General features: G+C 36.5%; 10 protein-coding genes and 1 long non-coding RNA gene across 18 annotated transcripts; 5 read left to right on the forward strand and 6 right to left on the reverse strand.

Moving 5' to 3' along the window:
• Window positions 1-7,957: 7,957 nt before the first annotated feature.
• On the reverse strand, window positions 7,958-8,512 carry LOC113306314 (N-terminal acetyltransferase A complex catalytic subunit NAA10-like). Its single transcript, XM_026555266.1, has 2 exons — window positions 8,260-8,512; window positions 7,958-8,124 (listed from the first exon to the last, which is right to left on the reverse strand). The coding sequence occupies exons 1-2, from the start codon at window positions 8,510-8,512 to the stop codon at window positions 7,958-7,960; spliced, it is 420 nt and encodes a 139-aa protein (XP_026411051.1).
• A 1,332-nt stretch (window positions 8,513-9,844) lies between these two features.
• On the forward strand, window positions 9,845-12,147 carry LOC113303725. The gene is made up of 2 exons (XM_026552784.1): window positions 9,845-10,130; window positions 11,145-12,147. Exons 1-2 carry the CDS (start codon window positions 9,872-9,874, stop codon window positions 11,918-11,920), a joined length of 1,035 nt encoding a protein of 344 aa, XP_026408569.1. The 5' UTR covers window positions 9,845-9,871; the 3' UTR covers window positions 11,921-12,147.
• A 21,638-nt stretch (window positions 12,148-33,785) lies between these two features.
• LOC113303726 (histone H2B.7-like) lies at window positions 33,786-34,515 on the forward strand. Its single transcript, XM_026552785.1, has one exon. The coding sequence runs from the start codon at window positions 33,869-33,871 to the stop codon at window positions 34,301-34,303; it is 435 nt and encodes a 144-aa protein (XP_026408570.1). The 5' UTR covers window positions 33,786-33,868; the 3' UTR covers window positions 34,304-34,515.
• A 2,833-nt stretch (window positions 34,516-37,348) lies between these two features.
• Window positions 37,349-41,732, forward strand: LOC113301364. The gene is made up of 5 exons (XR_003336249.1): window positions 37,349-37,416; window positions 37,518-37,611; window positions 37,708-37,841; window positions 40,688-40,790; window positions 40,895-41,732. It is a non-coding gene; the product is annotated as an uncharacterized LOC113301364 (long non-coding RNA).
• A 2,682-nt stretch (window positions 41,733-44,414) lies between these two features.
• LOC113303727 (probable pectinesterase 68) lies at window positions 44,415-46,630 on the forward strand. Its single transcript, XM_026552786.1, has 5 exons — window positions 44,415-44,886; window positions 44,988-45,177; window positions 45,621-45,827; window positions 45,969-46,207; window positions 46,319-46,630. Exons 1-5 carry the CDS (start codon window positions 44,528-44,530, stop codon window positions 46,473-46,475), a joined length of 1,152 nt encoding a protein of 383 aa, XP_026408571.1. The 5' UTR covers window positions 44,415-44,527; the 3' UTR covers window positions 46,476-46,630.
• A 38,885-nt stretch (window positions 46,631-85,515) lies between these two features.
• On the reverse strand, window positions 85,516-89,015 carry LOC113303728 (FRIGIDA-like protein 4a). Of its 2 annotated transcripts, none has more exons than XR_003337726.1 (3): window positions 88,007-89,015; window positions 86,556-86,731; window positions 85,516-86,413 (listed from the first exon to the last, which is right to left on the reverse strand). XR_003337726.1 is itself a non-coding variant. In XM_026552787.1 (3 exons), exons 1-3 carry the CDS (start codon window positions 88,050-88,052, stop codon window positions 85,904-85,906), a joined length of 732 nt encoding a protein of 243 aa, XP_026408572.1. In that variant the 5' UTR covers window positions 88,053-89,003; the 3' UTR covers window positions 85,516-85,903. The 2 variants fall into 2 exon arrangements, 1 of the variants encoding a protein (XP_026408572.1); XM_026552787.1 differs by having other exon boundaries at window positions 88,007-89,003.
• A 213-nt stretch (window positions 89,016-89,228) lies between these two features.
• Window positions 89,229-92,664, reverse strand: LOC113303730. 3 transcript variants are annotated; one of them, XM_026552789.1, is made up of 6 exons: window positions 92,461-92,664; window positions 91,099-92,234; window positions 90,269-90,433; window positions 90,114-90,155; window positions 89,713-90,006; window positions 89,229-89,546 (listed from the first exon to the last, which is right to left on the reverse strand). In XM_026552789.1, exons 2-6 carry the CDS (start codon window positions 91,159-91,161, stop codon window positions 89,526-89,528), a joined length of 585 nt encoding a protein of 194 aa, XP_026408574.1. In that variant the 5' UTR covers window positions 91,162-92,234; window positions 92,461-92,664; the 3' UTR covers window positions 89,229-89,525. The 3 variants fall into 3 exon arrangements, with proteins under 3 accessions (XP_026408574.1, XP_026408575.1, XP_026408573.1); XM_026552790.1 differs by having other exon boundaries at window positions 89,229-90,000; XM_026552788.1 differs by having other exon boundaries at window positions 89,229-90,006.
• On the reverse strand, window positions 91,382-92,143 carry LOC113306315 (putative F-box/FBD/LRR-repeat protein At1g78760). The gene has a single exon (XM_026555267.1). It carries the CDS (start codon window positions 92,141-92,143, stop codon window positions 91,382-91,384), a length of 762 nt encoding a protein of 253 aa, XP_026411052.1.
• Window positions 92,665-127,147: 34,483 nt separating the features above from the next.
• Window positions 127,148-130,909, reverse strand: LOC113303731 (F-box/LRR-repeat protein At4g14103-like). 2 transcript variants are annotated; one of them, XM_026552791.1, is made up of 5 exons: window positions 129,458-130,909; window positions 128,556-128,720; window positions 128,395-128,436; window positions 127,965-128,284; window positions 127,148-127,792 (listed from the first exon to the last, which is right to left on the reverse strand). In XM_026552791.1, exons 1-4 carry the CDS (start codon window positions 130,451-130,453, stop codon window positions 127,970-127,972), a joined length of 1,518 nt encoding a protein of 505 aa, XP_026408576.1. In that variant the 5' UTR covers window positions 130,454-130,909; the 3' UTR covers window positions 127,148-127,792; window positions 127,965-127,969. The 2 variants fall into 2 exon arrangements, with proteins under 2 accessions (XP_026408576.1, XP_026408578.1); XM_026552793.1 differs by lacking the exon at window positions 127,148-127,792 and having other exon boundaries at window positions 128,091-128,241.
• Window positions 130,910-132,989: 2,080 nt separating this feature from the next.
• On the forward strand, window positions 132,990-133,758 carry LOC113306903 (purine permease 3-like). The gene is made up of 2 exons (XM_026555820.1): window positions 132,990-133,261; window positions 133,333-133,758. The coding sequence occupies exons 1-2, from the start codon at window positions 133,004-133,006 to the stop codon at window positions 133,675-133,677; spliced, it is 603 nt and encodes a 200-aa protein (XP_026411605.1). The 5' UTR covers window positions 132,990-133,003; the 3' UTR covers window positions 133,678-133,758.
• A 5,640-nt stretch (window positions 133,759-139,398) lies between these two features.
• Window positions 139,399-143,904, reverse strand: LOC113303732 (serine/threonine-protein kinase AFC3-like). Of its 4 annotated transcripts, XM_026552794.1 has the most exons (12): window positions 143,633-143,904; window positions 143,339-143,459; window positions 142,587-142,613; window positions 142,349-142,502; window positions 142,157-142,205; window positions 141,350-141,464; window positions 141,092-141,183; window positions 140,852-140,999; window positions 140,450-140,514; window positions 140,262-140,359; window positions 139,908-140,022; window positions 139,399-139,771 (listed from the first exon to the last, which is right to left on the reverse strand). In XM_026552794.1, the coding sequence occupies exons 1-12, from the start codon at window positions 143,696-143,698 to the stop codon at window positions 139,622-139,624; spliced, it is 1,200 nt and encodes a 399-aa protein (XP_026408579.1). In that variant the 5' UTR covers window positions 143,699-143,904; the 3' UTR covers window positions 139,399-139,621. The 4 variants fall into 4 exon arrangements, with proteins under 4 accessions (XP_026408579.1, XP_026408580.1, XP_026408581.1 ...); XM_026552795.1 differs by lacking the exon at window positions 142,587-142,613; XM_026552796.1 differs by lacking the exon at window positions 142,587-142,613 and having other exon boundaries at window positions 142,349-142,521; window positions 143,339-143,904.
• Window positions 143,905-144,179: the final 275 nt, after the last annotated feature.

The following is a 144,179-nucleotide window of genomic DNA, read 5'->3' on the forward strand; positions in this document are numbered from 1 at the left end:
TTAGCCTCCACCACAGATTGAGAGATATTACCAAACCTCTTTATTCTTAATACAATCAACTTATGTTTCACCTTCTTGAGCTTAAAAAAAAGAACGAACATGGGATTACCATTCACCTTCTCACCCCAGACTTCTCTCACAATATCTAGAAAACCAGGTTCATCGGTCAAATAGTTGAAAAAAGGAAAGGTGGAGGACCATGAAGACGCTTCTCATACACAAAAATAACCATAGAAGAATGATCGAAAATTCTAGGAGCTAAAAAATCATCTTTTGATTTAGTAAAAACATAAACCCACTCAACATTCACCAGAACTCTGTCAATTTTCGAGACTATTCTACCAGGGCTAACTTGTTTATTTGACCAAGTATAGAAATCACCCGAAAAAAGAAGATCAAACAATTAAGACTCCTCAGTACAAAAAACAAAGTCATTCATAGAAGAGACGTGACTATTGCTTTGACCACCAACTCTCTCATTGAAGTTCAAAATTTCATTAAAATCCCCTAACACTACCCAAGGCTTATCACAAGTACCAGCAAAAACAATTAACTCATTTCATAAATCACACCTTTGAGTACTATCATTTTCCACATAGACGAAAGTCGCAACAAATTTAAAATTCCTACAATTCGTAATTTTCAGAAAGAATGCCTGAAAAGCAGAGTGCGACAAAGTAACTGACATTTCTAGAGGGTTCCACCCCACCCAAATTCTTCCGGAGTTATCATTATCTTAGTTGTCTAGAAAACACCAATTCTTATTAATAGAGAACCTAACTGCATCCTTATTTTGAGCCTAAACATGAGTTTCTACTATACCTACCAAGGATAAATTATTTAAACTAATAAATTTACCTACTTCATGCTGTTTTAGAGGGTCATTCAAACCTCTAATGTTCCAGCATCCAACTTTAAACATTATTTAAGATATCAAGAGGCCTCTTAGCACGCCTGGATTTCTTAAGATCAACTCCCTTATGAGATAGACTAGATAAAACTGAAGAAGTACTCCCTTTAGATAAAAACTTACCTTTAATAACTCCAATAGATAAAGCTTTCGGATGCTCATAAGCAACACCTTTTGAACTATTAACTCTGGAAGCAATGGATGAATCCAATATCTTACCCTAGTTTTTCACCACTTGAGTATGCAACTCCTTATCTATCTCAAGAAACACATCAAACTTATTTGTAGTCGGTAGAATAACACTATGTTCCTCCTCCATAAACACATTTTTCTTATTACCCTCTGGAGAAATAACAGCTTCCTCCACAAAATCATGTTCTAAAGTTGCACTAGCTTCCTTTGAAGTATCAATAATAAGTTTAGGATTTGTCCTCCTAGAGCCCTTCACCACCCAAGCTTGCTGAGTTCCAACAACATTAGTCTGTTTAGGAACCTCCACAACAACTTCCTTTGGTTTGACCCATGGACATTTAATAGCAACATGACCAAAAAAATTACAAGAAGTACACTTAGGAGCCTTCCATGGGTACTCCACATCAACATCCACCACATGTTTCCCTTCATAAAAAACTGGAACTGATGAAAGGTACTCGCAGAAAACATCAATTTCAATCAAAAACCTAGCATAACTCATCCTAGCTCTAATAGTTGTAAGTTTATCCATTATTATTGGTTTACCAATTACACTAGCAATCTTAGATAAAACTTTATAATTCCACATATGCAAAGGAACCTTCCTAAGATTGACCCAAACCGGAACTGATTTCATCTCTGCAATTTCTTGCTCAATGAGAGGATGCCAAGGTCGCACAAAAAATAATTGTTGAGAAATATAGACATGGCCATACTCAAGAGCTGCAATATATATGATCAGATTCATCATCAAACTCAAATACATACAGAGACTCACCACGGATGGTCATATGTATTAAAGCCTTAGTTCGCCAAGCCCTCTGCAAAGTATACTTCATTAGCATATAAGGTAATTTCCGACCAACAATAATTCCAATAACTAAGTCTTTACAATGATCAAGGTATTCTTCAACATCATTAAAAACAATATCAGCTAATTTCATACATCCAGCCGATCCAGGATCCTCAAAATCCAAAGAAGAATCTGAGATTAATTCCTTCTTCTTAGTAAAAAACTCTGACCAAACAATCTTCGAATTAAAAACTATAGAAATTCCAGAACGAAAACCTCCCAAAGCATCTCCCTCTACCTGTTGGGAGGAAATAGGTAGAGACGGACCCCCTTTGGCATTAACAGACCCTCCATCATCATCCATGATGAAAGATCAATCAAAAATCAATCAGAAACAAGAAGAAATCGAAACCCAAATCGCCTTGACTTTCGGTCAAAAACACCAGGCCAAAGTCAATATTTCTCTCTTTCTGTATTCTGAGTATCTCTTACTTTCCTACTTGCGCCCCTGATTAAATTTGTGGCATCAAAAAAGTAATAGTCTGTAGAGTAAGGAGGCAGCAAAACCACATCATATTTATTATTATCGCCATCTACAAGACTAATTTCTACTTGTTTGTCTTCGACGTTACTCACTTCTTTGACACCCTCCACACGCAGATGGTACAGAATGTTGCATTCAACCTAATCATAACTCAGATAAATCTTTTTGTCTCTTAATTTATTGTGAGTGTTCCTTCGTTCGTTAACATTTGGACGATATATTGATGCACGCAAGAATCAGAAATTACATGGGCATGGAAAAATAGTTTTGAAACTTTTATTTTTTTTTCCAAGCACCACTATTTTGTTGCTTTTATTGTTCTTCACATTTTGTGGATTTGAGCTTGAGAAACTTGATTGGGAACACTTTCTGCAAGTGTATGTGTACGACTACAAGAACTCTGCACTCTCTAAAAAGATATTTTCAAGAAAATAGGGAATACAATGTGTTTTTTTGTTTATAATTAGTGTTTTGATTTTTTTTCGTGCAACCACGTGAACTCTACTTGCACCTGTAATGACTACAAGAGATGATTAACAAAAACAAGCGAGCTACGGTAAGACATAATTTTAGTGAAATTATTTTTTAAAAAAATAAAAATCTAGCACCTACATATAAATCATAAAATGTCTAGTATTAGAACCCTTATTGAAAAAAGAGATCCAGCTGTTACAAGACAATATAACCCTTTTGTCCGTTTATTATATTTTAAGTGTCTCTGCCTTGATGTCTATCATCCGAGATGAAAGCCGAAGGACTGTCCATCGAGGTGCGGTCCTATATGAATGGTATCTCCTGCTTTCAGACTTGCGAGCCTGATTAAATCGGTGGCATAAAAAAAAAAGAGTTTATAGGGTAAGGACGCAGCAAAACCACCTCGTATTGTTTATCGCCATCGACGAGAGTAAGTGGCACTTGTTTGTATTCGTCACCCATACCCATATGGGACAGAATGATACTTTCGACCTTTACGTAGGTCGAATTTATCTTTTTACATGATCACTGTAAAATTATATTCTTAAAGTAAGGATCAAAATGATAATGATAAATTATCGACTAAATTTATACTACATAAACCACTGGCAGATGCCTTCTAAGATTAAAAAAAAAAAAACATCTTAATATGGCGATGACCAGGCCGAAATTTTGGACCGTTTGAGCCTAACTCAACCTTGGTTAAGGCTTGACCTGTTTTAGCTGTAAAATCTCAAGGATTAGTAGATGAACGGAACATCCAAAGAACCAATTAAAATTGCAAACAACAACATAGACATCATCATGATCATGTGGGTAATTTGGAAATTAAGCATTTCATGATGAATTCAATCATCCTTTGAACTCTGTAACTAATTAGCACAACACACTTGCAGTGGAGCAAACCTCCAACATTATGGATCAAATTCATGATTTGTGGTGTTCACAATTTTAAGTCTATGATGGTAGCAATCGATGTCGTCCGTAGTGGTCGGAGTGCTGTTTGGGGAGATTTGTTGATGATGTTTGTGGAGTTGTGGTGGAATTGTGAACGGAGGTGAGTGTGGTGGTGTAACTAACGGTGAAGGTTATTGCATTTCAGATATCAAAACAAGAAGATACAAAGTTTGTTAGATTTTGATATGTAGATCAAAATTAACATGGATATCATTGATTTAACAGATAATATAAAAATTAATCAATGATAAAATAACAAAATAAATCAATCTACATACCAAAATGGAACAGGAGACAAACGATATTATGTGGTTTGGTAATCTCGACCTACGTCCACGGAGAAACACATAAGGGTGAATTATATTGATCATCAGAAGTATCTGAGATGTCTGTGTCCAACTTGAACAATCTCTTGAAATACATCTTGAACTTGAATCTTGTTGCTGAAACTTTTGATTATTGACTGCTGCATTTGATATTTGGGCCACCATATTTAACTTGATGGCTGATTTTCATAAGTAACTAAAACATTTTTTTTTATTTTTTTTATTTTACAATGTAACAGAAAAATAAAGTTAAAAATACATAAATAATTTTAATTGGGATTGAAGGTATCTTCCTAGATATTGGTAAATATTTAGAAAATAATGAGTTTTGGAAAGAAAATCATATGACACAAAATAAGATGTTTTGAATTGATTTTATCATATATATGGAAGATTTTGCATAACATATATAGATTTTGTATTGAGAATTAGCTTGAATGGCCAATGATCATGGTTTGTTTAATTGCAAACCATATCAACCTTCATTTTGAGTTTGAGTCTATATTGGCAAAACACCAATGGATTGCTTAAAAAACTTACCGAAAATAGGATCGGAAATGGTCTTGTGTTCTATGAATGAAAAGATTTTCGGAAAAAGAAACTGACCTAATTTTGATAGAAATGTTATCGAAAATAAAAGATCAAATTTTGAGATACAGAAAATTTATAGCCAAAAAGTGGCAAAATTATGATCACAAAAATATTAAAGATATTTCCACAAATAACCAGTGGTAATTTGGTATTACAAAAATTACTTAACTGGTTAATAATAATAATATCAAATCCAAAGGAGAGAATATATTTTCGAAAAATGACATGTGATTACCAGAGACGGTGGGATTTTGTGAGTGAATAGCATCATGAAAAAAGTTGTTTCATTGATTATTACCAAGTTTCCCATTGAGGAATTGAGGTTACCAATAATGATAAAATTACTGGTAAAAGATAAACATCATCTGGAATTTAATTTGAGAATAAAATATTTTCAAAAATAAGAGAGGATAAAATATTTCCGATTTTTTTTAAATGACCCGCTGACGTTCTCAACATATCTTAGACTTAACAACAATCTAATAGTTTTGAATGATTTATCATGTCAACCAAATCAATGTTGACTTCGAACGAAAGTGAACATATCATTAACTTTGTTCACTGATGAAATTTCAAAATGAGAAGAGATAAATCTACGTGAATCTGGTAAACTTGACCCGTAACATGCCAAAGCAAAGGCATGATCTGAGATTCTACCGATTTATTAGTTCACGAAAATAAGAGCTAAGATGGAGTAAAAAAAATGATGTTGGATAAACATCTCAAATAAGATACTTGAACAAAATATTTAAAAAAAGAGAAGAAAATGATTTTAATTTTGTTGGAAGGACAAAAACATAAACCATGCCAACAAAAATGAATTTAAATTGATGATGACTTTCAAGGATAAAATCAATAGAATCACAAAAATTGAAATTAACTTATAAAAAAAATCGAGTCAATGAAAATAAGAAGCGGAAGCGATTGGATCAAGATCAAGATATTTTAACTAGGAAATTAACTAGATATTTTTACTACCTAGATAACTACCTAAATTACACAAGATATTTTTCTTGGAAACTTGATTTGATCTCCGTTGATATTCTCCACTCCTTGATCTCCGTCGATCTTCTTATAACCAGGTTGATTCTTGACCATTTCATCTTGAACTTGACCACCTCGATATTCATATTGGTCAGTATATTCTAACATCCCTCCGCAAGTTGGACGGAGAGAATCAAAGTGTTCAACTTGAACATCGGTTAAATGAATATAACTTTATCTTCGAACCATATGATGAAAAGAATGACGAATTCTATGGTTATACGAAAGCATCAAAATCAATATGTTGAGTAAAAAAAAAAAGATTGACACAATATACGTGATGAATACCTATGTCAAAAAAAAAAAAGATTTAAAAGAAAAAAAATCTAGCATAAAGCTAATAATAATCTTTTAAGTGGTAATAAACGATCACTGTCTGAGTTGAATATTACATCTTCAATGAACTACGATAAAGATGTTGAACAAAATCGATGAAAATGATGTGCGAAAGCAGTTTGAGCGGATCTCCCGCTCTAATACCATGTTAAATTTTGATATGTAGATCAAAACTAACATGGATATCATTGATTTAACAAATAATATAAAAATTAATCAATGATAAAATAACAAAATAAATCAATCTGCATACCAAAATGGAATATGAGACAAATGATATTACGTTTTTCGGTCATCTCGACCGAATAGGAGACAAACGATATTACGTGGTTCGGTCATCTCGACCTACGTCCACGGAGAAACCCATAAAAGCATCTCCAATAGTAGGTTAAAAAATCCTACGTGGAAGTCTAATTAAGACTTTTATATAAGAGATTTTACACATATAGTAAATATAGGACCCCTGGTTAAAAAACAGTTTTGATACACACACAACGGTTTTACACCGTGAAATGCACAACGAGCGCAATGGACGGTCCCGATGCGCGTGCTTGGTATCGGGATAGGTGCGGGCAGAAGTGGTCCCCACCAGCCCCTCTCACATGCGATGCTTCGGTGCGCCCCGTGGTGTAAAATCACGGTGTGTTAATCATTTCTGGTTAAAAAACTATCTCCAATAATGAAGGGTTTAATCCTTGGAATATTTTATATGATAAAATCTTAACGGTTTATCTTAACTTTAACTAATTTCTAAAAAAATAAAATAATTGAAAATATGACGTGGAAGTGCAAGTGAAGGTGTAAATAAGACTTTCTTTAACACCTTCATATTTATTTTCCCATGCTTCCTAGTTTGTAGGATCCAACCATTAGAGATGGATTTATGTTAATTGGGGGTCTAAAATCCTATGTCTTATGAAAAATAAAAATATTCACCCTCTATTGGAGATGCTCTAAGGGTGAATTATATTGATCATCAGAAGTATCTGAGATGAGAATTACAATTACACTTGCACTCTGTTTAGAGAGTTGAGAAGATGAAAAATATATTACTAATTAATATCAGAATATGCTTAATTAGGAAACTTAAAGATTATATATATCTTCTAGATATTTGATTTATTCTTCACGTGTGCACACGATCATTGCACGATCACCTCGGTCACTCCAATATACGTGCCATATATTCCAATAAAGCTAGTACGAAGTGGCGACTGGCGAGAAATAAAAATTACAAAAAACTCATGCAGCAAGAAAAAAGAAAATCACAGTTGAGCTGAAGTCTAAAGGGTTATACTTTGGATAAATTAGCTTGCTGCTTTGCAAAAAACTTCAAGATCGCCTGAAACTGATTGTATGCATACAACTTAGTAGAAAACAGAATTGCCACAAAACAAGTGTAAGATTATGGCCTTATATTATAGCCTGTGTACATAACTTGGACTTCAAAATATCGTATGGTACGGGACCTATGGGTACTAATATTGATTGATCTTTACACCATTTCCATCAATGGTTAAGTCATATTATTTCTTATTGATATTGGGTTAGAAGACAAAAGACAAATCTCTATTGATCGTCAATGGAAAACCCAAAGATACGTAACCATTACTTATTCTATTTATGGATCCTCAAATGCTTGTATTTGTTCACATAAACTTTGCATTATTGTTTTGCATGCATGAATTACATGTAACCGACAAATAATACAAACAGTAACTAACCGTCCTCGCATAGTTGCTGGTTTATCTACCCCACGGTCCGCATCCAAATTTTGTCATTATATGTCTCTAACACCCTTGTGTTCTCTTAGGAATTAGTCGAGAAGCATATCCACCACCATGACTAAACCCATCACCAATATGATCTGGTTGTTTTTCTTGAAGTTGTTTCCTCAAGACATAAGCATCTTCCCCATCATCACACAACTTAACTGCAGTACCATAATTTTCATACCCTAATATTTTTGTATAAAGATCAACCGCAGCGTGATTACTTATACGAACATGAAGAGAAACATATACAGAATTGTATTCTTATACCATAACATTCTGTACAACACTCATGAGTTTCTTTCCAACCCCTAATTTACGGTGACTAGGAAGAACACATAAAGATAAAATATAACCATAACGTTTAACACCTTCTCCCTTCATCCTACCAACAACATATCCAACAATACGACCAGTACCGTGGCCTTCTGTGACATAAACAAGTTGAGGCGACGAAATTATATAAAATTCATAGAAAACATAATCCCATGGCTTTTCCTCTGGGGAAAAAAGAAAGGCACGCGCTTGAATCCCTGGTATATCATACATTGTTGCTTGTCTGATGTCAACCATTATTGGTGCCAAAGGATTTTAGATAGTGATGAGAAGCGAAGAAAAGAGGAGCAACTATGTGGGAAAGAGTTTGTGGTATGGTATTCTAAAATCTAAAAACACCATTCAACAGCTGTCTATAATGCATATTCAAAGTAGAAACAAATGTTCTTTCTGGAATGATATATGGATAAGAGAAAATTCGCTGGCTAGCCTATATCATTCTCTTTATATAGGTTATCTAGAAATAAACATGCTACTGTAAGAGACATGGTAAATGATACTGACAATGGATCTTCCTGGGATTTCAATTTTCACTAGGAATCTCAAAGAAGATGAGGTGGAAATGGTTGCTACTTTGCTGGGTCAAATCAATGCTCCAATTCTGGCTGAATCTGGATATGATTACCTGTCTTGGAATCCTGGTAACAGTTTCTCTATAAAATCATGTTATGATGCTTTTGAGGTTGCAGGGTAAATCAGATTTCCTCACAAGAGCTTATGGAATCCAAGAATTCCACAAAAGGTTCTATTTTTCACTTGGAACTTATGCTATAATGTATCACCTACACTTGACACTCTGCATAACTCGATTGTTATTAATGGGTGTATTATGTGTAAGAATGCATCTGAATCTAACTCCCATTTATTGTTACATTGTGATGAAACAAGAAAGCTCTGGGATTTTTTATTTACAAGTTTCAATCTTGTATGGGTCTTCAGGGAAGATGTTAAGGATACTATTTGGGAACGGAACAAAAAGAAAGGGAATTCTTGGAGAAATAAGCTTTGGAGCATGATTCCTTTTGCCATTTGGTGGGTAATTTGGAATGAAAGAAATGGGAGACTATATCAAGGAAGATATAAGCATTTCAATCAGCTTTTGAATGAAGTAAAATGCCTACTTTAAAACTTGTCTTTAGGCACCAAGATTTTTGAGAACATCTCTATTAACAGTTTATTGTTCAACTGGAATGGAGTGTTGGGTATTACTTAGCCTTTAATTTTTGGCAAGTCTGAATTTTGTCTCTGTTTTTTTGTCTCTGACTTAAAGGCCAGTTTTTGCTTTACTTTAGTGTTCAAGGTTACTTTGTAACCTCCTTTGTAACACAACTTCATGTTTCCACTTGTTTGTGGTAGCTATGTCTTTTCTTTTTAATAACTGCACCTAACACGAACAAGTTGGGCTATATTTATATGGGTTACTTGATTACCAAGACCTGCTAACCCTCGAACCCGAGCCCGGATTAGCTCAGTGGTAACTACGTGAATAATCAAATATAAAAGGGTAAAATAGTAAACCAAAATGTATAAAGTACACCGATAAAATAGAAAATCTGATTATCAGAAATCTGCAAATTTTTCTGATTGAAGAAGAAGATGGCGACGAGTACAAGAGAAGGTCGAAGGAGAAGGATTGTTGATAGAGGAGAAGATCGTCTTGCTCTTATCACAGGTCGAATCAAAACCCTAGATTCATCACCATTAACACCTTTATCACCGTCACCATCAGAACCGCAACCAAATCCAGTACTAGAATTAAAACCACAACTACAATCAGAGCATACTCGGACATTCTCATCTCCACCAGTTTTATCTCGTCGAGATAATATTCAATCCCGCTCTGGTCCGATTATAGGTACTTTCTTTTTTATCCCTCTTGCTCGAATTCTTGTATTGAATTATTGTTAGATTTAATTTAAGTTCTAGGTTTTTTTAATTTTTCTATTGGAATCATGTGATTGTTCTGTGCTGAATTCGTTGAAATCCCTCAATTTTGACTTAGGGTTCATTTTAACATGAGAAATTGCAAATTCCCAAAGTATGGTTGAGACCCTAGATTGTGATACCTTTATGTGTAAGATTGTTTTATGTGGTATTGAAGATTGGTTTTCGTTTTAGTTGAAGGGTTGTTGAGATGAAACGATCCAATTGAAAACTGATCTTCCCTACCAGAAAGTAGAGTTTGTATTAGTTGATTTGATATCTTAACATGAAAAGTAAAATAATACTAGGTACAGTTACAAAGAGTTGAAATGATTTCTGTTGGAGTATGGATTATGATGTGGTAATGTGGATGACCTAGTTAACAAAAATCAATGAGATTATATGGTTTGGTTCGAAATCTTCTTGGGAACTTCATTTTGAACTGATTGTTAAGATTTCTGTTTTGATGATTGGTTAATCAAAAGAGTGTTTGTGAATTGTTTGAAGGATGGTAATATTGATTTAGAGACTCGTTGAATCATATATTTAGACATCATAACACTGATATATGCTATTCTGAACTAGTAAACGAAATTCAATGCAGTTATATGGTTTGCTTCTAGGGAACTTCATTTTGAACTGATTGTTAAGATTTTTCTGTTATATTATTTGGTTAAGTACAATAGTTTTTGTGGATTGTTTTTAAAAGGATGGTAATATTGATTTAGGAACTTGTTGGACCATATGTTTAGACATCATAACATGATCATATGCTATTCTAACTTCTCCTTCTTATGCAAACTTGAGCCTTTTCGACGAAAACCTGAGGTCACTACTTACAAGGATAAAAATAGAACCTTGTTAATTTTCTTTCTTTCTTGTGGAAAAATAGCTACACAAATTGCTTCAACACTCTATTGATTAATTTGTCATTCGGTTGTCGCAGTTGATTCCAGTGATGTTGTTAATGACAATGGGATCCGCAGTATTCCTAAGCCAAAACCATCAATTGTCAATGAAACTTCAAGCAACGCTTCCACTCATTATGGAGATCAAGTGGAACATCAGTTACGTACTAGTGAGGGTAATGTTGAAGAAATAAGATCACCTGCTTTGGGAATTGGCAATGAAAAGCAACCAAAACTGGAACATCAGTTACATACTAGTGAGGGTAATGTTGAAGAAATAAGATCACCTGCATTGGGAATTAGCAATGAAAAGAAACCAAAAGTGGTAGCATCAACAGTTGTAGAAGATTCATCTCAGAGTACACCTTCTGATACAACACCACTTTCACATGCAGCACCACGGTCACATCATCCTACACTGTTCACTCCTAAGCAAATTAGTTCTGCCATTGCTGCTTCGGAGAACTTCCGTGTTATTTTCTCTGTCACCATAGCACTTCTGGTGATTCTATCCCATCTAAATTTACCTATACTAAGCGGCAGTGAAGTTGTAAAAAACTTTATCATGTCAAGGCCTCTTTATCTGGTCCTGTTGGCGGATTTCACTATTGTGGTCGCACTATTACTGTTAACGAAACGAGGAAGTCCTATGAAAACTGTGGAAGAGGCAAATAGTAGGGCAATGAATGTGGGGGAAGCACTGGAGACTGGAATAGTGATGTACAAGGCTTTTAGGGCAGTTTTCATGGACTGCAGTGTCTATGCAGTAGTTCTTATATCCGGACTCTCTCTGTTGCAAACATTTCGGTCTTAGTTGTTTGTTGTACATCATCGCTCACAGTGAGCTTTTTCCAATATTAGTCAGTTACCCTTGCACCCAGAGTTTACACGTTTTCTTCTTCTTTTTGTGCTTACTGCAGTTTACACGTTTTCTTCTTATCCAAGAGTCTCAACACAGAGCCGTCTTATAGACCAGGCCTGCTAGGTTATTACATTGTTAGGGCCCAAGATTTTAACATTTTAATTTTTCTTTCAGCTTGATTCTTTTAGCACTCTTACATAGTGGTTCATGGTCATACTATCTAGTTATTGAATGCTGTTTGGTTTGATTTGTAAGTACCACCTGCTGCTTTCCAATTGCGTTTAGCTATCTACTTTTGTACACTTCTTCCATTTTCTTCAAACTAGTTTAGATCTCTTCCTTCCCAATAAATTCATATAAAATTTGATGAATGTCTATGCCATTAGAAAAGGATAAAATTTGGATCAAATCCCCCTTTTTCTTTCTTTTTTTTCCCCTATGAGACATTATATTGATTGATTTAAACTAAAAAGAGATCACGCGTGAGTCTTCAATTACATATAAAGCAAAAGTATTTCCAAAAGTTAGTTTCAAACAATCATTTCTACCGCCTGATTTGCTAGTTCATCTGCCGTCTGGTTTGGGTCTCTATAAATGTGGTGGATTATATAATACAGAATGAGTCGCAATAGGTTTCTGATTTTGTTGATCATATCTCACAAGCACGAAGGTGTCTCAATCCTAATCGTGAGATGAAATGAATGAAGTTTTGTGAGTTAAGTTTTAAGCAAATGTTTTGTCCATTGTCTTTTTGTTGATGTTTTGACCATCATAAGCATGACCTATGTTTCCGCCACTGACATTGTGGTTATTCCTAGAGGTTATGACATTGCTTTGTTCGTGGTTTTGGGAATTTTGCAGAAAATGTCACTATAAGTTTGATGTTACAATTAATGGAAAAGTATAATACAAAAATCATTATCAAACTGGAAAAGATCGAAACATCAAGTATCAACTCTTTGAAATCAAGATCTCGTTAGAGCAACGCTCGGTTGAAGCCATAAGTATTGGTATGTAAAGTTTGTCGTAAATGTTAGATGACCAAAATTATTTCTTGATTTATAGTCTATTAAAGTCAGTCTCAGAGAATTAAATCATGGTGGTTAGCATCAGAAATCACCGGATACCCTCGAAGATTGAAAACTAATGAACATCATAGACATCTGCGATAACTTCATTAACAAAGGTATGTGAAGACTAACTATCCTATTTGAAAAGGAGATGGTACCAAGTACACCGCCTACTTTTTTCTTCGGCAACCTATATGGAAAAAACCTAATACAATCACAAGTAGGTCAGATTGCATATAAAGTTTTTCTCTTTCTCTTCAATAATCAATGTGTATAGATTAAAGGTCTGTGTACTTGATTCTGTAGAAGAGTTATTCGACGATCTCAAAAATCAATATCTAAGATCAATCTAGTTGTATCTGAATTATCAAGATCTGAATTCTAACAAGTACGAAGCTTGTATTTTATCTTCAAGATAAGAATTCAACAAGAACTAGTCTTGGTTTAATTTTAAACAATAAGGACTTAAACTATCTAGATCGATTACGTACTACTTGTGATATTCCTATTATAAATATAAATAATATAATGCGGAAAGGGAAATAACACAAGACACCATAATTTTATAAATGAAGAATACTGCATTGGCAAAAAAACCCGGGACCTCGTCCAACTTTCAACACCAAATTGTATTAAACCGTTATAGACACTAACCTACTATCAGACTTCAGACTGGAATGTAGTTGAGACCGACTTAACCCTCCAAACAATTTAGTTGTGGTCGTGCTCCTTACGTCTCTTAAGTCTCGCAAGATTCTACACACTTGATTTCCTTAGATAACGTCCTTTACAGCCTAAAACTTGTTTCAGCCTCAGTGAAGACTTTTAATACATATTTGCCTCTAATAGACATGCATGTTTGATTTCCCTTTTTGTTTTTCAATCTAGGTTTGGAAAATTGTTAACAATAGAAAAAGTTCATCAAACCTCATGGATCTGGAACACTTACACTCAGTTAGTTGAGAAGCATGGATTACTAACCACCCCTCAAGAATAATCTAAACGAATCAAAGAAGGGTTTAGATATACATCTTGAGGAATCACAAAGCAGTCTGAGATGAAGATAACTTACTGATTTATATCTATCTCATTTCTGATTTGAGATTGCTAAAACCTCAAGGATCAATAAGAATAAGATTTGGATACACGAACTATCAGGTAAAAGTCGTAACCTAAGTGAAATCTTCAAAGTCGTAACCTAGAATACAGTTTTATAAAGAACCTAAGTTACAAAGGACGACTGTGGATTAGCAATTAGGACATAAGAGTGCCATGGATTAAGAAATCATGTTGCAAGAGTCTCTCTATTTATCGATTTTCAAGGCTCTAGGTAGATTTGAATTCAATATAGGGTTGCTTGGAATTCAAGAAAACACTTTCTCAGTTTTGATGAAATGCTTAATAGGAATAAATGTAAGCATGTGAGAAATCCACCTTGAAATTACACAAAAGAATATACTTTATGGTCCAGGATTCTGGAACCGTGCACAATGATGGTTCATAGCATCAGTGGCCTTTGAGCTTACAAGCACATAGTGGTATTCAATAACACTCAAGACTTAATCAATGATCTATAAACATAGAGTAATTTAGTGGATAAAGTTTTTCTTAGAAGTGTCTACGAGAATTATAGAAAATCTAAACATAAATATATAAAATTGTTCGTGTACTTCTATTATACTGGAACTAGGCGGGTTTGCAAACCTTGGAAGTTCACTAAAGTCGGATGGTGGGGTTGCGAACCTACTTAATTCCCGAACCTGGATGTACATGGTTTGAAAACCGGGTTTGTGAACCTATGCCGAATTCAGTCTGAATTTGGTAAAACACACAAATATGTTTACCTATCGCCTAGAAGTTCTTTTTCTCACATAAATGATTTGAAACATTCCTAATATCCATATGCAATATGCAGTTTTGCTTAGGCAAAACAAAAATATTTCTTGAACAATAAATTATTTTTAACTAAGATTGTCAAGAATCTAGAACATTCATTGCTTGAATATTTCGAGAGTTTAGCCAAGACAAGCCTGAACTCGAAATTTATTCTTTGCGATATTAAATCTACTAAAATCATATGGCATAGTCTCATAAGATTGAATGGTAAACGCCGTGAGTAAATAGGATATGCCAGTCTTCACATACCTCTTTACTAATAAAATTCTCACAAATGTCTTCATTTGTTCTCCAGCCTTTAATGATGACTAATATTCAACTACCATACTCTAATCCTAAACCGAGACTTGACTTTAGTAAACTAGAAATCAAGATATAGTTTTGTACATCTATCATTGACAACAAGCTTGAGATAGCAAAACTTTCGAGTTCAACCGAGCGATGCTCTAACATTCTACTAGAGCAATGCTCGTTTGAACCCACTAGTATTGGTATGTCAAGTTAGTTGTCAAATTCAGATGAAACAAAGCATTCTTGATTTAGTTTACTAAAATCAGTTTCGTATTAGTTTAGGTTTAAAAAGTATAGTATTTAATCAAAGATATCCTTTAAGAATTGAGATTTAAGACTACACGAAGACATCTATGGATAATTTCATTCAAGGTTAGTACTAAATACTTGGTTCTCTTGTTTATTGTACCTCTCAATCTATCAAAACAAGTACTCTCACTCTGTGGAACAATTCCTATGACGGTAAATATATATTTATATATACTCTCGAGGATATTTTATCCCATCACTTTTGTGAGAATGACCTTTATCATTATAAAAGTCGTCAGGTTATATTGAATGAGAATATGAATTGAAAGAGTAAAGAATCACTCAATTCCGAGTTATAACGAAGAAGTTATGAGTGATTAATTAAAGAAACACTTATTATGTGTTGCTAAGGAAATTTGTGAACAAGAAATTTTTGCAATAGTTTGCAAACCTAAACCGTGAATACGTGACTAAAAGCCTATTTAGGTTTTGGGTGTTTCCTAACCTAAACAAGGTAGCTTTGTTTTCAAGCAACCTAGCATTGATCATTCACGATAAATAGAGGTTTCATGTAACTACACAATCTATCCCTTGGAAAATTGTGTCTGGTTGCATAAGGTTGTTATCTGTATCTTTGTTCTTCACAAACAAGAATGAGGTTTCAAAAGACTTTACTTGGAATTTGTAAAGCACGAGGAAGGTCTCTTCTTTGATAGTTATGAAACTTGTTCCTAGGTGTTTTTCACAAACCCTAGATTTAACAGAGCAAGATAAGCCTATTTTTTTCTAGGTGATCTTGTAAGGAAGATTTAGTTAGGGTTACGGTTCCGTAACTTAATTGTTGAGAACTATCTTTTGAAGAGAATTGGTGTTCTGCCAGAAGATTTTCAAGAGTATCTTCTAAAGAGAATTGATGTTCTGCTAGAATATTTAAGAAAAAAATTCTTAAATAAAATTGGTGTTGCGCTAGGAGTTCTAGAGGTGCGTGAATAAGTTTTCCAGTTGACAGACTATATTGCCCGTAAGCAACTTTTTTGTGTGCATGACCTTTAATTGACAAATATGTGTGCGCACATTCTTTTTTGTATTACAAGGAATACTTCTCACATGCTTACATGGTTTACATATTTGGGATTATTTTATATTGAGAAGTTAAAGTTTTCTTGGGATCAAAATAATTCGTAAACATACAACTAGTTCACGAATTTGATAAAAAAAAAATTGAAGGGCAAAGGGGCTCAAAGAGCCCAGAATTATTAAATTACCTCAGTAGAATTGAGGTTTGAAAGGATACAAAGAGTTGGAGAATGAGCATTCCACCAGCTATTTAAATTGTAATGCATTGCACATTGGCATAACAAGTGAGCCAAATTGTTTGCATTCTTAGGAACAGACTGAAACTTAACATCAGAAAAAGAGTTAACTAAATATCTTATTTCAAGAGTTACAGACTGTATAGACCAAGGAATGTTGTGAATATCTCCAAGGACTGCATCAGTCACATTTGTTGCATCACCTTCTATGATAATCTTGTCAAAATTAAATCGATTTCCCAACACCATTGCAAGTCTGCAGGAAATTGTTTCTGCCAGTAAAGATGAAGTTGCATCAAAAGAGATAGTTCCACAGCCAAGAAAATTACCATTGTGATCACGGGCTACGGCGCATCCGCTTCATTGTTTGGAATGAACGCGGCATCCACATTAATTTTAACATAAGGAAATTCCGAAGGACTCCAAAGGTGAAAGTTCCCCACTTGGATAGGAGAAGCATCAAATACAACATCTGTATCTACACACAGTTCGAAGTCCAAATGTGTGTTTCTAATAACCATTATTTCTGAAAAGTTAACCCGAGAGAAGATCATCTCATTTCGCAGTTTCCATAGATTCCAGATCAAAAAAAGTTTAAAGATAAAACTGTGATTCAAATTTTCATCCATCCAACTTATTATAATTTGATTAACATCAGTCACTGAGAAAGAAAAGCCTAGATCAACTCTAATGCTAGAAAAGGCTTTCCTTGATTTATGACAATCAAATAATAAGTGACCCACTGTTTCCAAATCTTGATGGCAAAAGGTACAATCAGATTCCATATTGGGTACAAATCTGTTAATGTTTCCTTTGACAGATATCCCATTATGAAGAACCTTCCATATGAAGAATTATATCTTTGGCAAGAGTTCGAAAGACCAAAATATCTTCCATGGAAAGACACTAAGAACTGAGTTTGAAGGAGTGGTATTTAGTAAGATTTTATAACAAGATTTGGTAGTAAATTTACCTGAAGATGTACCAGCCCAAACCAAAAAATCTTCAGAGTTCACCTCCGAACTTAAATAGATAGATGAAATGCACTGAACCGTTTCAGGCGAGAATAATTGTTGTAGTAGAGGTACATTCCAGGATTTTGGGTCTTGCAATATTAGATCACTTACTGTAACAATGTTTTTTGGCAAAGGAAAAGGACGACTGACAAGATGATCCAATGGTTGATAAAGCCAAGGATCGTTCCATATATTAACACTGTTACCATTTGTAATCTTCCAGAAAACCCTGTTAACAAGAATATGCCATACTTGCAGAATACTACTACATATAGAAGCAAATTTCTCAAGTACCTCAGCATTCCAGAAAGATATATCATGAATGTATTTTGTAGTGAGAAGTTTAACCCACATAACATCCTTCGATTCCAAAAATCTCCAGGCAAGTTTGCGTACAAGAGCAATATTCATCAATTCCATATTCTTTATATCCAGATGCTGTATTTTCAAATGTTGTTGTAGATACTGGTGAAAACTGGGTTCTTTTCGAACTTGTGAAGGGAATAATTTTTTTTTAGATTTAAATAATTTAGAAATGTAGAAAATTCAATTAACAAGTGATATAAATTTTATGGAGAAAATAGGGGTGATGATTCCACCATTCAACAATATTTATGTAGTTTTATTTATTTTTTATTATGCAAATTTAATAATTGTTTTGATTCTAACTATTGCCAAAAGCAGATTCTCAAAATATCAAAGATTAATCGCAAGCATAATACATCAAGATTATAAAACTAAGCATGTATTATCAAGAGAAAATATATTTGATTAATAAAAATCATTTAAATCATTTATTTTCAATGCAATTAATCATATATAAATATTACAAAAATTAATCAAATAAAAATTACCACATAAATATTGCGAGAAAGGCTTCCTCCGTCACCCCTGGGATTGGGTTTAGCTACTCATGATGAAAAACCTCTCAAATTGATTCATTGATACTCAAAAGTTGTTTACAATCAAGAGAAAATGGAGAAAAACGGTTTACAACAGTGTTTGAGACGCATATAAAGCGTTCAAAAAGAACGATACAACGGAAGTGTTGTTGTTCCGAAGTCGGGGAAAGGAATTGAGTATTGTCGCAATTAAGCGACCCTAATCAACGACTGTCCCTGAGGGTATTATGTTCTTCGTGTTCTTCCTTGCACCAGCAGCAAGCTTTTCTCCTGCGTGACTTTCTTTCGATTCTTCTCGGCTCCTAAACTCTCCCAAAGACTCTCCAAACTTGCTAAACTCTTTAGCCTTGTATTTATAGTGTTTTAGAACAAAAATATCCGACCATAACACCGTATAATCTCCCATTAATCCCGTCATTGCTCGCTGCCCATATTTAACAATAATTTCCATTTTTAAGCCCATGCACGCGTTAGATTTGATCCTGCACGCTCTAGTTAGCCTTCTCCACGTCTCAACACTCTTTCAACGCTAGTAGAACTCCTCCATGCACACAAGAACTTCAATTTTGCTCGTGTTACAGTACACGTGCTCTGTTTTGGGTGTGTGAATCATCACGCGTTTTCCAGCCAATTCCGATCGAACCCACTGCCCAAAATGTGTTCCTTAACCTATATCACATCTCTCTATCAAATTTCAGCCATTGAATCGACTCGTAACCCCTTCATTTTTGTGATCAAACTTCTGCCAGTTGAGAATTTCATTTCCCGCCAAAAAACAGTTTTCAGACGAAGAAGAAAGGGTGTCCCCCTATCCTGAACTGGGGTGCGAATAGCAGGTATCCACTGAGGTGCCCCTTAACCGATAGTGAGAGTCCGAATAACAATTGTCCTTCAAGGGTGCCCCGGGCAACTTTTCGAGCCGAATTTTCCAAAAATGTTTATTTCCTAAAAATACATAAAAACACAATATTAGTACAAAAATAGAGTTCCAACAATACGGACATTGAGGACAAATTAGACACAAAAATGCGTCTATCAAATACCCCCAAACTTATTATTTGCTAGTCCTCGAGCAAATTTATTCTAGAAAGGAAAATCATTTGGGGCGGAGTGTTGTCTCCGGAGGGTTTACCAGAGGTGTACCCACAAAACCTTTACTCCAGACCCTAACTATCTACGCAAAATCTTGGAAATCACTAAAGAGCCTCCTTGGTTGGCATACTTATTAATTATAGGAGGAAGTACCCTGATGCGAAATTCCAATTACTGTACACGAGTTTTCACTCAAGAATACTAAAATTCATATAAGTGATAGAGCTCTACTAAGATAGTTTCACGATGGACATCATACTCGGAGTCAGACTAATCACATGAAAAGATTAAGAAGATGGAAAAAGAAAAATGTATATGGTTGAAAAGTGAACGGTGTTTCCCATATCTGTCTGAAGGCCTCTGCCAAGGTGAACCTAACCTAAATGACTGAGATACCGGTCTGACTAATATTAACACACTGGCATATACAAGGGAACCAGTGGTCAATAATCCTAACTCTAGGTAAACACAACTGGCATATACAAGGGTACCAGTGGTCGACTTTATTAAACACACATTTATTTAAGAACTAACAACATGATTGGACCTTGTGGACCCAAGCACATGTTTCTTGTCAGCAGATTACATGGTAATTCCCGTGGATCCTGCATTCCACGCTTGTTTAGGCGACGGAGACAGGGAGAACACACACATATTGCTATCCAAGTGTTAGTATTTATTCCGATTGGTCAACTGGTCTGGTCTAATTTTTTTTTTTTTTTTTAAAAGGTAACTCAGTCACTCTATTTCACCCTAGCAAAGGTAACAACTTGAATCGTGTGCCCCACCAAATCACTTGAAATAAAAGAAAACTGAAAATAGAAAGTGAAAAGGACTCGACGAGATATGACGAAACTATCATGTTGTTTATAACACCTGAGTTCTGTGCTTTTATGAATAGACTCTATAGATGTTTCCATCTAGTCAGATTGGTTCCTCAACTCCTAAAACAAAAATGTTTCCATCCACTTAGATTGGTTAGTGCTATCCTTAATAGGCGTAAATTTCTAGGCTCTGGAGTTTATTTATTGCAACTTAAAACTAACAAAAAGTTTCTTCCCCACCCCCAAACTTAAATCTAACATTGTCCTCAATGTTTCTAATGAAAGAGCAGTACCAAAAGTAACATAACACGAGGAGAAGTTGGAAAGATAGTACCTGGGTGAAGAAAATCAAAAACTAATATACAACATACAATCCGCCTCGATGGTCAATCAAGGGTAAACAGGGTCCTCCAGAGGGACCTCCTCAACATCACCTGTAGGCAAGGGCTCTAAAAAGGGTTTCAATTTCTGATCGTTAACCTTCGAAGAACTACTACCATCCGGTGACTTAATTTCAACATCTCCATGAGGAAAAACAGTGCGAACAATAAAAGGACCCGTCCACCGAGAACTCAACTTCCCAGGGAAAAGATGTAAGCGGGTATCATACAGAAGAACTTTTTGACCTTGAGAAAATGTCTTTCTTAGAATATTCCTATCATTCACAAGTTTCATTTTGTTCTTATACTCCTTTGCACTATCATACGCATCTCTACGAATCTCTTCCAACTCATTGAGCTGGAGTTTCCTATGGGCTCCTGCCTTGTCGAGTGAAAAAATTAGCTGCTTAACAGCCCAATAAGCTCTATGTTCTAACTCAACAGGTAAATGACATGCCTTTCCATAAACAAGCCGATAAGGCGACATTCCAATAGGAGTCTTAAACGCAGTACGATAAGCCCATAAGGCATCAATAAGCCTAGACGACCAGTCTTCCGATTAGGATTAACTGTTTTCTCTAATATACGTTTTATCTCCCTATTGGAAACCTCAACTTGACCACTAGTCTTTGGATGATACGGGGTAGCTACCTTATGAGTAATACCATATTTCTTCATTAAAAGCCTAAAAGGTCCATTAAAAAAGTGCGACCCTCCATCACTAATTATAGCTCGCGGTGTACCAAAACGTGTAAGTATATTATTTTTCAAGAACTCAATCACAACCCTATGGTCATTGGTTTTACACGCAACCGCCTCAATCCACTTAGAGACATAATCTACGGCGACAAGGATGTATAGGTTACCAAAAGAATTAGGGAACGGACCCATAAAGTCAATACCCCACACATCAAAGACCTCAACAATCAGAATCGGGTTCAAGGGCATCATGTTCCTACGGGAAATGGTTCCTAATTTCTGGCAACGTTCACAAGTAACACAGTAACTATGGGAGTCTTTAAACAACGAAGGCCAATAGAATCCACACTGCAATATCTTAGCAGCAGTCTTCTTAGCACTAAAGTGACCCCCACAAGCATGATCATGACAAAAGGAAATAATACTGGACTGGTCACTCTCAGGTATACATCTCCTAATAATCTGGTCTGGACAATACTTAAACAAATAAGGATCATCCCAAAAGAAGTGCTTAACCTCGCTAAAAATCTAGAACGATCTTGTTTACCCCAATGTTGGGGCATTCGACCAGTAACAAGATAGTTCACTATATTCGCATACCAAGGTAATTGGGTAACAAAGAACAATTGTTCATCAGGAAAGCTATCCCTTATAGGAAGGGAATCATCTGGGGAACTAACAACTAGCCTAGACAAGTGATCTGCTACAACATTTTCGGCACCCTTTTTGTCTCTAATGTCTGGAGAAAATCTTGCAACAACAGAATCCACCTAATCAATCTAGGTTTAGTATCCTTCTTAGACAAAAGATATTTTAAAGCAGCATGATCAGTATATATGATGATCTTAGAACCTAAGAGATAGGGTCTAAACTTGTCTAAGGCAAACACAATGGCTAATAGTTCCTTCTCGGTAGTGGTATAGTTCAACTGGGCATCATTCAGAGTTTTGCTAGCATAGTAAATCACATGAAGTAACTTATTTTCTCGCTGACCTAGCACAACACCAATAGCATAATCTGAAGCATCACACATGATCTCAAAGGGTAGGTTCCAGTTGGGTGCCTGGACTATGGGGGCGGTAGTGAGTAATGACTTAAGCTTCTCAAAAGCCTCTAAACAAGCATCATCAAAGACAAACTTAACATCTTTTGCAAGCAAATTGCAAAGAGGTCTAGACATCAAGCTAAAATCCTTAATGAAACGACGATAAAAACCAGCATGCCCTAAGAATGACCTAATATCTCTTACGGTTTTTGGGACCGGTAAAGTTTTAATAAGGTCAACTTTGGCTCTATCTACCTCTATACCCTTTGAAGATACAATATGCCCTAGAACAATTCCTGAACGAACCATAAAGTGACATTTCTCCCAATTAAGCACTAAATTCTTTTCCTTACACCTAGTCAAAACTAATGACAAATGATGCAAGCACTCATCGAAAGACGAACCAAACACTGAAAAATCATCCATAAAGACCTCTAAGAACCGTTCTACCATGTCAGAAAATATGCTCATCATGCAACGCTGAAAAGTCGCAGGGGCATTACATAGCCCGAAAGGCATGCGTCTATACGCAAAGGTACCAAAGGGACAGGTAAAAGTGGTTTTCTCCTGGTCTTCTGGGGAATAACGATCTGATTATATCCAGAGTAGCCATCTAAAAAGCAGTAGTGACTATGTCCAGCTAATCTCTCTAGCATCTGGTCGATGAAGGGAAGGGGAAAGTGGTCCTTCCTAGTGACCTTGTTCAATTTCCTATAGTCAATACAAACACGCCAACCCGTGGTCACTCGGGTCGGGATTAACTCATTGTTATCATTCTGGACTACAGTAATACCAGATTTCTTGGGAACAACCTGAACGGGGCTGACCCACTTACTGTCTGAAATAGGGTAGATAATGCCTGCATCTAATAGCTTAAGAACCTCAGTTCGAACTACTTCTTTCATATTGGGGTTTAGTCGACGTTGCATCTCCCTAGAAGGTTTGGTGTCTTCCTCTAAATAGATCTGATGCATACAAACAGTAGGACTTATACCCTTAATGTCTGCTATGGTCCACCCTAAAGCTTCCTTGTTGTTTTGAAGGACGGTTACTAGCCTACTTTCCTGATCTCTATCCAAGTCGGAAGAAACAATCACAGGTAAAGTCTCAGACGGGCCTAAAAACACATACTTCAGGGTATCTGGCAATGGTTTTAGGTCCAACTTAGGAGGCTCTTCTAAAGAAGGAACTAGGGTAGACTTAGAAACTGGTAGTGGTTCGAACTTAGGTTTCCATCCATTACTAGTATCTAACAAAGGGGTTGAATCTAACAAAGCATTCACCTCATTAATCACCTTATCATCATCAAAATCAATCCCAAAGTGAGCTAGGCATTTCTCTAATGGATCTTCTAACAAAGTGTTTGGTAATGACTCCTCGACTAATGTTCCTATCATGTTCACCTCTTCTATATTCGAGTCATCTAGTTCAGAGGGTAGCTTACTAATATTAAAAATGTTCAGCTCAATAGTCATATTACCAAAAGACAAATTCATAATACCATTTCGACAGTTAATGATCGCATTGGATGTAGCTAAAAACGGGCGACCTAAAATCACTGGTATTTGGTTCTCTGGGTCAGGGATAGGTTGGGTATCTAGGATAACAAAATCCACCGGATATATAAACTTGTCGACCTCTATGAGAACATCCTCGATCACACCACGAGGAATTTTAACGGACCTATCAGCTAACTGAAGTGTCATCTGTGTAGGTTTCATCTCACCAAGTCCTAGCTTAAGGTACACATGGTATGGCAGTAAGTTCACACTGGCTCCTAAGTCAAGCAACGCTTTCTCAACACGGTACTTACCTATTGTACAAGCAATGGTAGGGGACCCTGGGTCTTTATACTTAGGAGTAGTGGTATTCTGAATAATAGAACTCACATGACTAGCTATGAAGGCTTTCTTCTGGACACTGAGCTTACGCTTTCGCGTACACAAGTCCTTAAGGAACTTGGCATAAGAGGGAATCTGCCTAATTGCATCTAATAATGGAAGGTTGATATTAACCTGCTTAAAAACCTCCATATATCATTAAAGTTGGACTCCCTCTTAGTCGGAACTAGCAGCTGGGGGAACGGGGCTCTGGGAACAAAGCCGGGCTCATCAGGACCCTCATTGGTCTCTTTGGAGACTCTATCAGTCTCTCATTTTCTGGCTCATAAGGGTGAACTACAGCATGTTCACTATCAGGCATGGCAACCTTATTGTCAACTTTCTTTCCACTCCTAAGGGTTGTAATAGAGTTCACATGATTGTACGATTTCTCTGCTTTAGGATTGGGTTGAGTTTGACTAGGAAACTTACCTTTTTCCCTCAAAGACTCATTTATATGACTAACCTGGGTTTTCAACTCGGAAATAGCCTGAGAGTTAGCCTGACCTATTCTCTTATTTTCTTCTATACCTTGAGCAACAGATTGCTGAAACTCCATAGTGTTACAGTTAACAAAGCAAGAGACTCTTCTAAACTCATAATCTTCTTATCCGAAGGGTTCTGAAACTGTGCCGGGGCTGAAGGATTCTTAGGATAGCCAAAACCTGGGGGAGCTTGAGAGTTACTAGACTGACCTTGATTCTGGCCCTTAGACCAAGAAAGGTTGGGATGGTTTCTCCAGCCAGGGTTATAGGTTTCTGAATAAGGGTCAAACTTCTGACGGTTATCGAATCTAGTGTTGTTATAAAGAGCATTGGCTTGCTCTTCAACAGTATGGTCTTCCCAAAAAGGCTCTATTCTACCACTAGTACCACTAGAATGACCTAATTCCAACGCTTCTAACCTTTTGGCTATGGCTGCTATTTTAGCATCTGACTCATAGGATCCTTCTACCCTATTGACATTTCCTCTACTTAGAAGAATTTTTTCTGGGGTTCCCTATTATTTTCCCATTGTTGGGTCTTATTGGCGATTTCATTCAAAAATGTCATCGCCTCATCAACAGTTTTATTCTCAAACCCACCTGTGCATAAGGACTCAACCATGGTCGTTGTTGAATAGTCTAAACCCTCGTAGAGGATCTGAACTAACCTAACCTTCTCTAAACCATGATGAGGACATTGAGAAATTAAGTCATTGAACCTTTCTAAATACCTATATAAAGATTCTCCCTCTTGTTGAGCAAAAGTACAAATTTGTGTCCTAATAGACGATGTTTTGTGCCTTGGGAAAAACTTATGTATAAAGGCAGATGTAAGTTGTTCATAGGTTTCAATTGACTCAGAATCCAAACTATACAGCCAAGATTTGGCTTTATCTTTTAAGGAAAAGGGGAATAACCTAAGTTTCAGTGCATCATCACTAAGGTTTTTAATTTTCAGAGTACTACATACTTCCTCAAATTCCCTAACATGAAAATAGGGGTTCTCATTCTCTTTTCCTAAAAAGGTTGGGAGCATCTGTAAAGTCCCAGGTTTGAGTTCATAATTTGCCTCGGTTTCAGCTAACTTGATACAAGACGGACGAGAGGTCCTAGTTGGGTTCAATAAAGCTTTTAAAGTTGCCATTTCTGGCACTACCAAAGGACTAGGAGAAATTTCTTCACAAAGACGCAGATTCTCAAAACTGAAGTTTCCAAAAACGGGGCTCTCTAAAGAAGAGTCTTCGAGCTCCCGCCTCCACAAGAAGAACTACTAGGTTTATCACTAATCAGACGACCTAGAGTATCTCTTTTCCAAGCCCTATTAACAAAATCGGGCATACACTAAAAAAATCAAAAAGAAATAAAAATCCTAACAGGAAGGTTCTAGCAATCACACACAGGCTGACTCGACTTTACCACAGCAAACCTAGAGATTTCTAGCAAACAACAAGCATGATGGCTCACTTAGATTGTTTCTAGACTAGCTTCTATATCTCGAAAGGGAATTCGTTACAATTTAAGCAAACCCCTCTGGAATCAATCCGAGTCAAAGTAAGTTGAATCGAGGCGAGGGAAGCTTAGTGGAGCTTTGATACCCAAGGCCTCACCGCAGTACAAGGCGGCGCAGTCACGCATTCAACTCACAGAAACCGTCATGAACTTCGAAGTATGCTAAAAGAATAACCAATATCCTTCGAAAATTTTCCTAACAAGCTCGATACCCTATAGGTCTCTTTCTAATCAGATTTTAAAGCTTGGGTTCGCGTTAGGTTTTGTTCTCCTAAAGCGGGCAAGAAGGGAGCGGTGATGAAATCCGAACCCTTATCTTGTTTAGGCCAGGCCTTGCCCTTTACTAGGAAAATAAAGACAGTCCAAATTCGTCCTCAATCAATGATCACCTTAAGGAATACAGTAACTCGCTTACAGGAGATTCGCGAGTGTTTCGATTGGACTTACCTCCCGTACCAGACGGGGGATGAACCGTTGTCGTCGACTCGGGCCACGACTCCTATGCCGTGTGCGAACCCGAGGGGCCGAGGTGATATTGTAATCACCGTCCTTCCCTGCACACAGTTTGTATTTAACTACCCTTCCGTAGGGTTTTTAAAAAAAAAAATAATAAAGTCCAAGAGTCCAGTCCAAAGTCCAAATAAAGTAAAGTGCAAAAAAAAAGAAAAAAAAATAACCTAAAAAAAAAAAAAATCTCTCTCTCTCTTTTCTATATATAAAACAAAAAAATATTCCTCTTTCGCTCCTTTCGCTTTAAGCTTTTCCTTCCAAGGTCCTTAATACTCCACTTCGAACCTGCAAATCAAAGACAAAAAGAAACGTAAAAAGGAAAAAAAAAACCTAAAAAAAAAAAAAATTCTACCTAAGCACAGGTCCCCGTCGGCGGCGCCAAAAATTTGCTGTATTTTCAAATGTTGTTGTAGATAGTGGTGAAAACTGGGTTCTTTTCGAACTTGTGAAGGGAATAATTTTTTTTAGATTTAAATAATTTAGAATTGTAGAAAATTCAATTAACAAGTGATATAAATTTTATGGAGAAAATAGGGGTGATGATTCCACCATTCAACAATATTTATGTAGTTTTATTTATTTTTTATTATGCAAATTTAATAATTGTTTTGATTCTAACTATTGCCAAAAGCAGATTCTCAAAATATCAAAGATTAATCGCAAGCATAATACATCAAGATTATAAAACTAAGCATGTATTATCAAGAGAAAATATATTTGATTAATAAAAATCATTTATTTTCAATGCAATTAATCATATATAAATATTGTAAAAATTAATCAAATAAAAATTACCACATAAATATTGCGAGAAAGGCTTCCTCCGTCACCCCTGGGATTGGGTTTAGCTACTCATGATGAAAAACCTCTAAATTGATTCATTGATACTCAAAAGTTGTTTACAATCAAGAGAAAATGGAGAAAAACGGTTTACAACAGTGTTTGCGACGCATATAAAGCGTTCAAAAAGAACGATACAACGGAAGTGCTGTTGTTCCGAAGTCGGGGAAAGGAATTGAGTATTGTCGCAATTAAGCGACCCTAATCAACGACTGTCTCTGAGGGTATTATGTTCTTCGTGTTCTTCCTTGCACCAGCAACAAGCTTTTCTCCTGCGTGACTTTCTTTCGATTCTTCTCGGCTCCTAAACTCTCCCAAAGACTCTCCAAACTTGCTAAACTCTTTAGCCTTGTATTTATAGTGTTTTAGAACAAAAATATCCGACCATAACACTGTATAATCTCCCATTAATCCCGTCATTGCTCGCCGCCCATATTTAACAATAATTTCCATTTTTAAGCCCATGCACGCGTTAGATTTTATCCTGCACGCTCTAGTTAGCCTTCTCCACGTCTCAGCACTCTTTCAACGCTAGTAGAACTCCTCCATGCACACAAGAAATTCAATTTTGCTCGTGTTACAGTACACGTGCTCTGTTTTGGGTGTGTGAATCATCACGCGTTTTCCAGCCAATTCCGATCGAACACACTGTCCAAAATGTGTTCCTTAACCTATATCACATCTCTCTATCAAATTTCAGCCATTGAATCGACCCGTAACCCCTTCATTTTTGTGATCAAACTTCTGCCAGTTGAGAATTTCATTTCCCGCCAAAAAACAGTTTTCAAACGAAGAAGAAAGGGTGTCCCCCTATCCTGAACTGGGGTGCGAATAGCAGGTATCCACTGAGGTGCCCCTTAACCGATAGTGAGAGTCCGAATAACAATTGTCCTTCAAGGGTGCCCCGGGCAACTTTTCGAGCCGAATTTTCCAAAAATTTTTATTTCCTAAAAATACATAAAAACACAATATTAGTACAAAAATAGAGGTCCAACAATACGGACATTGAGGACAAATTAGACATAAAAATGCGTCTATCACCAGACCTCCACCATCTTTGTGTGGCTCCACTTTCTTCTAGTTAATGAAATAAAGTTTTCTTTCCTCCGAGCTATGACCCCACCAGAAAGATCGAATAATCTTTTCAATTTCCTGCAAGAATCCTTTAGGCAATAATAACCCATGAAGTAAATTGGGATCAATTGAAGATAACTTTCACTAGGACAGTTCTGCCTGCTGTATTGAGAAAATGCAGTCTCCATCCTGGCAATCTACTAATAAATTTATTTGACAAGAAATCAAAGTTAGAAATCCTAAAATCAGATTTGAGAGGGTAAAATGCCAAGATACTTATCTTCAATATTCATCTCTTTAACACCTAAATCTTGCATAATAACTTCGTTTCTGAACCCTGCAATACCTTTGCTAAAGTGAATCATAATTGATTTGCTGCCCTGACATATCCGCATATTCCTGTAACAACTTCACCATATTCCTCACATTGGTTCTTGTATTTTCACCAAAAAAGAAAAATCATCAGCGAACATCAGATGGGAAATTTTTGGCGCCCATCTATTAATTTCAAAGACCTGATAAAGTCCAAGTCGTTCATATTTTTCCATAAGAAGTGATAGACCCTGAGAACAAATGATGAAAAAAGTTGGGGAAAGTGGGAAGCCTTGGTGAATGCCACGTTCACTTCTAAAAAATCCATGTGAAGAGCCATTTATATTGATGGAAAAAGAAGCAGTAGTTACACATTCCACAATAAGAGTATGAGAAGTACCTGAAATCCCCATTATACTTAACACATCTCCTAAGAAATTCCAATTCACATTATCATATGCTTTTGCCATATCCACTTTTAGAGCAAAATGTCCATTTGTAGCTCTTGAAATATTCATATAATGTAATAGCTCCTTTGCAATTATAATGTTATCAAGAATCTGACAGCCTGGGACAAAGTCGTTGTGTGACCAACAAATGAATTCCTCCAAATATGGCTTGATTCTATTTGATAGAATTTTTGTAACAATCTTGTATAAGACATTACAAAGATATATAGGACGGAAATCCGTTGGTGTAACAGGATTCTTAACCTTTGGAATCAAAGAGATGTTAGTATGATTGAGTAAATCTGGTAAAACATCATACTCGAATATGTTTTTTATTGATTTAAAAACATCGTTACAAATAGTCGACCAATATTTCTTATAGAAAATCGGAGAATAGCCATCCAGACCGGGAGAAGTAAAAGATCTCATTTTAACTGCAACAACCCAAATCTCCTCCATTGTAGGAACCCTGCATAGAGCATCGTTATCCAAAGTGAATACAACTTGACCTTGCAAAGGCAGGTGAGAAGGAACTGGTTGTAATGGTTGTTGAAACAAATTATGAAAATGATGGACCATTGCATTAACAATCTCACTTTGATCTGACGTCCATATTTGATCACCAGTCATTATATGGCTGATAGTAGAGCTGGCAAACAAGCCAAAACCCGCGAGTTAATCCGTGCCCGTCCCGTGAAAACCCGAACCCGGCTCGGCTTGTTTTGAAACAAGCCGGGTTCGGGTTGGAGAAATGTCGGCTTGTGAGTAAACGGGTTAACCCGTCCCGGTCCGTGAACCCGCAGGTCAACCCGTAAACCCGTGACTGAGCTATCTTCACCTATAAAAGACACGGATGAATGAATCATATCACTTGAAAACTTACTTATATGTATTGTACAAAGTGAATGTTGGTTGATTTAAATATATTTCATTTTTGTAGATGGTATGTCTTGGCATTAGGTACTACTGCCAAGTTCTTGCATTTTCCTGATTCTTGCCATGGAAGAAGAATTTCGCATAAACCACATGTTCTTGTTTCTTTTCCTGTAAAAATGTTAGTACTAGTACTACTTCATCAACTTCTATTTTTAATCTCTGGGTTCTTCTTCTTTCATGAATTCATAGATGGGTTTTGTGGATTTGATACAGGGAATTCAATTCCATGTTCTTGCATTGTTCTAGAAAATTTGTTCTTGTTTCTTCACCTGCAACAATGTGAGTTCCTTATCTTCAGTTCTGAAACGGGCGGGCTAACTCGTGAACCCGCGGGTTCAACCCGTTACGGGCACGGGTTGAAGAAATGACAACCCGTGAAAAATTTCAACCCGCGGGTTTCAACCCGTATTAATCCGAACCCGTAACGGGCAAGCCCCTCCCCCGCCCCTCCCCCCCCCCCCCCCCCCCCCCCCCCGTTTGCCAGCTCTAGCTGATAGTATTTCCCCCCTCCTTTGATTGACAGATAAATGAAAGTGTCTTGTGTTGCAACTAAGATTCTTAATCCTCGCACACTATGCATCTTGTTGCTGCAAAAGTCGTCCTCTATAGACCTAGGTCTTCTCGAGAAATATAATTAGGTGACAACTTTGAAAACTTCACTTGGGATTTGTGAATCCAGGTCAGGCTATCTTTTACTTGATAAATCTTTGTTATCTTGAATCTATCTTGATCATCGTAGTTGTCTTCTACTCTAAAGGTCCATCTCTTATGCTATCTGGCCATTCAAGACTACCGATGGAAGAATAAGATTGATAAACACTACAAGGAGTTCTTCGTCTCTGACCTTGTAGTTCCGCAACATTAGGATCTAAACTTGATTTAGACAGACTTTATGAGGTAGAATCAATTAGGCATCTTTATAACCTTTTGAAAAGATAAGCCCTGATTGTTTGAGGTTTGCTTGATTTTTTTTTACATGGAGATCCCTCAAAGCAAATAGATTTCCATTACTTTAATTGGAACAAATTTGAAGGAAATCAAATAACTCTTATGTTGGAAGCAAGATAACACTAGTCTTCATGAAGAACTATGGAGCATCTCCTAGGTTTATAAAGGACGTCATCTAGGGAAATAAAGTGATATATAACAGATATAAGGAGCACGACTGTAGCTAAATAGCTTGAAGAATGTATTCGGTCTCAACCATATTCCAACATGATAGTAAGATAGTGTCTGTAGCAGCTTAATACAGTGTGGTATTCAAACTAGACGAGGTTATGGTGTTTTACTACTAGATTACAGGTTTCCTCAGTAAAAAAATCCGGTTTCTTGTGTTATTTATTTTTTGCATTATATTGTTTTATATTTATGATTAAAATATCACAAGTCGTACGTTAATCAACCTATATAGTTTTTAGCCTGATACTTAAGGATCTTATAAGACTTGTTTTTGTTAAATTCAGATCTTACAATATAGATCATACAAAGACTTTGTCTTGATTAAATTCAGATCCTCAAAGTTTAGGTACATTCTAGGTTGACCTTGTAAATTTGTATTTGTATTTTTTTTTTTTTTGTATCTAAACATATAGATCATACAAGGTTTAAGGTTTGTCCATACAGTTTCATGAACGAAAAAGTTGGTGGTTGACTAGGTACCCTCTCTTTTTCAAACTCTTTAGAGTAAATTATAGAGTAAAACCTCGCGATCTTAGATGTCCACGGTTGGGAAGATCTTGGGGAAAGACATTGCAATTTTGGATTTAAGGTTCAGGGAACTTCTGGAATGCTTTTTGACGCGTTTTTTGCTTCTAAATCAAGGAAACATGTTTTCAACATGACTCTACGACCTATAATTGTGAAATATATACTATCAGTGTATAATCTGTTATATTCTAGTGTCAAATTCATATGCTTATTTGATATTCTTCTATAATAAATTTCTTGATATTAATTTAGTTTCCCGTTCATGTATTTATGTTAGAAAAATAAGTGAAAATGACTATAAAAGTGATGAATAAATGAAATATTACTAGTGAAGACATATCAATTACTAGGTGCAGCTCGTGCAAATTACTAGGTGCAGCTCGTGCAAATTCTTTAAGTAATCACCTCTAACTTGTATATAACGAGAAGATAGTTCCCAACGAGCCAGAGTCTCTCAATTTTTAGAAACTAAACGAAGAAGTAATGAACAAAAATATGAAACAACTTGGATTTGGTATCTATAGGGTTTGCACAGGGGTGATATCCCACCTTTGGAAATCTCTGAGATGATATTGAGGCTATGTCCTATGGCGTGCTAATCTACCAACTAGATTAGCAGTCCGTTTCATCTAGGATAACCTTCTAAGTCATATGACATTGCTAATCTAGCAGGTAGATTAGCAGTCCACGTCAGCGCAACCAATTTTAGCTGTCAGATCAAAAAATAAATCTAGCAACGTTGAACCATTCAGCGAAAAAATATTTTTTGTGGTGCTAAACCATACAGCGCAACTATCTCGTTACTAGTTCAAGTGCGAGCAAATGCTAGAAGAGAGAACTAGTGTTAACAAATAGACAACACTTTTATTTTTTGAATAACAAGTTAACAACACATTTTGGTTAATCTAGCCGGTCAACCTAGCCCATAAGACTTCAGAATTCTTTAAAACATCCCACCTCAAAACTGCAAAGTCTCCCCCCTCCCTATTTTAAAATATCCGCCTCAAAACTGCAAAATCTTCCCCCTCCTTATCTTTAGTCGACCGTCCACATCATTGATCCGTATGAAACAATACGAACCAATCATAGTCCACCAACACCGTGATGCTTACACCAGTCGGCTGTCCACATCATTGATCCGTATTGAAACAAAAGGAACCAATCATACTCCATCAACACCGTGATACAAATAACCCAGCTCCTCTCATATGATCCGTCCATTAATTCTAATTTTAATCAACGGTTTTTATATCGATCCGTATGAAACATAACAAACCAATCAGGTTCCGTAAGCATCTCTATATAAACACTCCCTCTCTCTCTGAATCAAATCACAACATTTTTTACTCTTTAATCTCCCTAGAAAATTCCCTCTCTCTCACCCACTAAAGTTTTTCAGTTTTCCTTCAAGCATTTTCTGTAATGGCACCCAAAGCAGAGAAGAAACCAGCTGAGAAGAAGCCAACCGAAGAGAAGAAAGCAGAGAAAGCACTAGCAGAGAAGAAACCCAGAGCTGAGAAGAAGTTACCAAGCAAAGATGCTTCAACAGCGGATAAGAAGAAGAAGAAATCAAAGAAATCAGTCGAAACTTACAAAATCTACATCTTCAAAGTTCTGAAACAAGTTCATCCTGATATTGGTATCTCAAGCAAAGCTATGGGCATCATGAACAGTTTCATTAATGATATCTTCGAGAAACTTGCTGCTGAATCCTCCAGATTAGCAAGGTACAACAAGAAACCAACTATCACTTCTCGAGAGATTCAGACTGCTGTTCGTCTTGTTCTTCCTGGTGAATTGGCCAAGCATGCTGTTTCTGAGGGTACTAAAGCTGTTACCAAATTTACTAGTTCTTAATCACTGTTTCTGTGTTTTTTGGTTTTAGGAATTGTGGGTTTGTTTAGTTTCGATGGTTTCAATCTGGGGGTTGAATTAGGGTTTCATATAATGTAAGTAGTAACTCAAATGTTATGAAAGGTGTTCCTTTTCAATTTCTAATCCAATTATCTTGTCACTGAAATCAATTGTCTAATTTTTGGAAATGAATCAATTGAAAACCGTTTATGAAATGTGATGATTTAACTGAATTACATCTTGGAAATATTCTGATTTTTGTAATATTTTCCTTATTTTATTCATTTAAATAGACACAATTAAAGAAAAACCAAGTGAATTTTGGCTTGATTGATTTGATTTTCTGCGAAGGACTAGTGAATTGCTAGTAGTTTTGAGTTTATTTGGTATTCTAAACGTAAACTGGACTGGAAGGTGTCAATTAACCTTAGCTTATTCTTATGCCACCCTCCAACTTTAGATGATCTGCAGCATTGAGGTTCAGCTATTAGTATCAGAAATGGGAACACAATCATAAGCCTTGGAGAAGTTTTGTAGGTCGTTTCTTTTGCAACTTCTTTTTAAAGGTTGCTGCTAGTCAAACCCATTCCCACTCCTTGGATTTTGTCTCTTCAGGATGCTGTCAAGTGGATTCTACAAGATTGAGGATTTTTTTATGAATGAGGATCCAGCTGCAATTGCAGGTTGAAAAGCGCAAAAATCTAATCAAAGGCTTAAAGGTTCAGTGTTTCCTTCGCAGAAATGATTGGAAACCATTCATATAAAAGCCGTAATATTGGACGGGAAAAATACAAAAGCCTCTGTTATTGGTCAGTTTTCTGTTGCTAGTGTGGGGGGCATGCTATTCTTCTGGCTGACTGGCTTGCTAGCAATTGATAAAAGAAACTTCGAGACTTGCTTAGGACCATGCAAGGTAAGGTATTTTTTGATATTCCTTGACTTGTTGAGAGTGCTTTGGCCAAAATTGGTTAACTTGGGCAAACATTTTGATTGCTGTGGATCGAAGAAGTTGCACGTCACAGTCTTGCATTCTCTGGTTCCTCAATGCTTAGCAATCACATGCCAACTAGTTTAGTAATTGTTGCTTTGCAGGTTCACTAGACAACCATCTATGAATTGGGTTTTGGGTGTCGTAAAGGAAAGTAGTCAAGAGTCTGTCTAGTTGAAAATTGTATCCTTTAAGCTCCAAAAATAGATAGTTGTAGAATGAAATGTGCTTTGGGTTCTTTCATACAGTAAAAATAGGCATAGCCGCTTCGGGATCTTATTCCAATTGTTCCAGAAGAAAGAGCATTGTAATGAAAACCTTGTTGGGCTAAGCAATTATTTCTGTAAGGAAGTACTTGAGTAATGTAATGAAAACCCTGAGGCTTAGGGATCTTTCTTGCATGTTTAGCTATGGCCTATGAAAAAAGCAATAGAACCAAGTTTGAGAACCAATTTGTTCATCTGTTTCGAGCAATGCACAGCAGTTCACATAAGCTACTAGACCTAACTCCTACGCTACAAGCATCAAGACAAGTATTGAGCCACAATCCCTGCTGTAAATTAACAAAAGAAGTTTAAGGTAGCTAACGGGTCTAGCTAGTAACCAAAATTGCAACCAAGTAGGACATCTATTGTTAGTCTAAATCCTGACATAAACAACAAAGTGAAGAAAGAAGAATCATACTACCTTGTATCTGTTATCTTCAAGCATACTTATTACATTTGCATCTTTCATGTGAAACCGTCCCATATAGCTAACACAGTGTCCGTGTGTTTGTGATTCAGTGTCTTGTTATTAATAACTTTATTTAAATGGTGCAGGGTGCTATTACTGTACATGGTTTCATATGCATTATCAAGTGGAGCTAATTAATTGGAAATTTTGCTATGGAAAGATCTATTTTACGGGCACCCTGGCCGAGGTCATTGAAGCAAGTATTTGTATCATGGTATAATCATCATACACACAGACAATCAATAAACTTGCATTATGAATAAGAGGCTTAGTTTCTTAAAGCCTTAAAACCCTTTACAAAATCAAGCATTTCAGTGTGTTTCAATTACATTACATTACATCCGATGCACAAAGCAAAAGTGGAAGGAAGAAAAGAAAATCAGAATCCAATCAGGAGATTGGGCTTGTGGACCTGTAGATATTTACTTTTCCGGACGGCTAGATGTTTACTTCTCCACTCTATTCGCGCCCTGACAGTGTCTCCATGGTTCTTTTTAGCACATTTGCTCACCTGCAGCTTGGGTTTAGCAGTAATCTTGTTCCCTGCCTTTTCTTGTTTTTCCTCACAATGTAATTTCCTTTTAGCAGCTTCAACTTTGGGCTCCTGAACTACATCATCTAGTCTTTTCTCACAATGTAATTTCCTTTCCGCTTTATTAGCATCTTCAACTTTGGGCTCCTGAACTACATCATCTTGATTTTTATAAGAAAGGTTCTTATACATATTGGTCCCTGGAATCTTTCTCACTCTAAGCCTGAGAATACATCTTTCTTGCGGTTTTGTTTGAACAACTGGTTGAACAATAGGAGGACTTGGAAGTGGTTGTTCATCTTCAAAATCACTACTACCAAATAAACGATGGTACCAATACTGTTTTTGATCAAGTAAGTCACCACCCTCTGCCATTCTTTTCCTTCCTTAACTAACTGACTTTTTTCTGAAGAAGAATAAAAAGCAAAAGAAGAGGTATTACCAGAGAGATACCTGATTAATTTTGCTACCGGGCTATTTGTTAACTCCCTGAATATTTTTGTTTGTTATGTTTCTGGTTGAGACCTTGCAGGCTGCTATTTGTAGTGTTACTGAGCACAATATTTAGAAACCAACTTCACCTTCTAAATCTTAGCTGCGATGGTATAGTTTCCTAAGTTAAGACGGCAAGTGCCAGAGGTTCAGTTCAGTAATGTGATGGAACTTAACCGTGTGAACTCACGCGGTTCGAGTTAGGATTGAATCGTCAAATCGGGGTCCACCGAATACAGTACAGATAGCGTACATATTGATTTGTAGGTCCGTCCCGCTTTCTTTTCTCAATTTTTTCTCTCTCCTTCTGCTTCTTCATTCTCTCTAGGTATATGGCTAACCCTGAGATTTCACTGCTGGTTTTCTCAGGTCTTGAATCTCTCTCACACATATAATCTTTTTGATTCTTTTAATTTTTTGTCATGTCATTTTCTGGTGAGAATTTGATCAGTTTTATGAAATTGTATCAGGTGGAACTGAAATTAATGGCGTCGTTGAAGATATGAAAAAGTTGACAACTAGGTGTTTCTGATGAAGGACTGCAGAAATTGTTCAGTGTACTTGGTAATTTTAACAAATTAGATTTCTTCAGCTAATATTATGATGTTTGATTGCCCTTGATTGTATTGTTTTAAGATGATAGAAAGTGATTTTGTGTAGGTGTTGGAGGCATTAGATGAATTTCGATCGAGACGTTTGAGACTGCATGTCAGATGAAATCACTGAAGCTCTTGCTATATGAAGATTGCTTGGACACCGTTACATCTTGATTGAGAACACGCGAAATCAGAATGGTACTGTGATCTAATCTGCCTTTCCCTATTCAAAACTAGGCTGGTTAATTTTGTTTGAAATTTGAATAATGTATGATGATTTTCGTTCATTTCAGTTCACTAAAGACTTTAACCTCCATTTGATGTCTAGTCAATTTGAAGCTTAATGGTGCACATTTTTGGCCATAGTTTTGGAGAGCCTGCCTAACCCTCTTAAGCCACTTTCACCTTTTCCACTTTAATGTGGCAAGATTTGAAATAAATGTCATTTTGAGCCAGGTTTCTATGTTGACTGTTACCGCTATTGGGAGGAGTTACCATTTAGAAATATCTTTTGCTTGACTGATCGAAAAATACCAAAATCACGATTTGCTTCTTGATTAGCTTTTTAAAACATGTGATAAATCTTTTCTTTACACAAAATTACTCACACTCTGAGAATATCTTGTTGTTTCCTGTTTTTTCCTAGCACGGTTTATCTTCTTCGGTCGATTTTATGTAGTGGGGTTATCAAGTCAAATCATGCCTTCAGATTCTTAATTTTAGATTTTTGTTATTGTTTTGCTAGGTTCCGTGGTCGTGGGACTGTTGAATTAGTGTGCTGAGTTTGTTTTTTTTAATAGAATAAAAGATTTTATTAACTAAAGGAGTTTTTGTCTCCTGTTAGGAGACTACAAATTGATGGATCATAGTTCTCATAACTCTCACAATTTTGACCAGACACTCTTGTTGTTCTTGCAATAGCATTTGCAGCTTGATTATCATCTCTACTAATGAAATTAAAAGAACAAGTACTAAAACTAGAGATTAAATGTTTTATCTCTTTTGTTAAATTCCTATTTTCCCATTGAATGAGTAAGGATTGGCTGTTGATGGATTGTAATACCAGCTTTGCATCTCCCTCAATCTGAATTTTCGAAAGTTGAAGTCTCTTAGCCCAGTATAGCGCTTCACGAACAGCCATACACTCCCCTGCCTCTGCTCCTAATGCTCCATTTCCATAGGTTCCTTTGATTCCCTGACAGCTATCTGTAAAGTCACGCATAACATACCAGTTCCAAATTCATCAGCGTCATGATCAAAAGATGCATCTATATTGAACTTAATAACTCCTTCTAAAGGTGGTTTCCATCTAGAAATACTGGTATTACTTATGACAGAATTTAAAGAGTTATTATCTATATGCTGCAGATGAGAGGCAAGGTGATATTGTATTCTATGCACAGAGTTAACAGGGTTTAGAGATACTCCCTGAAAGACTAAGTCGCATCTATCTTTCCAAATAACCCATGCACCTATCATTAATGGAAACAGCCATTTTTCTTCTTCAGCATGATGTGTAGTTGAAACCAGCTTATCATCCATTCAGAGACTGTGTTGTTATTATTTCTGACTGTATCAATATTGATATTGATACCACTCCAAACTGCTCTGGCATGTTTACATTCAAACAATAAGTGTTCCATAGTTTCTTCAGCTCTTCCACAGATCTCACATCCAGTATCTTGAGAAGTATTATACAAAGCTCTTTTAAAATTAGTGCAATGTATATCTCTTATGCATTTCCAGACAAACAGTTTTATACGTTTGGCAGCTTTGCATCCCCATAAAAAGTTGCACGGCACAGTCTTGCATTCTCTGGTTCCTCTTGCGCTAGCAATGCTTAGCAATCACATGCCAACTAGTTTATTAATTGTTGCTTTGCAGGTTCACTAGACAACCATCTATGAATTGGGTTTTGGGTGTCGTAAGGAAAGTAGTCAAGAATCTGTTTAGTTGAAAATTGAATCCTTTAAGCTCCAAAAATAGATAGTTGTAGAATGAAATGTTCTTTGGTTTGTTCGTTCATACAGTAAAAATAGGCTTAGCCGCTTCGGGATCTTATTCCAATTGTTCCAGAAGAAAGAGCATTCTAATGAAAACCTTGTTGAGCTACGCAATTATCTCTGTAAAAAAGTACTAGAGCAATGTAATGAAAACCTTGAGGCCTAGGGAACTTTCTTGCATGTTTATGGCCTATGAGAAAAGCACCACCAAACACAACCAAGTTTGAGAACCAATTTGTTCATCTGTTTCGAGCAACGCAAAGCAGTTCACATAAGCTACAAGACCTAAATCCAGCCCTACAAGCATCAAGACAAGTATTGAGCTGCAATCCCTGCTGTAAATTAACAAAAGAAGTTTAAAAAAGCTTATGGGTCTAGCTAGTAACCAAAATTGCAGCCAAGTAGGACATCTATTTTTATTCTAAATCCTGACATAAACAACAAAGTGAAGGAAAAAGAATTCTGTTATCTTCAAACATACTTATTACATTTGCATCTTTCATGTGAAACTGTCCCATATAGCTAACACAGTGTCTGTGGGTTTGTGATACAGTGTCTTGTTAGAATAACTTTATTTGAATGGTGCAATGTGCTATTACTGTACATGGTTTAATTTGCATTATCAAGTGGAGCTAATTAATTGGAAATTTTGCTATGAAAAGATCTATATTACGGGCGCTCTGGTCGAGGTCATTGAAGCAAGTTTCTGTTTCATGGTTTCATCTTATATGTGGCTCGCGGAGGTTGTGCGTGATCTTATGTTTTTAAGTTTGTAGGTGAATGACATTTTCTTACAGAAACAAGTGTTACTGTCTTAGATTGAATTTCTTTACCTCAAGCAAGAAATCTTTTTTCTGACTGAAATTTTGAAAGTTTTTCTCTGTTTCCTTTCTATTGTTAACATCTTTTAAGTTCTCATTACTCATCTCATTTAGTCTGTCTTGATGATTCATTCATTTTTCTATTAGCTTCAGGCTAAGTGGTTCTGGTATATATATATATTATAATCGACATTTTTTTTTGCTGTTTTTTGCTGAGCAGAAAGTAGAATTTAGCAGCCAGCACCTTTTTTCTAAGGGGTAACTCTGCCCAAAAACTGTTGATGAAGGCACAGAAGAGTGGATCGCACGCTGTGTTATAACTTGTAAGTCATCCCAAGAAATTCAAGTATAAAGAAAGACAAATATGATGCATGGAATCCTTTGATTTCTTAATTTCAAAATTTAGTTCAAAACTTTCTTGTTGCAGGCAACATATTCCATCATCTGCTGGTAGAACTGCGCTGTCAAAGTCAGTTTTATCTTCTATTGCAACACTCTTAATGGTCGAGTGTATTCTTCTAAAAGGTGTTCTTCAACATATTATGAAGATACAAAGGTCTTTCTGGTGCGGATATGACACATCACACGTAAAGCTTTACTTCATATCATGGAATTATGGAAAAAGATTTGCAAGTAAAAGATGGATGGTGGTATTGGGCGTTAGAGACACGGAATTTATAAATAAGTCTCTGGTGGTTAAACTAGCCTGGAGATTCCTTACAAACCCAAATGTAATGTAGGTTGAAATTCCAAAGGCTAGCCTGGAGATTCCTTACAAACCCAAATGTAATGTAGGTTGTTCATCAACATGTAGTGGCATAATTTCAGTTAGACCAATACTAGCAGATAACTGCTGCTGGCTAGTTGGAAATGGCTCTTCTATCAGAATATGGGAAGACCCATGGACTCCAGGTTTCAAACCTTCTATAGTATGTTTGTGAATTGTTGTCTCTGCAACAACTAACACAGGTTTGGAATGTTCTTCACTCACTATTCTCTCCAACTGAAGTTACTGCTACCAGTTCCATCCACATTATGGGAGACAATGAACTGAAAGATCGGCTTGATTAAAAACACCCACAGGTAACTTTACAGCGAATTCTTGTTACAAGTTATTGGCTGGTAATATACCTTCATGCTCTAGTTTGCCTAGAAATTATTTTGGAGAAATAAGCAAAAGTCTCCTAGAAGTCAGACCTTTGTGTGACAATTTTTACATAACGGCATTGGTGTGAGGTATAACATACATTGTTTCATAAATAAATGTAAGCCTGAATTTGTTCTACGTAAGTCGGCTCTAGAATGATTCAGTGGGTCCTTTATTCTTTGAATCTGCTTACTTTAGACAAGTGTTTGAAGACTCCACCCGTAATCTGGTTATTTGACTGAGCAATAAGCAAGATACGGATACCCTTTATTCAGAATTGTTACATCATGATGATAATTTCAAAACTTTCAATATTGGTGCTTGCATTCCATGGAACATTTGGGAATTGAAGAACAAAATGTTATTTGAGCAGCAAGAATTCTCTGGTAATGCAATTCTGTCACAAGCTTCTGAAGATTGGTCTTGATTTCAAACTGCACAGCGAAGAGTCAATGCACTATGCTTGGCTATCTACCTTCTCGTTTGCACACTTGAAGTCTTCAACATCTGAATTTTCTACAAATAAGACAATAGACTCCTCCTACTTCACACATAAAGATTAATGTGGATGCTGCCTTCACAAACACATATGGGTTTGCTGCTGCAAATTGCTAGAGATTCTAATGGAAAACATCTAGGAAGTCTGACCAAATTCTTTTAGGCTTCTTCTGCTCTTATGGTAGCTTTGACTTACTTGCTGGGCTTGGAAGACATAAATATACCTAACTGCTGGCCTGGCAAGCCAAGAGAGTGATCAGGATTACAAGCTGGCTCTTGTGTCCAACAGTTGAGTTGGTCTGACAGGTAGTTGTAATTGTAGTTGTACCAGCGGAAACAAAACTTTTAAGCAAGTAAAGGGAACTTAAAACTGCAAGAATTTTATTTTGACAGCATTTACTTGGTTTTGAGGACCAATTTCACTCTACTCGCAAACCCCGTAACTAGCAGACCTACCTGCATTCATTTTTCAATCCAGTCCAATGTAGTTAATATCGGATATCGGTTCATCTCGATCGGGACCGATACACTGGTACGATTTTATATCGGGGATATTATCGTTGAAATATCGGTATAATATCGGTTCTAGATTTAGAGACTAAAATTTTATATTAAACATTTTCTCCACACATTTTCGGATAAGATATAATAGATAACATCAATTTTATCAAAAAAACAAAAGAGTAACTTTAATAGACTTGCTTCGAGAGCTACATGCACCTCTACTACCACCTGGAAGACTTTCTTCGCCAAAATTACCCTTAAACTTTATAGAAAACGACCAATACCGTCTCATATCGGGAAATGTAGAAAAATTTCGTATCGACCGATACGGTCGATATTTGACCGAAACGGCCGATACGGCCGATATTATCGGGCGAATATCGTATCCCCTGATATCCTTCTTATCGTATCTTTCTGAGCCGATATCCGAAATATCCCCGATATATCGGCCGATACGGCCGATATTGACTACATTGATCCAGTCTTCCAAAATAATTTCTCAGATAAATTTACTACAGAATGCTTAATAATTTTTTTATTTATTTTTACTCTACCACCTCTTATTTATCTATAATAATTGATAAATATACGGCAGTGCTATTCAACTCCCTCTTTTCCACCTCCCTATTCACCTCCCTCCAATCTAAACCCCACTTGGACCTGAAAGTTAATCTAAATCCAGATGTGTGGCTTAGATTGAAGAGAGGTAAATAGGGAGATGGAAAAGAGGAAGTTGAATAGCATTTTCAATAAATTTACTATAAAAGCATTTTTTTAAAACTCTAAATGATTTGTTTTCGGCTTTGCTACACTCACCGTGATTTTTTCATCGAGAAATCACCGAGTGAGAGAAACCCCTGAGACCCACCATCCAGGAATTTATAGGGGCCCGGTTTTTTGGTGTCACTCGGTGAATTGACGGTGGGTTTTGCACGGTGAGTATATCATTTTCCTTTGGTTTCGTCTTGTCAATGGGTGTGGTCCATGTTGGGTTGAGATTCCAACGTTCAAAAAGCGATTTTTCTTATAAGTGGATTGTGGGCCATTAATCCTGTATGATTCCCATACCCGTGATTGAGCAGGGTTTCTGACTTCCTCCAATATCTCTCTTTCACTCATAAATCTGACTGACCCTTGGCTGATAGGATCAATACAAAACTCTATTTGGCCATGACCACCTCTTATTTATGTTATCCTCCTTCTGTTTCTGGTAGAGTTTGGAACATAGATAGTGATCCAAGGTGACCGTTAGAATCTAATAAGGTAAAAATGCAACTATTTCTTCAATATTAATCTCAGTGGCAACGTAATGATGAACTAGCATTTGTCACCTAGTAGATTTCCAACTCAAGTGGCTTGAGTTGGGAGCTGAATCAGCCCATCAATAACCATGGTAACTTTTCTGGTGTATAAGTGTAACCACATTCTCTTTTTACTGCGACACTGTCTTGATGTAAATTATGACAAAATTCTTATTGATTCAATCATTTCTAAAATTTATTATTTGTCTTCACTATAAATGTTCATAATAATTGTTGTCAAGAACAATTTAATTCATAAGCCACATAATACATCAACGGTTATCAAACTGTCCCATTCAGTTTGCTGTGACCATAATAAGCCAACAAAATTCAAGCAGCATCTTTTTAAGAAGATAACAAAAGCAGATAATTGAACCTAGCTAGCTAGAGTGCTGAGCCACGAGCATTGTGACAGAAAAACAGACCGTTGGAAGAGACTACTAGTACAGTATATATAAACCCATTTTCCTATTCATCAGAAAAAACAGACAGAGAGAATTAAGGTGTCATAGTTCAAACCCATCAACTAATTCTCCGTCTTCTTCTTCTTCTTCTTCAATTATATATTTATCTTCAACTAGTTTTCTGCTCTGCACTATTGATCAATTTAATGGTGTCCCTTACTAACAAGGCAGCTGCAGTCTCCTTCTCCTTCTCTTATTTCATTTTGTATTTATTCTTGTTTTTCGTCTCAACAACAACATTATTAGCTACACCTACGAACTATAATGATAAATACTCATCATCTTCAACGCAACAAGTTACATCGTCATCAATCTCAAATACGACGAATGATAAGCAGAAGCCGCAACATGGGCACCACAAATGGGTTGGACCGTCCGGTCACCTGTTTATCACGGTTGACGCTAGTGGTCTGGGTGATTTCCTGTCTGTCCAAGCTGCTGTTGAATCTGTTCCGAACAACAACACAAAAAATGTTCTTATAAAGATTAATGCCGGAGTTTACATGTATGTTATATACATATATATGCATATTATTGTTCTTGCGTTCATAAATGCTTTGAATTAGTATGAAGTGTTTTTAATTCATCATACAATCTCTCTTGCAGTGAAAAGGTTGTATTAGAGGCGACAAAGCCTTACATAACTTTCCAAGGGGAAGGAAAGGAAAAGACTATCATACAGTGGCATGATCGAGCGAGTGATCGTGGTCCCAATGGCCAACAACTAAGGACATACAGAACAGCTTCTGTTACCGTTCTTGCTAATTTTTTCTCTGCTAGAAACATTAGTTTCAAGGTATACTCTTTTATATGTTCTTCTCAAGAAGTACAATTGAGAACCAGTTCAAACACAAGCTACTGCAAGAAAGGGGCCGGATTAACTCCACTTATTAGCTAAGTACATTTCCCCAATGTATTACTACGTATTTTCTCATTTATTGATCCCGCAATGTTTAGTATATAGAACTTGCATTTATGCTTTAGTAGCACTTGTGAGATCCACAAGGAGGTGAACGAGTAGGTCAATATGATCAATGGAAATCACGTCGCAGACAATTAGCTCATTGTAATGTCGTGATCACCTAGTAAATGAAAATTTTGTATACACCGAGGAAAATATTGTTGAAATGTTGAGTTTTATTAATTTCCTGTAGATGGGTTAATGAATTTTGAAAGTTACATGACCAAACTGTTTCAACTTGTGATAATTTAATAACTTGTGGTCACATGTATTTGAAGAATACATCGCCAGCACCTATGCCAGGAATGGAAGGATGGCAAGCAGCAGCATTTCGGATATCAGGGGACAAGGCTTACTTCGTTGGTTGTGGATTTTATGGTGCACAAGACACATTATGTGATGACGCTGGTCGACATTATTTCAAGGAGTGTTATATTCAGGGTTCAATTGACTTCATCTTTGGAAATGGACGCTCCATGTACAAAGTACGTTGATTCATACTCATTGCATGCTTTATAATTCTTACATAGTAGTATATTACGGTGACTGCCCCTTCATGAAAGTTTAGAAACCACTCTGCACGTGAAATATTATCTTTTAATTGTTGTATTGGTTGTCTGATATAGGGTTGTGAACTGCACTCAATAGCGAGGAGGTTTGGTTCAATAGCTGCACATGCAAGAACTTCTCCGGACGAAAAAACAGGTTTCGCGTTTGTGAATTGCCGTGTAACTGGAACTGGTCCGCTCTATGTGGGTCGCGCCATGGGTCAATACTCGAGGATAGTGTACTCCTTCACATACTTTGACGATATCGTGGCACGAGGTGGTTGGGATGATTGGGACCATTTGAGCAACAAAAACAAGTACGTATAAATAAGAATTGCTAACTGCTGTGAGTTTTCAGGAGGACACTATGAATGCTCAATATGGATATATGTTCTCTTTTTGATAACTGGTGTAACAATGGCCTGCAGGACAGCGTTTTTCGGGGTGTACAAGAGCTGGGGACCAGGAGCTAATGCAGTGAGAGGAGTATCTTGGGCAAGAGAACTGGATTACGAAACAGCCCATCCCTTCATTGCCAAGAGCTTCGTCAATGGAAGGCACTGGATAGCTCCCTCTGATGCTTGAACCTCTCTTTCATGTACATTTGTTTCTTCGGTGTTATTAGAAATTCACAAAATTGTATCTAGAGAAATTCTCATATAGATAGTTGGCTCATACATCTCCACATTCATATATTTGTGCATTTTGTTCTGTCTACCATAATTGATTTTTTCGTTCTAATGCAGTGTACTTATAAATTTTCGGTTCATTTGAAATTTATAAATATGATGGACTTAATCTTTTTATACCTCGCGTTTTTAGGGGTCACTCAAAAGGAATTAGGGGCCAACAATAAAATAAAATAGGGTAACGAAAATCTAAATTGAAGTTAGCCCTTATCTATAATTTTTTTAATGGCAAAAATGCCCTCAAATAATCGGTAGATAACTACACATTCGGTAGTTTAAGTTTAAGAAAAAATTTCGGATTGCCCTCGATTATAATTTTGGATTTAAGTTTGAGAAACAATGTTAGAACTACCGATTATGGTAGTTTAAGTTTAAGAAACAAACTTGAAAATTGAAAACTTAAGAATTCGAGAATTCTCAAACTTGAAAATGAAAATTGAAAACTTGAGAATTCTCGGATTTGCAATAGCAGGAACATAATCGGTAGACTATTTTACCTACCGATTATGGATGATGTTCTTAAGAAATGATGAACATCAACCAAAATCGGTAGATAAAACGATTGTTATCTACCGATTGTTCTTGATTCAAAAAATTCAATTTTTCTAAAAATTAAACACAATCGGTAGATAATGAACACAATTACTACCGATTATAGTGGGATCAAAATTCGAAAATTGAAGAATTTTTTTCAAAAACTCATTTTGGGGCCAGTATATAATCGGAAGTTTAATTAACTTAAAATACTACCGAATATGGGTAATTCTCATTTCGAAATGCCATTATATAATCGGAAGTTAAGTTCATTTACCTTACTTCCGATTGTTATAATTCCAAAATTCGAAAAATCAAGAGTTTTTTTTCAAAAACTCATTTTGGGACCAGTATATAATCGGAAGTTTAATTAACTTAAAATACTACCGAATATGGTAACTCTCATATCAAAATGCCATTATAATCGGAAGTTAAGTTCACTTACCTTACTTCCGATTGTTATAATTCCAAAATTCGAAAAATTAAGGTTTTTTTCAAAAACTCATTTCGGGGCCAGTATACATTCGAAAGTTAAATTTACTACCGATTATGGTAGTACCAAAATTCGAAAATTAAATATATTCGGAGATTAAAGTAACATAATTTACTACCGATTGTGGTAGTACCAAAGTTAGAAAATTAAAGGATTTTGGAAAAATTTCATTTTGGGGCTAATATTCATTCGGAAATTAAACTTACTACCGATTATGGTAGTACCAAAATTCGAAAATTGAAAATTTTTGGAAAAATCTCATTTTTTGGACACTATATATTCGGAAGTTAAATCAACACAATTTACTACCGATTATGGTAGAACCAAAATTCGGAGAGAGAGAGAAAAAAATAAAATAAATAATTCTGCTAACAATAACTAAACTATCGAATTTATGTTTAGTTTCCGATCATTGAAGGTCAATTTTGCCATTACGAAAAAAAGGATAATAGGTGAACTCAATTTAGGTTTGGATAACCCTATTTTATTTTATTATTGGCCCCTAATTTCTTTTGAGTGGCAACTAAAAATGCTAGGATAAAATTACAATTGTGTGAACAAAGATAAGACTGGCAAGTTCTACATGTTTATCTGTGTTAAAAAATGAGTACATTTGGCCGTTTTGTATGGATCATGCTTAGTTATGTACAGGATGGAGCTAATCCGCATATAAAACTACAGTGAAGTGTTGATAAGTCAATGGGTCGTGTAATCATCTTAAATACAAATTTGCATATTGGGATGACGGAGGAGATTGAAAAAACACAAAATTGGTTAATGTGAACGCAATTATGTCGAGACTATCCAAGTGTTCACAAACAATATTCGCATACGTCCTAATTCTAGAATTGTACATCGTATGCGTAACGAGATGATTATATCGATTCATCGACTCAAAGCCTTCAGGCTTGTCATTGTGTAGTCGAATATTATCATGAATAATGTTCGTGTAAGGAAATAAATCAAGAAACAAATATAAATATAAAGCATATGAAGTTTAACGTGGAATGTAAGATGCAGAAATGTAAATGAGACAAATTTACGTGGTTCGGCACTAAGGCCTACGTCCACGGGGTTTGGTGTTTCACTATGTACTGAATGGTTACAAAGATAGTCGAATGACTTTAGAATATACATGGGTCTGCGGAAGTAGGTGGATTACTTACTCTTCCTATTTGTCTCTCCTATATTCTCCTCTAATTGCTCTCCAAAATGATCTGCCCCTTCTCTCTTATTGGAGAGGGGTATTTATAGGGAGAGAACGTGGGTCCCATCTCTGAAGTGCCGTTGTAATCTTATCTTCTTGTGATTTGTGCCTATTACGCAGAGGTCTTCGGTATATGCCGCGGCCTGAGCTTGAACACGAAGGGTCATCCTCGCTTCTTCCACGAGCTGATCGACACGTGTATAACTCTTTGGTATTTAATGCGGGCAGATGGATGTCTGCTCGTGTCAGACAAGTGTCTCTTTTTCTGGTCACATCTGTGTCAGCCAAACTTCCTCTCGGCCGTTGATCTGGGATATTCCTCGGGATTGGATCGTTAATACCCAAGGGGTATTATCTGGTGCTCCTCTGAGCCATCATACCTCTGTGGTCCTCTGTCCCTGACCGTCATATCTGCTGATCGATGACATCTTCTGATGAAATGATTGCTATCATGTTTTGATGTCTCGCTTCACATGCCTTCCACGCGTCTCTTTCTATACACGTGGAGGATGATGAGAGGTGTACATACAATTTGCCCCTCTTCTTCTAACTTGGGAGTATTTTGCAATTTTGAAGAAGAATGGTAGTCCTACACGTTTCCTACTTTGCATTAAATTCTCCCGTAACTGCTCTTTGGTACGAGGAGCGGTTTTTGTCTTCTCTAGCTTCATAAATAGGAAAGAGAATGTGAAAAAAAAACTTTTATCCTCTTCTTGTCAGTGTTCATTATCTTCTTGTTCTCTTGTTCTTGTTCTTTAGTCATTTACTATCACCGTCCTTGTGAGGAATATAGCATTCAATTTTCTGTTTCTTTCTTCCGCTTCTTTCGTTCTTGATTGTTGCTGCCCCTGTATCTGTCGATATCTTCGATCCTCCTTTCTTCTACTGCAGTTAGTGCTTGTCGTCCTCTTTTATACAGGTATGGGATTTTCTTATCAGTTGTTCACCATTGTTTTATCTGTATATTTATCCGTTTGTCTCCTGCTGCTGTGTTCTTGGTTTTGTGATGAAAATCATACATGTCGAAGCATATATGCTTGCCCCTGTTCTTTGTTACAGCGTCTGCGAGTCTGTGTATGAGTATTATCCCTGGAGTCAGATGGAGTATTTTTTAGTTTCTTAGGGTTTTTCATGTTTATCCGGATGAACCTTCAATTATGGGTTTTTTGATCTTTAGTGATCTCCTCGTATTCTTCTCTAAACTGTTTTTGTGTTTCCTTGTAGATATGTCTGATCGTCCGCGGGCTCCTTACCAAACTCCGCCGTCTAGTCCGACAAGATCCCCTCCGCGTATAGATCCTGATAGATCTCCACTTGGGGAAGGTCCTCACAAGTCTTCGCAATCTGATCCTCGGGGTCATAGGGTTTTGTCTTCCTCCGGTGTGAAGATTATGCCTTCTAAAAAAGGGGATATGCCGAAGGGCCCTTCGGGTCTAGGTATGCTGTTAACCGCGCCCTTCTCGTCCTCGTGAAGATTCTAGGAGTACGCAGGCCTCCTCGTGATGACTCTAGGAGTACGCGGGCTCCTCTCCTCGTAATGAAGTGGTGCTCCGCCCCTTCGTTCAATGGCTCCTCCTTCATGCCTCCGCAAATATCTGCCGCCTCCTCCCGCGGTTTCTTTCAAAGGGAAGTACTCCAAGGGTACTATATCGAGAGCTGATCCGTCTACAAATCTTCCTTCTAAAAGGAAAGCTTCGGAATTGGGTCCTACTTCTGATTCCGCAGACGAAGAAGAAACTGTCCCCGTGATACGCAGCATTTCAGTTGGTAAGAAGAAGGTCACTTTCAAGCATATTGATCTTGAGATGTTCAAGGAAAAACATGAACTCCAAGCTTTTGAGGTTCGCTTCTATGCTCCTGACGATGATATCACCTACGAGCTCCTTGCTAATTATCAGTTTGACGAGTTTCATCTGTTGACTACGGTTGGAGCCTTCGAGGCGGGTCTTATGTTGCCCTTATATAAGTCGGGTGACTCCTTTTATTATGACGTGTTGGCTAGTCGCGAAGGCTCTTCTACGAACACTCATAATCGTTCCGTGTCACAACTATCTGGGAATTATCTTCGTTCACTGAAGGAATGTTATCTGCGGAGCAAGGGAGAGACTATGATGACCTGCTATGTTCCAAATCCTGCTGAGAGAGAGTGGTACACTCCTCAGAACTTTAACAGTTCTTTTGGGGATTATGTCAACAGCAGAAACCGTAAGCCGTGGAGTGTTAGTCTTCGTAATATTGCTGCTCCCCGTGGTGAAATTCGTCTCTTGAGTGAGGTGAGTGATGCCAAGCTGAAGTATGTTCCTGGTACTGAGGGATCTGCTAAACGGAAACTCTTTCCTGCTCGTGAAAGGATTAAGCGTGACCATGATTATGAATGGCATGCTACTGTTATTGAGTAGTTGGTCCTTGGGCTTACGGATGGATTCCGGGTCCACGTGGTTGGCGTCCTTCTGAAAATAGCAAGCCTCGTGAAACTCCTCCTGCTCGTTATGGAGATTTCTGTCCTTGGCGTCCTAATTTCGCGGGCATGAATTTTCCTTATGCTCTTGATGTCGTTGATGGAGATGAGGGAGGGTTCTGGTGCTATCCATCCATCAAAGAGTTGCTGCTGCCAAGGTATAGTTTCTTCTATTCTCTATCTTTTTGCCCCTTTTTCCTTGCTTGAAATAATTTTCATTTTTGAAGTGAGGAAAAAATGAGCTTTGTGGGATGTATACTGGTTTGTAGGTGTCGAAGAAGAAGAAACTTGGACCCAAGCAATCTTCTACTGCGGTTATCAGTGAGGCTGAGGGTTATGAGGAGGTTACGAGTCCCGTAAACCAAGGGTATGGTGAGGATGAAGAAATGTCCAACGGAGAAGAGCGTACCGACACTTCTTATCCTGACGACGAAGGTGGTAATGGAGAAGAGGTTATCGCGGGTGGTGATGGTGAGGCTGAAGTTGCCGCGGGTGGTGATCTTGAAGAAGAAGTTGCTGCGGGTGGTGATGGTGACGAAGAAGTTTCCGCTGGTGGTAATGGTGAGGCTGAGGGTGATGTTACCGTCGGTGGTATTGGTGGGAGTGGATATGTCCCTGTTGGTGATGACATTGTTGGTGTGGGTACTTTGCCCGTAATTTCCCCAGAATTCTCTTTCGGTAGGATATATTCCGCGGGGGAATCCTTCGATGTGACTGCTACCATGGGTCTTGCCGAGGACTTCTCATTGCTTTCCCCACATGATGATTGGGATGTGCTTGGGGACCTTGGAAAAGAATGTACCACTGATCGGAAAGCTGAGAACGCAGGTGGTCATGCTGAGGGTGGTAATGTCGAGACTTGCGCGGGTGAGGAGATAACCGCCAAGGGGAAGTCTGCGGTTGAGTCTCCTTCCGAGGATTTTCCTTTCTCGCTAATGCCTGAAGGTGAAGATGCCATTTTGGCTTGGCTAAAGAAGAAGAACCTGATGTTCGTCCCTAACCCTGCCCCCGTGGTCACTGGTGAGAAGAATTCCGACGCTTATACTCGTCGAATGATGCAACTGTCTTCTGAAGCCCGCGTTGCTGAGATGTGGGAGAAGGATCTTAGAGCTTCGGAAGCTAATTTAGTGGTTGACCCTCCCTCATCTGTTGCTGATATGATGGCCATAGCTGATGGGTACCAGTACGGTTTTCCCCAGCAGCGTGTTTTAGAGGTAAATCCTTGTACTCTTTTATGATATCCGCGCATTGTGTTCTTCGTGATATCTGATTCCTTTGGTATAATAATGTTTGTTGTTTGTGACGTAGATGATGAGGAGCGAACATTGTAACCATGTTCTATACCAGTTCTTTAAAGCAAAGTCTTTAAAGTTGGAGGCCAAGCTTCGTCATAGGGAAGAGGAACTGTCTGCGGCTGAGGCGGAAATAAATGAACTGAGGGGCCGTCTGAAAGAAAAAGAACAGCTGGGCAATGCTGAGGAGAGTCTTCGTTCAGAGCTTGCTATAGTCCGCAATGAATTGGAGCAGACTCGTAGAAGTGTCTCGTCCTTCACAGGTTTGTATTTTACGGATTTTTCACTCCTTGTGATTCCCTATCTGTATTTTGGTGTTCTGTCTGAGTCTCCCCACCCTATCTTCAGTGGGTGGAGTCCCCGAGTTGATATGGCTTCGGAAAGAAAGGGAACGACAGAAATCCCGTATTGCAGAGTTGGTGGGTAAGTTGAAGAGTGAAGCCGCAAAGTGGAATGCTCGTGCTGATGAGCACAACGCCTTAACAGCTGAGTGGCGTGAAAAGCGAACACTGATGGTTGATATGCAAAATAAGTACAATCATGACCGTTGTTTGTTTAATGGTACGCTGCTATGGACGCGTGACAACCTGCGTGATGCTCGAGAACATGCTTCAGACTTAGAGGCTAGAGTGCGCTTTTTAGAAGGAGAGTTACAACAGGCTCGTTCTTTCTTAGGCCCTGGGGTTAGGGATAGTATGCTGCGTCTTTCCGAGGAAAGAGATAATGCTAGGGCCGAGGTTGGTGCACTTAGTAAAGCCCTAGCAGCGTCTCGAGCGGATGTTGCTCGCCAAGTGGAGTCTGAAAGAGATCTTGAGATGAATGTGTATCGACTTCATAAAAGGATGGGGGAGGTGAATGATGAAGTCAACCATCTTCGTCACTTGGATTCGATGAAGCAGGTAGATTTAGACGCCAGTCAATTTGCTCTTACGAACCTTCAAACGGATTATAAGAAACTATCCACCGAATATGACTTTCTTGATGAGGCTCGGGACGCAGTTGTCAATGAGTATGAGGAGGCTTCGGCTAATGTCGAAGGTATAACCTCGTTTTATCGAGTGTGATTCTGTTATTTCTTCGTTTTAACCCCTTGGTTTTTTGTTTTCAGCACTCGAGGGACAGCTTCACGCAGCAAATGATGAGCTTAAAAAGACTCAATCTGCCTTAGTGCAGCAGGAAGGAAAACCAATTATTTCAAAGGGTTGGCCGCGTCTCGTGAGGAAGCAGCGGAGATTGCCTCCAAAGAGGCGGAACGCCTATCTGTATTGCTGTCTCAAGTCAAGAGCGGACCTTATCACTTATAAGGCTCGATGTCAGTTGGCTGAAGAGACAACAAAGTCCTGGATAAGATTGAACTTGGCCTTAAAGTCGAACATGGTCTTGTCAAGAACTATCCGCGCCGTCCCCTTCCCGCGCCTTTGCCTGGTTCTTCTGGGCCCTCTTCAGGTGGTAGTGTACCCTCATCTCGCAGAGACAACCCCGTTGATGGAGCTGTATCGTCCAAGTAGATTTCTTTTATTAGTCATAGAAGTTGATCCTCGTTATTTTTTTTTTTGATGTGTTTCCTTTATCTTATTTGCCGAGTCTTGTAATCAACTCTTTATGAAATGGATCATCCTTTTGGCGTACCTGCGTTATCAATTCATCTTTTTATTTTAAAGTATGTGAAGTGTTAAACTAGAAATAACTGGTTTTGTAAAAAGTTGAGAGTGTTTGAGTGCGACACCGAAGGTAAATACCTTCGTGATCGTCTTGAGACCTGTCACCCCGCTGGCGAATCCTGGGCCAGAGGATTCCCAAACGGTGGGGGCCGAGGCAGCGTTCTAGGATATGGAATGCTTAATTGAAAATATTTACGTGCACCCATTCCGTCGACCCACTGCCTTAAAATTGGTTGGGTATCTCTTTCTGCTGGGTGCCTTCCCCCTGGTCTTACACTCATAGACACTGATAGGGGAGCCCTGAGAGATTGTAGATTAACTACTTTCCCCAATATTGTTAATAAATTTTGTTTACTTGAAGATTTCCCAAAAAGCTTGTTTGATTGATAGGTTGAGGCCTGCTACTCCTCGTCCAGAGATAGAAACATGTAAAGCGGTTACGCTGCCTTCTTCTTCTGGTATTCCCACGCAGATGCAAAGCTGCGCTGCTCCTATGGGTAGTACGGTTTGAGCCATTTAGCATTCCAAGGGTGCCGGAGGACCTCGCCTTTCAGATTGCGAAGATAGTAGGAACCGTTTCCCGCAATGTCGTGTATTATAAAAGGTCCTCCCCACGTAGGTGCTAACTTTCCCCATTTCTTCTCTCGTTGATACTGCGGGATTGTTCTTAGCACATACTGTCCCTCTACAAAATTTCGAAGCTTTACCTTTTTGTTGTACTCCCTCGCTAGTCTCCGTTGATAATTTTCCATCTTCTGCAATGCTGCTTCCCTCCTTCCTTCCAGGTCGTCCAGTCTCTCTAACATCATGTCTGTTGTGAGATTTTTCTCCCATGCTTCGGTCTTTGTGGTTGGCATGAGGATCTCTGTTGGGATGACTGCTTCAGCTCCATAAGTGAGGAGAAACGGGGATTCCCCAGTGGCAGATCTTCGTGTTGTCCTGTATGCCCATAATACATTGTGTAGTTGTTCACACCATCACCCCTTGTGTTCGTCTAATTGCTTTTTGAGTATAAGGGCGAGGGTCTTGTTGGTAGCTTCCGCTTGTCCGTTGCTTTGAGGGTATATGGGGGTGGACTTGTTTTTCCTTATTTTGAAAGTGTCGAAGAGCATGTCTATGTTTTTCACCTGTAATTGTTTACCATTATCAGACACGATTTCCGCTGGTATGCCGAACTTGCAAATAATATTTTGGAATATGAAAGTAAACACGTCCACGTCTCTGATCCTGGCTAAGGCTTTGGCTTCCACCCATTTACTGAAGTAGTCCGTGGCTACTATCAAAAATCGTCTTTTTCCTGATCCTTCGATGAAAGGCCCCACGATATCTATGCCCCATTTTGTGAATGGCCACGGACTATCCACAGAATTCAACGTTGTTGCTGGTGCATGTATCTTTTTGGAAAAACGCTGACATTCTTCACATCATCGGGACATTCTTGCGGCATCTTGTACCATTGTGGGCCAGTAATATCCTTACATTTTTTCTTTGTCGGCTAGTGATCTCATGCCTCTATGATTTCCTGCGTCACCATAATGGATGTCGTTTAGAATTCGATGCCCCTCTTTCCTGGATAAGTAACGTAGTAACGTTCCGATGAAAGATTTCTTGTACAGGATTCCATCCCGAAGGTCATATCTTCCTACTTTGGAGAGTATTTTCCTATTTAGTTTGTGATCCGCGGGTAAGGTTCCATCCTTGAGAAATGCATGGATCATCATTCTCCAATCATCTTCGTTGCTGAAATCTTCGTCTTGATTTGCTCTTGAAAGGATATCTTCTTCGTCAAAATCGTCACGGATGTCTTCTCCCACCTGATCTTCGATATTTTCTTCCACTGTATCTTGATTTGTAGCAAAGGAAAATTGTGTTGCAATCGAGGGTTCGTATACCCTTGTGATTTTGATAGCTTCAATACTCTTGTCCTTCAGCATGGATGATATATATGCTAGGGCATCCGCGTGCCTGAGATCCCTTCTGCATAAATGCCGGAATTTGATGTTCGGAATTTGTGATGCCAATGTTTGGACCAAGGCCATGTAAGATAAGAGGGTGTCGTCGTACACATTGTATTCGAGCCCTATTTGCCGTATGACAAGTTGCGAATCACTTGTCAGTCTTACATCGGTTACCCCCATCTCTATTATTAAGCGGAGGGCATGTACGACTGCCTCGTATTCGACGATGTTGTTAGTATGCTCTTTGAATTCTAACCTGAGTGCCTGTACGATCCTTTCTCCAGTTGGGGTGGTGATGACAATGCCTATTCCTGCCCCTTCCTTATTTTTGGAACCATCGACGAAGACTTCCCACTGTCTTTGACTCGCGGGTTCGAGGACATCAATTGGATCCTTGCTTTCTTCGTCGGATTCTGGTATTCCCTTAATCTCTTCGTCGTTGTCCAGGGGGAGGTCTGCTAAGAAATCCGCCAAAACTTGGGATTTTTGGGAATGTTGAATTTCATGAATGATGTTGAATTGGTCCAGGTGGGTGTTCCACTTGGCTATTCTTCCTACTTTTCCCGCGCTTTTGAGGACTGCTTCCAGTGGTGCTCTGCATGGGACGCGGATGAAGTGAGTTAGGAAATAGGTTCTCAGATTTTGAGTAGCCCACACCAATGCCAGGATGAGTTGTTCGATCTTCGTGTAATTCCTTTCCGCAGAATTGAGGGTCTTGCTGACATAATAGATAGGTTGTTCTATCTTCGTATTGGTTTTGACCAACACTGCGCTAACTGCGTCTTCTGTCGCTGCTATGTACAATGCCAAAACCTCATCAGGATCAGGCTTCTGCAGGATTGGAATTGAAGCTAGGTGTTCCTTGATTCTTTGGAAGGCTTCTTCGCATTCTGCGGTCCATACTCCCTTTTTTGAGAATATTGAAAAAATGTTTGCATTTGTCCGAGGATCGGGCAATAAATCTGCCCAAGGCTGCTATGGACCCATTGAGCTTCTGCACTTCTTTTAAATTCTTCGGAGATGGCATTTCTATTATGGCCTGAATCTTCGCGGGGTCTACCTCAATGACCCTTTTTGTTACCAGATATTCGATGAATTTCCCTGAGGTGACACCGAAAGTGCATTTTTCTGGATTTACTTTCATGTGATGTTTCCTCATTTCTTCGAAGATATCTCTCAGATCCTGGTGGTGATCTTTGCGCAACTTACTTTTGACGAGCATGTCATCAATGTAGACTTCTAAGGTACTACCAATCCATGGCCTGAAGATAGCATCGACCATTCTTTGGTACGTTGCCCCTGCGTTTCGAAGTCCAAATGGCATTCTAGTGTAGCAATAAAGGCCATGTGGGGTGTAAAATGCTGTGTGTAGTTGATCTTCTTCTGCCAGGGCTACTTGGTTGTAACCAGAATATTCATCCATGAATGACAACTCTTCGTATCCTTCCACTGCTTCAACCAGCTGATCTATGCGTGGCAGGGGATAGCTGTCCTTTGGACATGCCTTGTTGAGGTTAGTAAAGTCGATGCATATCCTAACCCCTCCATTTTTCTTAGGAACGACGACCATGTTGGAGATCCATGTAGGGTATTTGACTTCCTTGATGAACCCTGCTTCTAGTAGTTTCCGAAGTTCTTTTTCCACTGCCTTATGATACACCGGTGCAACTTTTCTTATTTTCTTCCTGAAAGGTGGCGTGCCTGGTTTGATGCGCAGCTCGTGTTGGATTATTTTCGGATCAATCCCCGACATATCTCCTAGCTTCCAGGCGAATACATCTGCGTATTCTTTAAGTAATTTGGTTAAGGAATCTTCTCTTCTTTCGTCCATTATGGTCCCTACTTTGATCATCTTCGGGTTTTCTTCCGTTCCTATGTTGATTTCTTTTACAGGCTCTACTGGTGTGAACACCAGCTTTGGGTCCCCGAGGACTGGGACGTTCTTTGATTACTATTTGGTATGTTTCTGTCCTTCGTTGGCTGCTGAAGTACCTGTCTCTGTGTTTATGACATTATCATATTTTGTCAAACCCCTCCCTGTGGTTTCCTTGAGGAACAGGTCTATGGCCTTTTCTTTCGCATCTTCTTTATTTTCAATCCTTCGGGTTTTTCGCTGCTCTTCTTGTTCGCTGTTGATACGATCCTGAGTGGTCTGGCACTCTTTTGCAGAGACCCGATCTCCCTTGATTTCCATCACTCCCTCAGGTGTAGGGAATCTGAGATATTGGTAGTAAGTTGCATCCACTCCTTTGAGTTTATGTAACCACTTTCGTCCAATAATGGCGTTATAGGGGGATGGGGCGTCAACCACGCTTAATCGTGTTTCTACTTTCATGGGTCCGGCGTTAACCTGCAACACGATGTCTCCCAATGGCTTTGTGGGTGCTCCATTGAATCCGTAGATGGTGTAATAAGAGGTCATTAGCTGTTCATCATGGAGCTTCATCCGTTTGAATGCGTCGTAGAATAGAACGTTCACTGAGCTTCCCCCGTCTATAAGGATATTTTTGAGGTTACATCCAGCCACTGGTAGTGTGAGAACCAAGGGATCGTTATGATCTTCCATATCTTCTTCGATATCTTCATCATCGAAGATAATAGGTGCGTCCATCCACTCTTCGTGTTCGTCCACCTCTACGCCATCAATCTTATATAATTCGCAGTGGTCTTCTAACTGCTTCTGTAGCCTCTTTCCTATCTGCGCTGTAAGGAAGGGCCCCGCGGCTTCGGAACACGAGATGGTGTTGATTGTGCGATTTCCCTCTGGAATTTGGACCTGCTTGGTCCGTTTGGATCTATCCTCGGCGACCTCCTTTCGTATGTAATGTTTGAGTTCGCCAGCATCAATCAATTTTTGGATCATTATTTTGAGGTTTTTGCATTTCTCGGTCTGGTGTCCATTGACGCAGTGATACTCACAGTAATCTTTATACTTCTCGGTTCTTGGGGACTGTTTTCCCTTAGACCACGGCCACTCCAAATTTTCCCTTCCTTAGATCTCTCGCAAGATCCGAGCATAGCTAGCATTGAGCTTCGTGTAAACTTGATCTTCGAATTTTCGATCGTCTTTTCGTCGTTCATCTCTTCGTTCCTTCCTATCTTCGTGAGGCCGTTCCACTGAGATATTTCTTTTGGCCCCGTTGGTTTGTTCTGCGGAATTGGTACGGTGAGACCTCTGCGTGTGTGCCCTCGGGTTCTCACGCTGGATTTCTTCAAGACGAGCGTAATTTTCGATAATTATTTGAAGATCTCCTTCTGTCTTAGGCACGCTTCCATGAATCTCAACAAATAGTGGACTCATTCGGTCTAATCCCCACTTTTAGCAGTTGATACTTACTACTGGGTCCACATTCCCTATGGCTTGGCAGATCTTGTGCCATCTGTTAGTGTATTCCCTCGTGTTTTCCTTGTAGCCAATTGCCAGAGAAAAAAGCTTGTCCATTCCAGTGTTGACAGCTTTGTTGTACATGTATGTCCTCAGAAATTTCTCTGCGAGTTGATCGTAGGAGTTGATGGAATCAGGTGGTAGGTTGTCAAACCAAGACAAAGCCGATCCCTTCAGACTTGATGGGAAATATCTACAGAGGACGGCGTCGTTATGACTCCATCGGGCTAAGATACGGTTATAATACCGGATATGTGCCGCGGGATCACTGGATCCGTCGTAGCATTCAAAAGTTGGGACAGGGCACTTTAACGGAATGGGGGTATTTGCCAGGCGATGAGTTAGGGGCGTGGAGTTAGCTTCTTTCATCACCTCTTCAAGCCTTCCTCCGCCTTGTATGGCTTTTAACTGTTTGATCTCAGCCATCATGTCATCATGCAGCTCCTCCATTGCGCGGTAATATCCCACGTTCTCATGCTCAGTTGAGCGTTTCTTTCTTCGATCTTCACTGTCATAATAGTATAACTCTTCAGTGGCATATTCCGGATCGGATGTGCTGCTTCCCCTGGCGTCATTTGCTAGGATGACTCTTCGGTCTCGATTGGGATCTGGCGCTTTAGAATTTGCTTCATCCAGTTGTTGGCTAGTCTTCGTGCTTTGGGAAATCTTATCTTTCAAGTCTTGGTTCTCCCTGGACAGAAGAGCTACGACATCTGCGTAGACCTGCTGGCTCTTTTTCAATTCTTCGAGCTCTACCATCATTCGGTGGGATTGGTTTGATCACTGATTGGGAGTTCCGGCTGGTACCCCTACGGCCACAGTTCCCCCTTCGTCTACAGTGTGTATTAAGGATGGCCGAGGATCAGCTTCAATCGTTGATATCTCCAAGTTTGGTCCCCTCGGTTGAGCTTCCGCCCGTGGTCCTAAAAGCACTGGTATGGTTTGATTCTGACCGTTGGTTGACGGCATTCCGAAGATTGGTGGATGTGCGGGCTGATGCGTCATAGATTCTGCTACCCCTTCTTTTTGTTGATGGATTTGGCTTGGGACCCAAGTCTTGTTAGCTTCTGTAGCCTGGAGGGCCGCAACAGTCTTTGTGGCTGCTGCTTTGAGAGCCGCGGCTGCTATGGAGTTAGTGTTCATAGGTGAAGTGATTTCCGTAGCATCCTGCCTCGGAGCAGTTGTTTTAGCTTTGTCTCCTTTCTGCTTGCTTCGGGTCATGACCGAGGTAACCCTCGGTGTCTCCTTTGATGAGGCTTTGGTTTTTCCTGCCTCTAGTATCTTCTCCATGTTTAATCCTTTCCTGCATAGGGAAATAAATAAGGAGAACCAAAGATATCCACGAGGATCGGGTTAGCGCCATTCGTACCCGCAAGACTATTGGAATAAAAGGAAATGAGTTGCCCAAGGGCCCTAATAAAAGAGAAATGTAAAGACTTCACGGGTCTAGTTTTTGGAAATACAAATCCTTTAATAAACGATCATGAATCTTGTTTTCAGACTACTTTTGAAAAAGAACTCTTGAAAAGGCAGATCCGTCACGAGGACTCACGAATCTGGATCATTAAGTCTTAGTTGAAGAAAACACCTCACGTGAAAATCGGTGATAGATAGCCGCGGGTTTGTATGCTTTGAAATGGTGTTTGTGAAAATGAAGAACATGAACCAAAAATAAAAAAGGTTTTGAAAGCACGCTGAACCCAGAAAAGGGCACAACCATAATGCGCGTTTTAAGGTGAAATCACAGGATAAGATAAATCTTTTACCGGGACAGAGTCCCTGTTTCTAGCGCCAAATTGTGAACACAATTATGTCGAGGCCATCCAAGTGTTCACAAAAAATATTCGCATACGTCCTAATTCTAGAATTGTACATCGTATGCGTAACGGGATGATTATATCGATTCATCGGCTCAAAGCCTTCGGGCTTGTCATTGTCTAGTCGAATATTATCATGAATAATGTTCGTGTAAGGAAATAAATCAAGAAACAAGTATAAATATAAAACATATGAAGTTTAACGCGGAATGTAAGATGCAGAAATGTAAATGAGACAGATTTACGTGGTTCGGCACTAAGGCCTACGTCCACGGGGTTTGGTGTTTCACTATGTACTGAATGGTTACAAAGATAGTCGAATGACTTTAGAATATACATGGGTCTGCGGAAGTAGGTGGATTACTTACTCTTCCTATTTATCTCTCCTATATTCTCCTCTAATTGCTCTCCAAAATGGTATGCCACTTCTCTCTTATTGGAGAGGGGTATTTATAGGGAGAGAACGTGGGTCCCATCTCTGAAGTGCCGTTGTAATCTTATCTTCTTGTGCTTTGTGCCTATTACGCAGAGGTCTTCGGTATATGCCGCGGCCTGAGCTTGAATACGAAGGGTTATCCTCGCTTCTTCCACGAGCTGATCGACACGTGTATAACTCTTTGGTATTTAATGCGGGCAGATGGATGTCTGCTCGTGTCAGACAAGTGTCTCTTTGTCTGGTCACATCTGTGGCATCCAAACTTCCTCTCGGCCGTTGATCTGGGATATTCCTCGGATTGGATGCGTTAATACCCAAGAGGTATTATCTGGTGCTCCTCTGAGCCATCATACCTCTGTGGTCCTCTGTCCCTGACCGATGACATCTTCTGATGAAATGCTTGCTATCATGTTTTGATGTCTCGCTTCACATGCCTTCCATGTGTCTCTTTCTATACACGTGGAGGATGATGAGAGGTGTACATACAGTTAAAAAGATCAAAACCAATAATTCCTGGGTGAAAATGATATTTATATTTTGATATTGTTTAAATGGACAAAAATGTAAAAATAGCCAGGATGTAAACAATTTCATCCTACCCATTTTTAAATACTTTTTCTTATTTTTAATTTACATCAGGATGCATCCAGTTTCATCCTTGCTATTCTTTAAGTTTAAGTCAGGATGAATCCAGTTTCATCCTTGCTATTTTTTTGGTGTTCATTTCACCCATAATAATTTTTACTCGTTCATTTAAACCATGTTTTAAAAATATTTGGACAAATGACTCCTTTTGATTGAAAAATTGGGTAAATGAATTGGGATTCAGATGATAGGATAAGGTGCAGGACTGTTTATATTTGCTGATCTGTTTTAATTGTCTATGTTTATCTTTCAACCGTGAACTTTCACTTAATTTTGCCAGAATGCCTATAAGTAGGCTTAAGTTGTCATCACTTGGGGAGGAAATATAAAAATTGTTATATGGATTTGGGTGGAAAATATTCATTTACTTTCCGGATTCACATAAGCCATTTTACAGAATCTAAATAGTCTAACTTCTGATATATGCTTTATAGATGAATGGATTCTATGACCCATCTTATGGTATCCATATGGATTTAATTGTTAATTCAAATACATTAATATTATTATCACTAGACGTATATGCTTCGAAAAGAAATAAAAAAAATAATCACTAATAGGCTGTTCGGATTTTGGATACTACTTCAGTAATCGTTTTTGACATCTAAAAACAGAAAAATCAAAAATTAATTTGAATGCACAATTTCAATATGACTTCTAAAAATCAAAATATTGATTTTTTGTGAAACAAAATCATTTTGCTTCTGACTACTATTTCTGGTATTCAAACATGTTATAATAATATCTACTTTGGCTTTGGTCAATGAAATTGAAAAATCTAATCTCCAGATTGGTTAGGGGTGTCAACGGATAAAAATCTGTCGGATTTTGACCAAACCGATAAGATTAAGGTTAAATTTTATCGGGAATCCGATAACATCCTACGGAATCCAAAAATATAAATCCGATTCCGTTAGGCTAAGTTATCGGATTTCGGATTTTTTCCTGATAAAATCTGGTTTCAGGCAAACCTTAAATGGAATTTACAACCCTTCAAGAATTCATTACAGATTCTATTCATTAAAGATTATAAGATGAAAAAAAAAAATCAAGATGAAAAAAAATACAACATACAACACAAAATTCTTTTCCGAAATTGTTAATAATTCAACATACAACAAAAAATCAAGATAAAAAAATTAATAAAAAACACAAACTTAGTTGAACCAGAAATCACAACTGTTCAACGATCATTAGAGTTGAAATTAGTCAAAAGTTCAACACTCCAACAATCTTCAGTTGAGTGAAAATCCAAACTCTCTAGTCCTCAAATCATCACTAGAGTCAAAATCAATTACATATTTGACTTTTAAGCAGAAGACAAAGATAGATCTTAGTAACCTATCTGGATAAAAACGAATCATAATCTCATGATGGAAATTAATTTGGTTTGATAACAAAAGTTCAATGCCAACCAAATCGAAGAGAGGGTGGGTTGAAGTTTAAAGAAAAATTAGTTGAGAGATAGAGACCGAAGGTGGTTGAGTTCTTCTGTGAGAAATGGGAAGTGGGGATGAGGTAGAGAAAGGAGGCGGAGATTTTGAGGTAGGGTTAGGGTTTTCTTTTTCCCTTAAGGATTCATTAACAGTAGTGCAAACATGTTGCTTAATCTCGATTAGATCCAAGGTCTCACAACAATATCCGGGGCTTATCGGATGTCGGATATAAGCCAACCGGAATCAGCCTCATCCGATTCCGATAGGGTTAAGATGTTAATTCCAATAACTTATCCGGTTCCGAAATCCGATAAATCGGCTTAAATATTATAGGAAGTCGGACATTCGGAAATGAATCTCGGACTTTAAAAGTATATTGACGAACCTAAGATTCGCAGACATTGGTCCATAATAATGGCCAGCACTAATATTCAGCACTAATATTCGAGAGATAGAGTAGCATGGACAACAATATATGGATAGTTTATATTAGTCACCATTGTAATTTCGTGAGCAACATAAAAATGTAAAAATCTACCAAATTTAGCATATTTTTCCATCCTTTATGCCCCTCCTAGAAAATGTCCGTGTCGGGTATAAATTTATAGCCTCTGTTTGGATAGCATATGAGAAGTTGCATGTTTATTTATTTATAAATGAATTCATTTGACAGTTTTGTATGGATCATGCTTAGTAATATAAAAGATGGAGTTGATCTGCATATAAAACTACAGTGAAGTGTTAATAAATCAATGAGTCGTATAATCATCTTAAATAAAAAAAATCATATTGGGATGATGAAGGAAATTGAAAATTAGCCAAATGAACAGGTGTTCTGACGATGGAAGAAGGTACATGATAACTTATTGTTTTCTTTTTCGGCTGATCTATTCTACTTGTTTATGTTTAAGTTACAGTCATGACCTGCCACTTTCTTTTTCCGGAATGCTTATATAAGTAAACTTAAGTTGCCATCAGCGGGAGAGAGGAAATATCAAAATTGATATGTCGATTCAGGTAGAATACTGGAATCCATTCATCTGCTTTCCTAAAAACATGTACATTCTTTTCATTTTTGTAAGGGAATCATCCTTGATTTTGGGTATCTCTATTAGAGCATTTCCAATAGAAGGTGTGAAAAATCCTACGTGGATTTTTTATTTAGTCCTTTTATTTATGGGGTCTACACATAGAGTAAATATAAGACCTCATATCTAAAAAACCATCTCCAACAGTGAGAATTTTAACTCTTAGAATTAAAAGAAAATTGGTTAAAAACATGACGTGGAGGTGCAACCGGAGGTGTAGATAACACTTTCTTGAACACCTTCATATTTAGTAATTGGTCCCTCCTAACTTGTACGTCCCTACTATTGGAGATGGATTTATGCCAAACGGGTGTCTAAAATCCTACGTGTCACTAAAACTAAATATATCCACCCTCTCTTGGAGATGCTCTTATTTCATCTCTAACAAATACTCCGTATATCTTAACTAATTGTTTGATATCAGTGGAATCTCTTTTTTTTCTTCTTTTTGAGATTTTTTCATCTCCCGTTCTCCCTTTTGAAGATGAATGAAATTAGAACGCAAAAAGATTTACGGGTAAGGTTATAAAATCTGGTCCTTCAAGTTTTAAAGGTAAAATTAGAATGATGGTTAAGAAATACCTTATAACATAAACTCTATACATTAATGCTATTATGACCATGAAAATTTATTAATTTAGTGAGATATTAATTAACCGCTAAATTATTAATATCTTATTAACTTATAGATAAATTTATTATGTAGATACTGTAAAATATTAAATTCTTAAAAACACTCTTCAATCTCCATTTTGCGTCATTGTAAACTTCGATCAATATACAATACAAGTTTAGACAATTTGGATGAACTACTAGATGGTGAAATCACTCAAGACGGGCAATATTTGATTGAATAGTTGGGCTATCGCAATTCAATGAATGTTAAGATTTCCTGAATATTCTGAAGAACAAAAAGTTATGCAATTGTTGACTGATGAAGAAATAATTGAGAGCGCTATGAGAACTGATAAAGATGGGAAAGAAGATGATGAAAGTTCAGGGAACGAGGTTGTTAGACCGGCAATCACATTAAAATTTCTCGTTGAGCTATGAGAAAACAACACCTAAATTCTTACGAAGATAAGAAAAATTAGAGATAAAATTCAACATGATATTGATTTTAACAAAAAAAGAAAGACACTTGAATCATTTTTCGAAGAATCTTCATAAATCATTCATTTTGTTAGAGCATAGCTCGGTTGAACTCACCAAACGTTGGTATGTCAAATTTGGTTGTCATTTTTTAGTATCAAAACTCATATAGAGCCGCTTGATTAAATACTAGAGTCAACTTCGTTTAAGTAACTACGGGCTGCAGGACATCGTTTTTCGGGGTATAAAAGAGCTGGGGACCAGGAGCTAATGCAGTGAGGGGAGTATCCTGGGCAAGAGAACTGGACTATGAAACAACCCATCCCTTCACTGCCAAAAGCTCCGTCAATGGAAGGCACTGGATAGCTCCCTATGATGCTTGAACCAATCTTTCGTATACATTTGTTTCTTCCGTGTTATTAGAAATTCAGAAAATTGTACCTAGAAAAATTCTCATATAGACAGTTGGCTCATACATCTCCACATTCATATATTTGTGCATTTTGTTGTGTCTAACAAAATTTATTTTTTCGCATCCCCTGCTCAAAAATCCGAAGTGATACGTCGATACTATAGCCGAAGCCCGGCTACTAAGTCCAAGCTCATTAAATAATTTATTTGGGCTTATTTAATTTATGTTCATGTTACCATTTATGTCGCAGCGGAATACTTAGAAAGTTATTTAGGAAAAATTTAACCGTTGATTTCACATGATTTGATAACCACATGGATCAAGACACACTTCGGTTTTCAAATAAAATATTAACACCATTCAAGTGTTAGGATTTAATTAAATAAGTAACGATCTCAACACCAAATTTCAAAACTTAAAACAGGTCAGGATAGGCTCCTAGAATTTTACAGGCTTCATACGACTTCCACAACTTATGGTAATTATACGTATAAAATATATACTGTTAATATTTATTAGGTGTGAATTATTCGGGATTTTTAAATGAGTTGACTATCCTATGAGCGCGGTCAAACACGTAGTTAACCAGCACTATAGAAAATCAAAACTGTGACATTCTGTTTTATAAAAATTATATAAAATCACGCACAACTAAAAATTGGACGAGGCTTGTCATTTTAAAAAGATAAAAGATAGATATTGATTTTCTCAGAAGACATTAAGGTCTAAAAATCAGTGGATCATAATTTTATAATAGGATATTTACGAGGCATTTACAACTGTCAAATATGTTCTGGATTTGACACCGGTCAAAGAATTATTTTAAAAATATGTATATAACTCGGAAAATTCTACAAAGTTTACCGAATGTTCCTTGAGATGTTTTACATTTATTACAAAAAAAATCAAACCAAAACTTGTTAGGAATTTAAAATGATAAACAGTCAACTCAACATCATACAATATTATTACAGCTTCAAATCTAAGACCAATTACATCTTTGAACTAGAATTTTACGCATAAAAACAATTTTAAGGATCTAAAATTATTCTCTAGGCTCCACGTTGATCAATTCTTTGACATGCATCAAATATGGAATTTTTGTTAATACGACGTGAGTTTTGACACTCATTAGGCAAAGAAGCAACAAAACATTTTCAACTCTTATAATTAAAACATTCTTGATTTTAACCACAACATGCATATCTCGCATCATGTCATCCATATTGCAACAACAATATAATCAAAAATCAAATTTTCACCGCTCGTCCCAGGGAGCCAATATCAATACAAATAATCAAATCAATTAACCGCTCGTCTCAAGGAGCTCCATGTGGGTTTAGGGAATCAAATCCGTTCCCAAGAATATCGCGTATCCCGTAAAAATATGTTAAAGATAGTCATGCTCACAATAGAAATCACACTAAAATCATGAACCAATAATTTTAGAAGCATTTAATCAAAACAGTTTTAAAAGTTGGTGTTGCGTCTACCTCAAACGCTAGCAATATGAATACGAATCCGAAATCTCCAAATCAATCGATGCTAAAGAATTTCCTAACTATCCTTAATGATTTATGTGATATGATAAAAATAATCTTAAAGTAGCCAAATTTCATTTGTTTTTTTTTCGTTTTTTTTTCGCATACAGTAACCTAGGCATTGAACGGAGGCTTGAATTTTTCTTTTCTAAATCTTTCACCGACTAAAACTCCTCCTCTTGTTTGATATATATAGTCAAATTTCATTAAAACCCTAGTAATTTTTACTCATGGGACCTAGTATCATAGGCAATCGAACGGCCGCCCTCCTAATTACTAGACCGACCTGCTGTAATAATTCCATAAACACCTAGTGAAGATATTGAAAACAAATAAAGTAGCCCCATAACAAAAATGCCCCAAAATATTACAATAACACTACATTATGGTGTCTTATCAAAATAAGAATTCAAAGTTGTTTGTTTCTTGTTCACATTTGTACAACATTGGACTTTGTCTCTAATTTTTTGTAGTCCCTTAAGAAATTTTAGAGTGACTTTGTTATGTTGTTCTTCTTATTGTATGAATTTTTAACATATAACACAATCTATAACTAGAAAATAAAGTTTATTGATATTTGTTATTATGCGAAAATGATATCCACATTTATTTTTGAAATTGAAATTAAAATTTAGTATGTTTCGATATATTAAAAAGTTATTAATTTATGGATAAATTAATACTTCGCTAAATTGGTAGAATTCAGCGGTCCCAAAATATTACTTTATCGAAGTTTTGCTATAGTGCAACCCTTTCAAGAGATAGTATTATCGTATAATAAAACAACAATTTTTATTGTGTTCATAATCAACTATATAACTGGAGTAAATTTCTTTTTTACCACTGGTAGGCCTACTTTATAGAATTTAATATTTTTTAATTAAAAAAAAGCAATACATGATATCAGGCCCCTGTTCAGAAAACTGCTATTCCTTGTAATTTTTGAAGATAGAAAAAAGAAGATAGTATATCTCAGTTATCCTTTAAGTGGTTATTATTAGTATAAGAAATATAGATATGTAACTTGATATTCATTAGATAACTGTTTTAAAATGCTTTCTAACGATACAAAATTTACAAATATACGTGAAATAATTTGAGAGATATGTCATTTCTAAATTTTATTTATTATCCTAAGGATGTAACTGAAAAAAATACATTAACATATCCTCACTCCTCCTTATCTTAAGAATTGTGCAAACCTGACATAACTCAACTTTTAAGAACGGAGAATACAAGATATCATTTGTAATGAAAACTAGTCTGATTGTTTAACCAACTAACAGAAGCACCATCTTTACATGCATGTTTAACTAAAAAATTTGCACACTTATTTGCTATCTTTAATTTGCATCATATCTTATTCACGTTCTTTTTAATTTATTATATTCACATTCTTTTTATTTATCACATATGTATTTTTCCAGAATAAATTGTATGCATACACAAACTAACTGGTGTAGTGCTTTTAATGTTTGTTTCCCTAGAAATTGATTCATTTGGATGTTTTCCATAGCTTAGATCTGTCGGAGTCTTTGGTTCATGAATTAGTGGATCTATGTTCAACAAAACTAGGACGTCATTTTAGAAGCAACATTTCAAAGTATGAGATGTAGGAGGAAACTGAAAATATATCAAGTTAAAAGCATTTAGGTACTGTTGAAAAATAATTGGTATTTTTCATAATGGAAACAATTTTTTTTATTAGACCGTGGAAAGTGAACCATGTAAAAACTACGCTCTCACAAACAAGTGAACAACCCAAAATTAGAACCTCTGTTTTTCTATGGAGGTGGGACCAACCGGTTTTGTGTGTTCCCGATTTTTACGTCATCCATTTTCACGGTTTACATAGAATCCCTCTAACATAAATATGTTGGAAATATACTTGAAAAATTTCATGGTGGTTCTTTTTCTTCCTTAGGCATTCTAAGAGCAACCACAGTCACGGCCAAATTTGGGGACTAAACTCAAATTTGGTCTCAAAATATGCCGCAACGGAAGGGACCAAACCCAAATTTAATCGCCAAAATTAGGGTTTGAGACCAAATGTGGTCGTTAACCCAGACTAAACGAAATATAGTGGGACGGAAGTATTAATAGCGTATGAAAGCAGACGAGATTTTAGTGACCGTATGAAATCAGACGGAAGTATAATTAACGTATGAATCAGGCGCATCTATAAACTCCGCCTAACCAAACGCATGTAATACATACGCCCCAACACAGACGTAGTTATATTGTACGCCCCAATGGGACGTTGGTATATTTTACGTCCCAATGGGACGTTGCTTTAATGTACGCCCCAATGGGACGTTGGTATATTCACTCGTTTAGTGGGCTAATACGTTATTAGAAGAAGATTAGTGGGCTAATACGTTATTAGAAGAAGATTAGTGGGCTAATACGTTATTAGAAGAAGATTAGTGGCTAATATTTATGTAAATTCACTAATCAGGCGGTCATTGAAAGTGCGCCTGAATCAGGCGGTCATTGAAAGTGCGCCTGAAATCAGGCGATCATTAAAAGTGCGCCTGAATTAGACGGACATTAAAAGTGCGCCTGAATCAGGCGCACATTAAAAATGCGCCTGATATCAGACGGTCATTAAAAGTGCGCCTGAATGAGGCGGACATTAAAAATGCGCCTGAATGAGACGGTCATTAAAAGCGCGCCTGAACTGGGACGGTCATTAAAAGTGCGCCTGAACTGGGGCGTTTGTTATACTTCCGCCTGACTAAAAATAGTCTTCCATGACTGTGGTTGCTCAGTGTAAAATGCCAATTTTTTTTAGCTTTTGGTCTGCTATTTGGCATTTGATCGATTCCATGACTGTGGATGCTCTAATAGTTCAGAGTTATTAATTAAAAGATCATACTTTAAGGAACAATGTTTTGATTATTATCTTTTGCACTTAAAATAATAATAACATGATTTGGAAAGAAAAGACATATGTTAATCAGGAGACAATGCATATACTATATTTTCTTTATCTCTTGGACCAAAATTCATTAATAGAAAATCTGAATGAAGAAAAATTATAACGGAAAGCTGATTCTCATACCTAACGTCCAAGGTTCCCAACCCCCACTGGAAAATAAATTTCCCTCATTTGTAGGTGACCTCCCATTGATCTAATGCATTGAGTTATATCCCTCCATGCGTGTAAAGCATACCCAACCTTAACGACAAACTTGATCGTTACCGACGCTTTCTAAACGTTATAATGCCCGTAAAAATCCTGATATCGCATGAGACCTACAAACCCATATTGTCTTTATGCGCATATACGAAAAGGCAAAAAACACAAAAACCAAACTATGAAGCGTCCATCCAAGCAATGTTTACATGATTCTTATTATTGTTTCTCATTCATAGTCTTTGTTTGCGAACGACATGATCGGATGCCCAATATGAATATCATGTTAGGTTTAAGAAGCTAACATGCATTGCAATTGCATGTTTGATATATACATATGAATCGTTCATTTGATCGATTGTATGGCTTAGTAGTATATTTTTAGTTAACCAATCAATTTCATACGTTTATCCTTTACTAACAAATTTTAAAGATTGAGTTGTTGGAGGAAATTATTGAAGATACAAACCATAATACGACACTTAAGTAGATTGTGGAAATGCAAGGAACACACCATTATATTCCCTTTTAAGCTAGATAATTCCATGGAATTATTTCCATTTTGGTACAACAATCAAATTAAGGAAACGTGCGAGTGGAAAAAGGCCAAATTTTAGGATTTTCAGTTTCATTGCCTTTTAGTTTTCTACTTGGAATGCAAAATACTAAGGAAGAATTCCTCTTCACCGGAGCCCACTCGGCAACTCTTGTAATCATAGAGTACTTATATTATTTAAAATTTCTAAATCTTTTAAAAACTTACAAATATTTTTTTAGAGAATTAGCCCTTTAAAGTTTAAAATCTAAGTCACTGAATATTGTATATTATCAGTCAGTTGATACTTCAAAGTCGTAAACTCCATTGGAAGGAAAAACGATCTTGAGAGGAGCCCAACAAAGAATTACAACAAGCATTCAGAATGTAATCACCTTTTTTTGTGCAAGTTCACGTCTGCATCAACTAATTCGAGTGGATTCTTTAAAGGTGTGATTGATGATCTGATGATGTAGTTTGGTACTTCCATGTACAATGAGATGTGTACATTAAATTCGCTTGTGGTTTTCTATATTTTTGTATTGCATATATGATGAAAACTTTTATGACTTGTTATAAAAAGCATAGGACAAGTTAAGGTGCAAAGAAAAAAAAAAAAATCTCGATAGTGCCCCACCAACAAAAAATTCTAACTCCTCCACTTCCTCTACTACCAAGTCTCATTCCCGCTCTTGAAAGAATTAGGGGCCACCGTGTAAGAATTTTGATAAATTCTAATGACTTATATAATGAGATTACATATGGGATGCACATGTTAGTATCGTACTCTTTTAACAACACAAAATTTGAAATAATAAAATTTTTTTGATTTTAAAATACAAAATATAATGTTCTTGTTTGTACTTATTATCTAGATAATTCAAAGAGATTTCCAAATATATAAATTGTATAAAAACCTAATTCATATTTTAAAAGATATAAAATTTTGAAGTTTTTATGATTTATTTTTAAAACAATGATACTTAAATAAATTTACAAATATATACTCTCTCAGTTTCTAAAAAATAGGCAGGTTTCCTTTTTTGGATATGTCAAAAAAATAGGATTGTTTTCATATGTGGAAAGTCAAATGTTATGATTTTACTACTATACCCATAGAGGGACCACTTCTCTCTCTCTATTTTTTTCTCATAATATAAAAAGGGGACCACTTCTCTCCCCTCTTTCTCTAATAAGAGATGAGTGGGGACCAAAGGATAGATTAGGAAAAAACATGGAAAAGTGGCTCCAATGATTAGTTTTCTTAATTTTTGTGAAAACCAAACAAGCCTATTTTTAGAAACGGAAGGAATACTTAATATACAATTTTATCCTTGAGTATATATGGTCATATTAATGATGTTCGAGGTTGTTTCTGTAGTATCATGGTGTATATGTACAAATGCAATGCCAATATTCAATTAAGAGACAGACCCACCTTATCTACTTAATGCATGTGTGGAATCTTTGTTTTGGTAACAAGAGCTCTGCGAATCGGGCGACTGCCGAGTTAACTCATTCTTCACTGTTTCAAATGTCTGAGATAAATTCTCTAGAAATTTAAAAGCAGAATAAACTCGATCTGTTATTTCAGTTGATCAATTTTAGATGAGAAGTAATACATAAGAAAAGTGACTGTGTCTTTTGAATGAATATTCGTTTCTAATTCGATTTTTGTTATACTTATCGTCTTTTTCGGTGGGTTTGTGTCTTATTTTTTTTTTTTTTTAATTTGATTTCTTTGTCTTAATGGATTTTATTTTAGCCTGAATTTATAGCGTTCCAGCAAGAGCTTATGTCCTTGAACCTAGTTTTCCTCATACCGGATTCCATGGCGATGAAATCTGCTACGAGGGTTTTGATGGATCCCCTTCTAAGGATGTCGAATAGATGTTTTGACTCAGTGATTCAAAGACTTAACATCTGGTGGAAGCAGATCAGCACGTGTAATACAAAAGAATAAGTTTCAGAAGGATTGTCTACATGCAAAGATGGTTTACTCAAAGTTGAACATACGAGGAAGGTAATCATTGTCCTTTGTAAAATACAGATTTATTTTTCAGTAGATAAAATAATGAATATTTGCTTATTGGGTGGTAATAAATATTGCATGAGAATTATAGAAAATCTTATACAAGTGGCAACTAGCATGGAAGGTAGAGTGTTGAAGAATATTTTTACTTGTTTCATGTATGTAATTAGAGTTAGAATAACTTCATACTTTCAAGCTTATTGTTTTCAAAAAAATCTCATAGTCTTAAACACTGTTTTGCAAAAACAAGCTTTGTTAGCAATGAGAGACTTAATAATGTCTCCAGGGTTAAGTAAGGTAGTGGATTTAATGTAGGAAAAGGCTAACTTATCAGATAAGGGAAATATGAGATTGCTTGAATTTTTAAGAAAAGCTGCTATCTGCATCAAGAATGGCGAATCAATGCAATTGGTTGGAAAGGTGTTCAGAGAAGTATGCTTCTATCATAAAGTAGTAGTGGATGTTGCATCTGTAGAAGGTAGACTCTTAACCTTTAGAGAAAAGATTGAACAAGTTAGATTGTCTGATTTAGATTTTACTAATTGCTTGTTCTGGGCTAAGTTCACCTTTAAAGACATATATGCTGATAGGGTTTATTTATCTAGAAAAGTTTCTCATTTAGTTGGTGAAGTCTTAACTATGATTGGGCCTCATGATGATTAATATAAGTTCTTTGTGATTATTGATGTAAACAAGCCTCTGTTGAAGAAGGTGGATTTTTTGGTTTCATATTTAAGCTGTGTGAAGGATACTGTTAAGATTTACTATGAAGGGTTACCTGCAAGAACTTGTATTTATTGAAACTGGATGATGCACCCTGATGGATATGACTGTAAGAAGGATACTCCAAAGCTTAAAAGACAGAATCCAGTAGTAATTAGCACAAGAGAAGAAGCTAAAGCATTCTTAACCTTAAAAAAGAACAAAGCGAAGATGGGCAAGAATAAGGTTCAGTCTTCAAATGAGTTTAGAAGTTTAATTTATAAGAAGGCAGTTAATAAGGCTAATGGAAAGAGGCAGAGGATGGAGATTGACTGGATTAGTCCAAACCCTAATATTAAGGCAAAAGCAGTGGTCATTGATGAGCAAAAGGCTAAGCAAATAGAGGAAGGAGCAGATAAGGAAGTTAAGGAAGATAAGAAGTTATTTGATCTTGAGAAAATGGAGAAGGAATACCAGAAACAAAAGGAAAAAGAGAAATTCATGGAAAAAGTTTTAACTGGGAGGCACTATCTGCAAGGCTATGCTTGGATGCTAGCTGAATACTGCAATTTGAGTTATGAAAAGACTAGAGAAACTGCAGCTAATGTGACATCTGAAGATTCAGGGGACTCTAATGCTATTAATCTATTGTCAGCTAGTCTGTTAGAAGATGAAATAAGGAATGAAGTTGTGGTATCGGACAAGGTGAGGAAGCTGAAACTAGGGGAAGGAATCTCTTCTTTTGTGTTTCGCTTATTTTCATAATCATATTTTCTTTCCTATTTTGAGTGTGGTAGTGTATTGCTTTGGTATTGAGTTGCGTGAGTTGGGTGATTTGCATGTTAAAGAATTTAAACCCACTAGGACCATCAATTTTAAATTTATTCTTGTTAGGATGAAAACAATTTCATGGAATGCTCAAGGATGTAACAGTCTGAAAACCTATAATCATCTGAATTTTCTGCTTGAAAAATATGCTCCTGATTTGGTCTTTATATCTAAAACGAAAATGGGTCTAGAAAAAATGGAATCTACGGCTAAAAAGCTTAAGTTTAGAGATTGGTTAATAATTCCTTTAATTGGAAAATCAGGTGGACAAATTGTTGCTTGGAATAGTAATTGCATGGCACAGTTATTAGAAGTTAAATTTAATATTATTACAGTGTCAGTTAAGATTAAGGGTTTGTTATATGCTATGTGTCCTGTATGTATGGAGCTTTAAATACAAATAGAAGAAAAGATCAGTGGGATTACATTCATAATCTAAATGATCATATTAAAAATCCTTGGATGTTAGTTGGGGATTTAAATTTCATCTTGGACAGTAATGAAAAAGAAGGTGGAAATGAGGCGTCATCAAGTGCTACTGCAATGATACAAACGGTCATTCAACATATTGGTTTAATTGACTTAAAATTTCAGCGATCCATTTACATGGTCCAACCAGAGAGAAGGCGATGCTAACATTATGGAAATAATAGATAGGAGTCTAGTTAATGTCACTTGGTTTGGAAATTTCTCAGATTCCACTGTTCACCATCTCACAAGGGTAGCGTCCGATCATAGTCCGTTGTTTATTGAATTAGATCCGGTTAGTCTGAGACTTGGTAGGCCATATAAGTACTTTAGAGGTTGGAAAGACCATAAAGAGTATGATTTGTTTTTTTGAAAATGCTTGGAGAAAAAACATACATGATTGAAAAATGATATTGTTAAAACTCCTGGTGAAATGTCTGTGGGAACAAAATGTGTTTAAGAATATTTTTAAAAATAAAGAGATTATAATGAAAAAGATTGATAAAGAGAATACTAAGCCAGGCCACTTAGTCTCAAAAAAAGTTTTGAATACTTTAGAAAATGAATTGGAAAACTGGAATACGATAGAGAACATTTATTGGTTAGAAAACAGTAGGGATATTTTTTTTAAAGAACATGACAGATGCACAAGGTATTTTCATGTGGTGGCTTCGAATAGAAAAGGGTATAATTTTATCCATACTCTGAGAGATGAATCAGGGCTTTGAGTTGAGGTTAAAGATCAATTATATCAACTGTTAAAAAACTATTTTGTTAGTATTAGTACTTCGTATGGAAATCAAATAAATCAGATTTTCGATACTATTATCCCTAGTATTATATCGGAGGAATAAAATTTTGATTTAGTGAAAATTCCAGATAGAGATGAAATAAAGTGTGTGTTGTTTGAAATGAATCCTTGGGGCTCTCCGGGTCCTGATGGGTACCCGCTGGGGTTTCTTGAGACTCACTAAAGTGCTATGGAAGAAGATGTTGTGCATTTGGTTCAAAAGTTTTCTGAAACAGGGAAATTACAAGAATCTTTAAATGATTCTTTTATATCTCTTATTCCGAAAACAGAAAACCCAATCACTCCTATCGATTTCAGGCCTATAAGCTTAAGTAACTTTTGTATAAGCTTATATCAAAAATTCTTGCAACCAAGCTGAAGAGTGTTTTAGATAAGATAATTTCACCAAATCAATCAACTTTCATCCCAAAAATACAAAGAGTTGAATATTGTCATAGCGCATGAAATGTTGCACAATATGAAAACTAGTAAGTCTAAAAAAGGGCACTTTGCTCTTAAATTGGATTTACCGAAAGCTTTTGATAAATGGAGTGGAATTTTGTGATTAATATTTTTAGAAAATTTGGCTTCAGTTCTAAATGGTGTGAGCTAATTTTAGAATGCATTTCAACAGTCAAATCGAAGGTGTTGTTAAATGGAATTCTTGGTATTAATTTTTGCCCTACTAGGGGTCTTCGACAAGGAGATCCGCTTTCTCCATACTTATTCATCACTGCGTTGGAAGGATTGTCTAGATTATTTTCTTATGCTGATTCTAATAATCATTTCTCAGGTGTTAGGATCAATAAGAATTGTCCTGTTGTCTCGCATCTGTTGTTCGCGGATGATTGTTTTATTTTTGGTAAGGCTGATTTGTCTGAAGTTAGAAAACTTATGAATATTTTAGATATATTTACTAGTTCTTCTGGTCGGAAAATAAATTACCACAAGTCGGGTATTTATTTCAGCCGGAAAATACATAACATGCATATGCATGAAAAAATAATAGCAAGAATGTTAAGAGTTCATAGGATATCTAATGATGAAAGATATCTAGGAACTCCACTGTTTTTTAATAGAAGAAAAGCTCTAAATTTCGATCCTCTGTTAGATAGAGCTTATAAATCCCTAAGTGGATGGAAAGCAAAATTATTATCGCAAGCAGGCATAACTGTGTTGATTAATTCAACTTTGTCTGCTTCCCCAGCTATCAGATGCAATGTTTTGAATTTCCTAAGGCTACTTTGGATGAATTTAATATAATACAAAGGGATTTTTGGTGGGATAAGGATAATCCCAAGAAGGCTTATTATTCTAAAGCCTGGAACAAAATCAGAATACCAAAGTTGTGTGGAGGAGTAGGAATCAGAAACCCTCATAATGTGAATTTATCCTTACTTACCAAATTTGCATGGAGGTTGATTAATAAACCAAATGATCTTTGGGTTAAAATTCTGAAAGGAAAATATTTTCCGAGAAATAATCCTTTGCGTAATAACAGAGATTATGAAATCTCTTGGATTTGGCGTAGTATTAGGATATGATTGGAAATTGTTAAAGAAAACTGTATTTCAGATGTAGGAGATGGTAGAAATATAGGGTTTGATAATTGGATACCTGTGGTTGGACAGTTAACAGATTGGCATCATGATGAGTTAAAATTGTGTCTGATCTTATTGATGAAATGGTTGCTGGGATGTTAATAAGATTGATTTAGTTTTTGCTCCTGATGTTGCTGATAGAATTAAGTCGATTTATTTAAATGATGTTAAGGATAAGATTAGATGGAAGGGTACTAAAAATGGTGAATTTTCCACAAAGTATGCGTATAGAATCTTGTCTAATGATATGGAAAATGTGGATAATTTCTGGCTTAAAATGTGGCACATGAATGTTTTGCCTAGAACTCGTCTTTTTGTGTGGAAAATGGCTGCTGTAATCTTGAATTTGAAAGCAAAAATGCATGATAAATTAAAAAAGGGAGATCTTTTTTGTGTTTTGTGTAATGAAGATAAACCGGAAACAACACATCATGTTTTTATTGAATGCAGCTTCACAAAGGCAGTTTGGTTTGGATTAGGTATTTAGTTGCCATTGTCTAATGATAGTATTTTGAATTGGGTAAAGTATTCGTTTGCTGTCCCTTTTAATGATTGGAAGGAATTTTTTAGTATAATTTGTTGGCAGATTTGTGAATATAGAAATTCTGTGGTTTTTCAAAATATCAAACCAAATCCATTTGAATGCATCACTTCAAGAAGAAAAGTTTATAATGATTGGGAGTTGACATTGGGAAAAAAGGAATTGCAAAATAAGGTGGCAGTTAAAAAGAAATTTAACTTCCAAGGATGTAATAGAATATAAAGACAACGTTTTCTATGTTGATGTGGATTTTGGTAGAATATAAAGACAACGTTTTCTATGTTGATGTGGATTTTGAAAAAATGGATGGCTCTTAGGGGTTAGGTATAACTCTTTGGAAAAATAATGTTATTGCTGACATCAAAGTTTTTGCAGAAAGAACAACAAGTGCAACAGCAGCAGAAGCATTAGCTGTCAAGAAAGCAGTGGAATGGGCATGTGAGCTAAATGAAAGGCGTATCAAAGTTAGGTCAGACTGCAGGATGTTGTAAACTTTTTGAATGGAAAGCAAGTTAATTGTGATTAGAGGACAAGGAATATTTTTAATGGATGTGCTTGCTCTTTTGGATTCAAATTTTTTGGTAGATATCAAATATGTAAATAGGAATGTAAACAGTGAAGCAGATAGACTTGTTAAATGGAATCGTGTAAAAAAAAGTTTTTTTGTGAAAAAAAACTCCCAACATAGTATTTTGAAAAGTAAATTGTTAAATGGTATTGTAAATGGAGAAAACATTATGTTGTATGGTTTCTATCTTTTAATATAATGTCTGTTTATTAAAAAAAAAGCCTTAATGCATGTGCCAAATTAACAAAAATAAAATGAAATGATAAATATTATTTTAGTAGAACTCTTTATTTATCTTTTTGATGCAAAATATATTTCATTAATTAAGAATAATAATCTTACGTGTACCGTGATTAATCCCGTAAAATATCTAGGAAACGAAATCATGGAATGTTGTACGACGACCTTACCGTTGGATATGTTTTGAATTTTTTTTTCCGATAAACATATATCATTTTCGATTAAAGTAATGTCATTTTATCATGTTCTTTTTATTTATCACGAAATAAACTATGTGTTTAAAATGATAAATTGTTATAGCCTGCAGTGTTTTTTAATGTTGTTCTCCTATAAATTGCTTTATCCGAATGTTTGGCATAGCTTAGTTCTGACGGAGGTAATAACAATCTCTTTTCCGAGGGATGATATGTTCAGAAAATCCAGGGCATCAATTTAGTATCAACATTTCAAAGAATGAGATGTAGGAGGAAATTGGAAATACACCAAGTTAACATCAAATAGGTATGGTTGAAATATAACTGAGAAGTTTGATAAGGGAAATATGGAGCGCACTTGTAAGATTTCATGGTAATATTCTTTACTTTCTTTTGGAGACTATCATGGTAAAATTTTTTTATCTTTTTTTGGGAAGCGTTGTACGCAAAATTTCGGAACCATTAATTGAAAGATCTTTTTCGAGAAATAAAGTTTTCGTCGTTTTCTTTTATGCTAAAATATTGAACAATTCATTAACAAAATCCGAATAAAGAAAATATTATAGCCATAACTGATTCTCATAATTAAGTTCAGAGGCTCACAACCCCCACTCGCAAAAAAATGCCCTCCCTTGTAGGTGATAGCACGTTACAGCCGGTAGTTATGTGTCTGAAAGACGATTTCTTGCATTGAGTTATGTCCCTCCATTGTGTAAACCATACCCGACCTTAACCGTAAAAACTTAACGACGATTTTTAAACGTTACAATACTTTAAAAATCTTAATCTCGCATGGGACCCATAAATCAACATATCTTTATGCATGTACGAAAAGACAAAAGACACACAAATCGAAGCGTCCATCTAAACTATGTTTATATGTTTCTTGTTATTGTTTCTCATTCATAGTCTTTGTTTGCAAGTGACATAATTGGATACCCAGAATGAATAACGTGTGAGTTATACGAATCTAACATGCATTGCATGTTTTATATATGCGTCTAAAGCGTCCATTTGATTGATTATATGGCTTAGTAGTATATTTTCAATTAACCAATAAAGAAGTATCCGTTTCACACTTTTAGCCAATACTAACAAATTTTGAGGACTGAGTTGGTGGAGGAAATTGAAAGGTAAGCATAAGGCAAAACCGTAATTGTCCAAGCCAATTACAGGTGTCTTTCCAAGTGGTATCCTTTCAAGTTTAAAAAAGAAAAATATTCTTCAATCTAAAGCTCATAACAAAGTCTCGGCGATAAGCTCTTACAGTTTGGTTCTTCATGGGGCTTAGACACTTTCATGGAATTATTTCCATTTTGATAATAATCGAGCAATATTTTGAAACTGGTATGTGACTACTGAATACCTTTCTATAATTGAAGAAACTAATAGAATTGTATTTGCTTGATTAGGAGGGTAAAAGAAAGTATGTTATTATATTGAATGTTGATTTATTTTGTTAATCAAAATTGATTATAATTACTTAAAGACATTTCTATGAAGTATGGAGTCCTACAGACATTACTTCTGAAACAGAAAAAAACCAAGGACAGCGGAAACAAGTACAATGAAAGATGATAGAACCATATACATCTAAGTCCGAGTCGAAATGTGAGTTCGACACTTTGACTCAGTTCCCCTAATACCGACACTTTGACTCAGTTCCTCTAATACCGTCGACCAATTTTGGTCATTGTGGACATTTGATTTATACTTTGGACTCTTTTCGGGTCAAGTTGTAGCTCAAAGGTTATGGGGTTGCGATATATGAGGCAAACTTTAAACCAGTTGCATGTAGTACATTTAGACCACTGAATGGAATTTTGAACTTTAATGTTATTTTTTGGGTCACAACTCCCAAGTAATCGGGAAGATTTGTTGGGATTACCTTTGTATATCATTGTCACTTCCACTATGTTTATTAAAACTTACAATATCTCCATGCAAATCATAAGGCTATTATCAATAATTGGATTCGACGAGTCTTTTTGGACTATGGACCATAGTTTAAGGAGACATTTCATAGAATTGAGGTGGCAAAGTCACGGATACACTAAACATATCTACAGAAGTCCACAAGGACCTCTGAGAGTTCATAATATCCTCTTCATTTTTCACTTAACCCTGAGCCCAACAAGAAAGAACAATCTATAGAATAACAAAAAGCATATCAAACAAGACCGGAACAAGAATTTTTTTTGACATATTTGATCGTAAAAGGAGCTCAAGTAGAGTAAAGACTTTTTTTTCTTTTTTGTAAGTTAAAATGCATTCAAAAGACTAACTTAGGGAGTTAGTAACCCTTACATCAAGTTGAGTAAAGACATCGAATTTTGGGCCATTAGAATCAACCCGAACATTTGATTTATGTACTTCTATAGCAAATTTAATACACGATGGAGGTTCATTTCTCCAATTGAGTATATTTATGAAGGATTTATCTTCCTTAGCCAGTATATCAGCTACATTGTTTCTTGTTCTTGGCACATAAAAGAAACCCAGAAAATTTTGACAAAGATTAAACTCTCTTCTAACTTCGTCCATGATGGTCTGATTTTGCCAAGTAATTTGAGATGGTATACCATTTAGATAGTCAAAAATATTTTTGCAGTCTCCCTCCACTCTGAAATTTGAGAGACTTTCCTCATTAGCCCACTGAGCGGCTTGTAGGAGCCCTAGCTCTTCTGCTTCTTCTGGAGATGTGGATGTATTTGGTCCTGCTCTACCTTGCTCGAAAAATCCTGGAGCATTTCTGAAGATTAAAGAGAAACCTGCTGGAACATCCATTCAAATCCAAGCTGCATCAAGGTTAATCTTATTTTGACCATCTCCTAGAGCTTTCCTTTTATCATTAGAGAATTTCCCTACAATAGTTGATTTAGTATGAACTGTGTATTTATCCTTATGCCAAAACACCAAGTGTCTTTGGATTTCTAAAGATAGTTGATTATGGGTTTGCTGATGTTTACCAAATGTTCTATTGCATCTCTCTTTCCAGATAAACCATATCTTAGTCATAATAATTTCTATAGGAATAGTTGGATTATCTTTTTCCATCAATTCTTTACAAATATCTAAGAAGGTAGTAGAAATATTGAAGTTTAATTTTACTGGATAAGGATCTGTGGCCCAAACAACTTTTGCAAATGGAAAATGTAAGAAGAGATGTTCAATGGATTCAGGTTTCATACAACCAAAAGTACAGGTATGAGTTATATCCTTCTTAAATCTAGACAGTTTAAGATTAGTAGAAACTGCATTTTGCAAACATTTCTAATTGAAAATCTTAATCCTTTGAGATATTTCTAAAGCCTATAATTGTTTCCAAAAAGAATCTGGTTGGCCTAAATTATAGTTATTTATAGTTTTCTCATTTAACTTATTGTACATTGATTTAACCGTGAATTTTCCAGATTTGGTAAGAAGCCATCTTAGAGAATCTACTTTGTTTATCAGATTACTACCTATGGCAATTCTGATGTTACATATTTGTTGAGCTATAGAGAAAGAGAAATAGGCATGAATCAAAGATTCATTCCACTTTTTAGTAATAGGGTTTATAAGATCTTTTACAAGGATTAATGAAGAGTTGGTTGCTGTTCTGTATTGTGTAAGAGTACCTACTAGGTTAGGTATCCAGTTATCCTCCCATATATTAACACTATTACCATCCCCAATTTCCCAAATGTTATTTTGTTCTACTATCTTAATTCCTTTGTGGATGCATTTCCAAATCCAAGAACTTGTAGAGGGTTTTTTGCTCTAAAAGCCGAGGTTTTCTAAAATATCTAGGTTTTAGTTGAGTCACCCAAAGAGATTTAGGTTCTGTGAAGAATCTCCAAGATAATTTAGTTATAAGGGCTAAGTTAAATTTATGCGCATTCCTAAACCCAAAACCTCCCTTACTAATTGGTTTACATAAGCAGGAATAGGATTTTGGGTAGCGTCCTTTATAATTAGTTTCTTTTCCCCACCAGAAGTCTCTTTGAAGGGTATCAATTTTGTTGGTAATCTTTTTTGGTAGGATAAAACATCTCATCTGATAACTAGCCATACTAGCTAAGGTTGCTTTATTCAGAACCATTTTACTAGATTGAGCTAGAACTTTACCTACCCATCCTTGAACTTTATGTTCCATTTTCTCAATTATCCCTTCAAAAAGTTTTATTTTTGCCCCATCCATAAACAAAGGAGTACCTAGGTATGAATCCTTTAAGTCTATTTGTTTGATCTTCAACATCTTACTGATCATTCTTTGATGTTTAGGTTTTGACCTTTTTGCTGAAGAAGATCCCTGATTTATCAAAGTTTATTAACTGACCGGAAGCTTTACTAAACAATCCTGTTATAGGAGCGGCAGATTTTATTAGAGGTGCGGCAGCTAAAGGACAAAAAGGGTCATTACATGGTAATTTGAAGTGCCCCTTATCCAAAAACTGAAAATGACTAATTAACCCTTACATAGTTTAGTGTTGATAATCTAGTTTAGTGTTAATGATTAATTTTCACTTATATTAACTCTAAATCATAACAAAATCAGATTTTTTAAGTTTAAAAAAAAATTCCATTTTTTTACATTTTCAGAGCTAATTACGGTAGGAATTTTGCTCGTAACCAACCGTAAATCTTAGTTACGGTTCGTAAAAGATGAACTACCAACCGTAACTGGTTCAATTTGGGGAAAACCCAATCGTAAAACCAGTTACGGGTGGTAACCAAATGCTCGAGACGAACCATAACTTAATTACGGTTCGTAAACTAAAATGGTTACCAACCGTAACAGTATTTACGGTTCATCTCGAATTTTAGTTATGAACCGTAATTGGTGACCTTTCTGAACTCTGGGTTCCAGGGTTATTTACGGTTCGTAATTCTGGTATCGACATCAACCGTAAGTTCACTTAGGTGGGGAAAAAAAACGTAACTGAAGAAAATACTCAGATATAAGAACATACGGTTGGTAATAGTTTAATTACCAACCGTAACAACATCAAAATCTCCAGTTACGATAATTGAGTTAAATTCAACCGTAACTCACATAAACCCAGAAATTTAAATTTCATTTTTCATCTAAAACCCCAATGTTTGATAGAAATTAAACTTAAATCGAACAAAATAACTGGGTTTTTCAAAACATACCTCATATAAGTCATTACATTACACTTGATTAATTTTCGAATCGTCGATTAATCGAAGACGATGAAATTTTGAGTTTTAATGGAGGTTACGGTTGATGGGAGGAGGAGGCGAAGAGAAGAAGAAAGATTTTTTTTTTATAACTTATCGTTGATTTAGGTTAAAAAAATGGGGAGGGTAATCTAGTCAATTTACACCCTCTATAGGACATCCCCTAACCAAATAGAGGGACATTATTATCACATTGCCGCTCCTCTAATAAAATCTTCTGCCCTTATAACATGATTGTTACTAAATGTGTCTATGATTTGTAGGATATTGAGGCATTCTTTTAGATCTGCTCCAATAAAAAGAAGGAGCTCCATACAAATAATAACAGACAAAGAGATAGTGGATCTCTCTGTCTAAGACCTCTGGAAGGTTTAAAAAATCTTCCCGGACTCCCATTAAGCAATACAATTATAGAAGTAGTTGAGACATATTGAAAAATTAGATTACAGAAAGCTTGATCAAAACCAAAAGCTTTCATAGAATAAATTAGGAAATCCCAATTTACCCTATCAAAAACCTTAGACATGTCTATTTTAATACCCATTCCAACATGTTTGATTTCTTTTTCTTAGAAAAATGAATAAGCTCTTAGGAAATCACTATGTTATCTGAGATTTGTCTACTAGAGAGAAAAGCATCTTGAAATGGAGAAATGATAGAGCTCAAAAGAGGTTTGATCCTATTGGCTAGAATTTTATAAATAGTATTACAGAGTCCTATTGGTCTGAATTGGCTGGGATCTTTGGGATGTCTTTTTTTAGGAATAAGAAAAAGAAAAGTTTTGTTAAACTCAGGATGAAGCTCTCCTATTATGAAGAAGTGCTGGATAGAGGGTGCGACTTGTTGTCCTACCGTTTACAACTTTAGAGTAAAGACTCTTAATACGTCTTCTTACAGCTTTTCCTGATACAAAAGGGGGTATTTTGTAACTGAACACCAGAACTATACTCTTACCAATACACGGCTCTACTGAGGATATGAAGGTTGATAAGTAGCTCCTGCTGCCCCATTATATGGGGCTACACTTGATCGCGCAAAGATGAACTACACAGGAGGCTGGGGTGTATATGGCGCTACACTTGATCGCGCTACACCGGCGCCAGCCATATCTTCTGGTTGGTATGCATAAGTTTGAGGTACTGCAGCGGGGCTTCTCGAATGTCCTCCAGCATATGATCCCCCGTAAGATGGTGAAGGGTCGTAAATAGGCTGATTAGGGTAACTGTAAAAACCAGCAGCAGGATGTGGAACAGGTGGTACTTGATTCCTGCGGTTGTAGGAGGGATAACTATTTGAACCTCTTCCTGCTTTGGCGGGTCTGAAGTGTGGTGCACTGTTGCCACCACCACCGCTACCCCCAGGACCTCCTCGAGATCGCTTAATTTGGGGTTTGTTTCCCACAGGGACACTTTTCTTCCTATCAACCCTGGCTTTCTCCAACTGAGAAACTCGCTTTGTTAGGCTGTCAAGAGTAAATTCAGCTCCAAGTTTGTTCTCCTGCACGCATCTGATGATGGCTTTGAGGGAACTCAACTCTAATGCATTAGCAGCTTCCTGAAAGTGTAGTGCATTAGGAATTTAGGATCACTAAACCATGCTGGGAAATATTACAACAACCATTGGTGAATCCCTAGGCGCTCATCAAAGACTGAGACATTAAGCCACACACTTGCCTTCAAAAATAATATTAACATACCGATTGAGCTGCATTATAGTTACCATTCTTCAACATTGTATTCACACTTTTCCTTGAGTTCCTGAGATAAGCTCTGAGAGAAGGAACTGGAGGAAATCGTTCAGTCAGACCACATTCACATGCAAAATTCACAGCCTCAATCTCCTTGCCATTCTTTACCAGTTCATCGATTACATCTGCAACAAAATATTGGTTAGAAGTAAGGTTCTTAACCGAACTGATTTTGTAAAATAAAGGCGATTTTGTTGCATTGAACAAAGTTAAATCGTTTATTTGTTGTTTATTTCTAAGCAATGGCCAGGTATCAAACGGATAATCCCCACAGAACAATCATTGCAACAACCCCTTCTGACTATTTGTAGCAGAGCAAAAGAACATTCCAATAATAACCAAGGAATGGGTAAGAGCAGAGAATGGAGATTTTCCTACGCATCACAGAGTTGTATAAAAAATTGTTTTCAACGTTTTGAGATTTGACTGCGATGTGGTATACCTCTTTTTCTGTGGACAGAGTATCACCAAAAATCTGATCAACTGGTTCTTTAGATTCACGAGTTAATACTAGTAATAAAGCAGATCATCAGACACGCAGACCCTTTTATAAGTACACCAACAGCAAACAATTCCACTTGATAGCAGAAAACTACCACGACAGATAGATAGAGGAAGAACAAGTGCCTCCAAACTGGCTACTTTAGAGAAGAGGTTAAGAAAACACAGACTTTGCACTATGCAGAGCTTTCTTGTAAACCAGTAAACTAAATTGACAGAATATCTAAAGCCTAGCTCGGATTTCGGAGTCAAAGACCAACACCGAGTTACACTGTTGAAAATCTTGTGAAAGGGAGGAAAAACGGGGTTTGAGCTAAAATCAAATTGGATAACTAACTGTGAAATGACAAGCTCAATTCTGACAGTGAAATAGGATGAGCTTTACCATCAAATTCATGGTACAAATAACAGTTTTTCTAGAGGCTGGTTCCAACTGAACAAGCCGCAAAGATAACTCACAAACGATCTATCCCCCAACATTACCATGGCAACAGCTGCTACAGCAAAGTAAGACATTCCCCAAGCTTGGGATTAATAGGAATTACAAAAAACACTAGTATGTGAATTGGTCGTTGTCATATTGGAACGTCTCTACCCATGTCACTACTCTCTGATCAGAACACAGTCTTACAAATAAGTTTCATAACAATGTCTATGATTCGGCCATTTCACGCCACATTTCACTAATTTCCACATAAATATTTCTCTCGGGATGTTTTTATCAATGAGTCTAACATTTGTAAGTATGCAGATTTGCAAAAGCACGCCTATCTACGAAACATAACAATTCAATCTACAAAACATCTTTCCAACGAACTTACCAACTGAACTTAAACAAGATATCAACAGATACTCTTGAAGAAATTGCCAATAAAGCAAAAATAAGCAAGAATTCATACCTCCCATTTTCTCGCCGAACCGTAACGCTGCAGCAAGCTTAGGCATTTCTCTTCTCGAAGGATATGCTAAATCAATTTCTTTAAAAACTCCTCCTCAAACTTGTCTTTCAATCCAAACCCAATCACCATTTGCAAAAACATTGCAGCTTCAGCTGGTCCAATATCATCTCCTCCTCCTCCTATATTATCCATTTTCCCCGTCCAAACTTGCGCGATAACACCCGATCTTTCCTTCACACTGGTTGCAATAACAGTCAGACTACTGTTCCCATCCAAATCAGGAAACAGCCCATGAATCAAACTTCCACAAGGCCATCTCTTATCAGAAGCCCCAGCTTTCCCTTTGGCATCCAAATAATCCTCAATACCATCCAATACAAACCGAAAAGGATCAACACATTCACGAATCGCAACACCAATCTTAACCCTCATTGTCAGTGAGTCATTCCTCTTACTAATCATATACTTCATCAAACCCTTACTATCCATCTTTCTACAATAAGATTTCAATGCTTCTTCTATTTCAGTCCCATTACTACTAGAATCAACAATCCCTTCATATATCTCTTTGAATGCTTTTTGTTTTTGTTCTTCGATAAGTGTAATGGCAATGGATTCACGCTCTGAGATTGAATTCTCTCTTTCTGATAGTTTTGCTAATGCTTTTTTGGTTTCTAAATCTAGGGTTTCTAGTTTTGTGTCTAGGGTATGGGTTTTCTGTAGGAGGGCTTGTTCTAATGATGTGAAATGAGATGATAGGTTTTCCCATTGTTGTGTACAATTTGTTAAGAGGGATTTCTGAGTTTCGAATTCGTCGAATGCTTTTTGAATACGATCTCTGTCTATTATGATTACTTCAGTCGCCATTGAAAGATTTCTTCTCTTCCTTCTGAAACTTCAGATTTTTCTTAGGATTTTACTCTCCAGAATGACGAACTAGTACTAAAGTACCCTTTCGAGTCCCATGTCTCCCATATCCTTCTTTTCTCGGACGGGGGCAAGGTCACGCTTATCATCTGTCAGGGCCACGCTACCTAAGAAAAAAAAGGCACAGTAAGTGATACTTTCACATTGACAAAAAAAAACCCAAACGAAAGTATCACATTTTCTGAAACAGAGAGTGCTATCTTTTAGTTTGTGCTTATCTGTAGCCTTGGTGCATAAGAAGAAGAAGGAAGGGACACGCCAGTGAGTTATTTAGACTAGAGTATGGTCTCACACAGTCGGGAGGTCTAGTGAGTTGATCACCTATGACAAAAATCTGCAACTAAAATGCATCACTACTTGCTCCAAGTTCAAATAGTTTTAGGTAACACTTCTTTGATTTGAACTTTCTGTGAGAAGGAGCTGGTGTTGGTTGCATGGGACATTATCTCAGTTCGCAAAATCTATAACATATACAAATTTCAGAACTGTCAATAAGATGACTTTCATTTCTCAGCTATATTAGATGCCTTCTGAATCCAATGAATTCTACAAGTGACTCTCTGGTCCAAACAACCCGCTTTTCAAAAGTTTTCTACAACTGTTCAAGGAGCACCTGAGTAGAGTGACCAGAAATCAGAACATCGGAGATGCATGTAATCATCAATAAACTTTCACTGGGCAAAAACATTGAACCGTAACAAGTAAGATTGAAGGTCCATCTTCAGTTTCATTATTCATTATCTATAAACTAGCTACCAAAAACTACTAGGCAAAGTCACCTTGCTGAATTTAAACAAGAAATTGATATTTTTAGAGGCCCTTGGAAACCTTAGCAGCATCTCGTTGAATTTCTTCATTCGTTTCTCCCTCAACCAGTCTTGCTTAGTAGAATGATAGGCAAGTACCACTTTCTCCAAAACCGTCACATGTTTCAACAGAATTTCCAGAAACTTCAGCTCATAAATACATCCACGAAGACCATCAATCTCAACAAACTTCAGGTGACGTATCATGCATTGCGAAGACAACCCTGCGTACCAGTAGTCTTCTACGTTTTCATGATTAATCTTTACCTAGACAGTAACCATATTTTGAATTAGATCTAACCAACTCAAAAGTGTAAAGAAAGAAAAGCACACAACATAGGACCAATTATACACTTAAAGTGCTTGATGAATACCTCGTCAAAATGTGGATACTCTTGAGGGTCGTAGTAACATTCCTGCAAATTAAGCATTACCAAACGTCAATGGAAGGCAGTTATCTTGACTTAATAATGAGATACTTGAGTGACTTGAAAAAAATAAAAGAAATGACGATGAATTTTGTCAGAACCTGTGGTATCTGCAGGGAAACAGATTCTAAATTAGGAGAAATCTTTAGCACATAGAAGATAGAACGCAGGCAACACTTCGAGAGGTAGGTCCGCATCTCCAAGCATTGTAAATTACAAAATTCGAGCAGCTGAGTGTCTAATATAACAAGAGCTCCACCTAAAGCCTGGGTACATTAAAAAGAAAACGAGAGGGACATTGTTCAGATTATATTTACACCGACAGAAACCCATTAACAACAAATTATTAAAAATATCAGAGCTTAGTCCAAAATGAAAGAGACGTCGTTCTAATTGTACTTACACTGCCAAAACATAAAAGCAACAATTTACCAACTATGTAATTGGCAGGTAAGCATGCTTGATGTGCATCACTATGGCTAGCAGAAGTAGCAACGACAAGGGTAGGAATTCATATTAAAAAAACCTTGTCTAAGAAGCTCCAAGACGATGCCTAATTTCAGAGGGTGGTTGCATTTCAGTAGCCCAACTTCCTTGCGTTGACGCAAGGTGGGTGCACTTAGGTGCTTAACCTAGGGGAATCCCGAGGAAATTATGGTACAAAATTTGCCACATAAGAGGTAAAATGTTGTTTTTTTAAAGTTTTGTTGTTCCATGTTGCTTGATGACTTGCTTTTTCTTTTCGTACTGTTACTATAGATGGTCTGTTTGTATAAGACTATTAGCAATCTAGTAAGCTTGATTAACTCCTATTTTACGATAAAACTTAACTACAATATTAATGAATCACCTAACAACATGGAGAAGGAGTGAAAAAAATGGCAAAGAAAGTTAGCAGTAATAGGATACGAAGAAGGTTTTGAAGTCATACCTTGATGAAAGAATGCCTTAATGTTAAGACTTTCACTTTATGAAGCCCTCTGAAAAATCTCATAAAACGCTGGCCATAACTACTGGACAATTGATATTCCTCATTAACTTTTATTTCAACATCAGCAGTGACTAGAGATGAGACATTCTCCAGGGTGAAAGTTGTGGAGAAGTGAGTGTTGAAAATAAAGGATGACAGACTTGGAGCATGCAGTGTAACCTCACTATTCCATTCTTCTTCCAGACTATTGAATTTAAAATGCTTGAGTTGAGGCAATGAAATTTTAGAGATTCATATCAAGAAAGCCACCTTCATCTCGTCCCCAATAAACTATTACCAACGACTCTAGATTAGGAAAACTTGAAAAGAACTTACTCGTCAATTTCTCATCACTAAACAATATATATGAAAGTCTTAGATCCAGTGATTTGAGCCGAGGCAAACTCATAGTATGAGGTAGAATGATCTTGGAGAAATAGTCCTCATCATCCTCTTGAAAACCAGTCAATTCCAGATCCAGCTTTGTCAACGAGTCACATGTATAGAGACAAAGAGGAATCTCAAAATCCTCATCAGGTTTAGCCTCAATATGAAGTTCCTGCACATTATGGCTGACAGCAGCAGTAACCCATCTTTTTATACTTCCATATAAGTCATCCCAGACCGTATAACATACAGAACATTCTAGATGAAACCTTTGTATATCAGAGTTGTTGTCACGAAGACTGAGTACCTTGTCGACAAATGTTATAAAGCAGTTGGTCAAATTTTCTCCTTCATCATCACAATCTTCATCAGTTATAAAGCGGTTAGTCAAATTATCCCCTTCATCATCACGGTCTTCAGCATCATCTGATTTATGATGGTGACAAAAGTTCAGCACGGGCATGGAAGTCCAAGTATACTGCCATCTTTTAGACAGAACGCAAGTCTGAACCACAAATTTTGTATCGACGAAAGATAAAATGTGGTGAACTAGGGAATCTGGTAAGTTACTGATTCTGTCTTTTTCAGAAGAGGTACAACCCGAGTTTCCCCCTTTCATTTCTTAATTAGTGAGCTAGCGATTCAACAATTACTGAAGATATAAACCTTATAATCCTCCCTGGACGAGATATAATGAAGAGAGAGTCAACCTAATAACAGGAATAGACAATTAATAAGCTAAGTCTCAAGAGATTTGCAATTAACTAAAAATAATAGATTCCTTTAGGAACCCTAATGATCAAATTTGTAATCTCAAGCATGATGAGTGATGATAACCTCCGGAGTTAGGGTTTTAGCAAACATTTTCATGTGAAAGGGCAAGAAAGCCATTAAAAAATCTGAAGAGCTACTACTTGTAAAGATAGAGAATGATACCTGGGATAACAATCCGAAATGAAATCGTTAATGCCGAGGCGGAGTATGCTTTACTAGTGCGTTGCTGGGAAGGGAAAACCTCAAACCACTCTATTGTTTTGTTTTGATACGCATCAAACCACCATCAAACCACTCTATTGTTCTGCATACCGCTGCACTGGTTTTGATTTTTTGACGTTGTTTATTCTCTCGCTCGAGGTAATGGCGTCCGTTTGTGACATTTCAGCCTGAGCCTTGGGCCCTTGAAGCTTATTAAAAAGAGACCTGATATAGGGGCTTCTCAATCCAATAGAGTGACTCTTACCAGATGCTAAATGACTAGGTGATGGTTATGGGTGTTATAAGGAATAACTAAACGTTTAAAATAAAAAGCTGTTTTTAGGCATACGTAAATCTTTCTAGGCATACTGAATAAAGACAAAAAAAGATGTCAAATAACAACATCAGAAACCCTCCTAACCAAATTTTTTTATAATGACAAATCTGTCCTTTATGTATTAGTGTTAGTAATCTGGATTAGTCATTAATACTTTTGTTTAGTGATTAAGATAATTTTTCAGAATTATAAAGGTTTGTGTAGATGAAAAATTTTGGGAAAAAAATCAAGTTTTTATTGAGAAGAAGAAAGTGAAAAAAGATTTCTTGATTCAATGGAGGATGAGGAGCGTCATTATTCATCTAAAAAACCTAGGAAAATACACATCAACTACAACAATGATTCCCAAATGGTTGATTTCTTAGATTATGAGAATGATTTTACACAAACTCAAACTCAAACTCAAACACAAACTCAATATGATGATTTTTATGAGCCAAATTTTGGATGATGAAGATATTGATGAGGAACCCAATGCTTCTAATACACATGTACACTTCTATCATATGCTTAATCTCACTTATATAGCTCGAAATTATCAAAAGTTTGTATTTTTTCATCATGGTTCGGCGAACCAGGATGAGGTTCAGCTTAAATCTCTGAGCCGAACCAACCCAATTGATGAACAGTTTGGCTTGCTGAAACTGTTTACGGTATGCGCCGAGCATATATTTTCCACTTCCAACCCATTTGCTAGATACTAGTCCGGCTTATATGAAAGTTTCATAAAAAGCCGAACCTATTCCTGAGAGTTATATAATAAAAAATGTTAACGGTTCGGCTTATATAATGAAAATCGGACATACCATTAATAAGTGTTGGGTACATAATTTGTTGATGGTTCGACACATATTGAGAATATCGTATAAGCCGAAACCTCTATATGTTCAAGGTTCGACACATTCTATGATTATAGTATAAGCCGAACCTAACTATTAATTTTCCTTTGTAGTATTTAACCTTGTGATACTCTTTGTAGATCGCGCTTGCCGGACCTGTACCGATGGAAGATCAACCTGATCCAGTAGACGTAATTCACGAAGATACTAAGGATCACTTCCAAAATGATTTGGTATGTAAGAACTTGTTGTTTACCTTAATGTTTTCGGAATATTCCGAAGTTTTTCTTACTAATTATTTGTGTTTGAATGAACGTAGAGATGGAAAACTAAACCCGAAGCACTGGCTTGGACTGAGGAACACGCGATGAAGATAAATTGCGTACTAGTTAAATGATGACAAAGCCGAGGGGATCGGTTTGAATTGATTTGTGAGCAAAGTGGAAGCAGCGCTAGCAAGGTTAAAAAGGATTATGTATATGTTGGGAAGACCGGGAGAAAGAATAGGACAATGACGAAGAAAACAAAGTGCCCTTTCAAGATCGTTTTTAACCTCAAGAACAAGAATAAGACCTTGAACAAAGATGATGAATATTGGGTTATGAATAAAGAAATGGATTGTCGTCATAACCACGCACATCCATGTGACCTTCATGGACAGTAGCGCGACTCAAACCTAACGAGATTCTAGAAGTGGATAAAATGACACGAGCACGTTTGCCACCGTCTAGGATTCTTAGTAAATTGAAGGCGGATGACAAGAATAACAAGTCGACTATGCAAACTATCTACAATGCAAGAAATAAGATTAGAAGACTCAATTTGCAAGGTAGGATGGTGATGCAACAAGTGATGTGGTTAGGGGTAAAGCATAACTACGCTTTCCAAAATAAGTTGGATGACTTTGGTCAAGTCACACACCTTTTTCTTTCCCACCCGGAATGCGTCCAATTGGCTCTATGCTTCCCACAAGTTCTTATATTGGATTGCACGTACAAGACTAACAAATATGAGATGTCGTTGATGAACATTGTGGAGCATACGTCGACAAAGGCACCGTTCACCGCGACTTTTTGTTTTTTGAAAAACGAAAAGAAAGAAAGTTATGATTGGGGGTTAGAACAATTGAAGTTAATCTTCCCGGAGGGTGCTCTTCCTAAAGTGTTCGTTTCCGATCAAGATTCATCGTTGATGTATGCTATTAACAAGGTATTTCCGGAAGCAATCAACTTTGTTTGTACGTTTCGTATATGGTGCAGTGTGATGAAAAAATGCCAACCGATAATTCAACCACTTAAGATGAAAGAATTAAAGAATATTGCTAAACTACCGGTGGAGACACGAGTAAAGAAAAAGAAGGAATTCTTGAAAAAAATATGAACATAATGAGATGTTGTGGGCTTCTTTCCATGGAGAATGGGAAGCTTTGGTATGGTCAATCACCAAGGATGTCTACGAAGAAAATGTTAAAATGCTTATTAAGCATTGGAGGACCGACTACCCCGACGTAATTACTTACTTTCTCAAAGATGTGTTGGAACCTAATAAAGAAAGGTTTGTGTCTTGTTTCACAAATAGACACAAACACTTCGACAACCAAGCCACAAGTATGGTAGAGTCGGCTCATTATCGGTTGAAGAAAGACCTTTTTGGATGTGTTGACACGTTTGTCACGGTATTTGACGCAATTGATGAATATTTCAAAAGTGATGTTGTGAGAATTAAAGCAGCGTTCGAACATAAGCTTATGTTCAGACATAAGAATTATAATAGTAAATGTCTATGGGGATTAACTCATAGAGTCCCTCATCTAAGCATTGACTTATTGATGGAAGAATTAGATTTGATTGAGACATTATGCGCCAACTTGGAGGAAGTGTGCGTTTTTAAAATGAAGATATCTATGGGACTTCTATGCCGCCACGACATACTTCGGTTCAAGGATGATATCATACCATTTGAGGATACTGATTATTTTTGGAAACAATTAATCTTCGATCCTTTCCCAATCGAAGACGACGAGGATGATCTAGAGATTTGGGACACGACAAATGGGAAAAAGTTAGCGGAGATATATAGGAAGATGTTTCGAGCTCAAAAACAAATCCTATGGCACAACATGATGCCGGTCATATATCCTTTAACCCAAGAAAATATTTTGAAACCGGAGAAGAGTGAACCGAAAGGTAGGAAGAGTAAGAAAATAAATAATTTTCAAACTAGACAAGCCAACAAGGAACTATTGGCTACTCATAGGGATCCATCCGGCGTTGACTACCATGATTCAAGGTATGAAAAGGAAAAGAAAGAAATTGAGAAGGTGATGAAGGAGGAAGTAGTGAAAGTTCCAAGAAAACGTGGTCGTTCGAGTATTAAAAAAGCCGAAACAAGTAACAAAGAGGTCAATGAGAAAGATTGTTCGTCACAATCAAAGGATAGTAAAGAGGATGTCAAGGGGAAGAGTAATATGTATCCTTCACAAACCAAGATAAAGGACAAAAGGACCGTATATGAAATTGGTAGAATGAGAGGACCAAGAAGAGATAAGTCCGGTAACTATTTGAGGCCTATCAATCTTATATACGATAACTACTTCGAAGATCTACCACCGATAATTCATGAGCATATTGCAACAATGGACGATGTACAATATGATGAAAATTGTGGATATTACGTCACGGCGGAACAACTTGGTCCTTTTAAGGAAGGGAACAATCCGGTGCCCCATGAAAATGAAGTCAACTATATTAGGCAACGATTGTTACAAAGCTACACCGGAACAAAGAATTCTACAAGACAATGATGAGAGGAGGTTCAAGAGGAGATGCAGGGGTGGCAGTGAAGTACATTGCATTTGAACGTCGTTTACACGAGGATTTAATAATCACCCAAGAACACTGGATGTCAATGCCCGTTTATGGGTTTTTAATAGCGGAGACATTCGATTGCGTCGTACATTGTTTCGGGTGGACGGGTAATAGTTTTACTTACGTGCCTCCAACAAGACCTTTCCATGATGGTGTAAAAGATGGAAGACTTGTTATTGGATTTGTTCAAAATTGTCATTTTACCAGCCTCAAACTTAGACCCGGTTGCCCATTACCGCCCTTGATAGGTGCAGCCTTTTGGCCTAAATTTGAAAATAATTACGCGATGGATTGGTGTGCAAATTATGAAACGGAAATGAATCTTTGGCAAGCTTTGAATGTGTCGATACCAAGTGAAGAAGTAACCGAATTTTCAAGTGATGGGGATGAATATGATAAGCAAGAGGTTATTGAAGATGATGAGAAAGAGGTTAGTGAAGAGGATGAGATTCTTTTAGGATCTCCATAAAAATATTTTATAGATTTATCCGCGTATTTTGTGTCTTTTGATTTTCGTGTATGATGAGGATGATGCAACATTAGAATTGCAATTACATGTACCAATCAAAACGAAATACTTGAATGATTTAGTTTTTTGTTATGGAATGTATCGTTTTTTGGAACAACCTTACCATTTATTCATTCACCAACTAGTGAGAAATTCGGCTTGTATTTAATTGATATAGAAAGACGAACCACCAAAGGAAACCAGAATCATGAACAGTGGAAATGGTTCGGCTTGTAACATTAGTTTAAGGAAAGTGAGAAAGCGGGGTTTAACAACCACAACCAATATTTCTCTTAGAAATTTGTATGGACTAAATCTAATATACTTTCTAGAGAATCAATTAGACAGTCAGACTCAATCTAGATAAAAGTACATCAAAGGAGTTAATATCTCAATCTCTTGATTTAATCTATACTCAAGAAAACAGAAATCTGCGTGTCTTTATAAAATACTAGAGAGATAACTTGGATGGTACCAAAGACCAATATCCAAGTGTCAATCAATTTAAATAAACAACCAAAGGTCGGATATTCTAATTGATTGAACTAACACACAACCTGTGATATTTCAATTATAAAGATGAGAAATATAATGCGGAAATAGAAATAACACAGACACTAGCCTACTACAAACTAACTTCGGTCTGGACCGTAGTTGAACCCCAATCAATCTCACACTGATCCAAGGTACAGTTGCGCTTCTTACGTCTCTAATCCCAGCAGGATACTGCGCACTTGATTCCCTTAGCTGATCTCACCTACAACTAAGAGTTGCCACGACCTAAATTCAAAGACTTGATAAACAAATCTGTCTCACACAGAAAAGTCTATAGATTGAATAAACCTGTCTCCCACAGAAATACCCAAGAATTTTTGTTCCGTATTTTGATAAATCAAGGTGAACAGTAACAAATTGATAACACGGACTTATATTCCCGAAGAACAGCCTAGTATTATCAATCACCTTGCAATAATCTTAATCGACGCGGCGAAAGAAGATATTGTGGAATCACAAACGATGAGACAAAGATGTTTGTGACTACTTTTATATCTTTCCTATCGTAGATATCAATCTCAAGACAATCTTTGCGATTGTACTCGTAGGATAGAAACAACAAGATCAGATCACACAACTACGAGAAAGTAGTATCAGTCTGGCTTCACAATCCCGATGAAGTATTTAAGTCGTTAACCTGGTTTGAGAAAAGAAAACCAAAGGTTAAAGGAGAATCGACTTTAGCTTACAACTAGTATCACACATAAGGTGCGGGGATTAGGTTTCCCAGTTGCTATAGTTCTCCTTTATATAGTCTTTCAAATCATGGTTTGCAATTAATGTTAGCTTAGTAACAAAGCATTCAATATTCAACGTTATATGAAAACCTGATTAGATTCAAGCTAATATCTTTCAACCGTTGGATCGAAAACTTAGCTTGTTACACACAAATTAAATGCACGTTTCTAGGTTTGTGTAACTGTACCCAAACATGTACATTTGTTGGTTCAACAATAGTTAACCAAATGGTTAGCCATATGAGCACTTTCATATCAACCATCTTCTTCTTCACCATAACTAGTTCAAATGACTCAAATGAATTAGTTAGAGACTTGTCCAATTGCAATAAAAATCTTATGTACTACACAAGACACAATTGAAGCAAAAACGATTTGATTCACTCGAATCGGTTCATGAACTTTATACCCACGGTTTGCAAATAGCATTCCTTAGTTTATATAAACATGAGTTCACAAACAATCGTTTTTAGATATAACCAACTCAAGTTCGCGGAATTAAGTTCCCGGAAGGAGTTCTAAAACTCCAACAGATTTTCTCGGGTCGAGAACTTCCACCAGTTCGCGGACTGGGTTCGTGGACTGAGTTCACGACTCTTGTTCCGGTTCTCTTGATCAACAAAGTTCGCAAACTTCGGTTCAAGGAATAAGGACTTATACGTATATGTGTTTCCACAACAATGCTTATATCCATCAATGGTTATATAATCTAAACTCTCATTTCAATCATTGAAACATTCTTAGAGAACGTTATATAGTTGTTATTCCCAAACTATTTTTCGTCAAAGCAATTTTCAAAGTGATTGAAACATAACATGACTTTCGTCACTAGGTAAAGATGAATTTGGCTAAAGAGAAATCTTACCAACACATATTTCGAGAAATAGATAGGCCATATAAGCTTGGCTCGAAATACCAAATGTGTATAATCAAAGTCTATATAGCAAAACGACTTTTGTCTCAAGATATGAAATAGAGTAGATAGACTTTTGAGTGATATATAAGTTCAAGTCTCCACATACCTTTTTGTCGATGAAGTTCCACCAGTTCCCTGAGTAGTTCTTCGTCTTGTATGATGATCGCCATGGATTTATTGAGCTCAACTACACTTTCTATCCTAGTCCGAGACTTAGCTATAGTAGACTAGAAATCAAGAATTATAGTTTTTATCACTAACATTGACAAACATGCTTGAGATAGCAACGCATACGAGTTTGAACGAGCAGTGCTCTAACAGAAAGACGAAAAAAAAGAGTTTTTTGTCAGGTTCGGCTTGTAACATTATTTCAATGAAAGCGGAACCTGACAAAATTAAAAAAAAAAACAGAGTTTCTTTGACAGGTTCGGCTTGTAACAACATTTCAAAGAAAGCCGAATGTTGCATGATTCATGAAAACAAGAATTATTATACCATTCCAAATAGACTTTTCAAATTCATAGAAAATGTGAATTACATACCCGTTACATAGTAGCCTTACAATAAGTTTCTAATATCCTAAACGGGTAATGAGAAACCTTCTAAGAATGTAGTAGTGATCTTTGTATTCGAAATTCTTTCCTTTCCATCTTCTCCATTCCTTTAGAGCTCGAACTTAAATCTCAGAGTTTGTTTCACCCTTGAGCCGATATCGACTCACAACCCGAACTAAAGCTATAAAGTCTGTGAGTTTTTTTTTTAATAGTTTCAGTTTGGCAAAATAAGGATGCACTTTTCCGGTTGTGAGGATTACATGTTTCCGTGCAGAAGGCTTCATGAATTCTAACCAAGTAGTACATACTCATCAGACCCTTCACTCGTCGTTCTTCACCCTTCTTTGGATAGTATGCTACGTAATTAGTGCAAAGAGACAAATCTTCTTCTAGAGTAAACGCATGAGTTGTGGGCTCAGTATAGGTGCTTTAGAATATGAAAAAACATGTTTGTGTATATATAATACAGGTTTACAACGGCTATATATTTCAAAAAAAATAGTCGTTCCTAGATTTGTGTGCAACAATGCCAGGGTTCGGCTTATACGAATTTTGCAACATAAGCCGAATTTGTAAAACTAATGACTAGTTTTTCAAATTTTGAAATTTCTTCAAGGTTCGGCGTGCATAATTTTTCCCATATAAGCCGAAACAGAAACTGCTTTACCTGCCAATACTAATTTGAATGTAAACTAACACGATTACATTTTAACTAAAATCTTAAATAGAAACTTAAATTATCCTCTACTATCCTGTTTTACATAATAGTTCAATAGATCTTAAATTATCTCTAACGAATCTCGGCGTTTAGTTCTCTAATAAATCTCGGAATTCTTCTCGTCAACCATGTATAACACATTCCAAGCTCGTATCTTCCTCCATGGCGTATTTCCCAAAGGATTTGAACTCTAGCATCCTTAAAAAAAAGAATACCGAAGTTAGTAATCAAACAAAAGCATACCTATAAGAGCTGTGGAATTTGGAATACTAACCTTCTCTTCATTAGTATCAGCGGGATGATATTGATTGACCCATCTTAATATTCTGATGTAATCTCGCATAGTATAACGGATACTCTCAAATCTTTCAGATAATTCCATCCACTTACGACGTTTTGGATTCCCATCTAACTCAAAATGGAATTCTTTAACTCTTTTCCAAAACATCGAATGATGTTCATTAGGCCGCTCAAGATAAGTTCGAATGAAAGCTCTGATGAAATTTTATCATCTTCAACGGTGAGTGGTTCCATTTTTGAGTAGAAATGAAAAAAATAAAAATTGGTTTGGATGAACAACACTAGATTTAGTAAAACATTTGTTAGAAAGGGACAACAATATATATAGAAATTCCCCAATGGATCAATGGTTAAATTTTTTTTTCCGAAACTAGTCGTTGATGAAATTTAATTACACAAGTTCGGCTTACAACTTAGATTAACGGATAAGACGAACCTAAGGGAAAAATATTCGGCTTGCAACTGAAACTAAAGGATAAACCGAACCTAAATTTTCCAGGTTCAACGTGCAACTGAAATTACAGGATAAGCCGAACCGCGGGTATACAAGATTCGGCTTGCAACTGAAATTACATGTTAAGCCGAACATCACGAATTCCAGGAAAATAAATAACTAATTAACTGTTACGCTATCGATTAAAACATGAAATTCAAGGTGTCCATAACACAATCCCAGTTCACTAATGCAACCATTAAAAATAAAGTTCAGCACCTAAAAGCCAAGGTGTTTGCAACACCATAAAAGTGTACTTAATACTTAAGAAAACATTAAAAAGAACTTGCAAACATAAAAGGGAACTTAACCACGACCCCTCTTGTTATTTCCACGACCACCTCTTCTTCCACCTTGGTGTTCATCTTCCGTCGCATCATTACCATGACCGCCTCCATTTGTACCTTCACCAACTTGTCGAGACCTCTTAGTGGTAGGCCTTTGTGCGGGTTCCTCGGGTCCTTGTCCTTTGTTGATGATTGCATCCCACTTCTTTTAGAGGTATTTTTGTTCTTCAACGGTCATAGTTGTTTTGCAACCAAGTTTGACCTTCATTTTTTTTCAACATCTCCCTACCCGCGGCAACCTATTTTTTCATTTCTCAACAACTTTTAACCGTGAGATTGAAGAAATTTTTACCATAAACTAATATATGCAATAGTATAAAGTGAAGTCATTCTTAACATTGTCTTGAAAGTGTTGACTACTTCTTCGGAAGTAGACTTGTCGGATATCTTGATTGCCTTCGCCTTCCCCTTCCCCTTATCAGCTATCTTTTGAATTTTCTTATTGATAATGAAGGGATGATAAATTTGATTATACCAATCCATGTAGCCCGGATCCTCTTCACATGGATTATCAACTAAAGGTGTTAACTTGGACGCATCTAATTTGTTATTGTCTAAATTCTTCCAATACTCAAGGGTGGGATCAGGATTATACTTTGGTTCCCATGATGAAGTGGTGCTTTTAGTTCCATTACTACTCTTTGGTAACAACCTGAATTTCTCGTCAAACAAAAGAACCTTTTGGACGCATCCTAATTGACGGAGTACTCGCCGAGGATCGTATATAACATAACCACCGGGATAAAACAATGGTCCATGGTACATACCCACCGACATATCCTCATCTTCAACAAATTCATCTTCTTCATCTTCCTTCTCATATGGTCAAAAAACGACGTCATCAACACCCATTGTGTCTAACTTCTCTCTCAAACTTGCCACCAACTGTTTTTTATTCCTTTTCTTTGAGTCCTCATACTCGTACCGTGCTGCAGTTGGATTTGTATCAACCCAATCGACATCCTTTTCAAATGTTTTGGACAATTCCAAAATTGGGAAATGGTCATATACCCATACCTACATCCAAAGAACCATATTCAAAAATTAAAGGAATTGAAGTGATAGATACAAGTCTTACTTGGACACAACAAAGTAAGAATAAAGTTTGAAAACTCACTGCATTGTTCGGCTTATATGGAACAAGTTTTATAAGCCGAAACAGATCAGTAAAATGTTCGTCTTATACGTGATTATAGTTATAAGCTGAACCAGACACTGATGTCCCAGAAATTACCTGAAGCAAGGTGAAGTTCCCTCTGATGTTTGTACTTGTCAACCTAGATGCGGTCGCAATTTGGTTCAGCAGGTAAGCTAGCGCAGCCGTTCCGTAAGCATACTTGTTAACAGTAGCAAGATTCTTTACCAATTGGAGATAATTAGCATTTACCTTGTTTCCGGTAAGGTCGGGAAAGATATCTCTGCCAAGAGTATAAAGCAAGTAGGAAGTTCCGTTTGCTTCACTTTGATGTCGTCCATTACCAACACCCCATCCTTTACTCTCTCCTTTGTGTTCTCAAATTCCTTTTTCAAGTTAGTGAGCTTGATCTTCTTATTCTTCTTATTTCTGCTATTGGGTATGAAAACGGAATCGACATCTTTAACGGATCGACAAAACTCCAACTCAGTTTTGTATGCATCTCAACCAAGGGTTTCCTCGAACAACTTGTAGAGATCATCCCAACTCATGTCATAAAAATCAGCGTCCACACTTACACCCCTTTCTTTAAGGCCTGTAATCTTACTCGTACCATCAGGAGTGATTGCCATCTCTCCAAAAGGTAGTTGAAATGTGTAAGTTTCTGGACAAAATCTCTCGGTAAAGGCAGAGGCCGTCAAACTGTCATATTCCTGATGTCCATATTGAATGGAAGGACATAAATCACTTGCTTGTACGTAAGAAACCACCTCAGAAACCTCTTCAGAAAGTTTCCATTCCGCTGCCCTCTGGTGTCTTAATACTCGGACCGCACGTTTGTGATCAAGAGTCTCATAAATTTTCTTCGCCCAAGATTCGGTATAACCAATCAACACATTTCCTCCATCTTCAGGAAGACCATGAGTAAAACCATCCGATCGAGGTGAAATTACGTCATCTTCATCAGGAATGTGTAAACCTGTGATCCTTTGTTCTGCAACTTTCTGCTCTTTCTCGGGTTCTGCAACCTTGTTCTCTTTCTCGGGTATCCGTTGGGGTTGTGTTTCTTGATTATCATCAACTTCTTCATCATCATCTATTCCTTCTTCTTGTCTTTCAACTCTTCCTTTTTCATCTTCTTCTTTTAAAATGGATCCTCTAACTCCCGCTCCCAATTTTTTCTTACCTCCTCATCGAGAATCGGGAGTTTTAGAAGTAGAAGGAGTTACCTCCATCTTCATCCTCTTTTAGCTGCATTGTTCCTGACACAAGTATAAAAGTTATAATCCTACTTCGAACAACAAAGGAATACAAAATATATGATATATGGATTTGAAATACCAAAAACTTGTCAACACATCAACAGGTTCGGCTAACCTGAAATAACACATATTAGCCAAACTATGTCTTAAACTTTTGATTATCATACACAGAGAGTGGTTCGGCTTATACATACAAAAGACTTACAAGTCGATTCTATATATTCGGCACAAAACTAAACTATCGAATAAGCCGAACCTATACTTATGAATTGAAACGTATATTCGGCGCAAAATTATATTATACAAATAAGCCGATCCTATACACTTGTAAAATTTATGAAATTCTAACAACAATATGCGGCACAAAACTAAAACAATCGAATAAGCCGAACCTATACTTATGAATTGAAACATATATTCGGCGCAAAATGATATCATACAAATAAGACGATATTATACACATGCAAAACTTATGAAATTCCAACAACACATATTCGGTGCAAATCTAATACTATCGAATAAGCCGATCCTAGATATAAGGCTCTATGTGACTAAATTCGGCTTATAACTAATATGTACTGTTAAGACGAACCATTCATATGCACTTTCATGGTTCAGTTTCAAGAACAGTTCGGCGCAAATCTAAACTTCATTCTAAGACGAACCCTATCATGTAATCGCCGCTAAACCCTAATTTTTGACGATTTCAACCTATTATACTAATCAAAAACATACAATACGAGATGGGTTCGTAGAACTAACCTTCTTATTCTCATTTTAGGAGTTGGTTCTTCTCCACTTTGTTCTTACGGTTGGATTTCTGCTTGAATTTCAGTTTGTTCTTCACTTTCTAAATCTTCATCTTCAACTGGTTGTTCAATTGATCTATTAGAACGCGATACTTTCTTACGGCGAACCATTATATAGTTGAGTTTAATCGTCGATTAAATTTTCACGAATCGACGATTTTCAATTTCGGCGGTGATGCGATGAAAAAAAGAAACAATAGAGGAGGTTCGGCAGAGGAGAGGAGGAGGAAGAAGAAAGGTTGGTTTTGAAACTGATTTTTTGGTTTATTGATTTTAGGTTTTTGTATTAGGACAAGGGATACATTAGTAATTTATAAGATTTAAGGGTATATAAGTAATTGAATTACCCATAGGATACCCCTTATAAGGTCACCCAAGTTAGGAGTATTGTTTTGTATGCCTAGAAAGATTTCGGTATGCCTAAAAACAGCGTTCTTAAATTACTCATCAACTTACAAAGCACTCACTTCTAGTACTCATCACATGAGTCATCATAACCAACAAATCTTCCCAATCATATGGAAACATCTCTGGAAGTCAAATGGTCCACATAAAGTGAAGCCTTCATCTGGAAATGCCTTAAAGGAACTGTGCCCACAAGGAAAAACCTGATATTACAAAGCAGAAATAGAAGTTAATTATCCACACTATCTTTCCATGGAGGAGGCTTTGCAACATCTTCTTCTCCACTGTGATTATGCTAGATCAGTATGGCTTGCTATGAACATTAATGTGTCAAACATTCATCATCAGAATCTGAATTTGGTAACATGGATTACTAGTTGGTTTCATTATCCACAACATTCTGATTCAGATCAAAGATCTTATTGGATACTAACATTAATGTGTACAACTTGGCAGATTTGGAAAAATAGATGCTTAAAAATCTTTCAAAATAAAAATATGAATAAGTCACAGACAACTTATAGTATTCATTACATGATTTCTCATTGCTCTTCTTATGTTAAACCTCAGAATGTTGATACTGGTTTTAAGCAGCAGACAGACTGGCATCATCCGGAAAATAATTATCTTAAAATAAATACTGATGTTTCTATGTCGGGAAAGATAGGAATTGGTCTAATCATTGGAGATTCTGCAGGAACAGGCTGGGGCATCAGGGCCAAGTACTTCCATGGAGGAATAGTTCCAGAACAAGCTGAATGTTTGGCCATGAAAGAAGCTATATTGTGGGCCAAAGAGAAGAAGCTTGACAAGGTTATTTTGGAAACAGATTGTCAAGAATGTAGTTAACTCTCTTAGAAATGCCAACTCCTTTGTTCACTTGATGAATCACGGGATTGTACATGAAATAAGGCATTTAGCTTCCACTTTGAACTCATATGATGTAAGATATGCTAAAAGAACGACAAATAGTGTTGCTCGTGTTATAGCTAATGATGCTAGAACTGATATGTCCTCTTTTGAATTTTGGTGTAACATCCCAGATAAATATGCAAAAATTATAAGGGATGAAAGGACTATCAATCAATAATTATGTGATTTTAAGTTTCTTTGCATAAAAAAAACGTTTAAATTACTCCTCTATCAATCAAACCTAAACATCAAAAACCAAAATCTGATGCAATCATAGATCATTTCTGTTTTAGCCAAATTTCTTCTCCTTCTTTTCTCTCTTTTAACCAAATTACTTCATCATTGATTAATAGTAACCGAAAAATCGATTCTTAAAAATAACCCAACAAAGAAAACATCTAAAAGGACAAGGAATCGTAGAATTTTAAACCTCTCGCGGTTTATGTTATGCTAATTAAGTAAGATTCTACAAACCTTATTCTCTTTGGATTTCTTATACGTTTGAAGTAAGTTAGATTTACACAAATTAGGTTGCAAAAATGGGTTGCAAGATAATTACAGTTAGGAATTAAACAATGTTATCAACCGTAAAACATATTTCTTTCAATTTAAGTCTAGGAAATGAAGAACTCCTAGCCGTAAATTGGTTGAATATCTTTTACGGTGAGTTCAAAACTAAGTTATATACCGTATTTATTTACGGTTGGTAATGTTTTTCAAATACCAAGCTATAATTAATCCTGTAGAATTAGTACTACTTCCTCCTTTATTACCAACTCTTACCCAACCATTCTGATAAATAGGGGATGACAGAATTTCAGAACCGATAAGATCCAAAGACTTGAGTTTAATTTTGCAAAAACATGGTGAATTCGATGGATGTATACTTGAAAATACTGGTTTTGATGCGACTGATAGTTATGAATCTAAGCTGATTTCCCACGAAGATTCTCACAAACATGCTTGGATCCATCATAACATAGGAAAGACTATTATATCTTCAAGTGTTTTTGAGAAGAATAAGAAGTTATTGTTGCTGACATTTGAAGAAAAAAAATTGAAAATCATATTGCTAATGAAGTTATTCTAAAGAGATAGATGATAAGGGTTGAAATTTTGAGACAAAGACTAAGTAGTTTATTCTTATACAAAAGGGAACCAGATGTTGTTTGTAGCAGAAAACATAAGAGGGACTATCGGCTCTATGTTTTGGTGTATTATCAAGTATAGTTGTTTCTTTTCAGGATTCACTAAATAAAGCCATGTTCTTTTGATAGCAGGTTAATGTAGATGTAAAGTAGTTTCATTTGCATTAGAAGCAATATTTACACTTTGTAACCTCATAAAAATTTCTAAGACATCTTTGATCATTAAATCACTTTGTGTTTGCGAATCATGATTTAAGTCTTAAGTGTAAATATACAAGATTATGCTTGTACGTTCATATGTCATATTTGCCATGAACTATCATTCCACACGGTTCTAGCACCCTGAACCATAGTATATATTCTTTTATGTAATTTCAAGACAAACTTCTCACATGCTTACATGAACTCCTAACAAAAGTTTCATCTAAACTGAGAAAATTTTTGCTTGAATCTCAAAGTTTTTTTTTTATCTTGAATTCAGAGCTACTTATAGTCTTGTAGATATATAAATAGAGTCATCCTTTATTAGTGATAGAGCACTTCTCGGTTGAACCCACCAAGCGTTGGCATGTCAAGGTTGGTTGTCATATTTAGTATCAAAACTCATAAGTCGCTTGATTATATTACTAGAGTCAACTTCGTTAGGTTAGATTAGGAAGTCTATAAATGTTGAGACATACAAGTATTACTCCGAAGATCTGAAGAACCCGAAGACGTTTCGACATTAACGAAGATATCATCCTTCCACTTGAGGTTAGTAATACATGACTTGACTTGTTTTCATTTTTATATTGTAACCTTTCATGCAAAGTTATATATATGAAACTCTAGTATTAGAGACTTAATCATATTATTATGATCAAAGTATCAAGGAAGAATATATAAATAGTTGTGAATGTTTTATATTGGTATATTATATTACGAAGTATAATGCTTATATTTTTAATTTAAGGAAGTAGAGTAACGAACTTATTTCGTAGTTGAAAGAAATCAATAGGATTAAAGGTTCGATTTACATTGAAGATCTAATTAAGGTAGGATCGATCCTAACCTATATAGGGAATCAAGGTAGATTTGATCCTAACTTATATTTGGAGTCAAGGTAGAACCTATCCTAACCTATGTTGGGAGTCAAGGTAAAACCGGTCCCAATAAGGAAAACAGATTTCCTGAGTCACGTACACTTTAGGGTTTGTGTGATTTTGAAATTGGGTTTGTAAAATAGGAAAGTTCAAAGATAATGAGTAATTTGAACAAGTGTTCAAATCTTATTTATTAAATATTCAAAGATATTATATACTCCTAGTGAAATCCCAAACCGAAATGTTTGAGAAACTTTAGAGATTTTCAAATGTATATATTTTTGTTTTACCAGCAAACAAATCATATCTATGGAAAGATATATTAGTTAAGTGTTATCTGATACTGAGTTTTCCAAGAAGGATTTCGGTTATACAATTGGATATTGGTTGGAATTTGAAAAAACCGAATGTAGGTGCTTTATTGCATATCTTTAGAATTTTTTCGGTTATGGAAATTCCTTGATGTCCAAACTACCTTGGTCTAAAGTTTGTTCTTCTTACAAACTCATCCCGAGGTAGGCACTTCGTTTTGTAGTCTCTACTGTGGCGAAGCAATATGATGCATTCACGTCGTACGCCCCATTGACAAGGTTTCATAGCTACAAATGAGGCATAAGCATCATTTATGCTCTTCCGTCTAAGCTATGAAGCTTACTTGGTGCATAGTCCGCATATGCACCTTCAACCAAATATCCCTTCCTATATATGTATTGAAGACATTTTTACAACTAAACCGGGGGAGAACTTTTACATTCACCAAGTCACATTTTAAAGGTGCTAGCTTCACTATTCATGGCCGTTATCATGTACTTCTGAAAAACCGGCAATCATTGTTGTGTTTCTGTTCTGTCCCACAGTCCAACTTCAATATTGCACAATATTAACTCGGCCAGCTCGCTTTAGCATATTGAACAACTGTTGTGTGATATTGGTCATTCAAACATGAAAATATTTACCCCTTATTAGGGCCATGGAGGCCCTAGCAAAAGGATAAACCCATTAAATAATATGGGACTCGGGGATTGGGGCCCAAGCCTAATAAAGTATATCCACAGAGTAGGGAGGATAGAGAAGAAATAACTAAGAAGTGGAAGGTCACATTATGAGGAATGGAAACAATGGTAAATAGGATGTTTCTATGACACGTGGTACAATGTCATGAGAAGAGGGATTTTTGGAAAAGCCTATATAAGGAAGGACATAGTACAATGGAAATCAAGCTCTCTTTCATACTATTCTAGGAAAAGGTGTGGTCATTGTTGTGACTAGGACGTGCAGGACCTGTCTCATCTTTACCTATCAACATTGGATCTAGGCCAATAACATGTATAATGCGCTAAGGTTGCGCTACAGTGCTCAAGGCCATCTACCCAACTGGCCTAATGCATCATTTTATGCGAGATTGACCTTTTCCAATATAACTAGCAACATGATATTGGCCAATATGCCAAACATAATGCGCCACTTTTGCGTGATATTGGCCTTAGGCCAATATACCTCTTACCATGCAGCGGAAGCTTTGTATGAAGTTTCATCTCAAGACATGGTGCGTATTTGAGCATGAGCCATGATAAAAACACGGGGTGTTACAGTGTCACACTTGGTACCATAGTCATTTCACCTAGATTTCCTATGAGAAACATAATTAGGTTTACGACTTAAAGACTTCACTTAGGGATTCTTGAAGCCATGTCCAATTATATTTACCTTGATAGTTCGTGTATCCTGATCTTGTTCTTATTGACTGTCGAGGTTTTCTTCAATCTCCAATCAACAACAAGATAGATAGAATCCACAAAGTTCTCTTCCTCTCAGATTTTATGATTCTTCGAGATATATATTTAAATCTTTGTTGTTTTTGATCGGTTTAAGGTTGTTCTTGAGAGGTGTGTAGTAATCTAGGCTTCTCATCTAACTGACTGTAAGTGTTCCAGATTCATGTGGTTTGCAAGATTTATTTATTACAAACGGATTTCCAATCCTTGATCTAAACGATCTAAAGGAAAATTAAACATGCTTATTTGTTATAGGAGGATTGATATCAAAAGTTTTTACTTGAATTGAAGAAACTTTTAGGTTGTAAAGGACTTTAGCTAAAGGAATCAATTGCATAGAGCATCAATGAAAGAAAAGCACCCCTTAGTGGTGTTGATCCACAACTTGACTCGGGTGCTAGAGTCGGTGTAGATGGATATTAAGGGGAATTCCTATGTATACTCGGCGTGCGAACCACAAACGCGGGCGTTTGAAGGTTAAATGCGGCATGCTGGGAACATTTATTCAAAAACGCCAACGTATAGTTTTTCAGAATTCAAAAACGTTTATTTTTTTACCTCTATAAATTACCACCATCTTCAAACAATTCACTCACACCAAAATTCACTTTTCTTGAATTTTCTCTTCTTAATATATTTCAATTTTTAGTTTTATTGCTGGTGAAATGGCTGAAAAGGCGGTCACATTTTTTTTGCGATGCAAAACTTGAAGCTGTTGTTTCTAAGATATGTGGAAGTTTTAAAAAGATTAAAAATTGTAAGAGGAAAGTGCAAGTTTTTTAAGTTTCTCCAAGAAAATGTTCCGCTAAATGGCAGAGAAGAGCTCCGGTTTTGAAAGTTGACAACAAAAAATTCAAAAACAAAGGCGAAACTGTCAAAGAGCGTGTTGAATGGAAGATATGTCAAATGAAGATAAACAAGAGGCCAAAACTTGTACTTGATTTTTATTGAAGTTGTTTAGTACTTTTTATTATTCTCTAAGTTTATATCTTTTAAAAAATTGGCAGTAATATAAATGAATGAAAATATTTAGATTTTAAAATAGATTTCCACCTCAGATTAAGCGATATTATTACATTTTAAACTTGCATATAATATCAGACTACATTTTAATAAACCACAACAATAGTATCAAACTACATCAAATCCAGCGACATTCTCTCTATAGAGTTCATATCATTCAAAATGCTTAAAGTCTCTTTCGGTTTCTTCAGTAAACTTGGCCTGAGTGATGGTTTTCTGTAAAACATACAAACAACAAGTTAAGATATTATAATCTTATTTATTAGTGAGGATAAAGGTAAGATACTCACTAGGTTTTTGTTGGATAATCCAGAATTGCTACAGTGAACCATCCACAAAACTTCTGTATAATGTTTGACATCATTAGTGATGAATCGAATTCTTAGATCCAGGTTCTTAATTTTTCTTATGGTTTCGTTCCGCGACGCTACAAAATGGTCCAATACTCTTTCCCAGAAATAATCACTGTTCATTGGTCTCATCATACGATGTAACCAACTTCGAACAAGAGGAACATCTTCTTCCATTGTAAAAACTGGGAGAGGCATTCGAGTGCAGTACAGATGTGCTTGAGATGAACCATCTTTAAGAATTTTGAAACAAGCTTCGTAAAGAAAAGGTTTACCGTGAGCTTCATCCCAATTATCAAGAGCTGTTTGGATCACTTCATCTTCAGTTACAACGATGAAGATTTCTCGATTAATTTCCCTTACCAGAGCAAGAAATGGATGGAAAACAAGCCTAATAGATTGAAAACGAGCATACAATCGACGAGCATCTCGGTTTCATTGGTTCCCCGTCAATGAGACGAGCATTGTAAAAATGTTCTCCCAAAAAGAACCGTCTTGATAACCCATACCAACGATTACCCTAAGAAAAAAATATGCTTTGCATATAGTTATATCTTCTTCTTCAGTAAACTTGGGACCAATAATTCTAGCAGATATTTCTGCAGAGTGAGAGAGATTAAGAGTTTTAGAAAGCAAAAATAAGAAGAAGAAGATGTGAATTTGGAGATGGGAAGAACGAAATTTATAGGTCGAGAAAGAAAATCGAGATGTTAGCGTTTGTAGTAAAACCGTGCGGCTTTACTACAACCGCCCGTTTGAATTACCAACGTCTATATTTTTTGTTATAAATACAACACTAGGTTTGATTCTCAACCAAACCAACAGATTTCTTTTTTAATCCAACAACATCCACCATGTTTTCTAAATGCAAATCGAAGCAAATATTATGTGTCGAACCAAAAGAGGTTTGTCCATTATGTTTCGTGGATAACTGCAGTCTTATGCAATACCATTGGATGTATTCAAAGTGTGCGCAGGAAGGTTGTTCATGCATCAGAATGCTGATTGAATCACAACCGAAAAAGCTCAGGTATTTTCAATGTCAAGATCCCAACTGTCTAGAGGAACCACATATGCTAGATGATGCTATGAAGATTAAAGAAAAAGATGAAAAGTTTGCATCACTCTACAAAAACTTCAAACTTAAAGACAAATTGAAGAAGAAGTTATTAAACTGCAAGTATTATGGAGATGGAGATCACGGACACAAATATTGACCACAGAGAACAGTGTATGCTCAAATATTGGTTGCAGGACTTTTATGCATTTGTGCACTTCTACTGAAGAAGACACTTATAGAAGGATTTTCTAGAAATGTCTTAGGTGTTTTTTGGTGGAGTGGGCTGATTAAATTTGAAGGGAAAATCGACTCACTATGGTATTATGTTATTTAGTTTGCTGTTTATTTTGTGTTATTATGATTATCTAAACCAAACATGTGGATGTTTTCACATTTGCACCATCAATATCATAACTAATTTAAATTTTTCTTGGATTAAACATTGCACCATCAATATCAAATAAAAACATACTGCAATGGATTAAACAACCACATCATACATGAGAATAAAACAAATACATTAGATTATAACAACTACCACATAGGCACGTCAATTCTCGTTGGGTGGTGGAATTCTTAGGACGATGTAGGGATCTTATTTGTTGATAACCTTAAGAATGTTGAAACAAGCTTGGAAGTCGAAAGTACGTCCGTCATGAGATACTGCCTACATCGCTAATGTTCAGGGTTCCACTTCATGTACAGCTTCACCGTCGAGTTTGTTTTTGTGATTGTGCACTAGTACAACTACGAATTCCGATACATGAAGACTAATTAAACTAAAATGATAGGACAATTCGTGAGAATCACGCCCATAAATGTTTTCCGTTTCAGCGGCGAACATTTTATAAACTTTCTCCCAGAAACACAACGTTGATTAGGATACATCATTTTGTGTGTGAAAAACAAAGGCTCTACAAATAGCTAAATCCTCTTGTTGAGTGAATCTAACACCACGAACTCTGGGAGGAATTTTTGTAGATGATTTGAGAGTGAAGAGATTTAGAATGTGTAGATGTCTGAATTTGGAGTTGAAATTAGGAGTATTTATAGAACTCAAAATTCTAGCCGTTGGATCATAAGATTTTTCAACCGTCCAGATTTAGCCGTTGGGGGTTTTGGATTACATGTTGGAGGATTCACCGGAGATGCTAGCGTCTGAAGTAAAACCTGTCGGTTTTGGATCACACGCCAGCGTGTTTGGTTCAAGCGCCCGTTTTTCCATCAAGCATGTGTCTGTTTTTCCGTCTCACTCAACAAACCAACAATTTTTTTGGTTCGCCCGCCCGTTTTTCATGTTTGTTGAGTCCATAGTAGGAGAAAAATGAAAAAACTACAAGTTTGTTGAGTCCATAGGATCTTCTTTAACCTAATGAGAACGACTGCAACTGAATTTCTTATAGGGTTAATTCGATCTGAACTACATTCCAGTCCAAAGAATAATAGTAAGCTAGTGTAAAGAGACGTAAGGAGACTGCAGATGAATTTCTTAGAGGGTTATTTCGGTCTCAAGTACATTCCAGTCTGAAATATGATAGTAGGCTAGTGTTTGTAGTGGATTAATATAGTTTGGTTTTCAATGTTGGACGAGGTCCCAAGGTTTTTATGGGGGTGCAGTTTTTCTCGTTAACAAAACTTCCAGTGTTTTATTAATTGCAATCGATTACGAGACTTGTTCTTGTATAATTCATATTTTGAAATACAAATAACAAGTTTTATACTTGGCAAAGTTCGGATCCTCTTGATTTGGATATGACTAGATTGATCTTGGATATTGATTTGTGAGATCGTCCAAGAACTCTTCTACACGATCAGGTTCAGGGACTTTGTAGTCTAGAAATATTGATTGTGGAAGAGATAAAAGAAAACTCTATATCATAATTTTTCGAGGATCTTTAATAAGATATGCTTGCATTTTTGTATTAGATTTTGTCCATACAGGTTGTCGAAAGATAAAATTGGTGGTGTACTTGATACCTCTCCTTTTCGCTTCTTGGTATTCGTTCAAAACTCTCATTATGTCATTATATCTAAAAGCAATAATTGATCATCTTATTTATCGTTTAATAAGACGACCTTGTACATAATTCAGTTGCGTAATAATTATATTCATTAACCATGAACGCATATCTGGAAGTATATTTAAAAATATGGATAATTCAACTTTGTCATCAATACTTACTTATTATTCATCACTTTTTTTTTGTTATCAAATGCTTGATCTATAAGTTTGAGTCCAACATGTTCTCCTAAAAGGAACAACAATAAGAGTATATTTATTTAAAATTAGCATTGTCCAACATGAACGGATTGCTTTCATGGAATTTCAACAATTTTTCCCGCTCCTCAGAAGCCTACAGGATAAAAAGGTAAGCATATATGACTTTTGATTCATAGATTCAATCATCACCGTATAATAATAAAGATGTCAATTCACAAAATCTTAACCAAATAAATTACTCAAAAATAATTATTAACCAATATTAGATGATAAAGTCGCAACTATCAGAAGACTACACAACCAACCAAGTGGTAATAGTTTGAAAACAAACATAAAATGAAAATCAACGACTAGTATGACCGAATTTCCAAATCCAAAATCTTGCTGGCACAAAAGAGTATATTCCAAAGATACGAAAAATTCATACTCTTAACTTTAAAGCAATCCACAAATTCGGCCTTTGATGATAAATTATTATTTTTATGATTTATGTCGAGCATTTTAATCATGTTGCATTTTTTCCAACGTAATTTACGACATGCCATTAAAATATCCTTTAGGTCATTTTCCTTATTATCCTTTTCAAGTTTATGGATTTTCTTTCAATTTTCTGGTATACTCTCTTTAAAGATCTCTTATCCAAGTTTTTTCTTAGTCATTATATAAGCTAACAATTTGACAAATTACATTTAACATTATTTTTTTAAGAATGAAAATTATTTATTTGTCTAAAAAGTAATAAAACACTTTGTTTATTGTTTTTAAAATACTAACTGAATATTGAGACAACCAACAAAAAACATTCTTCAAAAAAAAATAAAAAATCGAAGAACAACTTTTTGTTACTGTCCGTGTCTCTTTATCTCACTCCTTCACCATCATACAGACTTGAGTAAAAACGGATATTCCAGATTGGCATGGAATTTATCAAGGATCATTTGTTCTGGGTTAATGATAATGATTTAAATTCGAACGAGTTCACCTAAGTTTATATTTGCTACTTTTAGTTCAGTTAAATTCAGTTTGATTTTTTTTATGAAAATAAGAGTTTAGAGTTGATTATGGTAATGAAATATTTGATGGGTTTGCTTCTTCTTGAACGAGGCAAGTGATTCTGGATTCTCTAAGTCCTCTAAATGAATTAACAGTTAAATTTTGAAATTGGGTTTTTGTAAATTATTGAGACTAAATTTTCTACACTACATTTCCTGGTAGTGAAATCAAGGTTATATATATGCAATCAAGAAGGTATTTGAAGATATCTCACCAAGTACCTAATATCGTTGGAGCTATCTGATAGACACATTTTTGTGTTTAATTTGATCTCAATACTATATATTGTTGGCACTCGAGTTTGAACTAATTTTGGCGTTTTATGTGTTTGTAGGCACCTTTGGAAAATAAACATTTTTTGGAAAATTCGGCTCGAAAAGTTGGTAAAAGCCCCGGAGGACACGTGTTATTCGAACTCTCACCGTTGGATAAGGGGCACCTCAATTACTAAGGGGCACCCCAGGTCACCCCAAAGGCAGCTGCTATTCGCACCCCAGTTCTGGTTAGGGGGGAGGACATCTTCTTCCCAAATTCAAAAACCAAAAATTGGCGGGAAAAAATACTACCAACTGGCAGATGTTTTGTTGGAATTTTTGAACGTGTTCTAGGGCGATTCAATGGCTGATTTTTGGTAGGAAGTTGTGATATGTCCTAGCAAACACGTTTTGGGCTTTTGGTTCGATCAAATTTGGCCAGAATTAGCTGGATAATTCACGGAATGCAAAACAGGGAAACACGGGTTGGACACGGGATTGGAGAAGATTTGAGCGTGTTCTGCTCATGCATGAGGGCTCTAGCAACATTGTGGGTCGTGTGTAAACATTTCTAGAGTGACCAGGATGGAAATCTACGCGTGAGAAGCTAAATCAGGGAAGAAAATATTCCCAGAATATTTTTTCATCAAACCGAGTTAAGAGAGATTATCTCGAGTTATAGCGAGATTTCTTGATCCTGTGGAGTATATATAGAGTGTTGGGGACTCATAGAAGAGGTGTCGAGAGTTTGGGGTCGAATGGAGAGCTCAGGAGCGAGAAATCAAGAGTTTATGAAACTCTGTTTCTGCTCCCGCTAATGATGAAGAACACCAAGAACACGAAGAACAGACTCGCAGGGACAGTCGTTTATCAACAGTGAAACAGACTCACAGGCGTGGGTCGTAGGTGTGGGTCTTAGAGCTACAATAACAATAGCACTTCTTCTGTGTCGTTTATTTTGGACGCTTTCTCTGGGTCGCACATTCACTGTTTTATTATTTCATCTCCATTCTCATCCTTGTAAACACCCTTTGAGCAATAAAAATGAATTTTGAGCGTGTTTTCAATATGCGGAGCTAGAACCCATCACTGGGACGATGGAGGAAGCTGTTTATCACCCATGTGGTAATTCTATTTAATTTCTTTATGACTATTTGCACTATTATAATTGATTTATGATTTTTCTTGATTATTTGTGATTTCGTTTGATGTCGCATGCTTAGTCTTAGGTACTTTTGATGCGTTATGCTTGTGATTTACATATAATTCTTTATAAAATCTACCTTGGCAAAGATTTAGAGTCGATGTTTGTTATTTTGTGAGCTGTAATTGTCCGGAATTAAATATTAAACTGCATGAATGTGAGAATTGGTGGAATCCCGAGTGCCAGTAACTCTCTTCATCTTGTTAATATTTTTGTATATATAATTTTATTAAATCTAAAAAATTCATTTCTTTTACAAGTCTGAAACGAATCCTATTTGCTACAATCACAATCAAAAATATTAATCACTATCTATACCACACACCTCTAAATTAAGAAAAATCGAGAGGATGGAAGAGTTCACATTGGCCGATGTAGAGAATGGTTTGGAAAAGAATTATATTCTTTGCCGGTTCAAGGAGTTGTCGATTCCAAAGACATCTTTATTAATTTTTTATTAAAGATAGAGCTGTCATAAGAATAAAAGATGGGGTTAATTGAATTAAATCCTTTGCGAAGACTTCTTCAGAAAAAAGGACCTTTCCATATAGAAAAAGAAAGTATGAACCATATAGAAAAAGAAAGTATGAAAGTATAGATTACTATGTGCCGATTGAACCAATGACTATTAATGATTCCATATTGAATCAATTCCATACCAGCTCCAAACTAGAGGAAAGTTATGGTAAAACTTCGTTTAAAACGATGTGGTAGAAATCAACGTGCGACTTGAAGGACATGACCAGTTGTGGATTCTTACATCCACCATTTTATAAAGGAATGAAGGTGCTCTTGGCTCGAGATCATGAAGTACTTAAGAATTTTGATTTACACAAGGATGCTTCCAAATTTCTCCAAGGAGAAAAAATAGTTGCCGGACATTCGCTTCCACTAAAATATTGTCTTTTAGTGCCTTATCCAACACCGACATAGGAATCCCGGAGATGGGTTTTTTCTTAATAAGAAAATTTTATAAGGCTTAGGACAATGTTGTCAGGATAGTTTTAGACGACTCACAAGGAATGGTCTTCTTTGTTCAAGCAAATATACCACCAACATATATCAGAAATCGTGTATGCATGTTGTATTTTGCATAAAATTTGTAAAGGAAAGCAAGATAATGCAAACGAGTTTTTAAAGTTTATAGATAATGATCTTACTCTCCCTAGTTGTGATAAACAAACTACAATTTAAATATAATTATGATAAATGTGATTTATGTGATATCATATTTAATATAAAAAATATGGATGTTGTTAAATAGTTTGAAATAATTTTATTTCGATGATAACATATGTTAGAGAATATCTCGGTGAACTTCACAAGTTTTGGTATGTCAAGCTTGTCATCAATTTTAGTTTATCAACACAATGTCTTGATTTATAGTCTACAAAAGTTAGTTTCCAACTAAAAATTGAGCATCGTAGTTGAGTATCACAATTCACCAACAGACCTTGAAAACTAAAGACGAGGTCAACGTAAACTTCATCAATAAAGGTATGTGAAGATTGACTATCCTATGATATTATCTACCATTATATCTATTGAGACATGTCGTATGTGTTAGAGCACTACTCTGTCGAACTCACAACTTTTACTATCTTAATCTTGTTATCAATGTTAGATGCACAAAACTATATATCTCGATTTCTAGTCTACTAAAGCCAAGTCTCGGACTAGATTTAGAGGTTCGTAGTTGAGTATCATATATCACTGAATAACCCTCGAAGATTGAAGATCAAACGAAGACATTTGGAGAACTTCATCAACAAGAGGTATGTGAAGACTGTACTGTTCTATTTACTCATATTAATTACCATTCTATCTATATGAGACTATGTCGTATGACTTCTAGTAGATTTAATATTGTGAAGAATAAATTTCGAGTCAAGCTTGTCTTGTTAAACATCTCGAAATATGATTCAAGCAATGAATGTTCATAGGTTTAACAATCTTAGTTCGAAGCAATTTATTATTCAAGAACTATTTTTTGTGTCACATTGATCAATTGAAAATTACCCAAGCAATGATATTTTATATCTATGCAATTTGGGAATTGTTTCAAAACATCAAAGTATAGCTTCAAGAACTTAGTGAAATCTGGACTCAGGGTAGGTACACGTACCTAGTACGCATACCATGTATATATGAGGTTACAGAATATAGCTAGGTATGAGTTCGTGAATACCTAGTACGTATACTAGGTTCTTGAATCGTGAATGGGTGCATACCTAGTACGCATAGTATAAATTGTCTGAGTTCGTGATTTTCCAAACGATATGCATACATAGTACACGTGTTGTCGTCCTGAAATCATGAACTGGTCATCGGTACGCATACCGTTTCGCATACCTACCCAATACAAACCATGCAGATACTTACAGACTAATTTTCCAAATATGTTTAGCATTGTTATGACTCCCGAAAACACTCTAAGACATCATTGATCACCAAAAAACTTTGTGTTGTGCATCATGATTCAACTCTTAGTTTTTTATATGAATACAATATTGCTTGTAATTTCAAAGGAATATTTGCCAAAACTGTCATTAAACACGGTTTTGGTACCCGTACTGTAGTGTATATTTTTCAATGTGATTTCAATACAAACTTCTTACATACTTACATGAACTCCTAACAAGAGTTTCATATAAATAAAGAAAGTATTTACTTGAATCTCAAGTTATCTTAGCTTGAATTCTAATCAACCCTCAGTCTTGAGAGTTTTTAAGTAGAGAGACTCGAACAACTGAGGAATTCAATCCCTGACACTTCTATGTCCTAGTTGTTTGCCAGAGTTGTCCTTTATTGACTTACGTTTCTTATGAGAAACATAATTAGGTCTACAAATTATCTTCACTTAGGGATTCGTGAACTTATGTCCAACTATATTTACCTTGAGAGTTCGTGTATCCTAATCTTGTTCATTTTGTTATCGGGATTTTAGTAATCTCTTTTAGGAATAGATATAAATCACAAAAAGAAAAAAAATCGTCTCAGAATTTGTGATTCCTCGAGATAAATATATTAAAACTCTTCTTAATTGATCAGTTAGTTTTTCTTGAGAGGTGGTTAATAATCCAGGCCTCTGATCTAAGTGAGTGAAAGTGTTCCGGATTTGTGAGGTTTGTTAGCTTTGTTTATAGCAAAAATATTTCCAAGCCTTGATCTATTCAATTTAAAGGAAAATCAAATATGATTATCTATTAGAGGCAGATTGGTATCAAAAGCCTTCATTTAATAAGCCTAACACAACTCTTAGGTTGTAAATGAGGGCAACTAAGGGAATCAGTTGCGTAGAGCCTTGAGGTTCAAGAGACGTAAGGAACACGACTGCATCTAACTTTCTCGGAGGGTGAATTTGGTCTCAACTACATTTTATTCTGAATTCTGGTAGTAAGCTAGTGTATGAAGAGACTTAATATAGTTCAGTGTTCAAATATAGACGAGGTCCCGGGGTTTTTATCCAGTCGTAGTTTTCCTCGTTCAAAAGATTCTTGTATGTGTGTATTTTTTACCTTTCCACATATTTTGATTGTTAAAAGTACTACACAGTTTCATACTCCCATCAAAACAAAAAAGTTGGTGATGTACTTGGTACGCTTTCCTATTCAGTATGACTTTCGTGTAATGATGGACATTGAAACAAGAATGCAAGCTATAACGAGAGTCATGTTAGTTCTTAAAGTTCACAATCTGTCTTACCAGTTCACGAACTTGAACTTATAAATATAAAGACTTGCTTAAATAATTTTAATTAACTAGCATACAAAAATTGATTTGCTCAGTTTGTGAACTAGTCGATTTTGTGATAGTGTTTGTACTATTTTAATTCAATAGTACACGAACTGATTCATAAAATTTATAAACTGGCTGATTTTGAGTATTTCATGTGCACCTTTTTGTTTTCAAGTACACAAATTGTTTTGACAGTTTGCAAACTTTCCAAATTTAAAAGGCTCTTGAGTTACGAGACAACTTTGAGTTCACAAATTGTTATAACAGTTAACGAACTGATTTGGTCTTGTGATAACTTAATATTTTTGGTTCCAGAACTACTTGTCCATGGCTCTCTAACAAACCGCTTGGTGCATTATATATGCCTATGGTTGCACACATCTTCTTTGAGATTGAAGGAAAACTTCTCATATGCTTATATAAACAATCTACATGCAGAACTTTAGCTTAGTTTTTTACAAAGAAATTCCTAAACTTGGAGCTAGTTCAAGAACCTAGCTTTGTTTGTAAGTTACCAAGCCTTGTTCATCAATATAAATAGAGGACTCTATGCACACTAGAATCTTAATCCTGAGACTTCTATGTGCTAGTTGTGGCAAGATTCATCCTCTAAAACCTAGGTTTCCTCTGGTGAAACTGTATTAGGTTACAACTTTGAAAGACTTTACTAACGGATTCTTGAATCCCAATCCGACTATCTTTTACCTGATAGTTCTTATTATTCGGGTCTTATACAGATTGATTGTTATAGTTTCTAAACTGTATCAGGAACAAGATAGATAAAAATCACAAAATACTCTTCGTCTCGGACTTTTTGATTTCATAAGATAGACATCAAAATCACTTCTGGTTTATTCATTTAAATTTTTCTTGTGAGATAGGAATCTCTATATTTTTTTGAAGAAAATATAAGTTTGTCATAATATTGAGTATTCTTGATATCTTCTTTCTCTAAAGACCCCTCATAAACATATAGATTTCCATATATTGATTGAATATCTTTCTGAAAGAAATCAAATAAAATTTCTGTTAAAGGCATAAAAGTCCAGAAATCTTCACTTAGTTAAAACAACTCTAGGCCTGTAAAGGTCGTGTCATCTAGAAGAATCGTGTTGTAGTATGGTATCGTGAGATCCAAGAGACAAAAAATAGCACCATTCAAGATGAATTTACTCGTACAGTCGATCTGGTCTTAGTTACATTCCATCATGAAGTCTGATAGTAGGATAATGTCTGTAGCAGCTTAATACGATTTTGTGTTCAAATTTGGACGAGGTCCCGGGTTTTTTCTAAACGTTCAGTTTTTCTTATTAACAAAACTTCTTGTGTCTCGTGTTTTTCCTTTTCCATAAATATTCTATCTTTATAATAGGAATAACACAAGTAATATGTATTCAATCTAGGTAGTTTAAGTACTTATTCATTGTGATCATAGAATTTATATATTTAAAGAAAGATAACAAGTTTCGTACATGGGAAAATTTGGGATCCTGTTGATCTGGATACGACTAGATTGATCTTGGACATTGATTTGTGATATCTTCCAATAAGTCTTCTACACAATCAAGTTCACCGACTTTTTTGTCGAGACATATTGACTATGGAAGAGATAAGAGAAAAATCTATACACATAATTGTTCAAGAATTTTTAATTAGATCTACTTGCAATGTATTAAGTTTTGTCCATACATGCTGCCGAACTAAAAATTTGGTGGTGTACTTGGTACCCTCTCCTTTTCAGATATGATTTACGGCTAGCCCGCCAACTCATTAATTTTCTAGCCATAAAAAGTTTTTCCCAACCGTAAACGAAAAAGTTGGTGGTGTTCTTAGTACCCTATTAGGGTGAATACTTCAGTTCTTAATTGTTTCTCAGGATTTCAATCGTATAATACCATATATGGGGTATGCATGCTACTGAAGAGCAATGTCAGACTCGTTGTACCGATTTGTGGTATCTAATGCATCGATTCGATGTACTTACGTAGACATCACAAATCAATGGAGGACTACTACCAAGTTCTTCCAAATAAGTCAAACCCACTAAATTATGCAAGTGCAAGTCAGAACCATTCTACCCCATAAATTGTACAAGAAACTCAAGTACCACAACACCAACTAATTAGCACTCAAGCACCACGACAAGGATTTCGATCATGGATTACGCCACCACCTTAAGGATTTTATCGTGTGCAACCACCACAACAGCCTAAATACCTGATATTCCTACTTATCAAGGTTATGAAGCTGAACCTGATGCTTCATCTCGATAAGGTCACACGTACTTATTAGCCAGTGAAATTTTTAAGAATTTTTCTAAATATGATTTCCTTGCATGTAATTTATTTCCAATTAATGAAAACTATTTAAAATGAAAAAAAAATCTACATTTTATTTAATTTTAATAGATACTTTTAATAAAGTGAAACATGTATAATTAAAACTAATTAAAACTATTAAAATTGTGCAATCTACACCTTCGTTGAGATGCAGGTGGCAGACCAACTTCGAATAAAAAAGGGTTGAATTCCTTCATTCCCTTGGCCTTAAGGATGTTGAATAACCTTCCTATGAGGTTTCGGTTGAATTGCACCATGGAGATAGTGTTTGAGATTATAATACATAAGCTCTACAAATAGATAAATTTTCTTATGAAGTATACTTAGGAGCATGAATTCTGGGTTGAGCCACCTTTTAGGAAATTGGTGTAAGGTTACAAAAGAAAAAAAACTGAGATTAAAAGGGATTTTTATGGATTTATTGGTGTAGAAAAGGTGTAAATAAAATTGAGGTTTATGCAGGAGTTAAAATACAAGTTGTTGGTAGCTTAATTATTGTTGGTCGATAAAATTGGATCGATAACGACATAATTCTACTGCGATAGAATCTTTGACGCACTTTGCAAACCAACAAATTTCTTAATTTTACAAGTGATTTTAGTTGTTTGGCAAGTCCATATATATAGTGGAGTGAAATTGGCAAAATTTTCAACTCCGTAGGACTTTCCTTAACAAGAGTTAAGGTTGCACACACATGAAAACGACAACCCTGCCAATAATCTTTTATTTTATTTTTGACATAAAATCGAAATTAAAGATGAAAGGTTGATATCAAACACAATAAAAACCAACAACTACAAAATAATATAATTTGTTGGTGAAAAAGAACAATAATCTAAATCGCAATAAACATCAAGTAATAAAAGATGATGAGGAGCTTGCCTCGTATTTCATAAATTTAATAGACAATAAAGGTTTATAAATTATTCCCTGTTGTATCAGATTTCAAAACCGAATAAGCAAAGACAAAAAAAGCATGAAAAAAATAAAATGAATACCGAACTAGCTAAGAAATCATGGCTAGTTTGGGGCCTATAGGTTTTGTTTGAGATTTATAATTGAAAGACAAAAAAGGGTCATCGGGATGTAAAATCAAAACCCCTTATCCTGTTATTTCCTTAATGAAATATGTCTCTGATTAATTAGTGTTAATTCGGTGATTAATTAATTTTTAATCTTGTTTTAACCTAGAATTCAACTAATGTTAATTTATCCGCGCCCTTCGATATAAAGGACAACATAATCCAATACAGAACAAAGATTAGGTATTAATAAGGTAGACTTTGATGGACATCACCAGTAGTCATACTATCCTAGTATAAACTATATGTTGTTTCCGAAAGAGCCACCACACTCGGATATAAGACAATGAATTCCATTCTTCTTTCATATAAGGAGATAGGTGAAAATTGACCGTCGAGAAGCACTCTTTCGAGCAACTTTTTTTTATCTTCAATTGTTTCTCGACGATTGAATTGAATTCTTTATGAGAAAGTGCCTGCCAGAAAGAATTCGTCAAAACATGATTTTATTTTTATTTTTTTGAAAAAATATCAATCCAGAGCCGGTGGATGTTTGTGCGCTCATAGACCGATGGATCACAATCGGTTAATAAAATCCACCACAAGAGCCGATTGTAAAAAAAAAAAAAATGCTGATCTTTTACCTGAAAATATGTCCAAAATCGGTGGATATAATTCCCCTCGTACACAGGTTGTAAAAAACTAAAATTCAAGAGTTTTTTTGTAACTTTTTTTTTTGCAGAATCGGCTTACATAAATGCCCCTATCCATCGATTGTAAATCTGGGCAGTTCTTCTACTGTTTTGCTCATAACTTCTTCATTTGATGTCAGAATTACTTCATTCTTTTTGCGTTTAACTCGTATTTTCATGGTCTATAGTATAGATATAAAAACTTATGGGTTTGTGCAAAATTTCAAATATGGTTAATGAATCAGTTAATATAGGCATTACCGTATACCGATTGTTGATGTTCATCAAACACGAAAAACATCGAATCCAGAATCGATTTATACATGTGCGCCATATCCACCGATTTCAGGCGATATTCTTTGTGTTTGATGAATATCAACAACAATCGATATACATTAATGCATATAACAACCGATTGCAGTTGATTTTCGAAAAAAGAACGATGAGGAAATTTCAGTGTTTCTTACTTAAAGCATTGACGAATTTCTCTTCAAATGAATGAATTAAAGGGATTTAACTCAATCACTTGAATTGTTTGTTGCCGAAAATATTGTTTGAAAAACAAAATAAAAAATAAAAATTGAATTGTTAATTAGGATCAGGTTTCATTTTTTGATTATCATGGTTTGCTTGCAGTTTTTAGTTGAAGACTGTTAATCAAAATGATTTAGGTTTTTATATAATTAAAATTATTAAGTTTAGTATAGAGGATAATTTAATATTTTAGCATAATTTAGACAACCCGTATCCTCTTCCGCCGGGGGAAGAGATTGATAACCTAATTTAAATTGGGGTCATAAATATTAAGTAGGGGCCATGACATTTTATTTGCACCCCAAAATTTTCAGGGGCGTATTAATCCGATCGTGAATATACTGTTTTACCCTTAGTTAATATTCTTTTTTTTCCAATTAACGACTCTTCATAGACATTAATGACAGTTTAGAGTCGTCACTGAAAAAATTCTAATACCACGACGACTCTAAACTGTCGTACATTTCCGCCATTAACGACGAAGATAACGACTCTTCTTAGAAACTATCGACTGTCTGTAACGACACTTCTAAAACAGTAATGACTGTTTACAGTCGTCATATACATAATCAAAACAATAACGTCTCTTTCAAAGGGTCATTAGGGAATTGATTATATTTATGACGACTCAAAACTGTCGTACATTTCCGCCATTAATGAATCTTCGACAGTTTAGAGTCGTCACTGAAACAGTTGAAACATTAACGACCGTTTAGGGTCGTCACTGAACTTTTTTTATATACATGACGACTTTTCATAAGATCTGGGCAAAAAAAAAAAAAAATTCAGTCGAAAAATTGCAGACAAAAAATCTGAAAAAAAAACAAGAATTAAACTCTAATTAAATAAGATTATCACTAATTATTTAGGGGCATTTCAACCATTTAGAATTTTTTTTATAAAGGATGACCCAAATTAGGATGCGGTGACCTTTTTTGTCCTCTAGTACAGGGCACCATTTAATTTTGATGGCCCCAATTAAACCAGGATTGATAAGCCTGGGACTAGCAATGTAAGAAATATGAGAGAAAACTGACAAGGTGCCACAAAAAGTGCACCCAGGAAGATCTTCCAGTATACATTTACGCAAATTCATAGGCCATCAGAGAGTACCTCAAAAGAGTTGATTAAAAAAATTAGAAATATATGAATTCAACAATTAAATTTCTTTGGGCAAACAATGGTTATCCATTATGGAAAACATGAGGCAATCTTTCCTCGACATCAAAATTTTTAACCAAAAATAAAAACGAAATTGACATCACAAAGTAGACAAACTCAGGATTTCAACTGGTAAGGATTTTCTTAGAGGCCGTTGGGAAATTCAGCAGCATCTCACTGAGTTTCGCCATCTGGCTTTACCTGAGCATAGTGATACTCATCATGTCAGTAAAAAGGTTAGTTAAATAACTGTATAATAAAACTGTTTTTAACTTTATTTCCCACTTTATAATACGTGTCAAAGAAAGAAAAGGGGTCACCAGCCGCAAAGGATAAACTCTCTAGAGTGCGACTTGTTGACGAGTAATTGTCGAAGATGAAGATGCAAGACTTGGAGCATGCAGTTAACTTCACTGTTGCTTTCATAATTCCAGCACTCAAATTTTAAAATAAAATAAGTTTAGGCAAAGAAATCTGCTGATAGGGGGGACACGGGATGATATCTCTGTTAAATTTTCAGATCAACAGTTGGAGATTATCAAATTGAACACTTGGGACAAAATGATGACTACGTTTTTTTCGCTTTCACTTTGCACACTAAATTTTTGAGGATTTGGTGAACCACATCCTCACATAATTCCTTTGCAGACAGAATCAGCAAAAGAAAAGTACTGCAAACTAAAAAGAACGGGAGACACCATAAGGGGCTTGTATCATTTAGATGTTGTCCGATTTAATGAATCCGATAAGCAACTCTTTGGCCTCCATTAAGTTCACAACTTTGAGAAGTTCCATCCTAGATCCATCAAGAAGCACATTAGAACAGTGATACTAGATGCCTTCTTAATCCAATGAATTCTCTCTGGCCCTGAACTACCAGCTTTTCGAAAGTATTTACCCTAAGACTGTGCAATTTCCAACCCCCGGATCCATCAAGAAGCACCTGAGAAAAGTGACCCGGAATTAGAACATCTGAGATACATGTAAATATGTAACCATCAATGAACTTTCACAGGGCAAAAACATAGAACAAAAACAAGCATAAGCCAGAAGGTTGATTTCCATTTTCATTATTCATTATCTATTAACTTGCAACAAAATTTAGGCAAGCTCACCTGACTCAAAATTTCCACAATATTCTGATATTTTTAGATGCACTTGGAAATGTCAGCAGCATCTCCCTGAATTTCTTCATCCGTTTCTCCCTTACTTTCCTCATCCTTTTCTCACTTAGTGAGTCTTGTTCAGTTGAATAACAGGCAAGTACCAGTTTCTCCAAGACCGTCGCATGTTTTAACAGAAACTCTATAAACTTCAGTTCATTAACACATCCATGAAGACCTTTAATCTCGACAAACTTCAGCTGAGATATTATGCATGGCAAAGACAACCCTGCATCCAAGTAATCTCCCATATTTTCTGGATTAATATTTACCTAGACAGTAACCAGATTTTATAATAGAAGAACAAACCAACTTGATATCTAAAAAGAAGAAAGACACACAATAGATGACGAATTATACATTTAGAGTGGTTGGTGAATACCTCGTCACAGAATGGATACACTGGAGGCTTGTCATAATTTAGCTGGACATTGAACAATACTCAAAATTAAGAAAAAGGCACTAATTTTGAATCAAGCTGAAAAATAAGTTGTTCGAATAACATGACAAAATGAAACCAATGACAGTGAGTTAGGTTAAAACCTCTGATATCTTCAGGGAAAGAGATTCCAAATTGGGGGAGATCTTTAGTATGTATAATACTGAATGCAGGCAGTCCCTTGACAGGTAGGTCTGGAGCTCCAAGTGTTGTAGATTATAACATTCAAGCGGTTGAGCGTCTAATATATAATGTGCTCCACCTAACGCCTTGGTGCACATACAAGCAAATAAGTAGACATCATTTTTGATATATATTAATTTGTAATATGATCACCAATGCCTCAATAAGTTACATAACAAGCATCCTTACCCACCAATCACAAATAAACATAGCAAAGGCCTATCACTATCGGATAAGAGCAAGATATTGGCTCATTTCTTGCCAATTTGGATGTCTACAGTATGAGTTTGATTCAAATTAGACAACCTCCTCTAATGTTTTATTGCACGGCACTGAAGGGGGTTTAACATGCAAGCTACCAGCAGTAGCAACCACGCAAGCTACCAGCAGTAGCAACCACATAGGATAGGGGTTATAAGGAGCTGGTGATGTTTTCCTAAGGCATCAGTTTTCAGAGGGAGGGCACACTGGAGCCCCCAACTTTCTCAGGTTAATGGGTGGCACCTCTAATGCGATGTAGAGAGTGATTTGTTTTCCCGGTTCTTACATTGCTTGAACCGAGGAATATCAATGATCTATTTAGCTTGATTAAATTCTACTATATGAACTTATATAACTTCACCATATTTCACATACATATGCAGAAAAATCTCTACGAAATCTGTCCTAGGTGTGCATAATGTGCTCAGACATCATGGAGCAAGAATATAACCAAAATGAGTCTAAAATAGTAAAATGAAGATTAGTAAACACAGCAGCTGCTGACCCCTTAAATACAGATTCACTTTTTTTTTGCTGGAAAAAAAAAGTTTAGAGTCCATACCTTAAGGAAAGAATGGTTAAACTTTAAGACTTTTACACTATGAATCCCTCTCAAAAATCCCATTGCATGTTGGGCATAGGCTTCTTTCTTCTCTGGACGAATGTCGTAACTTCCTACCACTTTATCTTCTCGTCTAACCCGTATCTCAATATCAGCGGTGACTAGAGATGACATACATTGTGGACTGAACTTTGTTGACAAGTAACTACTGAAAATGAAGGATGCAAGACTTGGAGCATGCAGCTTGACCCCACTATCGCTTTCATCATTCTGACAATCGAATACAAAATACTTGAGTTTAGGCAGAGAAATGTTGAGCTTCGTGTTATGAAATCCATGATGCCCCATTTCCATGATCAGCGATTCTAGAGAAGGAAGACTTGAAAAGAACCTATTCGTTAGGTTTACATCACCACGAAATGATATATGTTCAAGTCTCAGATGCAATAATTCAAGTCGAGGAAAACTCATATCAAGAGGTAGTCTAATCCTGTTTTCGCAGTTATCCTCATCCCAACCAGTCAACTGCAGCTCCATCTTTGTCAATGATTCACAAGTACATAGACAAGGAGGAATCTCAAAACCATCTTCAACTTTGGCCTTTATATATAGCTCTTTAACTTTATGTTTGACAGCAATTTCAATCCATTTGTATATAGTACTCACAGATGTATGTAAACTAAAACAATCAAAACGAATCACTGGTATATCAGAGTCGTCGTGAAGACGGAATACTCTATCCACAAAATCAATAAATGCACCACTAGGTCTTTCATCAAGACTATCTTCATCGTTTGATTCAGAACAATGACAACTCTCACAGAAATTTAGCACAGGCAGAGATTTCCAAATAGATCGCCATCTTTTAGACAAAACACTAAACTTAGCTGCATCTTCCGTATAAATGAAAGATAGGATGTGATAAATTATGGAATCAGGTAAATTGCTGATCCTATCTTCTTCAGAAGAAGAAAAACCTGAGTTTCTTTTTTTCATTTTGAATTATTGAACTAACGCAAATCGGATTCAACAAATTTCACTCAAACCTGATGATATAAACCTTATAATCTTTCCTCAAGGAGATTAAATCAAGAGAAAATCAACCTAACAAGAATCATAGACAAGTAGTCTCTAAATTTAACCTAGATATGATATCATGATAACAAATTTGAAATCTCAAGCTGATGAGAATATCAGTAGAGAGAAAGAATGAGAATACCTGAGATGAGATCGAAAAACTGGATTCGTTATTGATAGTCACGAAGAATGAAAACTGGATTTGAAGGAAATTGAAATTTGAATTTTGTGTTTGTATTTTGGGGACCAAGGGAATTCTATATTTTCACTGAGCTGGGATTTCTTATGGCACATACAAGGGGCAACTCTTGTGGTAATGTTCAGATAAAAGAAAAATTCCCAAGTCTGGAGGGGCAAACTCGTTAGATGGACGTGTGACACTGGAATGGTTGCCCGGATAGCATGAGAGACGAGGCTCGAGTCTGAAGAATTTATTGGGTTTGTTGTGGACCTTGTGGTCTATTTCTCAAAGATCCACTTGTTTCTTGCTCTCTAGATTTCTCAAAGAAGTGTAGGGGGCTTAGCAAAATGTTTTATACACTTTACAAATAAAACCAGACTATTATTTTGAAACGGAGACCAAATCAGCCAACCAGCAATGCTGTCTTTTATCGCAGAACTAAATTGACCTCCAATTCTAAGATTCAGCAGTAATGCGAAAAGGCTACCCTAATTCATATGCTGTGAACGAATAAGTGGCCGAAAGTCCATAAATGGGGACTAGTATCCATATAAAAGTTCGTAACTTATTTGTACCTGCCATTGTCTTCTCCAGGGGAAGAACTCCACTGAGCTTCTACTTGGAGCAAATGTTGAAATGAATTTGTATCGAATGTATAGCTATACTTGTAGTTGCACGAAATCCTACAACTACACCTTTAATGAAATCTAAAGAACAACTCAAGTGTTCATCATAAAATTCATAATAACATTCATTAGATCTTCAATTTGAATACAAAATTATGGGAAAACTCTATCTTGGAGAACAAACAATCTTTCTCTCTCCTAAATTTCTTGTCTAAGTTTTTCAAAAAGATCCCTCCTATATAAGATCGCTCGGTCCCTTATATAGGGGTTTACATAGAGGATGACAGCTAATAAATCCTTTATTTTCGGATCTGGTGTGCATCATTAACGCGCGCTTACACTGACTCTTCTCGCACACACTCTATAACATCGCACGATCTTCACACTTTACTCGTGATTAAGCTGACGTCACCCAATGCGTCATTCTGAATAAATTGTACGCGATTGCCTTCGCTCGGTCTTGATAACCATTATTTCGCATACATCATTAGTGAGCCGTATTTTGTATCTACAATACTCACGCATCCTTTAGCCAGCAAATGAGATACTGCGCACATGCATCAACATATGCTATAATTAGCGCGCAAGTGAGAAACTGCATATCAACATATGTCATCACCTACGTACCAAACCATTAAAGCGAAAGAACACCAAAATTAAAAAGTATATAAGAATTTTATTAGCAAAAAGAATTCGATAAATTTGAAAACAGAATTTCTACACTAGTTATTATACTTTTGATAGCACTCAATAAAAAAAATAACTGGAGAGGCCAAGCAACAAATCTGGTTTTTCTTTTCTGTATTAATGAAATTGTGTGCCTCTCATTTTCAGGAGTAGAAAGTTAGGTGTAATCCCCTGCTCCTTTACGCCAAACCTGAACGACTTGAACTGGTCCCATTCTGACCGTCTTCCTAAGTATTTCTCTAATCAACTTAATTATTTATACTTCTACCACCACCCTAAAAGCAGTCACAGTATTGCTTCACCTCAGCTCACATGCACTTGAGATCATCTGATACCACCACCCTACAAGCAGTCACAGTATTGCTTCACCTCAGCTCACATGCACTTGAGATCATCTGATACGTCTGGAGAAAAAAGTACTAGAGAAGAAAATACCTTCTGGCAGCACCAGACATGGCTATGAACATTGATAGAATTGAAGAAGGAGATCTCACCGAAGAAGACAATCATAACCAAGAGGAGGAATCTTCAAAGATCAAGTCTCAGAAGCTAATGAAATGGGGATTACTCTTATTACTAAGCTGCATATGTAGTTTCATTGGTGTCACTGGAGGACCTTTACTACTTAGACTCTACTTCTTACATGGTGGTAGCAGAAAATGGTTATCTAGTTGGTTACAAATGGCTGGGTTCCCTATACTAATCATCCCACTCACAATCCTTTATGCTAAACGCGATCGAAGTCTACCTAATATCGAGTTCTTTGCTTCTCGGAAGCTTTTGTTCTATGCTTCTCTGATAGGTCTAGTTCAAGGGATAGACAATTTTATGTATTGTTATGGTTTATCGTTCCTTCCTGTAACTACATCATCTCTCCTTGTTACTACTCAACTCGCTTCCACATCCTTTATTTCATTTCTTTGGGTTAAGCAGAAGTTCACTCCCTACACGATAAACGCGATTGTAGTTATAACAATGGATTCGATACTACTCGGTATACGGAGGGCTGGTGATCGTCCTCCTGGTGTTACGAATTCGCAGTACTTGCTAGGTTTCTTTATAAGTATAGCTGCTGCTGCAATTTTAGGGTTCATTCTAGTGAGCACGCAAGTTGCTTATGCCAAGGCCAATCAAGGCATGACCTATACTATTGTGTTGCAGTTTCAAGTTTGTTTGGCCTTCTTTGCTACACTCATTTGCACAATTGGGAGCCTCATAAACAAGGATTTCTCAGTAAGAAACTCCTTCTCCATACTTGCTTTTACATGTTGTACGATTTTTAACTGATATGTTCTAATCCATAGGAAATGCAACGAGAAGCGAGCGACTTTGACTTGGGAGCAAAAACGTACTACTTAGTGTTAGCTTCAAACATGGTAGTTTGGCAACTAATGTTCATTGGGAGAGTTGGGATTATATTTTGCACGTCCTCTCTCTTTGCAGGAGTCATGAGCGCGAGTTTGCTTCCTATCTCACAGATTGCAGCTGTGATAACATTCCACGAAAATTTCACTGGAGAAAAAGGGATGGCCTTGGCTTTAGCCCTTTGGGGCTTCACTTCTTACTTCTATGGTTCCTACAGGAACTCAAGAAGGCAAAGTCCGAAACCCCATGAAGCAACTGAAAGAGATACGCAACCCACAAAATAAGTATCTCCAAATGAATGTAACTATGTTGTGATTCTGTGATACAGTGTTTTGAACCACACTTCATTTGTACTCGGAATTTACTTCAAGCCTGAAATCTTGGAATCCTTACCTGAGATGAAAAAAAGAAGTAAAAAGAAAAAATGAAAAATGTTCACATGAAAAAGAAATCACAAAAAATATCCCGGCCGATCACTTCAAATCTCTATCCTTTATTTTGACATCTTGAAGAGAAGAATAAGGATAGGGATAATACTTAACTCAACTCCCATCATACTTGACTAGATATCAGTACTTTCAGGATAGTAATATATATAGCGAAAGTAACAAAATATCGTAACGAAGTAGGACTCTTCATTTCAGTGGAAGCTGCACTAATGCAACTTTGGAAAAATGATTCATCAACCTTAAAAAGAAACCATCGTCATGCACATATTATGGCAAACAGTGAGTGCAACCAATTATTTTACATGATGTAGGTTCGCTTCACTAAAAGAAGAGAACAAATGATCAATGAGACTCAAGTTTCACTTTTTTGGAACACTCATGTAGTCAGGGTCCAGGAATTTCACATGATGAAAAGTAGGTAACTCATACAAGTCACGGGAGTTATTAGAATAAGTATAGTTGGACATACGGACCTCAATTATCAATATAAACTTGATTTTGATGAGGGTACATGTAATGATCTACGCTACAGAAGGAAAGATAAATGAGATCTGAGGATGAATTTGAGAAGAGAAGAGAAAAGACGAAGATAAGAAGAGACGATAGCGGAAGAAGGGAAGAGCTGGAGTAAGAGAGAGAAAATAGTTTTTATTAATAATTGCTTAAGAGATCCAATGATAGGCCGGCTACAAATACCATGCCATTGATCCTGTCTAGCATTACAACTGATAAAGGCACACAAACATTTAAACAGGACACCCCAAATAACTAAGGAGACCTATGACAAATACCCCTTACTCTAAATGATTGTTGTCCTCAAGAATGAATTTAGGAAACTGCTTCTTGATTACAGCCTTGTCCTCCCAAGTAGCAACAACCTCTGTAGAGTGAGTCCAGTGTATTAAGACCTGCTCCACTTCTTGTTGATGCTCCTTGATAGTCCTGGAGTTGAGCACCTGAAACGGAGTAACCTTCATGCATCCCTGTGAATCTAAGGAGGGTAGAGTGGTCCGAGGTAGTAACCCTGCTCCCAGTTTTGGCTTTAATTGAGACACATGGAACACTGGGTGGATTTTGGAGGTAGCAGGGAGTTGGATCTTGTATGCCACCTTTCCCACCCTGGCAAGAATCTGATAAGGGCCAAAAACAATTGCAGACAACTTTAAATTCCTCCTCAGTTGCACTGATGTTTGCATGTAAGGTTGAAGTCTCAGATAAACCCAATCTCCAACTTGAAACTCTCTCTCAGTCCTCTGCTTATCAGCCTGCTGTTTCATCCTGTGTTGTGCCTCTTCAAGTGTGGATTTGAGAATGATGCCCATAGCCTGTCTCTTTTGTACATAGTCTTCTACAGTCCCATTGGTTGATGGATTATGAGAGCAAAGACCAAATTGTTGTGGATTGTACCCATATAAGGCTTGAAAGGGAGTGAGCTTGAGGCTAGAATGATATGTGGAGTTAAACCACCACTCTTCTAGGGATAACCAGCTAACCCATTTAGTGGGCCTATAGCTAGTCATGCACCTTAAATAGGATTCAAGGCATGCATTGACTCTCTCAGTCTGCCCATCAGTCTGTGGGTGGTAGGCAGAATTCATGTGTAATGTTGTTCCCATCTTCGTAAATAACTCTTGCCAAAAATTACTCAAGAATATACTATCTCTGTCAGATATTATGGTAGCAGGTAATCCATGTAGTTTAAAGATGTTATCAAGAAACACCTTAGCTACCGAGGAAGCTGTGAAGGGGTGGCTAAGTGACAAGAAGTGACTGTATTTAGTGAATCTATCCACCACCACCATAATGACCTCTTTTCCCTCTGGCTTTGGTAGTCCAGTGATAAAATCCATGGAAATGTTCTTCCATGCTTGGTCAGGAACTGGTAGTGGTTGCAGCAACCCACTTGGAGAAGTATGTGGCACCTTGTGTTGTTGGCAGATGTCACACTCCTTAATATATTGGAATAAGTCTTTCTTCATTCCTACCCAATGAAAGTAGGTCTTTGCTCTTTTGATAGCTGTCCTGAGTGCCTGAATGAACTCCCACAGAGGAAGAATGGATAACAACCATCACTTGTTGCCTTAAGTTCCCAGCTGAGCCAATGTAGACTCTGTTCTTGTATCTCAACACACCCTGTAAGAGAGTGTAGGGTTTTTTGCTGGAAGGAGACACTGTTAATTGGGGGATCAATTCAGAAGCTAATTTATCCTGATTGTAGCTTTCTTGTGCTTCTCCAAGCCAAGTAGGCTGTAGCTGAGTGATGAGCTGACATTGAGGAGAATCAGAGTGTGAGAATCTTGATAAGGCATCAACCACCTTATTCTCTACTCCCTTCTTGTAGCATACTGCATAGTCATATCCCAATAGTTTGGATAACCACTTTTGTTGCACCATGGTATGAAGCTTTTGTTCCATGAAGTACTTTAGACTTTGATGGTCTGTATAAATGGTAAAATGATTTCCTAGCAAGTAAGGCCTCCACTTTGCTACTGCCATAACTATAACAAGTAGTGCTTTTTCATATGTGGACATGGAGAGAAATCTGGACTTCATGCCTTTGCTGAAATAAGCAATTGGCTTCTTGTTCTACATCAAACTGATCCCACCCCTGTATCACATGCATCAGTCTCCACCTCAAATGGTTGAGAAAAATCAGGTAGAGCTAGTACTGGAGTTGTGGTGACAGCCTTCTTGAGGACTCAAAAGCAGTCTGAGCTTCAACGCTCCACTTGAAATTGCCCTTCTTTAATAAATCTGTCAATGGCCTACAAATGACTCCATATCCCCTCACAAACTTTCTGTAATAACCAGTGACGCCTAGGAATCCCCTGAGTTCCTTTAAGGTGGTGGGTGTAGGCCAATTGAGCATGCAAACAATCTTAGATGGGTCAGACGCTACACCTTCACCTGTGATGATGTGGCCTAAATATTCCACTTTTGATTGGCCAAAGGCACACTTGCTGAGTTTGGCAAATAATGTATGTTGTTGCAGAGTCTTGAGTGTAACTTCTAAATGCTCCAAGTGTGTCTTCATGTCAGGGCTGTATACCAAGATATCATCAAAGAATACCAATATAAACTTCCTCAAATATGGCCCAAAAATATCATTCATTAGTGCTTGAAAGGATGCTGGTGCATTGGTCAAGCCAACATGCATTACCATGAATTCATAGTGCCCTTGATGAGTCTTAAAAGAAGTCTTGTAAGTATCTGGAGGGTACACTCTAATTTGGTGATAACCATCCCTTAAATCAATCTTAGAAAAAACCTTGGCACCAAATAACTCATCCAACAATTCTTCAATTATGGGAATAGGATACTTGTCTTTGACTATAGATTCATTCAATCTTCTATAATCCACACAGAATCTCCAGCTGCCATTTTTTTTTAACTAGAAGAATTGGTGAAGAGAATGGGCTATGGCTGGGTTGAATTACACCAGCTTTCAACATTTCTTGTACAAGTTGCTCTACTATTTCCTTTTGTATGTTTGAAATTCTATATGGACTTTGATTTGGAGGTGTAGTGAGAGGTTTCAAAGGTATGTGATGGTCATGAGTTCTAGGCGGGGGTAATGATTTGGGTTCTTGAAAAATGAAATCATATTTCTGCAGTATGGGTTTAATGGGTTCAGGTGTTTCAGGTTGATGTTCACAAGCAGTAATGGCAAAAGGATGCCCACCAACCTATGTTTATTTTTCCTCAGCCATTTATGGAAATCACTTCCTGTCATCATGGAGAGTTGAGATGATGGAGTGTTACCTTGTAATGTGATGCTTTCTCCATCTTTGTTGAATGTCACAGTTAGATTTTTGAAATCAAATGACATGGGGCTCATATTCTTCATCCAATCCCCACCTAATACCATATCACATCCACCTAACTGTAACAGTATCATGTCCCACTGAAATTCATGTCCCTGCATTTTCCAAGTGAAAGAATAGCACTTAGCATCACTTACCATTTTGGTGCCATTTGCAACAACTACTAATAGGGGAGTGGCAGGATTGATTAGGACTCCACATCTAGCAGCAGCCCCAGGATCCAAGAAACTATGAGTGCTCCCACTATCTATCAAGATAGTTAAGCATTGCTTTCTGTTTACACCCTCAATCCTGATGGTGTTCTGTGACACATTTCCAGCCAAAGCATGCACAGAGATTTCTACTTCTTCTTCAGTACTAGGTGACATTGGAGAATCACAAGGTGACTCTTCTCCAGATTGAGTTATGTCTTCTTCATCAGCAACTAGCATATATATTTGTTGTTTTATGCATTTATGTCCTGCTTGAAATACTTCATCACAGTTGTAACATAGCCCCTTCTCCCTTCTTTTTCTCATCTCAACATAAGATAACCTTTTAATTGGTTGTGGGGAAATTTGGGTGGGTGACTGTGTAATCTTGGTGAAGTTTCTAGGACTAGTAGCTGGAGATGGAATGGTTCTTTGAGGGTAGTGGTTGGGAACAAAGAGTGGGGAGGGTCTATAAGAGTTTCTTGATTTTTTTTGCTGCACTTTCAATAAGTGCCTCCTGCATTCTAGCTAGATAGACTGCATTGGAAAAAGTTTTGAGAGAAAACATTTGTACATGTAGCCTTAGTTCTTCCTTAAGACCGCTGATGAAGCTTGAAGTGAAATACTCCTCTGTAAGGTGATGATATTTTGCTAGTATTAAAGCCTTCAATTCTTCAAAAATTTCCTGATAATCAAGAATTGACCCTAATTGTTGTAGCTTATTAAACTTTCCTGCCACATCATCATGTCCTAACTCCTGGAAACGATGGCATATATCTCGAAGAAAATCTTCCCACAAAATGACTTGTTTACCAATTTGATAATCTTGAAACCACACATCTGCTTTACCTTCTAAATACATAGAAGCCATGTTTACCATTTGCGAATCTGTCATATTATGCATAACAAAAAACTTCCTACACTTGTGTATCCATGAACGAGGGTTTGTACCATCAAATTTTGGAAACTAAACCTTGGGTTTAAGTTGTTGAAACTGATTATGATCTTGAGCTCCAAACAAATAACGGGGTTGGTTTAGAATATTTTCACCTGAAGGAGAAGGTATGTGGTTGCCGGAAGGAAATTGACCCAAAATACTTTCTACTCCGTTGAGAGGAATGTCTCTGTTGGCTTGATTTCTACTTGAGAGCTCGATGTAACGATCTACCTGAGTAGGTACAACAGCAGTAATGGCCGCCATTAGCTCTGGAGTGGGTTTGCCTTGAGCTTCCTTGATCTCTGAAATTGATTTCATCGCTGTATCATACTTTACGGATGAATCACTTTGCAATCCGATAAGCTCATCTATCTTTTTAATGAAATCTGCTTGAGCTGAATTAAGTTCTTCAATTTTTCTAGTTAATTCCTCAACAGCTGCTTTGTTAGCCATATTAGGTCCAAAAATAGATGCTCCTTATACCAATTTGTAATGATATATACTATAGAAGGGAAGATAAATGAGATCTAAGGATGAATTTGAGAAGAGAAGAGAAAAGATGAAGATAAGAAGAGACGATAGCAGAAGAAGGGAAGAGGTGGAGTAAGAGAGAGAAAATAGTTTTTATTAATAATTGCTTAAGGGATCTAATGATAGGCCGGCTACAAATACCACACCATTGGTCCTGTCTAGATTACAACTGATAACGGCACACAAACATTTAAACAGGGAACCCCAAATAACTAAGGATACCTATGACAGCACAGGATTCTTTAAGGTCTGTTAAAACATTATAAATTAGGATAAAAAACTTGCACTTCTGCTTCTCATCTATTTATAATATGATCTTTGAAGAAGGGGTGGTCAAGGGCTTGACGAGCAGTGAGCCTTTCTGCTGGGTTGAACTCCAACAGACGGTGCAGTAAGTCTGTAAACACAGACTTCCACGAGGAGTCTACATACTGTGAAACTATATCCTACACAAATGAAGAAAATGAAACAATCAATAATTTCTCAACAAACATACAGTAAATCCCAAACTCAAATTCTAGATTAGGCACTCTAGCAGAGCTATGAAAGAAGTAGTAAATCCCAAAGAAAGAAGACATAAACCTTCAGTTGGTCAAGTTTTTTGACTGCCCTGATACTTTCTCTTGAAACTGCTCCTTCAGGCCAGTTCAATCGAGTTCCTCTCCTAGAAGTCCTAAAATATTTTTCCGCACCACGACTGCCAACATTCCAACAAGAATATGGGGGTCAAAAAATTAAAAAAGAAAACTAAGGTGAAGGTGTTAACAGAATACATGAATTAGGATTTACAAACATCAACGTAGTAGAGACAAATTCCTACAAAGAAAGTAGCCTTAGCCTCTTCCTTAGCCTTGCACATTTTTGTAATAAAAATACTTTTATATAGAAATAAAAATCATCACATTAACCCCTGCTAAAGTATTAGGAAAAACTTACTCAGCCTTTCTAGTCATATGCTCCGGCAGAGGTCCCAATACCCTCTCCATCATTGCCAAGTGTTCCAAATTTTCATGTGTCTGAAACAATGCATTTCCCTGAAACAAAAGTTCCTGCAGGTCAGCATTTCCCAGAAACAGGTAATTGTTCAACTGGTTCAACAATAAAGGTTTGATAAAGGGACTAACCGAACACAGCTCAACAAGTATGCAACCAATACTCCATAGATCACAAGGAAAGGACCATCCTAAACCTGAAAAAAGTATACATATCACGGAATTAGAAATACTACAATTTACCAGGCTCACGACTCAAGGAGTAGCAAAGCATTTGCATCAAACATATATATACTCCATTTAACATACAATAATGCATATATCCAATGTCTGTCTGCATGTATTAATTGAAGTTAAGGTCAAAAAAGTACAGCACTGTGTCCCCCAAGAACTCTGAGAGACTGAGACCAACAGACAAACTGGAGAACTTGAAGACAATTAAGCAACCAATGTAGGTGTAGTAGGTGACTTAGGGAAGTAGAACCCACTGACTCAGATGGGGGAAAGTGAATTTTATTCAAAATAATAGCATACCTAAAATGACCTCAGGTGCTCGGTAATGCCTTGTTGAGACAATAGAGGTGTGTTCTTTATTATCAAAGACGGTACTGCCAAAATCAATCAGCTTTATAGAACTTGACTTCGGCAAGCACCTGAACTGCATCTCTCCACGAGAATTCCTCTGCAGTATTCCATGAACCCCATTTAAGTTTGTTACCAAGTTAAAATACTTGAAAAACGCAATCCTCCTAGTTACTGTTAGAAATAAGGTACCTTGGAGCTTGGGAGTTTTACACTCTCAGAAGACACGAGCAGGATGTTTTCTGGCTTCAAGTCAGTGTGGATCATGTGCAAATCATGCATATCTGCCAGAATACGTGGATTTTGTCACTCACCAAAAACAATGACAATATAGAATGACACGAGACTCAACACCCTCCTTGCTCACAAAATGAACCATGCAGAAAAAACAAGTTACTAGTTTCTAAAGAACAGAAAAGACAATGAGAAGTACAAATATAATCTACACACATGCTACAGATTCCAAAAGCTGACGCCCGAACTCTCGGACAAGATCCACAGGAAGTGAGCAGTATTTATTTCTCCTTAGAAAATCAAATAAACTTGGTCCAAGCTTCTCAAACACCTGGTAAAACCATGGAAGTTCATTTACAGAAATGTTTCAATATCTAATACTCCGATAACATGTAGTGGCCAGATATTCAGAACCGTCAAAAGCAAATGTAAATGAACCAACCCCACAGGGCAACCACATTGCCAGCCTTTCAAGCAGCAAATAGGCAGACAGATGGCTGAAGGAATTTTAGAGAGTTCAAACCAGAAGACCAACTAAGACCACATTTATTTTGTTAAGAATGTTAGAAATTCATAATGAAGAGATGCATACGGATAAGGCAGAGCACATCACATTTACTAATTTTTATGCTTCGGTTCAACCTTAATCCAAAACTTGTACATGATTCAAGGAGTAAGCTTAAAATATCACCCCAAAGATTAACGATTCTAAGACAGTTAAGTGAACATATGAAGATATGAATAGAAGGAAAAGCTGATTGCAGGGATATATCAATTTTAGATAACTCTATATGACGCTGGGACAATCCTCAAAATATCCGATGAAAATCCAGAAAGATTGTGAAAATTGGTCAGAACTAACGCTAATAACGACTATTAGAAGCAGGTGGATCTCATTAATTTCCTTCCCCAAAAATTCAGTGCTTTTGTTGTTGACAACAAGATCTAGAGATTGTAACCTGTAGGTCATATACATAGAATAAAGAACGGCATAGGCAAGGGCAAGATCAAATGGCAACTTACAATGCAAATGTGATTCCGGTAGTCAAACCAATTACGGATTTGCACGCATCTGGAGAACTCAGAAAGGAAAAGGCGTATGCAAGGTAAGAATATATCCAGAACTAATATTGTTGTTTTTTCCGAAGGAAAATAATGTACCTTCCTTCAACTGGCAAACATATATATATAAGATAAAAATGTATCTGGAATTACCGGGAGCGTCCAAGTTCATGTTTGGCGAGAAGCTGAAGCACATCGATTTCAATCATTGCTGCATCTCGATATTTGCCTATGCTGCGGACTACCTTAATGGCCACCATTCTTTTTTCCTCGCGGTCCCAACATTCCAAAACACGGCCGAATGTGCCTACAGTACTAGCAGCTTGCTGACATGGACACACACATAAATAATAAAAGACCTGGGAGATAGTTGGACACTAGATAAGCTAACCTTCACCCATTTTTCTGATGATATTATCTGTACAAATATTGAAGAAATAAAGATCAAAATAAGGAGGAGAAGCATTACATTAGCTTAAACTTTGCTTCGTCTGAAAATTATTTGGCTATTGCTAAATGGTAGAGTAGACCAAGATTGATCACCCAGCATTTCTCAATATGTTTCTTATTGAGTATTCTCACGGCCAGGGAAGTAACCTAAAATGAGTTAAAAGGCCAGGGAAGTAACCTAAAATGAGTTAAAAAACTACATGAAACCCACTTGGATTATACCACCATGTTTTCAACTATTATCGTTTCTGTTAATCCCCATTTTTCTTTTTTTGTCATCTACAGTTCATTTTTTTTGTCTTACAACTAAAAGTAAACAATGGAAACACAACCTTAAGACATGAATAAAAAGTAGAGAATACGTCCTTCATTCAGCAGTCAACATGAACAACCGAAAAAAAAGTATACATAGCTAAATAAGAAATTTAAAATATCAAACCAGCCGTCTGACAAGAAAAAAAAAAAAAAAAAAAAAAAAAAACTGAATAAGATTGTAGCTTAGCAAGCAAACGATTCCTCCAATTATCATGTTTTACAAAATACAGCCTCAGTTTCTAATGTTTTTCGACCTAAGCAGTTTCATGGTGTTAAACAATTTAGTATAACCCTAAATTAGACTACTTTTCACAACTTCCATCACAGGCATTAACGAGAAACATGAAAATTAGATAAATTAAATCTGGGAAAGCTTACATCTTTGAGTCAAATTATCGCCATAATTGAACACATAATGCCCTTCACGATCATCATCTCTCCTAGGCGGTGATGCATGTCGATACGAAACCTCATTAGATACCCTCGACAACCTAAAAGCCTACAAAGATCCATCCAGCAAGCAATCCATACTTAAAAAAGAAGAAGTCAAATTCCATCAATCACAAACCCTAATTTCTGAAAAAGACCCAAACTTTTATATCCCCCAATACTCCAATGTCGAAACCCTAATAAACCCTGTTGATTATTAGAGATATATTCATACGAACGGACCTCTGGTTCAGTTGGAGCTACATCCCATGATAGACGTGGACGTTTTCTGGTTCTCTGATTTTCCATCACTCCAAAAAAAGATTTCCAATTCCTTTTCTCTCTTGCTGTATCTGTCTGCAACAATAACAACAGAAATCCCTACAACAAGAAACTGAACATAAGAGATTTAGTCGTTTCGAATCAGATTTTTTGAATTAATGTGAAGAAAATTATGAAAGTTTTATAAAAGTTGAGGAACAGAAAATGGGGTCATTGAGAGAGTTTATACGAAAGCTTGGCTTGGATTTAGTCATTTAGAGCCGGTTTACTATTCTTTATAACTCGCCTAGTAATTCGGTTGTGTTGTTAGGGGAGGTTGAAGATAGGTCCGTATTGGACCGTACTGCTGCTATATGACGGGTCAGACTAGTGAAGTGCCAAGATGGTGCATTACAGCATAACCGGCCTAGTCATTGTTCAGCCCAACGCTACACTGCATAGACCATGAAGCTGCATTGTGTCGGCCAAGGAAAGACAAGGCCAAAATGACAACTGCAACACGTGAAGT

Source organism: Papaver somniferum, chromosome 8, assembly GCF_003573695.1.
Source record: "Papaver somniferum cultivar HN1 chromosome 8, ASM357369v1, whole genome shotgun sequence".
Lineage (NCBI taxonomy): Eukaryota > Viridiplantae > Streptophyta > Magnoliopsida > Ranunculales > Papaveraceae > Papaver > Papaver somniferum.

Excerpts from the sequence above, each read along its gene's own strand:
- LOC113303732 (XM_026552794.1), bottom strand. The coding sequence starts at position 143,698 with ATGGAAAATCAGAGAACCAGAAAACGTCCACGTCTATCATGGGATGTA. Across the intron at positions 142,503-142,586 it reads CATCAGAAAAATGGGTGAAG|GCACATTCGGCCGTGTTTTG; the intron begins GTTAGCTTATCT and ends CTAGTACTGTAG. Across the intron at positions 141,000-141,091 it reads TAAAACTCCCAAGCTCCAAG|AGGAATTCTCGTGGAGAGAT; the intron begins GTACCTTATTTC and ends GGAATACTGCAG.
- LOC113303727 (XM_026552786.1), top strand. The coding sequence starts at position 44,528 with ATGGTGTCCCTTACTAACAAGGCAGCTGCAGTCTCCTTCTCCTTCTCT. Across the intron at positions 45,178-45,620 it reads CTAGAAACATTAGTTTCAAG|AATACATCGCCAGCACCTAT; the intron begins GTATACTCTTTT and ends ATGTATTTGAAG. Across the intron at positions 45,828-45,968 it reads ATGGACGCTCCATGTACAAA|GGTTGTGAACTGCACTCAAT; the intron begins GTACGTTGATTC and ends TGTCTGATATAG.
- LOC113303726 (XM_026552785.1), top strand. The coding sequence starts at position 33,869 with ATGGCACCCAAAGCAGAGAAGAAACCAGCTGAGAAGAAGCCAACCGAA.
- LOC113306314 (XM_026555266.1), bottom strand. The coding sequence starts at position 8,512 with ATGGTTGACATCAGACAAGCAACAATGTATGATATACCAGGGATTCAA. Across the intron at positions 8,125-8,259 it reads ATGTGTTCTTCCTAGTCACC|GGTATGAAAATTATGGTACT; the intron begins GTAAATTAGGGG and ends CAAAAATATTAG.
- LOC113306903 (XM_026555820.1), top strand. The coding sequence starts at position 133,004 with ATGGATTCGATACTACTCGGTATACGGAGGGCTGGTGATCGTCCTCCT. Across the intron at positions 133,262-133,332 it reads TCATAAACAAGGATTTCTCA|GAAATGCAACGAGAAGCGAG; the intron begins GTAAGAAACTCC and ends TCTAATCCATAG.
- LOC113303728 (XM_026552787.1), bottom strand. The coding sequence starts at position 88,052 with ATGCCTAAGCTTGCTGCAGCGTTACGGTTCGGCGAGAAAATGGGAG. Across the intron at positions 86,732-88,006 it reads GTTCGGCGAGAAAATGGGAG|ATGTAATCGATGAACTGGTA; the intron begins GTATGAATTCTT and ends ATTTTGTTGCAG. Across the intron at positions 86,414-86,555 it reads ACTATAATGCAGCTCAATCG|GAAGCTGCTAATGCATTAGA; the intron begins GTATGTTAATAT and ends CTACACTTTCAG.
- LOC113306315 (XM_026555267.1), bottom strand. The coding sequence starts at position 92,143 with ATGAAAGGGGGAAACTCGGGTTGTACCTCTTCTGAAAAAGACAGAATC.
- LOC113303730 (XM_026552788.1), bottom strand. The coding sequence starts at position 91,161 with ATGAGATTTTTCAGAGGGCTTCATAAAGTGAAAGTCTTAACATTAAGG. Across the intron at positions 90,434-91,098 it reads TAAGGCATTCTTTCATCAAG|GCTTTAGGTGGAGCTCTTGT; the intron begins GTATGACTTCAA and ends TAATGTACCCAG. Across the intron at positions 90,156-90,268 it reads TTTCCCTGCAGATACCACAG|GAATGTTACTACGACCCTCA; the intron begins GTTCTGACAAAA and ends CTTAATTTGCAG.
- LOC113303731 (XM_026552791.1), bottom strand. The coding sequence starts at position 130,453 with ATGAAAAAAAGAAACTCAGGTTTTTCTTCTTCTGAAGAAGATAGGATC. Across the intron at positions 128,437-128,555 it reads TTTCCCTGAAGATATCAGAG|CTAAATTATGACAAGCCTCC; the intron begins GTTTTAACCTAA and ends TTCAATGTCCAG. Across the intron at positions 128,285-128,394 it reads TGTATCCATTCTGTGACGAG|GTAAATATTAATCCAGAAAA; the intron begins GTATTCACCAAC and ends GTTACTGTCTAG.
- LOC113303725 (XM_026552784.1), top strand. The coding sequence starts at position 9,872 with ATGGCGACGAGTACAAGAGAAGGTCGAAGGAGAAGGATTGTTGATAGA. Across the intron at positions 10,131-11,144 it reads CCGCTCTGGTCCGATTATAG|TTGATTCCAGTGATGTTGTT; the intron begins GTACTTTCTTTT and ends CGGTTGTCGCAG.